This window comes from Neltuma alba, unplaced genomic scaffold (assembly GCF_004799145.2).
Source record: "Neltuma alba isolate B1F8T4 unplaced genomic scaffold, ASM479914v2 tig00010929_pilon, whole genome shotgun sequence".
Taxonomy (NCBI): Eukaryota; Viridiplantae; Streptophyta; class Magnoliopsida; order Fabales; family Fabaceae; genus Neltuma; species Neltuma alba.
In genome coordinates, this window is record NW_021635704.1 from 258,338 (window position 1) to 402,516 (window position 144,179).

The 144,179-nt window shown below is 34.0% G+C and overlaps 11 protein-coding genes, 3 long non-coding RNA genes and 1 pseudogene across 22 annotated transcripts in view; 8 read left to right on the top strand and 7 right to left on the bottom strand.

The window, feature by feature from the left end:
• The first annotated feature begins 12,886 nt into the window (after positions 1-12,886).
• On the top strand, positions 12,887-38,219 carry LOC114760041 (beta-amyrin 28-monooxygenase-like). Of its 3 annotated transcripts, none has more exons than XM_028949288.1 (5): positions 12,887-13,504; positions 13,633-14,051; positions 15,670-15,857; positions 15,994-16,339; positions 38,068-38,219. In XM_028949288.1, the coding sequence occupies exons 1-4, from the start codon at positions 12,969-12,971 to the stop codon at positions 16,291-16,293; spliced, it is 1,443 nt and encodes a 480-aa protein (XP_028805121.1). In that variant the 5' UTR covers positions 12,887-12,968; the 3' UTR covers positions 16,294-16,339; positions 38,068-38,219. The 3 variants fall into 3 exon arrangements, with proteins under 3 accessions (XP_028805121.1, XP_028805120.1, XP_028805119.1); XM_028949287.1 differs by lacking the exon at positions 38,068-38,219 and adding an exon at positions 33,211-33,370 and having other exon boundaries at positions 15,994-16,329; XM_028949286.1 differs by lacking the exon at positions 38,068-38,219 and having other exon boundaries at positions 15,994-16,587.
• Positions 17,761-33,359, top strand: LOC114760043 (beta-amyrin 28-monooxygenase-like; annotated as a pseudogene).
• LOC114760044 (uncharacterized) lies at positions 22,967-25,146 on the bottom strand. Its single transcript, XR_003742012.1, has 3 exons — positions 25,052-25,146; positions 24,404-24,406; positions 22,967-22,980 (listed from the first exon to the last, which is right to left on the bottom strand). It is a non-coding gene; the product is annotated as an uncharacterized LOC114760044 (long non-coding RNA).
• Positions 34,535-38,212, top strand: LOC114760042 (beta-amyrin 28-monooxygenase-like). The gene is made up of 4 exons (XM_028949289.1): positions 34,535-35,137; positions 35,266-35,684; positions 37,427-37,614; positions 37,722-38,212. The coding sequence occupies exons 1-4, from the start codon at positions 34,602-34,604 to the stop codon at positions 38,019-38,021; spliced, it is 1,443 nt and encodes a 480-aa protein (XP_028805122.1). The 5' UTR covers positions 34,535-34,601; the 3' UTR covers positions 38,022-38,212.
• Positions 38,220-49,327: 11,108 nt separating the features above from the next.
• LOC114760056 (TSET complex member tstB) lies at positions 49,328-67,522 on the bottom strand. 2 transcript variants are annotated; one of them, XM_028949308.1, is made up of 28 exons: positions 67,412-67,522; positions 67,049-67,309; positions 66,691-66,750; positions 66,502-66,594; positions 66,042-66,270; positions 65,232-65,338; positions 64,094-64,156; positions 62,324-62,424; positions 60,285-60,379; positions 60,128-60,148; positions 59,332-59,427; positions 59,116-59,236; positions 58,824-58,964; positions 58,543-58,733; positions 55,906-56,177; positions 54,768-54,869; positions 54,338-54,514; positions 54,061-54,249; positions 53,548-53,789; positions 53,318-53,464; positions 52,084-52,303; positions 51,701-51,829; positions 51,457-51,600; positions 50,767-50,820; positions 50,507-50,677; positions 50,251-50,310; positions 50,016-50,098; positions 49,328-49,493 (listed from the first exon to the last, which is right to left on the bottom strand). In XM_028949308.1, exons 1-27 carry the CDS (start codon positions 67,415-67,417, stop codon positions 50,024-50,026), a joined length of 3,567 nt encoding a protein of 1,188 aa, XP_028805141.1. In that variant the 5' UTR covers positions 67,418-67,522; the 3' UTR covers positions 49,328-49,493; positions 50,016-50,023. The 2 variants fall into 2 exon arrangements, with proteins under 2 accessions (XP_028805141.1, XP_028805140.1); XM_028949307.1 differs by lacking the exon at positions 49,328-49,493 and having other exon boundaries at positions 49,559-50,098.
• Positions 67,523-71,060: 3,538 nt separating this feature from the next.
• Positions 71,061-71,572, bottom strand: LOC114760063 (RING-H2 finger protein ATL68-like). Its single transcript, XM_028949315.1, has one exon. It carries the CDS (start codon positions 71,556-71,558, stop codon positions 71,061-71,063), a length of 498 nt encoding a protein of 165 aa, XP_028805148.1. The 5' UTR covers positions 71,559-71,572.
• Positions 71,573-78,798: 7,226 nt separating this feature from the next.
• Positions 78,799-79,250, bottom strand: LOC114760037 (RING-H2 finger protein ATL70-like). Its single transcript, XM_028949284.1, has one exon. The coding sequence runs from the start codon at positions 79,211-79,213 to the stop codon at positions 78,809-78,811; it is 405 nt and encodes a 134-aa protein (XP_028805117.1). The 5' UTR covers positions 79,214-79,250; the 3' UTR covers positions 78,799-78,808.
• Positions 79,251-89,569: 10,319 nt separating this feature from the next.
• LOC114760064 (RING-H2 finger protein ATL70-like) lies at positions 89,570-90,088 on the bottom strand. The gene has a single exon (XM_028949317.1). The coding sequence runs from the start codon at positions 90,086-90,088 to the stop codon at positions 89,570-89,572; it is 519 nt and encodes a 172-aa protein (XP_028805150.1).
• A 3,707-nt stretch (positions 90,089-93,795) lies between these two features.
• On the top strand, positions 93,796-94,755 carry LOC114760038 (uncharacterized). Of its 2 annotated transcripts, none has more exons than XR_003742009.1 (2): positions 93,796-94,283; positions 94,373-94,755. It is a non-coding gene; the product is annotated as an uncharacterized LOC114760038 (long non-coding RNA). The 2 variants fall into 2 exon arrangements; XR_003742010.1 differs by having other exon boundaries at positions 93,796-94,257.
• A 2,483-nt stretch (positions 94,756-97,238) lies between these two features.
• On the top strand, positions 97,239-97,788 carry LOC114760039 (uncharacterized). The gene is made up of 2 exons (XR_003742011.1): positions 97,239-97,370; positions 97,453-97,788. It is a non-coding gene; the product is annotated as an uncharacterized LOC114760039 (long non-coding RNA).
• Positions 97,789-99,971: 2,183 nt separating this feature from the next.
• LOC114760052 (pentatricopeptide repeat-containing protein At4g18975, chloroplastic) lies at positions 99,972-103,321 on the bottom strand. 5 transcript variants are annotated; one of them, XM_028949302.1, is made up of 7 exons: positions 103,085-103,321; positions 102,843-102,956; positions 102,214-102,312; positions 101,991-102,134; positions 101,527-101,739; positions 100,701-100,964; positions 99,972-100,269 (listed from the first exon to the last, which is right to left on the bottom strand). In XM_028949302.1, exons 1-6 carry the CDS (start codon positions 103,112-103,114, stop codon positions 100,755-100,757), a joined length of 810 nt encoding a protein of 269 aa, XP_028805135.1. In that variant the 5' UTR covers positions 103,115-103,321; the 3' UTR covers positions 99,972-100,269; positions 100,701-100,754. The 5 variants fall into 5 exon arrangements, with proteins under 5 accessions (XP_028805135.1, XP_028805134.1, XP_028805132.1 ...); XM_028949301.1 differs by having other exon boundaries at positions 99,972-100,143; positions 102,214-102,318; XM_028949299.1 differs by having other exon boundaries at positions 99,972-100,203; positions 102,214-102,318.
• Positions 103,322-105,942: 2,621 nt separating this feature from the next.
• On the top strand, positions 105,943-107,481 carry LOC114760051 (glycosyltransferase BC10-like). Its single transcript, XM_028949297.1, has one exon. The coding sequence runs from the start codon at positions 106,262-106,264 to the stop codon at positions 107,348-107,350; it is 1,089 nt and encodes a 362-aa protein (XP_028805130.1). The 5' UTR covers positions 105,943-106,261; the 3' UTR covers positions 107,351-107,481.
• A 656-nt stretch (positions 107,482-108,137) lies between these two features.
• Positions 108,138-112,860, bottom strand: LOC114760053 (vacuolar protein sorting-associated protein 60.2). The gene is made up of 7 exons (XM_028949303.1): positions 112,792-112,860; positions 111,424-111,575; positions 110,698-110,791; positions 110,335-110,406; positions 110,135-110,246; positions 109,568-109,728; positions 108,138-108,445 (listed from the first exon to the last, which is right to left on the bottom strand). Exons 1-7 carry the CDS (start codon positions 112,858-112,860, stop codon positions 108,392-108,394), a joined length of 714 nt encoding a protein of 237 aa, XP_028805136.1. The 3' UTR covers positions 108,138-108,391.
• A 15,660-nt stretch (positions 112,861-128,520) lies between these two features.
• On the top strand, positions 128,521-137,231 carry LOC114760072 (exocyst complex component EXO70A1). The gene is made up of 12 exons (XM_028949323.1): positions 128,521-128,930; positions 129,213-129,308; positions 131,302-131,507; positions 131,688-131,948; positions 133,103-133,241; positions 133,410-133,622; positions 134,420-134,625; positions 135,379-135,576; positions 135,667-135,766; positions 136,157-136,269; positions 136,349-136,495; positions 136,904-137,231. The coding sequence occupies exons 1-12, from the start codon at positions 128,769-128,771 to the stop codon at positions 137,019-137,021; spliced, it is 1,959 nt and encodes a 652-aa protein (XP_028805156.1). The 5' UTR covers positions 128,521-128,768; the 3' UTR covers positions 137,022-137,231.
• Positions 137,232-141,430: 4,199 nt separating this feature from the next.
• Positions 141,431-144,179, top strand: part of LOC114760035 (protein SMAX1-LIKE 3-like) — a 3,548-nt gene continuing 799 nt past the window's right edge. Inside the window, exons 1-3 of the mRNA XM_028949280.1 lie at positions 141,431-143,036; positions 143,134-143,380; positions 143,687-144,179. The exon at positions 143,687-144,179 is cut by the window's right edge and continues 799 nt beyond it. Coding sequence (XP_028805113.1) covers positions 141,820-143,036; positions 143,134-143,380; positions 143,687-144,179 — 1,957 coding nt within the window. The 5' untranslated portion in view covers positions 141,431-141,819. The remainder of the gene's footprint in view (positions 143,037-143,133; positions 143,381-143,686) is intronic.

Below are 144,179 nucleotides of genomic sequence, written 5' to 3' on the forward strand. Positions count from 1 at the left end.
TTAATTTCTTTATGCACGCATGCACAATCTCTCTAGTAATCATATTTGACTACTCTTCCACCTGTCGCTGGTGCCCCCCAAAAACAAAAAACTTTAACCGAGGTGGAACAAGAGGACGGTTTAATTTAATGCTGTTTTTTGAATATGCTAAACATATATGAGATGCCAATTCAAATAATGCAATTATAAATAGCAGGGTGTTATTGAGAACTCGTTAGCTCTAACTAATTCTTATTTAATTTCAATCGAAAAAAATTCTTGTTTATGTAATCAAAGAATAAGATGGCAAGGGGGACGTACGCAGAGAGTATGGAGAGAGAGTAGCGGTGCGAAGGGTACGACGTACGCAGGAAAGGGGGATGGCGGCGGAGATGGGAGAGAGAAAGACAAAGGAGGATTGTGTTTGGTGGGCAGCTAGGGTCTGTGGGAAAGAGAGACAAACGCAGCCACAAGGGAAGCCACATAAGCAGCGGAGGGCGAATGTTAGCTCATACAGGGACAAACTCATGGCTCCGGGCATGGCTAGTTTTCTTGTGAAACATGATGAAGAGGAAGATATTGTCAATGGGTGGAAGGCATATTTCCACAAAATGAATGCTCAGGGCTCAAGGAAAGGTTGTGTTGAGGGACGTACGAAGGATCTAGAGGAGGAGGCGGGTCATGTAAGAAGAGAGGATGGAAAACCTCTAGCTTTACAGTTCTTTACTGACGAATATACTGAGTGGTGTAAACCTTGGATGAATTCGTTAATCATTAAAGTTTTGGGGGCTGATTTTGTGATGTATATCATTCAAGATCGAATTAACCGCATGTGGCATGCTAAGGATCCCATTAAATTGATACCTCTGAGCAATGGGTACTATATAGTCTCGTTCATAACAAAAAAAGATTGGGATTATGCGTATCAAGAAGGGCCATGGATGATTGAGGATTATTATGTGGTAGTGCAGCGGTGGAGGTCGAATTTCAACTCATGGAAGGCTGATATGCAGAGAAAGATTGCAGCTTGGATTAGGCTACTATACTTACTAATGGAGTTCTAGAGTCACTTCGGAGAAGATTGTAAATATGGTGGGAAAGACAATTAAGATTGACAGGTCCACATCCATTTATGATAAAGGAGGGTTTGCATAGATTTATGTTGAGATAGATCTCAACCAACCTCTGCTACCTATGTTCACGGTGTTCGGGGAAGACTGCCCCATCATCTATGGGGGGTTACACTTAGTGTGTTTCAAGTGTGGTCGTTATGGTCATAAGAAAGAATGTTGCTCGGATCATACTCAAAATGTGTCAAAAAATGGAACTAAGGCTTCGAGTAGTGGCAATGAAGGTGGAAATGTAGTGAGGAATAGTAGTGTCAGAAAAGAGAAACATGTAATGCAGGAGGCTGTGCAGCCTAGTAAAGGGTCACCGGCAACCACCACCAGTGAGGAGAAGTGGGGATCAACATGTATGGAAATTTGCAATTATTACATCAGGATTTCAGGAACAGAAAGGTGGAAGCCGTAATTGTAGGATCGAATCATGATGTAGCGAAGATTATGGGTGCAATTAAGAAGAATGATGATAATCAGCAGGATTCTCTAGCCATGAATAATCAAAAAGCTAATGTCAAGCGGGTTCTTAAACCAATAGATAATAATAAAAAGAATACTGAGAAAGAAGCCAAATCATTAAAGTCAGAATAGACTCTCATTGGGTCTAAACGGAAGAGTGAGAACAAAGCGAAGTCTAGAGGAAAGGAGAACAGGCCTCTCGCAATTGTTCACTATAAGCCTAAAAGTGACTTGGGCTTGGGGAATAGAACACTTACTATTAGTAATACTTTCTCAGCCCTCGAGGCTAGTATGTATAGGACCAAGGATGAAAGTGGGCCTGGGCTAAAGGGTAGTGCGCAGCAGGGATCAATGAGTACACCTGAGATCAGAAATATGGAGGCCTCAGGTGTAAATTCAGACATATCTGCAAATGGTGCAGGGGTGAAAGTCATTATGGACACCATGACTAATGAAGAGGAGATGAGTGATTTGGATAAAGTCCAAGGGGTGGACTTGGCAGCCCCAACATCCGTCATTGTGTCTCTATGAATCTAATGATATAGGATGTACGGGGTATAGGAGCTCGTAGCTTCCCTGCTCTTGTATGAGATTTAAAGAAGCACCATAGCTTGGCTTTTTTGGTACTTCTTGAGACTCATTGTAATAGTCAGATGATGACAAAAGGATAAGTAAGTATGGGTTTGCTTACTCAGTGGTGGTGGATTCAGCCAGGTTTAGTAGTGGTGGATTTAGTGCATGCGGGGTGGTCTACACTTAGGGATCGGAATACAAGACATTTCCATGCTCGTGCTAACTGTAGATGTAAGATGAACATCATTGTTTATCTACAAACGATCTAGGTAAATGGGAGTATGATAGTGGGAAGATAAAAAGGTCCACCACAGAATACTTTTCGAACTTGTTCTCGGATGACAGGCCTGCTTTGGAGTGTTTTATCTCATTCCTAAGGGTGGAAGAAAATCTAATCCGTCAGTATGGGAGACAAATAAGTGATAATGAGATTAAAGAAGCAATATTCAGTATAGCGTCCCTAAAAGCCCCTGGCCCTGATGGGTTCAATGCTCTTTTCTATCGGAACCATTGGGACACAGTATGTCTTTTTGTCATTGATTTTGTTAAGTCTTTGCTCACCTGCAGGATATGAGGGAAGTAAACGAGACCTTGATTGTTCTCATCCCTAAGAAAGATTTGCTTGAAACACTTTGGGCTCTGAGAGCTATAAGCCTCTGCAATGTGATCTATAAGTAGTAACAAAGATTGTTGTCTATAACAAAGATTATTTCTTCTTTCCTAAGATCATTCTCTCAACCAGTACAGCTTTGTTCCTAGCCAGCATAGTAGTGATAACATTATTATAGCCCAAGAAGTCATTCATTCTATGAGAACAATGAGAGAGAAGAAGGGATACATAGTGATTAAGATCGATCTTAAGAAAGCTTATCACTGTGTTAACTGAAATTTTTTGCTTAGGTGCCTTGCTGAGATCCAACCCCTGAGTAATATTACCAAGATTCTCTCTTTTTGTGTCTCTACGGCAAAGCTTCAACTGTTGTGGAATGAGGGAGAAAAGGCAAATGGTTTCCATTCATCTAGAAGGGTAAGACAAGATGATCCTATCTCCTTGTATTTATTTGTTATATGCATGGAAAAACTTGCCCACCTAATTCAAGCAGCTGCGAATGATGGATCTTGGAAACCAATTAGATTGATGGTGAAGGGGCCTCCTATAATCCACCTGTTTTTTTGTCGATGACATCATCTTATTTGCTGAAGCCTCTCTCAGTCAAGTTGATGTGATACGCAAGTGTCTTGATAATTTATGTGCCTCCTTAGGGTTGAAGGTCATTATCATGAAAACTAGAATGTTTTCTCGAGTAATGTTAACCATAACAGGAGCAACGAGATTAGCTCAGCCTTAGGCTTCCCCATGACTGGGGACCTAGGAAAATATCTTGTGTGCTTTTGCACCATAAACGTGTTTCGGCGAACACTTATCATGAGATTCTGGATAAAGTTAAAGCTAGAATTTCTTCGTGGAAGGCTAGTTCTATCTCTTTAATAGGTTGGGCTATATTAATTTCCTCTGTGACCTCTGCTATTCCTGGATATACAATACAAACGGCATCCCTCCCACCTAATATTTGTGAGAACCCAGCTAAATGCAAGAGAAGTTTCTTGTGGGGGCAATAGTGAAGAGCACCGAAAGATCCCTCTTATCGCTTGGGATGCTGTGTGCAAGCTGAAGGTTAAAGGTGGTTGTAGATTACAACATGCCAAGCACCAAAACAAATCGTTTATGATGAAGCTAGGATGGCAACTCATCACGAAGTGGGATGCTTTTTAGGTACAGGTAGTCCGTGATAAGTACAAATGTGGCACTGACCTTATGCTGAAAATTGAAGGCACGAGACCTGGATCTAATATGTGGTTGGGAATCAAAAAAGTCTGGGACGATGTAGAGAAGGGGGTTGAAGTAATGACAAGTGGTGTGGCCCGATGGAAATGGCACAAGAGAGGCCTTTTTGCTGCTGGTTCAGCATATGATTCCTTGCAAAAGGGAGAAGACAATTTTAACAAGCTATGGGGCAAGATTTAGAAGTTGCGAATTTCTGAAAGATGTAAGATGTTCTTGTGGTTATTTGGAAACAGACGTCTTCTCACGAATGCTTCTCGTCGAAAATGGGGGCTCAGCTCTGAGGAATCCCTTCTTGTGTCTGATGAAGAGGTTGAGGATTCCATTCATGTGCTCCGTAACCACCCACAGACCAAGGAGTTGTGGTGATCTTTGGTCTACCCGGTGGCCTGGAGACGCTTTATGAGCATGGATTTTGGGGAACGGTTCCAGTGGAATCTCATGACAAACAAGAGTAAGGATAGTGAGCAATAGAGGCAAATGTTCACAGTTGTGTGCTGGTGGGTTTGGAGGAGACGGAATATGTGGGTCTTCGAACATAAAAACCCGTTGAATAACATGATCAGTATAAGCTCTCAATCAATGCTTCAGGTGATGCATGAAGCGCATGAGGGGTTCTGCAAAGGGTGGCCTCACAGCGCGCCTCAGATGGCTTCTTCCAAATGAGAACTACCTAACACGGGATGGCTTAAATTTAACATTGATGGTGCTTACTCCCATGTTACGGATATTGGTGCTTATGGAGGGATCCTTAGGAATGAGCATGGGGACTTGATTCAAGGATTCATGTTTAATTTCGTCAGGAGTGATAACCTAACAGCTGAGCTTTTGGGGGTGTGTGCTCGGTCTTAAAACTGCTTGGGACCTTGGATTAGAAAGCTTATTCTTGAATCTGATTCCTTGGAAGCAGTGGGACTCATTCCAGAGGGGGCCAGTGAAACTCATGTTGATTTTGATTTTGTTTCTGAGGCGCGGCGATGAATGAGCAATAATGGGGAGGTTGTTTTCAAACCTGTTACATAATGGGTTAATAGTGCTGCGGATCTCTTAGCTAAGGAAGGTTTGGCTGTTATGCCTGGGTACCACCCAGTGTGCAATGCTCATTCAGCACTTTCTGAGATAGTGCCGATGGAGAAGGGTTAATTTGTTTTGGTTTGCTCTTTGTACCAAAAAAAAAAGAAAGAATAAGATGGCCAGGGTCTGAATTGATAATCAGTTATTAACTAAATTGTCGTTTTTATGCAATTGAAATTGAAGGTCCAATTGCATTGAAGCAAATCATCTCATGGAAGAAACAGATTCGCACTAGCCACCCGTGATTAGTTTTTATTAAAGGAAGTGCTTCAATTTTTAAAACCATCTCAAACATATATTAGTTTGGGTCTAACTTTTTGAGCTAAATACATATAACTTTACCATATACGAAATAAGTATATAAGAGAAGTTTTATTCCAATTTGTATAAAAGTATTTCTAAAAAATAAGATATTTTTAATTAAAACATACGAAAATTTTCTTTTTCAACTTGACTCTTTTTTAACAGTACTAATCATTAATTATTTGTTAGGCAGCAGGCAAGTGACTTTAATATACTACTCCAAACAATATTTTAGGTTATTAATTGCTTCTAGAAACTATGTGAAACGCCTTACTGAAGTAGTATAAGATTTTACAAAACATTCATTATAATATTCGAACGGATGGAATATTTTAAACATTTACATATTGGAAGGTAAAGGTATTATTATATTTCGAGATAGAACGCGTACGCCTTCTAATTTCAATTACAGGGAAAAATCTTAAAGCCATATTTGATCGTAAATAAGTGCAAAGATATGACACTAGGGGGGTGTTTGACAATCCTCAAAAGTGCTTCTCAGAAACACTTTTTTGCAAAACAAGGCAAACTCCTCCATATATTTACTTCGTAAACCGTAAAAACACTTTTGAAATCACGCTTTGATTTCCATCCAAACACCCCTTAGGTGTAATACCATTTTCATTCTTAGAAGTAAATAATTAATTTAGAAATATTAAAATGAGTTAAACTGGTTGTTATTTGTAATTAATGAGCTGGCTTCTCAAAACTACTATTTCTAATAATCATATGCGTTGGACCTACTCCCTAATAAAAATCACCTATAATTAATAAGAATATTTTGAAAAACAATTATAAATTTGGGGGTCAAAGTATATCAGATTCTTATATTCATGATTAAATCTACCTCCAACTAGTTCTTATATTAATAGCTGGAGGTAGTAGTTGTTTTTTCCAATATTATTCTTCTTTAATTCCATCAAGTTGTTTGCATATTTTTAATTATTGGATAGTACTTTATTATGATAAATAATTTCAGTAAAAGGGAAAAAAAAAAGAAGTCACACATTTCTTTCAATAATTTTGAAGATATTAAGCAAAACTATAGAGTTAACTTTACCGTCTAATTAAGGTAAGAGGGAGTGACGTGGGCACACGCACAACGTCACAATATAATATTCGTCCTGCAGGAGCTGCGAACATGTGAATCATTAATCAAACAAATAAAGGTCGGAACTCAGAAGTCACAAACTAACTAGAAGCCTCAAATTATTATTATATTCTACCTTACGTGTTTAATATAAGAAATAAATAAATATTTTTTTTCTTTGGATTACAGCAGGGCGGGATCGAACCCGCAACACACACACCCACGCCACTCAGCCAAACGGCTAGTGGCAATAAATAATTAATTTGAAGAAATTAAAAAAATTAGTTAAATTGATTAGCTATAATAAATGTATAGTGACTTTTCTAAGCTATCTTTTTTAATCATGTATTAGAATCACCCCTTGATGGGAGCACCTTATAATCAATAAGAATATTTAGAAATGAAATATAAACTTAATAGACAACATAGATTAAAGTTTTATATTTAAAACTAAATTTAATCCTCTAACTAACTTTATATTAAGCATTAACTAGAGGATATATATTAGACTAACTAAATTTATATCAATATATATTTCCAGATTTACGCTCAATCAATGGTGGACATTTGTTCTTATAAATCCTAAATTTTTCTCTATCCTTTATTTATGTGGCATATTTTTGGTGGGAAAAGCTACAAGAAGTGGGTTTTATATTTAAAGTAGACTTGGTAACCCTTTTTTGGGGGGGGGGGGCGGGGGTAAACACGAAAAATAAAAGCTTTTTTTTCAAAAGAAAAATAAAAGCTTTTTTTTTTCCAAAAGAAAAATAAAAGCCTTTTTGCTCCTTGATATGTGCAGATTTGAATTAATTAAATCTTTAATAAAGTGTGCAATTTTTATATCAAAGCAAGCTAACCCATTAAACAAGCCATTGACCGCAACTAAATTAATAAATTATCTGTCATTTTCCAAGTCAAATTTTAAGTTGAAAGATAATTCTTAGTCGCATTTGATCTTAATTTGATTAGTTTCATAAATTTATTTGAATTTTTAAACAGCTCGGTATAATTTCATTCTACTTTATCAGCAAATTACATAAAATCATTTAATAATTAAGAATTCTAATTATATTGAATAGTGTTGGACTAAAAAATTATTGGAAAAATTTTAAAATTTAACTGTCAAATGAGACGTAAAAATTGTTTAAAAAAAAGAATAAAGTAAAAATTAAAGGACTAAGGTAAAATAGGTGTGTGAGTTAATTAGTGTAGAATACTTAGCTTTTAGTTCGCCAAAAGGCACTTTCTTTTTTTGTTACACGAAAATATATATTTTGCTTATTACAGGAATACTTAAATTATTCATGAACTGTGAATAATGTAATTTATGAACAATTTGAGTACACACACATTTTGTTGTGTTAACGTTAAAAAAACCATATATTGTTAACTCATAATCCTAAACCCAGGGCCTAATCCTACTTAACATGTGTATAGTAATTTCGAATTTAAAGCCTACATGACATATTTAAACTTTTTTTCATTTTAATTTGGAAAGCCGTGGGACCAATTGATACAATAAAGACTTGAGCTAAAACTAAGCGACGAATGCATAATATATAATACTTGCTACTGATCATAAGACATTTTTTTTGCCAAGTGACAAAAATTGAGAAAAATGGTTAGAAGCAGTTAATTAAAAATCTCCATTTCTTCAAAAATTACTATGATATTTTTAAACTGTACTGAACTATTGACATCTATCCCCAACTGTATCATTTTTGCTAGTTCCCTCTTTTATTTCGGAAAAAGCTCATAAATGTTTCAATACCTTCCCCCCTCCCCCCAAAAAGCACATATCAGAAAAATGATATTAAAACTGAACATTGCGAAGGAAAATGAGCCAAAAGCCTTTATGCTAATGGCATAAAATCTCTTCTCAAGGTGGAAGGCTCATTCCCCGCTTACAGCCTGAGGCACATAGGCTGTTAGTGCACACATTATATATATATATATATATATATATATTATTCATTTGATTAAAAAAATAATCTTTTCATGCTTAAGCTTTTAACTCACTTATAATTTAGTCTCTCAACTATAACTCGATGTGACTTAATCCCTAAACTTTTAACTCGCCTATGATTTAGTAATTTTTGTTTTCAATTTTTATATTATTATTCTTGTTATTTATAACTCAGTTATGACTCATCTTCTCTATGCCCATGTGCTTCGAAAACTTCCATTAAGCTGATCTTATCTATGTTCTTCGTCAAGATCAGTTTCTAAAGGAGAATCCAAACATGTGCACTTACAGTGTTGTCTTCTTCTGAGCACCTATGGCTGTTAGTCTTATATGAACTAATCTTTTTTGTTAGATCTAACTCCTGTTAGTTCTAACAATGTAATGTTAGTCTGATTTGTTTATAGTTGGTGGCCCTATATCTATCCATCAACACATGCCTCGGCGACCTTCCAGTTATATGAATTTGGACATACCCTTGAGGTGCCATACTTTTTAATTTTTCCTCTTTCTGTGGAAATGCGTACTGATGACAATGAAGAAAGGAGGAATCAGAAATCATGGAGAATAGATGTATAGAACGGAAAAGGGAGAAAAGAAATCACTGGCACTACAACAAAAAAAAAAAAAAACAGTGAATTACGATGGAATTCCTCTATGCGGATTTCAATTCTCAATTGAACTTTCCTTTGATGACTCGTGATCGTACTTGCACGAGTCTTCTCCCTCCTTCTCCAAACCCGTTCACCAAGTTATACTTACAAGTTATTATTTATACTTTTAGAATCTCATTGTTGAGCAGTGTGGGACTTTTTATGTTGACACATCTCCACAATATATATCACAACAAGTGTTACCATAAACATTCATTAGAAGAAAATTTGTGTATAGTAATGTAAGAATTAAAAAACCCGAAGTAAAACTATGTATTCATCCTTAATATAGTAAGAACTATATAAATAATTCAAATATTTACAATATATGTAATTGAAATTTTTATATGTTATTTCATAATGATAAATTTAAAATTAGGGATAGATGTTTTAAAAGAAATTGCAAAAACAATTAGTCAATATATATAAGAGAAAATTTCTAAAAATTATGTTGACAAAATTAAATGAATGTTAATTAATATTAGTCTATGCAGATGAAGTTAATAACAAAAGATAGAATTATTGCTGGTGCTCCACCTAGCACTGTTGTCAAACTCGCGAGTTGACTCTCCGAATTTAACGTTTTTACGTTTTCAGTTAACAAAATCGTGTCGACTCATTCTTAAACTCATGATAACTGTAAACTCGGTTAAATTTACTAGTTCGTTTACCGAGTTTACTGTTTTTACGTTTTTAGCTTACAAAATCGTGTCAACTCGTTTTTAAATCTGTGTTAAATTTTTTAATTTAATTATATTTAGTGACTTTATATATGATTTTTATAGAAATTTCTTTGTTGAAATGATACATTATGAACATTGATAAATATAATTTCAATTATTTAAATTTAAAATATATTTAAATGAAATTGTTCTCATTTTTTATATATTAATTATTTAATTATATAATCTTAATATCAATTTATTAATAAAAGTAAAATCTTACGAGTTTACGATCCGAATTTACATCATTATCACGAGTTTGTTTAAATTCGTGAGTTTGACAACCTTGCCACCTAGTATATGTGTGTCTCCAAAATTATTGATTACTCAAAACATTCTTGCCCACAGAGAACTCCCTAAGAATTAATGGTTCAATTATTGTTGAATAGATGACAACTCAATCATAATAAAAAATAATATAATTTAATTAAAATACAAAAAGATTCATATATAATTCTGAAAAAGTCATATTTATTTAAATAAGAAGATAGTAATTTATAAATAAATTGAATATCTATGTATAAAGTACACATAATTCAATAAAATATACTTACTAAATAATAAATTTAATGAACTACTATTGAGTGATTTATAAGTCTCCACCAATGGACCTGAACGAGTTTCTCAAGGCATTACTTATAAGTCTTATTTATATTATTTGTTAATTGTTGCCCGTTTATGCGCATTTAGTCATTCATTAAATATATTCCCATTTTCACTTGGAAAAAAAAATACAAAAGGTCTTAATGATTGAAGAAAATTTCTTAAATCATGATATACGTATATCGTATGAAATAAAAAATCAAGTAAATCATCTCACTTTTTAACTTAAAATATTTACACATTTATTAACATCACAAAGATGTTGGGGAAAAAAAGGACATCAAACATACAAAAATAATTAAAAAGAAAGTCAATCAACCAACAAGCCACTGGATTATTGACTCACGATTCATCTCTCAGGTTCTCAGCAATCAGCATCAACATTATTTTTGGTAATGCAAAATACAACTTTTTTAAAAAAAGAGAACGAAATATATAGTAGAAAAAAAAAAAAGAGTATGAATGATTAAGGACTGAAATATTCATGGGTTATGTTGGAAACGGGTGCGCGAGGTGCGCGAGCAGCACGGGGTGCCGCGTGGAGCTGGAAAACAATTTCTTATTATAGTTTTGTTGTGAATAAGAAAAATTATTAATATTGTTGCTAAACAATACTAATATTTTATGGTGGCTCGCATATATTCCTCCATATTTTAACCTCATTAATTAATTATTTATTTCTTTTGGTGAATATTTTTTTGAAATTTATAATGGATCAATCATATGATTAATAAATTATGAAAAATATAAATAATTTTTAAGCTCCTTGTAATGTACTACCTCCAGTCCTAATTATAAGAGTCAGTTGACTAATTTGAGGAGATTAAAGAAGTAAGTTGAGTTAGTTATTTGTGCTAAATAGTTATTGTTTTTCCTAAAATATCCTTGCTAATCAAGTGTATTAACTAGAACTATAATTATTAAAAGGACTATTTTGAAAAAAATTGAGTAAATATGAGAGACAAAGTGGATTGGGGTCTTATATTTAGGACCAAAATAAAAGTCAAACAGGGTCTTATATTAAGGACCGGAGGTAGTATGAAGTATACCTGAAAAGAAATAAAATAATGTGCACATATATTTAAGAGACGCATGTTTAATTAAGTTTGTAGGTTTTTGAATTCGAAAACTAATTACATCCACTTAACGGCTGTGCAAATAAGCTAAATTTCTTCTTCATTAAAAATAATTAAATAAAAAGTACTCATATCTAAATTGCTATATATAATTATATATTATTTATGAAATATAATAATAATCAAATATAAATTCCAGTGACATAAAATTTAGGGGGGAAATTAAATTAGATAAAATACATTCTAATTACTCATTTAATGGATATAAATAGTGTCTACTATCTCCAACATATTTTTCTCATAATTTAATTTCAAAATATTGCAAGAGAATAAGTTGCTTAAAAGAGTAAAAACTTCTACAAACAAAATATCTAATAATTCTTTATCAATTAATTGCAATCTACCAACTTCATTAGGCTTTGTCACAGCTGTCTCACGTATATGGTTGGATGATACTTAAATTTGACTAGGGCTGAGCATTCAGTTTTTCAGTTCGGTTATCAGTGATAACCGAATTAACTAAATAATCAAATAGAGTAAATTTTAAATATCAAACCAAAACTGATTAATCAAACTAACTGAAATCCAATTAACCGAAATATTTCTGTTCAGTTGACCGATTAACCGAAATATATAAATGTGAAAAGTGATTTTAAATTAAAAATAATAATAAAACACAATTATAACTATTAATTAATAAATATTTCATCATTCAATGTGATTTATTATAATAATATTTATTAAATATAAATATATAATATATTTATTTTGCTTTTTCGGCTATAACTAAAATTTTTTTTACTAATTAAACCGAACACCGAAACTGAATTATTAAAAAAATAAAAACCAAATATACAACTAAAAATTGAAATAACGATTCTGTTTGGTTTTTGGTTATAGTTTGATTTTGTTCACCCATAAATTTGATCACATAATCATATTAAAATTCAAAAAATCGGAACATATCACTAATTAATATGACAACAAGGGGCCAATGAAGCCCCGGTGTATATATAATATATTACATGGGACAGATCGATGTGGGCCCTTGAGGACCGATCACAATTTGAGAAGAGAGGAAAAGGTAAAATGCATTGAAGCATCCTCTCATATTCATAGTGGAGATACGACATCAGTCGCGAGGAGCATGCTGAACTCGCAAACATATATTTTAACATTACAAACTCTTATTTTATTATACTCCATATTTTCTTTCTTATATTAATATATATTACTTCCAAAAGCTTTTCTTTTTCGTATCAGCAAAACAGAAAATAATTAATTTGACCTTTTAAATAATTTATATTTAGGTACACGCAAATGAGCTGGCTAGCGAGCTTGCTTTGACTCCTGGTTTGGCCATGCTGCCATATGTCAGTTTTGGAACTGATAAGCATCATATTTAGGGCTATAAATTGCAAAGCACACCCAAATCTGCCTCACTGCATCCATCGGCCTTTAAATCAGATTTTCCAGAATTTGCAAAGCAGATCGAAACAACTGATAATCATGGAGCATTTCTACCTTTCCCTTCTCCTTCTCTTCGTTTCTTTCGTCACTCTCTCTCTCTTCTTCCTCTTTTACAGGCACTGGTCCATGTTCGCCGGCGCCAACCTCCCTCCGGGCGCGATTGGTTATCCGGTGATCGGAGAGAGTCTTGAGTTTCTGTCGACCGGATGGAAGGGCCATCCCGAGAAGTTCATATTCGATCGCATGCACAGGTTCTCGTCGCATATCTTCAAGACCTCCATTCTCGGCGAGCCGGCGGCGGTGCTCTGCGGGCCTTCATGCAACAAATTCTTGTTCTCCAACGAGAACAAGCTCGTTACCGCGTGGTGGCCAGACTCCGTCAACAAGGTGTTTCCGACGTCGCTTCAGACGAACTCCAAGGAAGAAGCGAAGAAGATGAGGAAGCTGCTTCCTCAGTTCTTGAAGCCGGAGGCTCTGCAACGTTATATCGGAATCATGGACGGCCTCGCTCAGAGACACTTCGCTTCAGGATGGGAAAACAAGAAGGATGTCGCCGTCTTCCCCTTGGCCAAAAGGTACAGCCCAAACTAATTCATGAAGAAACCTCATTAATTTTTCCTATGTTTAATGCATTGAACAACGACAAAATCGTAATTAACTATGTTTTGTTTGCGCATGGGATCGGATAATGACCATCGAGCAGATACACCTTCGCGTTGGCTTGTCGGATATTCCTGAGTGTTGAAGATCCAAACCACGTGGCGAGGTTCGCCGACCCATTTCATCTGTTAGCTTCAGGGATAATATCAATGCCCATAGACTTACCAGGGACGCCATTTAACAAAGCCATAAAAGCTTCGAGGTTCATAAGGAAGGAGCTTTTGGAGATTATAAAGCAGAGAAAGGTGGATTTAGCAGATGGGAAGGTTTCTGCAGCACAAGATATATTGTCTCACATGTTGACGACGAGCGATGAGAATGGGCAGTTCATGAGTGAACTGGATATTGCTGATAAGATTCTTGGTCTTTTGATCGGAGGCCATGATACTGCCAGTGCTGCCTGCACTTTCATCGTTAAATTTCTTGCTGAGTTGCCTCATATCTATGAGCGCGTTTACCAAGGTGAGTCTTTACCTTCAGAATCTCACTTGCACAATTATGGTAACATTTATTTCTAGCTACTTTATCATGAGAAGTTACATATTTGGAAAATTTCTTTTCATCAGTCTTTGACTCCTAAAAAGAAAGAAAATTACATGGACCTTATTAGAAATCAGATGGACTGATAAAAAGTAAAAAACCTGCAGATCATGAGCAAGTTTACTAGGCCAAGTCTTTACCCACAATCTCTCTTGCGTACACAACTTTTTCTAACATTTATTTCTAGCCACTTTAATTTATGATCATAAATTTTGCACTCTTAAATCACGTAACTCGTTTATTACATGAATGATGATTTCCATCACTATGATCTTTTTTCTTTTTGGCATCATTTATTCGGGCTAAAAAAATTCATTCTTTCATTTAATGAGATCATGAATTGAATTTTACATAGAATTGATATAGCAGAAGTTTGAGGAAAATTGATGCCCCAAAAATAAAAAGTATAGTTGGTAAAAGATTGCTATTATATATAATCTCAATTATGTCATGTAATTGTTGAGGGGAAAAAACCAATTGATCCTACCTAAAACTCTATAAGTGATTTTATCCCAACCACGAAATAATCCTTTTGGAAATGGTTACCCCTTACTTACGAAATTCGACACAGCCACTTGCGTTAATTTACTTGAGATATATCATTGACAAGTTGCTCGCCGTTTTCATTCTCACACGAAATCTTGGAAGTCAAACTCTTGAAGATTTATGCACTACCTTTCGTTTTTAATATAAGAGCTAATTAATTAATTTGAGTAAATCAATAAAGCTTGTTAAGTTAGTTACTTGTGATAAATAAGTATTTTTTTCTTAAATACTCTTACTAATCACGTGTATTAGCTTTGACATTTGATAAAATATTTAAACATGTGCAACTACTATAAAGATAAACTTGAAAAAGATAAAGTGAATTGAGGTCTTATATTTAGAATCAAATTAAAAATTAAACTAATTCTTATATTAAAGACTGAAGGTAGTACTTCATATCTTTCAAATAATTAATACATTCATATTAAACGCCACCGACTATACATGACAACCTAGGTCTTTCGCCTTCATCTGTTTTTTCGTTTATGTACTTATTATAGGGCGGTGTATTTAATTAGTATCGTGTCATCTCCAGGAATTTCACTGCATAGTAATTAGACACCTGGCCAAGGAAAAAAAATTGATATCATAATTAATGTTAATTAATACATTTATTAAACATTATGAATACATTAAAAAAAATCAACGACCGAATGCATCTTAATTTTCACATTATCCCTGAATGACTTCTGGGAACACGTCATATCTTTTATCTGTCTTCGAGTTATATTGTTCATAGGAGAACGTGACACTATTTTACCTTGCAAATTTTACTTTTGTTTCTGATCTTGCAGGCGATATCTTATTGATTTCGTCAATAAAAGCCTAAACGAGAATCTTTCACTTTATTGTGCAAAAGTACGATGATACACACACACACACGATAGGGAATCTCCTCCTTTACTACTGCGGCCAAAAAGGAGAAATAAAAAGTTAAAGACTTTTTTAATTTCCTCATCACTCTCTTTAATTTCCTTCGGTTTAATTAATGCAGAGCAAATGGAAATTGCAAAATCAAAAGCCCCAGGGGAATTACTGAATTGGGATGACATCCAAAAGATGAAATACTCATGGAACGTAGCTTGTGAAGTCATGAGACTCGCCCCTCCACTCCAAGGAGCTTTCAGGGAAGCCATCAATGACTTCATCTTCAATGGTTTCACAATCCCAAAGGGCTGGAAGGTATGTACTCATCTATATATCTATATATATATATATAATCTGACTAGGCCCTCGCATAATTATAATCTTAATTATTAGCTTAAGTAAAAAACTAATAATGTGGTTAATTCTCTGTCTCGTTGATGAAAATATATAGCTGTATTGGAGTGCAAATTCAACTCACAAGAACGCAGAATACTTCCCAGAACCAGACAAGTTCGATCCGACAAGATTCGAAGGAAATGGTCCGGCACCGTACACCTTCGTACCGTTCGGAGGGGGTCCGAGGATGTGTCCCGGAAAGGAGTACGCTCGTCTGGAAATTCTGGTGTTCATGCACAACTTAGTGAAGAGGTTCAAATGGCAAAAACTGCTTCCTGATGAGAAGATTATTGTTGATCCTATGCCTATTCCCGCCCAAGGCCTTCCTGTTCGTCTCATTTCCCACCAACCTTGAAACCAAGATTATCACTTCTATGTGGCCATCACATCAATTACTAGCTCTTCCCTTCTTTGTTCCTTTCTTTTTTTCTTTTTTCCCTTCGAATTTAATAATGCTGTGATTTGTTTGTTGGTGCTCATGAGATGCAACGGGACTGGAATATTCCCAATCATTTCATAATGAAACTGCAGAATAGAGTAATCTCCTTCCTTCTATCTCTCTCGTGGCTGTTATGTTTTAAACATGTACACAATTGATATATGTGTACTGTTAATGGTTAATAAATTAAAAAAAATGTATATGTGCGTACGGGGACTGTTAAATCTAAAATTTAGTACTATCTTTTAAGTATAAGATATAGTTGACTAATTTAAAAAAAATTAAGAAAAATAAAATTACCTTAAAGTATTTATATTTATCTTTTGTTTCTAACTAATTTGTTTAACTTATAAACTAAATCTAATGATAAGTATAAGTATTTCAGAGAAAAATTTTAAAATTTATAATGAATTAATCATATGATTAATAAATTATGAAAAATATAAATAATCTTTTAAGCTTCTTAATGGATGAAGTTTACTTGAAAACAAATAAAGTAATGAGCACATATTTAGGAGATGTATGCTTAATTAGGTTTGTAGGGTTTTGAATTTGAAAACTTACATTCTGTTAACGGGTGTGCAAATAAGCTAAATTTCTTCTCCATAAAAAAATTAAATAAAAAGTACTCATTTCCAAATTGCTATATATTATTTAGGCAATATAATAATAATTAGTGACATAAAATTTAAGGGGAAAATTAAATTAGATAAAATACATTCTAATTACTCATTTATTGGATATAGATAGTGTTTACTATCTCCAACATATTTTTCTCATACTTCAATTTCAAAATATTGCAAGAGAATAAGTTGCTTAAAAGAGTAAAAACTTCTACAAACAAAATATCTAATAATTCTTTATCAATTAAATGGAATCTACCAACTTCATTAGGCCTTGTCGCGGCTGTCTCATGTATATGGGTTGGATGATACTTAAATTTGGCCACATAATCATATTAAAAGTCAAAAATTCGGAACATGTCACTAATTAACATGGCAATACCGAAGCCTTGAAGCGTGTGTGTGTGTCACTATAAATACATATTATATGGGACAGATCGATGTGGGCCCGTGAGGACCGATCACAACTGAGAAGAGAAGAAAAGGTAAAATGCATTGAAGCATGCTATCATATAATCATATACATAGTGGAGATGTGACATCAGTCGCGAGGAGCATGCCGAACTCGCAAATGAGCTAGCTAGCGAGCTTGCTCTGACTCCTGGTTTTGCCATGCCGCCACATGTCAGTTTTGGAACTGACAAGCATCACATTTAGGGCTATAACTTGCAAAGCACACCCAAACTTGCCTCACTGCATCCATCGGCCTTTAAATCAGATTTTCCAGAATTTGCAAAGCCGATCGAAACAACTGATAATCATGGAGCATTTCTACCTTTCCCTTCTCATTCTCTTCGTTTCCTTCGTCACACTCTCTCTCTTCTTCCTCTTTTACAGGCACTGGTCCATGTTCGCCGGCCCCAACCTCCCACCGGGCACGATTGGTTATCCGTTGATCGGAGAGAGCCTTGAGTTTCTGTCCACCGGATGGAAGGGCCACCCCGAGAAGTTCATCTTCGATCGCATGCACAAGTTCTCGTCCCGTATCTTCAAGACCTCCATTTTCGGCGAGCCGGCGGCGGTGCTCTGCGAGACGGCAAGCAACAAGTTCTTGTTCTCCAACGAGAACAAGCTCGTTGCCGCGTGGTGGCCGGACTCCGTAAACAACTTGTTCCCGACGTCGCTTCGGACGAACTCCAAGGAAGAAGCGAAGAAGATGAGGAAGCTGCTTCCTCAGTTCTTGAAGCCGGAGGCTCTGCAACGTTATATCTGAATCATGGACGGCCTCGCTCAGAGACACTTCGCTTCAGGCTGGGAAAACAAGAAGGAAGTCAGCAAGAAATTAAAGGGAAAAGAGTGATTGAGGAATATGCTCTGAAGCACTGAATAGTAGTGCTCCGGTCTCATATATTTATATAACAGAATACATGATTCTAGAGAATATACAGCTGTGAATAGTGATAACAGAACCTATACAAATGTGACACGTATATAGAAAACGGTTACAGGGAATCATCACAATATAATACAGACAAAATATACTGACTGGGCAATATGAATTTGGGCCTGGGCTAGTCTCTAACATCCCCCCTCAAACGAGAGGGGGCAATAGCCATCCCGAGTTTGTGCCTGAAAAATTGAAACTGAGACTGAGATAGAGGTTTAGTGAAACAGTCTGCAATTTGATGTGTTGAAGGTATATATCTGACATCAATGGCTCCAGATAGAACTAAGTCCCTGATGAAATGCACATCGATTTCTATGTGTTTAGAACGAGCATGTTGAACTGGATTAGCGGATAGAGCCTTGGCACTTAGATTATCACACCACATAACAGATGGTTGCTTGAGAAATATACCAAGTTCAGTTAGTAGTGAAGCTAACCACCGAATTTCCGCTGCACCATCAGCTAAAGCCCTATATTCAGACTCAGTACTGGACCTGGACACAACACGTTGTTTTCTAGAAGACCAAGAAATAAGATCATTGCCCAGGAAAATACACATTCCAGCCATTGATTTTCGATCAATAACATCAGTAGCCCAGTCAGCGTCAGTATAGCCATATAACCGGAGTGTATGAAAAGGCTTCAGACACAAACCAAGACTATATGTACCCTTTAAGTATCTGAAAATTCTTTTAACAGCTTGATAATGTCCTGTTCTAGGTTGTGCAAGAAATTGACTAAGCTTATTGACCGCATAAGCTATATCAGGACGGGTATTAACAAGATACTGAAGAGAGCCAATGGCTTGTCTATATCTAGTTGGATCAGTCATAAGTTCCCCTTCATCCGATAGAGCATGTTTTCCAGTAACCATAGGAGTAGATACAGGGGCACAGTCATACATTCCAAATTTTTTCAACAAATCAAGAGTATATTTGGCCTGACTCAGAAACATTCCATGTTTGTCACGATAAATTTCTAGCCCCAGAAAATAGTACACGGGTCCTAGATCTTTAAGTGAGAAAAGGCGATGAAGTTTTTGAACAAAATTTCTGATAAAAACAGAATCATTCCCAGTGACTAGTATATCATCAACATAAATCAACACAAAGATAGTCAATTTTTGAGTTCGAAGGAAGAAGAGAGAAACATCACTCTTGGCATTTTGAAAACCCCATTGCAACAGAGTCAGCCTCAACCGATCGAACCAAGCTCGTGGAGCCTGTTTTAAACCATAAATTGCTTTAACCAGTTTACAGACATGATTAGGGTACCTGGGATCGCGAAAACCTTCAGGTTGCTGCATATAGACATCTTCTTTTAGAAAACCGTTGAGAAAGGCATTATCCACATCAAGTTGCCTTACTTCCCAATTGAAGGAAACAGCAAGAGCCAGAACCACACGAATGGTAATCGGCTTTACTACTGGGCTGAAGGTCTCGCTATAATCAACACCGGGGGTCTGCTGAAATCCCTTCGCGACCAGACGCGCCTTGTGTTTTAAAACCGAACCATCAACCTTGAACTTGGTTTTAAAAACCCACCGACAGTCGACTAGTTTCTGGTTCTCAAAAGGAACGAGAAACCAGGTCTTGTTTCGAAGCAAAGCTCCATATTCATCCGTCATTGCCTGCCGCCAGTGTTCCATCGTCAGAGCTTCTCGAGCTGAGCTAGGTTCAGTGCATTTGTCTACTGAAACAGGGTCTTCATTTTCTAATAACCCAACATAGGGGTATTTGGGCTTTACAATGCCATCTTTAGCCCGAGTAGTCATTGGGTGCACACTAACAGGCCCAATCGGTGGCGAAAACTGTGCTGCCGGACTTGGGCTAGACGAAGAGAGTGGAGCAGCAGACGCAGGTGGAGAGGATGACCCTGATGACCCAGTAGATTCAACAGAGTCGAATCTGATTGGAGACGCCATTTCACATGGACTCTCAATATGTGACTGCTCGGAGGATCTAGAGTCAGACACATGGCCTGACATGGGCAGAACAGAGGCTGAATCCGATCGAGTATTCTCCTCTATGGGGGGTGCGCAAATTATTAAAGGCATGGAACTAGAAGAGTCACCAGAATTTGACCGCTTATTTAAGAATCCTGAAACAAAAGGGAAAAGATATGGATCAAAAACAACATGCCTTGAAATAAAAATTTTCCCGGTTGGACTTAAACATTTATAACCCTTCTGTTGTGACGCAAGACCGAGATAGACACACTTCTGGCTATGAAATTCAAATTTGTGAGCATTGTATGGCTTCAAACAGGGATAACAAGCACACCCAAAAGGCTTTAGTTGACTATAAACAGGCTCTGTCCTAAATAGCTGAAACAGAGGAGTCTCATTGTCAAGAACCGGAGTAGGAAGTCGGTTAATCAGAAAAGTAGCCGTCTGAAACGCATCAACCCAGTACATTAGAGGCATATGAGCTTGGGCTAGAAGTGTCAATCCAGTTTCTACAACATGTCGATGTTTCCTCTCAGCTCTCCCATTTTGTTCGGATGTATAGGGACATGTGAGTCTCATATCAATACCAGCTTCTTGAGCTATAGGAACAAATGGTTTAAATTCTGTACCATTGTCACACTGTATTGCCTTAATTTTCTCATTAAATTGATTTTCAACCAATGCTTTAAAGTGTTTAAAAGCGGTAACTGCTTCACTTTTATTCTTCAACGGATATAGCCAAGTGTATCTACTAAAATCATCCACAAAAAGGATATAAAAACGATGACCTCCTGTTGCTTGAACAGGGGAAGGACCCCAGAGATCAGAATGAATCAGTTCTAGTGGAGCCGAAGCTTGAGACAGAGATTTAGGAAATGGTAAAAACTTTGATTTTCCTGATTGACAAGCCTCACATACAGAGTTTTCATTGACAGGAAAACGCAGATTACATTTATTCATTATATATTTCAAGGTTTTGATACTCGGATGACCCCACGCATGATGCCATTTGATAAACTCTAAATCTGATCCTATTGACTTGAACTCAGTGCTAAGTATTTGGGGCCCCAATCGATCTTTACTGCCCATTGGATACAGGCCTTCGCTGGGTGTCCCTGTTATCAACAGCTTGCCTGTCACCGCCTCCTTCACATTGCAACCATGATTAGTAAAGTTCACATCCACAGGGTTATCCTTAATTAATCGATTAACACTCATTAAATTCTTAGTAGCAGAGGGTACAAGCAGAACATCTTTAAGAAGTAATTTAGACTGACTGCAAGGAAAAGTAGTGGAACCAATGCCCACAATGCGCCCTCGATCACCAGTACAAGAAATGATATGGGACTTACCAACCGGAGTGACATGAGCTAGAGTCTCAGGATGGGGCGTCACATGGTAATTAGCACCGCTATCCATATACCAGGATGGATCTGTGACTGTCTGGGGATTCGCATAAAACACCTGTGGATTATAGCCAGAAAAATGATCAGGACGAGAACCAAAATCATTATGAGGTTTATAGTAGCATGTAGCCAAAGTATGGCCTGGGCGTTGACACCAATGACAGTATGGACGACCACCATTACGACGTCCTCGGCCGCGACTTCCTCGAGGATTGCGAGAACCACGCCATCCTCCACGGCCATTTCCAGAATCAGACCGTCTACCAGAGTCTGGGTGAAAAGCAACAGTGTTCACAGCATTAACAGAAGGCTGAAGGCTAAGATTGGAGAACTGGGTAAGTTGCTCGAGCCTTTGATCAAAGGCAAGTAAGGACGACTGAGCTGAAATCCAAGTCAAGTCAGGTTGATCAACAAGCTTTACTACATATTCCGCAGCCATCCGACTAGCATGCGATCAATTGAGTACCAATCTTCAAATTCGGGATTAGTTTTCGTGGCACCTGCAACATCAGGAACCAGACGTGGAGGCGCACTGGCTGTTCCATCGATATGAGAAGCAAGTCTATTGCCTTCGATCAGAGGAAGGACGATTGATTCCCAGACCAGGTAGTTTGTACGGTCCAACTTGACCGCCGCTGTCTGGCTGGAGGAGCTGAAGAGCGTATATGTCTTGACGGTAGATGAGACAGAGGAAGCTGAGTCGGATTTGGCAGATTCTGCCATGGTTGCTCTGATACCAAGCAAGAAATTAAAGGGAAAAGAGTGATTGAGGAATATGCTCTGAAGCACTGAATAGTAGTGCTCCGGTCTCATATATTTATATAACAGAATACATGATTCTAGAGAATATACAGCTGTGAATAGTGATAACAGAACCTATACAAATGTGACACGTATATAGAAAACGGTTACAGGGAATCATCACAATATAATACAGACAAAATATACTGACTGGGCAATATGAATTTGGGCCTGGGCTAGTCTCTAACAAAGTCACCGTCTTCCCATTGGCCAAAAGGTACACCTCAAACCAATTAATGAAGAAACCTCATTAATTTTTCCTATGCTTAATGCAGGGAACAAAAACAAAATCGTAATTAACCATATCTGTTTTGTTTGTGCATGGGATCGGATAATGACCATCGAGCAGATACACTTTCGCGTTGGCTTGTCGGATATTCTTGAGCGTTGAAGATCCAAAGCACGTGGCGAGGTTCGCCGACCCATTTCATCTGTTGGCTTCAGGGATAATATCAATGCCCATAGACTTGCCTGGGACGCCATTTAACAAGGCCATAAAAGCTTCGAGGTTCATAAGGAAGGAGCTTTTGGAGATTATAAAGCTGAGAAAGGCGGATTTAGCAGAAGGGAAGGCTTCTGCAGCACAAGATATATTGTCTCACATGTTGACGACGAGCGATGAGAATGGGCAGTTCATGAGTGAATCGGATATTGCTGATGAGATTCTTGGTCTCTTGATCGGAGGCCATGATACTGCCAGTGCTGCCTGCACTTTCATCGTTAAATTTCTTGCTGAGTTGCCTCATATCGATGAGCAAGCTTACCAAGGTGAGTCATTACCTTCATAATCTCACTTGCACTATTTTCCTAACATTTATTTCTAGCTACTTTATCATGAGAAGTTAAATATTTTGGAAATTTCTTTTTATCAGTCTTTGACTCGTAGAAAGAAAGAAAATTGCATGAACCTTACTAGAAATCAGATAAACTGATAAAAAGCAGAAGACCTGCAGATTATGAGCAAGTTTGCTAGGCTGAGTCTTTACCCACAATCTCCCTTGCGTACGCAACTTTTTCTAACATTTATTTCTAGCCACTTTAATTAATTTATGGTCACAAATTTTGCACTCTTGAATCACAAAACTAATTTATTACATGAATGATGATTTTCATCGCTATGATCTTGTTTCTATTTGGCATCATTTATTCGGGCTAAAAAAATTCATTTTTCATTTAATCAGACATTAATGGAATTTTTCATAGAATTGATATAGTAGAAGTTTGAGGAAAATTGATGCCCAAAAAAAAAAGTATAGTAGGTAAAAAATTTCTATTTTAATCTCAATTATGCCGCGTAATATTTAGGGGAAAAAACAATTGATCCTACCTAAAACTCTATAAGTGATTTTATCCCAACCACGAAATAAACCTTTTTGAAATGGTTACCCCTTACTTATAAAATTCGACACAGCCACTTACGTTAATTTACTTAAGGGATATATCATTGACAAGTTGCTCGCCGTTTTCATTCTCACACGACATCTTGGAAGTCAAACTCTTGCAGATTTATACACCATTTCCGATCTTTAATATAAGAGTTAGTTAACTAATTTGAGTTGATAAAAAAGTTTGCTAAGTTAGTTATTTATAATAAATAAGTATTATCTTTCTTAAAATACTTTAACTAATCACATGTATTAGCTTTAGCATTTGATAAAATATTTAACATGCTCAAATAGCCAACTACTATAAGAACTATTTTTAAAAAAAGTGAATAAATATGAGAAACAAAGTAGATTGAGATTTTATATTTATAACTAAATTGAAAGTCAAACTAGTTATTATACTAAGGATCGAAGGTGCAGTGCTTCATATGTTCCAAATAATTAATACATCCATATTAAAGCCCACCGACTATGACAACCTTGGTCTTGTCTTTCACCTTCATATGTTTTTTCATTTATTTACTTATAGAGCGGTGGATTCATATGGCCCCGCTATTCAATTGGTACCGTGTCATCTTCAGGAATTTCACTGGACTGGCCGGGGGGGGGGGGGGGGGAAAAGATACCATAATTAATATTAATTAATACATTTATTAAAATATTAATTAATACATTTATTAAACTTTATGAATACATAAGAAAATCAACCAACGAATGCATCTTAATTTTCACATTATCCCCGACTGACTTCTGGGGAACACGTCATATCTTTTACCTGTCTTCGAGTCTCTTAATATTTATATTGTTCATATGAGAACGTGACACTATTTTAGCTTGCAAATTTTATTTTTGTTTCTGGTCTTGCTGGACATATCTTACTGATTTCGTCAATAAAAGCCCAAGCGAGAATCTTTCACTTTATTGTGCGAGTACGATGACACACACACACAAACACACAATCTCCTCCTTGAAATAAAAAGTTAAAGACTTATTTAATTTCCTCATCACCCTCTTTAATTTCCTTCGGTTTTATTAATACAGAGCAAATGGAAATTGCGAAATCAAAAGCCCCGGGGGAATTACTGAATTTGGATGACATCCAAAAGATGAAATACTCATGGTACGTAGCTTGTGAAGTCATGAGACTCGCCCCTCCACTCCAAGGAGCTTTCAGGGAAGCCATCAATAACTTCATCTTCAATGGTTTCACAATCCCAAAGGGCTAGAAGGCATGTACTCACATATATATATATATATGTATATATATATATAATGTCACTACGCCTTCACATAAACATAATCTTAATTATTAGCTTAAGTAACTAACTAATGTGGTTAATTCTCTGTCTCGTTGATGAAAATATATAGCTGTACTGGAGTGCAAATTCAATTCACAAGAACGCAGAATACTTCCCAGAACCAGACAAGTTCGATCCGACGAGATTCGAAGGAAATGGTCCGGCACCATAAACATTCGTACCGTTCAGAGGGGGTCCGAGGATGTGTCCTGGAAAAGAGTACGCTCGTCTGGAAATTCTGGTGTTCATGCACAACTTAGTGAAGAGGTTCAACTGGCAGAAACTGCTTCCTCATGAGAAGATTATTGTTGATCCTATGCCTATTCCTGCCAAGGGCCTTCCCGTTCGTCTCATTCCACCCCAACCTTGAAACCAAGATTATCACTTCTATAATAAAGATCGATGGGCATGGCCACAAGCTCAATCCAGCTAGATGATTGGTGTTGGAAGGGAGAGGAATAGAAAGACAAAGAGAGGGAGAGGAAGAGGAAGAGAAGGACGGGGAGAGAGAGAGAGAGAGGAAGAAGAAGAGAAGAAGAGAAAGAGATGGGGTGATGGGAGAAAGAGAAGAAAGGTATTTCTGTCGTTTTAGCTTGATTTCATAGCAATTTGAGACCAGGCCCATCTTGATAATTTGGCTTATTCAGATGATCTTCTTGGTAATTCATGGGTTTTTATTTGCTATTTTTCCTACTACTTCTGGTCCTTAGTGTAAGATTCTATTTGATTTTTATTTTGATCCTAAATATAAGAACCAAATTGCTTTGTCTCTTATATTTATTCAATTTTTTTTTCAAGATAATCCTTCTAATAATTATAGTTCTAGTTAATACACTTGATTAGTAAGGATATTTTAGGAAAGATAACAACTATTTAGGACAAATAACTAACTCAACTTACATCCTTAATCTCTTCAAATTAGTCAACTGGCTTTTATAATTAGGATTAGGTAGTACTCATCCGGTCCTTAATATAGGATCCAATTCTTGAGTTGGTTTTGGTCCTAAATATAAGACCCATTTCTCATATTTATCAATTTTCTCTAAATTACCCCTATGGATACTCTCTCAACCATAATCAAGTAGAAGAGGGAGAGGGATATTAAAAAAGATGATTATGGTGTTTTAGGAAAAATGTGTCACTTTTCTTATAATTAACTAACTTACCTAACTTTCTTAATCTAATCAAATTAGTTAAATGGGTCTTATATTAAGGACCGAAGGAGTACTATTTAGTCTTATTATTTTATTAAAAAAATAGGAAAACCTATTTTATTCACACGGTTTTTTATTTTATTTCGGGCACCAAATCAAATGACTGTAACGTATTGGCCCATTTTCGTTTTTATATACCCATTTCATTTTGTTCCTCCGTATTGGCCCAAAAAAAATGAACCTAGAACACAAGTAACTTTGCATAGCCCACTTTTCACGGTCAACTTTCTGTAGCCCAATAGGGGAGTAGCATTAAAAAAGAAAAAGGTTTAATTTGGTTCTTTTTCTTTGAAGACTAAATTTGGTTCAGTAACAGTTGTTGCCCAAACAGAACTAAATCAACGAAGGCAGGACTCGAGAGGAGAAAGAGCATTCAATGAACACTCCCGTGTGGATGAATTCAAAGACACAGTCTTCATTAAACCACAGACAACAAGCCTTCTTCCACCATATCAAATATATGAATCCCATGGCACTGTTGTACTACCTCCGATCCTAATTATAAGAAGTCGTTTGTAGACTATAAATGAAGTCTTATAATTAGGACCGGAGGTAATATATGAACTAATTTGACTTTCAGTTTAATTATAAATATAAGATCTCAATCAACTTTGTCTCATTTATTTATTGATTTTTCCTCAAGATAGTCTCTAATTACATATGTTAAAGCTAATATATTTGACTAGCAAAGGTATTTTAGGAAAAACAACATATATTTATTACAAATAAATAACTTAACAAATTTTTTTAATTTATTCAAATTAATCAACTAGCCTTTATATTAAAAACCGGAGGTAGTGTTCTATTAACAACTAGATTTTTTAAACAAATTATTAATTAAAAAGTCTCGCTCAATAATTTTATTAAATATTCTCTTTGATTTTTCTCCACAGCTTTTCAAAGCACTCCATATTGCTTGATCTATCATGTTTGTTGAGGGAAACTAAAACGGTTTTAATAGCACAAATTAAGGTTCCAAACATTGATTGATTCTTTACGAACAGAGTATATAGACACCCAATAGTTTGTAATTTGGTAGGTACATAAAAATCAGGAACAACATGAATGTAGATGGGAAATTAAAATACAAGCTTAATGTGTTGTCTAAGCCTTAATTGTTGGATTGTTCTCGTTTTGGTTTTTAAGCTCTCTCTCCAATCTGGTATTTCCATACTTGCATTTGTCATCAAGCCAATCGACAATGCCTTCGTACATGATGTTCAAGTTCTCCGGCGGCTCTCCGATGAGGAGGCCATGCCACATTCCGGGATACGACTTTAGTGCTTGAAGCCACCTTATGCAGCTGAATGCTTACTGATTTATCTGTCACTTTGTCATGTTCACCGTGTAGAACCAAGAACGGTGGTGACACCTGCATATCCAAACAAACCCTTTTATTTTGTATTATATACATATATGTGGCGTATCCAGGCTTATTTCTAAGAAACAGATGTTAGTAAACAAATCTACCCCTGAAGTATTCATCGACGTACATCTAACACCATAAAATTTCCTTTGATGCAAGATTACACACAAACATATACAAATGAAACAAAAATGTCATGCCCGTTAAGTGCAACTAACGCCTATTAGTTTATGATCACACTAAAGTAACGGATATTATTATACAGAATGTTCATGTATAGAGAAATATTTTATGGGTCGATTTACATGTTAACTCTGATAACAGATAAATGTATATACCTCCTGTAATGTTCGCTCCAGTTGTACCCTAACTCTGTAAAGTTCGTATCCAGTTTTCAATCTGGGCCGTCCTTTATAGCACAGTGGGTTATTTTTAATCTGCAATAATTTCATCATAGAAACTTGTCATCATCAATAAGTACTTTAATGACTCATATTATATATTTATGCATTTTCAGTCAGCTTTTGGAATGTGGCAGTGGCGCATTATAGTTATATAGATAGATAAATACCTGTTCTCTAACTAGGGGTTGCTTGAAGGCAATGTCGACTATATCCTTGGTTGGTATCAATTTCCACTTGGGAATGATCCTGCTTAGTGCTGTCAATATGTTGATCACTAGCGGGCTCGGTTTCATTTCATCCACTATCTCCACCATCATTCATCCACTCAACTTATTATACAATCAATGATAAAATTACCTCCAATCCTAAATATTATTCCCGGTTCTTAACATAAGAGCTCGTTGACTAATTTGAATAGATTAAAAAAATTAGTTAAGTTAATTATTTGTAATAAATAAATGTTATTTATACAAGATTTAATCAAGAGCTTCATTTTGGTCATAAATATAATATTCAAATCTATTTGGTTTTCCAAATTTGTAATTTTTTACTCAAAATTAAATTAGATAAAATAAATTCTAATTACTCATTTATTGGAGATAAACAGTGTTCACTATCTCCAACATATTTTTCTCATAATTTAATTTCAAAATACTGCAAGAGAAGAAGTTGCTTAAAAGAGTAAAAACTTCTATAAACAAAATATCCAATAATTCTTTATCAATTGGAATCTACCTACTTCATTAGGCATTGTCGCGGCTGTCTCATGTATATGGGTTGGATGATACTTAAATTTGACCACATAATCATATTAAAAATAAAATATTCAGAACATGTCACTAATTAATACCCCTTCGATCCTAAATATAAGACCCTTATACTATTTAGGAGTAGAGGAGTACGATAATACTAGGGTGTTAAAGTGTGTGTCTATATATATATATATATATGGGACAGATCGATGTGTGCCCTAGAGGACCGATCACACTTGAGAAGAGAGGAAAAGGTAAATGCACTGAAGCATGCTATCATATTCATAGTGGAGATCGAGGAGCATGCTGAACTCGCAAACATTTACTATAACATTACCAACTCTTATTTTATTATACTCCTTGTTTTCTTTCTTATATTAATATATATTACTTCCAAAAGCTTTTCCTTTTCTTATCAGCAAAACAGAAAATAATTAATTTGACCTTTTAAATAATTTATATTTAGGTACGCGCAAATGAGCTAGCTAGCGAGCTTGCTTTGACTCCTGGTTTTGCCATGCCGCCACATGTCAGTTTTGGAACTGATGAGCATCACATTTAGGGCTATAAATTGCAAAGCACACCCAAACTTGCCTCACTGCATCCATCGGCCTTTAAATCAGATTTTCCAGAATTCGCAAAGCAGATCGAAACAACTGATAATCATGGAGCATTTCTACCTTTCCCTTCTCATTCTCTTCGTTTCCTTCGTCACACTCCCTCTCTTCTTCCTCTTTTACAGGCACTGGTCCATGTTCGCCGGCCCCAACCTCCCACCGGGCACGATTGGTTATCCGTTGATCGGAGAGAGCCTTGAGTTTCTGTCCACCGGATGGAAGGGCCACCCCGAGAAGTTCATCTTCGATCGCATGCACAAGTTCTCGTCCCGTATCTTCAAGACCTCCATTTTCGGCGAGCCGGCGGCGGTGCTCTGCGAGACGGCAAGCAACAAGTTCTTGTTCTCCAACGAGAACAAGCTCGTTGCCGGGTGGTGGCCGGACTCCGTGAACAAGTTGTTCCCGACGTCGCTTCAGACGAACTCCCAGGAAGAAGCGAAGAAGATGAGGAAGCTGCTTCCTCAGTTCTTGAAGCCAGAGGCTCTGCAACGTTATATCGGAATCATGGACGGCCTCGCTCAGAGACACTTCGCTTCAGGCTGGGAAAACAAGAAGGAGGTCATCGTCTTCCCCCTGGCCAAAAGGTACACCTCAAACCAATTAATGATGAAACCTCATTAATTTTTCCCATGCTTAATGCATGGAACAAAAACAAAATCGTAATTAACTGTGTTTTGTTTGTGCATGGGATCGGATAATGACGACCTATTTCAACTGTTAGCTTCAGGGATCATATCAATGCCCATAGACTTGCCTGGGACGCCATTTAACAAGGCCATAAAAGCTTCGAGGTTCATAAGGAAGGAGCTTTTGGAGATTATAAAGCAGAGAAAGGTGGATTTAGCAGATGGGAAGGCTTCTGCAACACAAGATATATTGTCTCACATGTTGACGACGAGCGATGAGAATGGGCAGTTCATGAGTGAACTGGATATTGCTGATGAGATTCTTGGTCTCTTGATCGGAGGCCATGATACTGCCAGTGCTGCCTGCACTTAAATCGTTAAATTTCTTGCTGAGTTGCCTCATATCTATGAGCGCGTTTACCAAGGTGAGTCTTTACCTTCAGAATCTCACTTGCACAATTATGCTAACGTTTATTTCTAGCTACTTTATCATGAGTAGTTACACACTACATCCCGTGCTAATTATAAAAGCTAATTGAGTAATTTGATGAGATCAAGAAAAGAAGTTAAGATAGTTATTTGTAATAAATATATATTGTCTTTCTTAAAATATCTTTACTAATTAAGTGTATTGGCTATAACTACTATTATTAGGAGGACTATCTTGGAAAAAAATGTATAAATATGAGAGACAAAGTAGATTGGGATCTTATATTTAGAACCAAAATAAAAGTCAAACAAGGTCTTATATTAAGGACCGAAGGTAGTATTTGGAAAATTTCTTTTTATCAGTCTTTGACTCATAAAACGAAAGAAAATTGCATGAACCTTATTAGAAATCAGATGGACTGATAAAAAGTAAAAGACCTGCAGATTATGAGCAAGTTTACTAGGCTGAGTCTTTACCCACAATCTCTCTTACGTACACAACTTTTTCTAACGTTTATTTCTAGCCACTTTAATTTATGATCATAAATTTTGCACTCTTAAATCACGTAACTCGTTTCTCACATGAATGATGATTTCCATCACTATGATCTTTTTCCTTTTTGGCATCATTTATTCGGGCTCAAAAAATTCATTCCTTCATTTAATGAGATATGAATTGAATTTTACATAGAATTGAAGTAGAAGTTTGAGGAAAATTGATGCCCAAAAAAAAAAGTATAGTGGGTAAAAGATTGCTATTATAATCTCAATTATGTCATGTAATTGTTTAGCGGGGAAAAAACAATTGATCCTACCTAAAACTCTATGAGTGATTTTATCCCAACCACGAAATAATCCTTTTGGAAATGGTTACCCCTTAATTACAAAATTCGACACAGCCAGTTACGTTAATTTACTAAAGATATATCATTGACAAGTTGCTCGCCGTTTTCATTCTCACACGAATTTGAGTAAATTAAGAAAGTTTGTTAAGTTTGTTATTTGTAATAAATAGGTACTATCTTTTTTAACATATCTTTACTAATTACGTGTATTAGTTTTAACATTTGATAAAATATTTAACATGTGCAACTATTATAAATACTTCCTTGAAAAAAAAAAATAAATATGAGAAATAAAGTGAATTGAAGTCTTATATTTAAAATTAAATTAAAAATTAAACTAGATCTTATATTAAAGACCGAAGTGGTAATTCATATCTTTCAAATAATTAATACATTCATATTAAACGCCACCGACTATATATGACAACCTAGGTCTTGTCTTTCGCCTTCATCTGTTTTTTCGTTTATTTGCTTATTATAGAGCGGTGTATTTAATTAGCATCGTGTCATCTCCAGGAATTTCACTGTATAGTAATTAGACAGCTGGCCAAGAAAAAAAATGATATCATAATTAATGTTAATTAATACATTTATTAAACATTATGAATACATAATCAACCAACGAATGCATCTTAATTTCACATTATCCCTGAACTCCTGGGGAACACGATACTAATTAAATACACCGCTCTATAATAAGTAAATAAACGAAAAAACAGATGAAGGCGAAAGACAAGACCTAGGTTGTCATATATAGTCGGTGGCGTTTAATATGAATGTATTAATTATTTGAAAGATATGAATTACCACTTCGGTCTTTAATATCTTTTATCTGTCTTCGAGTTATATTGTTTATATGAGAACGTGACACTATTTTACCTTGCAAATGTTACTTCTGTTTCTGCTCTTGCTGGCGATATCTCATTGATTTCGTCAATAAAAGCCTAAACGAGAATCTTTCACTTTGTTGTGCAAGTACGTTGATGCGCGCACACACGATAGGGAATCTCCTCCTTTACTACTGCGCCCAAAAAGGAGAAATAAAAAGTTAAAGACTTTTTTAATTTCCTCATCACTTCTTTAATTTCCTTTGGTACAGAGCAAATGGAAATTGCAAAATCAAAAGCCCCAGGAGAATTACTGAATTGGGATGACATCCAAAAGATGAAATACTCATAGAACGTAGCTTGTGAAGTCATGAGACTCGCCCCTCCACTCCAAGGAGCTTTCAGGGAAGCCATCAATGACTTCATCTTCAATGGTTTCACAATTCCAAAGGGCTGGAAGGTATTAAAATCTCACTACGCCTTCACATAACTATAATCTTAATTAATTAGCTTAAGTAAATAACTAATAATGTGGTTAATTCTCTGCCTCGTTGATGAAAATATATAGCTGTATTGGAGTGCAAATTCAACTCACAAGAACGCAGAATACTTCCCAGAACCAGACAAGTTCGATCCGACAAGATTCGAAGGAAATGGTCCGGCACCGTACACATTCGTACCGTTCGGAGGGGGTCCGAGGATGTGTCCTGGAAAAGAGTACGCTCGTCTGGAAATTTCTGGTGTTCATGCACAACTTAGTGAAGAGGTTCAAGTGGCAAAAACTGCTTCCTGATGAGAAGATTATTGTTGATCCTATGCCTATTCCCGCCAACGGCCTTCCTGTTCGTCTCATTCCGCACCAACCTTGAAACCAACATTATCACTTCTATATGGCCATCAGATAAATTACTAGCTCTTAATTTCCCTTCTTTGCTCTTTTCTTTTTTCCCTTTGAATTTAATAATGCTGTGATCTGTTTGTTCGTGCTCATGAGATGCAACGGGACTGGAATATTCCCAATCATTTCATAATGAAACTGCAGAATAGAGTAGTCTCCTTCCTTCTTGATCTCGCTCGTGGCTGTTATGTTTTAAACATGTACACAATTGATATATGTGTGCTATTGATGGTTAATAAAAAATGTATTTGGGCACGGGGACTGTTAAATCCAAAATTTAGTACTATCTTCTAAGTATAAGGTGCAATTGACTAATTTAAAGAAATCAAGAAAACTAAAATTATCTTACAGTATTTATATTTATCTTTTTTTTTCTAACTAATTTATTTAACTTACAAACTAAATCTAATTATACATATAAGTAGTTCAGAAAAATTTTAAAATTTGTAATGAATTAATCATATGATTAATAAATTATGAAAAATATAAATAATGTTTTAAGCTCCTTAATGCATGAAGTTTACCTGAAAACTAATAAAGTAATGAGCACATATTTAGGAGATGTATGTTTAATTAGGTTTGTAGGGTTTTGAATTTGAAGACTTACATTCTGTTAACGGGTGTACAAATAAGCTAAATTTCTTCTTCATAAAAAAATTAAATAAAAAGTACTCATTTCTAAATTGCTCTATATTATTTAGGCAATATAATAATAATAATTAGTGACAAAATTTATGGGGGGAAATTAAATTAGATAAAATACATTCTAACTACCCATTTATTGGATATAAATAGTGTTTACTATCTCCAACATATTTTTCGCATACTTCAATTTCAAAATATTGCAAGAGAATAAGTCGCTTAAAAGAGTAAAAACGTCTATCAATTAATTGCAATCTACCAACTTCATTAAGCCTTGTCACGGCTGTCTCATGTATGTGGGTTGGATGATACTTAAATTTGGCCACATAATCACCTTAAAAGTCAAAAATTCGTAACATGTCACTAATTAATATGGCAACACCGTGGCGTTGAACGTGTTTCTATATATAAATGTATATTATATGGACAGACCGATGTGGGCCCTTGAGGACTGATCACATTTGAGAAGAGAAGAAAAGTAAAATGCATGGAAGCATCCTATCGTAAAATCATATTCATAGCGGACGTGACATCAGTCGCGAGGAGCATGCCGAACTCGCACATTAAATGAGCTAGCTAGCGAGTTTGCTTTCATTCCTGGTTTTGCCATGCCGACACATGTCAGTTTTGGAACCAATAAGCATTACATTTAGGGCTATAAATTGCAAAGCACACCCAAATCTGCCTCACTGCATCCATCGGCCCTTAAATCAGATTTTCCAGAATTTGCTAAGCAGATCGAAACAACTGATAATCATGGAGCATCTCTACCTTTCCCTTCTCCTTCTCTTCGTTTCCTTCGTCACTCTCTCTTTCTTCTTCCTCTTTTACAGGCACTGGTCCAATTTCGCCGGCGCCAACCTCCCTCCGGGCACGATTGGTTATCCGTTGATCGGAGAGAGCCTTGAGTTTCTGTCCACCGGATGGAAGGGCCATCCCGAGAAGTTCATATTCGATCGCATGCACAAGTTCTCGTCCCGTATCTTCAAGACCTCCATTTTCGGCGAGCCGGCGGCGGTGCTCTGCGGGCCTTCATGCAACAAGTTCTTGTTCTCCAACGAGAACAAGCTCGTTGCCGCGTGGTGGCCGGACTCCGTGAACAAGGTGTTCCCGACGTCGCTTCAGACGAACTCCCAGGAAGAAGCGAAGAAGATGAGGAAGCTGCTTCCTCAGTTCTTGAAGCCGGAGGCTCTGCAACGTTATATCGGAATCATGGACGGCCTCGCTCAGAGACACTTCGCTTCAGGCTGGGAAAACAAGAAGGAGGTCACCGTCTTCCCCTTGGCCAAAAGGTACACCTCAAACCAATTAATGAAGAAACCTCATAAAATTTTCCTATGCTTAATGCATGGAACAAAAACAAAATCGTAATTAACTGTGTTTTGTTTGTGCATGGGATCGGATAATGACCATCGAGCAGATACACGTTCGCGTTGGCTTGTCGGATATTCTTGAGTGTTGAAGATCCAAACCACGTGGCGAGGCTCGCCGGCACATTTCATCTGTTAGCTTCAGGGATCATATCAATGCCCATAGACTTGCCAGGGACGCCATTTAACAAGGCCATAAAAGCTTCGAGGTTCATAAGAAAGGAGCTTTTGGAGATTATAAAGCAGAGAAAGGCGGATTTAGCAGATGGGAAGGCTTCTGCAGCACAAGATATATTGTCTCACATGTTGACGACGAGCGATGAGAATGGGCAGTTCATGAGTGAATCGGATATTGCTGATAAGATTCTTGGTCTTTTGATCGGAGGCCACGATACTGCCAGTGCTGCCTGCACTTTCATCGTTAAATTTCTTGCTGAGTTGCCTCATATCAATGAGCACGTTTACCAGGGTGAGTCTTTGTGCCTTCAGAATCTCACTTGCACAATTATGCTAACATTTGTTTCTAGCTACTTTATCATGAGAAGTTACATATTTGGAAAATTTCCTTTTATCAGTCTGACTCCTAAAAAGAAAGAAAATTGCATGAACCTTGTTAGAAATCAGATGGACTGATAAAAAGTAAAAGACCTGCAGATCATGAGCAAGTTTACTAGGCTGAGTCTTTACCCACAATCTCTCTTACGTACACAGCTTTTTCTAACATTTATTTCTAGCCACTTTAATTTATGATCATAAATTTTGCACTCTTAAATCACGTAACTCGTTTATTACATGAATGATGATTTCCATCACTATCATCTTTTTTCTTTTTGGCATCATTTATTCGGGCTAAAAAAATTCATTCTTTCATTTAATGAGATATGAATTGAATTTTACATAGAATTGATATAGTAGAAGTTTGAGGAAAATTGATGCCCAAAAAAAAAAGTAGAGTAGGTAAAAGATTTCTATTTTAATCTCAATTATGCCACGTAATATTTAGGGGAAAAAACAATTGATCCTACCTAAAACTCTATAGATGATTTTATCCCTTAATTACAAAATTCGACACAGCCATTTGCGTTAATTTACTTTAGGGATATATCATTGACAAGTTGCTCGCCGTTTTCATTCTCACACGACATCTTGGAAGTCAAACTCTTGTGGATTTATATACTACATCCGGTTATTCATATAAGAACTAATTAACTAATTTGATTAGATTAAGAAAGCTTGTTAAGTTAGTTATTTGTAATAAATAGGTAATATCTTTCTAAAATATCCTTACTAATCACATGTATTAGTTTTAACATTTGATGAAATATTTAGCATGTGCAACTATTGCAAGAACTACTTTGAAAAAAATGAATAAATATTAAAGATAAAGTGGATTGAGATTTTATATTTAGAACCAAATTAAGAGTCAAACTAGAACTACATTTAAAAAAATAAATAAATATTAAAGATAAAGTGGATTGAGATTTTATATTTAAGACCAAATTAAGAGTCAAACTAGTTCTTATATTAAAGACCGAAGGTAGTACTTCGAATGTTCCAAATAGTTAATATATCCGTATTAAAGTCCACTGACTATGACAACCTAGGCCTTGTCTTTCACCTTCATCTGTTTTTTCATTTTATGTACTCCTCTGGTCCTAAATATAATACCCTTATATACACTAGTATAAAGGTCTTATATTTAGAACCGGAGGAATACTTATAGAGCGGTGGGTTCGTATGGCCCCGCTATTTGATTAGTATGGTGTCATTCCCAGGAATTTCACTGGATAGTAATTAGAAAACTGGCCAAGAAAAAAAAATCATAATTAATATTGATTAATACATTAATTAAACTTCATGAATGCATAAGAAAATCAACCAACGAATGCATATTAATTTTCACATTATCCCTGAACTCCTGGGGAACACGTCATATCTTTTATCTGTCTTCGAGTTATATTGTTTGTATGAGAACGTGACACTATTTTATCTTGCAAATTTTACTTCTGTTTCTGATCTTGCTGGCGATATCTCATTGATTTCGTCAATAAAAGCCTAAACGAGAATCTTTCACTTTGTTGTGCAAGTACGATGATACGCGCACACACGATAGGGAATCTCCTCCTTTACTACTGCGGCCAAAAAGGAGAAATAAAAAGTTAAAGACTTTTTTAATTTCCTCATCACTCTCTTTAATTCCCTTTGGTACAGAGCAAATGGAAATTGCAAAATCAAAAGCCCCAGGAGAATTACTGAATTGGGATGACATCCAAAGGATGAAATACTCATGGAACGTAGCTTGTGAAGTCATGAGACTCGCCCCTCCACTCCAAGGAGCTTTCAGGGAAGCCATCAATGACTTCATCTTCAATGGTTTCACAATTCCAAAGGGCTGGAAGGTATTAAAATCTCACTACGCCTTCACATAACTATAATCTTAATTATTAGCTTAAGTAAATTACTAATAATGTGGTTAATTCTCTGCCTCGTTGATAAAAATATATAGCTGTATTGGAGTGCAAATTCAACTCACAAGAACGCAGAATACTTCCCAGAACCAGACAAGTTCGATCCCGCAAGATTCGAAGGAAATGGTCCGGCACCGTACACATTCGTACCGTTCGGAGGGGGTCCGAGGATGTGTCCTGGAAAAGAGTACGCTCGTCTGGAAATTCTGGTGTTCATGCACAACTTAGTGAAGAGGTTCAAGTGGCAAAAACTGCTTCCTGATGAGAAGATTATTGTTGATCCTATGCCTATTCCTGCCAACGGCCTTCCTGTTCGTCTCATTCCCCACCAACCTTGAAACCAACATTATCACTTCTATATGGCCATCTCATCAATTACTAGCCCTTAATTTCCCTTCTTTGCTCTTTTCGTTCCCCCCTTTCCCTTTGAATTTAATAATGCTGTGATCTGTTTGTTCGTGCTCATGAGATGCAACGGGACTGGAATATTCCCAATCATTTCATAATGAAACTGCAGAATAGAGTAGTCTCCTTCCTCCTTGATCTCTCTCGTGGCTGTTATGTTTTAAACATGTTCACAATTGATATGTGTATTGTTGATGGTTAATAAATAAATAAAAAATGTATATGTGCATACCGGGGCTGTTAAATCTAAAATTTAGTACTATCTCGAGAAATCAAGAGAACTAATTTAACTATTGAAGTAGACTTGTTACCTATCCGCCATATTATCTATGACAATAGTGACATAACTGGGATTATTCAACCGTTCTACCCAATATATTGATTACTGAAAATAGTTTAACGTACGACTTGAAACGTAGAAGATACCTATTTCAAAAGTCCAAAAGTATGACTAAGGGTGTGTTTGTGATGCCGGTTGTGCCCCCAAACATACATCCCAACGGGAGAAGCTGAAGGTGTGGGAAAAAAAGATGTTTGGGTCCACAGTTGAGGATTTGACTTTTGGCCTTCAAATGAATTTCTACTATAAGCTCCTTTGAGTTGCTTTTTTCCAATTGACAGGGTGTTCAATAATACTGTTAGAGCATTAATTGCATTTTAAAATTTGTCACCTATCCTGACCCTCTCTTGCATGTATTTTCTCTCACCTGAGGGTAAGGAAAAAAAACAAAGACAAATAAATCGAACAGAGGCATGCCACCACATCTCCCTAGCGTCTTTTGTCATCTCCCCACCATGTCTGCCTGTCTTCTGCTGTGTCTTGCCATTTTTCGCCATATCCTCATTCTGGTTCTTGTGTGGGAATCGCTGCACTGTGGTCTTCATCCGTTTGTTGGTGTTATCCGTTTGGTTACTTCTTCTTCAATTTAGTTCATTTGTTGCAAGCATTGGTCGCCATCCATTCTGTCACTGCCGCGAGATCTCCTCTACTCCTGATCTATGCTGGTGACGGTCTCCTTTGTTCACCTGGTGAGAGATCAATAATTACCCAAATCTACTCATTTTTCTGCTTCTTCTTGGCTGCTACTGGATTCTTGGTTGCTCATTTTTTGAACCTAACCTGTGCTTCTTTCATGTTCTGTTCTAGTTCTCTTCTTGGGTAGGTAGATTCCATTTCTCTGTGTCTTTGATTGCTTGGTTTTTGATTCCTGTACCTCTAGGTAGCTTGGTTACATGGACAGAAGCCCCATCTACCATGTCCTTTCTTGTTTGATTTTTTTGACCATTCCCCCTTCCACATGTGCATGTCGTTGTGGTTTCTAGTTGGAAGATGACTTTTTTTTTTGAGGAATCTTCATATTATATCCCGTTCTGGCTTTGCCCTATCCTTGTCTCTATTTTTTTCCCTTAAATTGACAATAATGTCGATTTGCTTCTTGGTTGCCATGGCGTTGTTTGTGAATGCAGTTGCTTACTCTTTCTTTTTGCATGTTCCTTTGCAATCAAAATCGTTTTATTTTGTATCGAAGAAAAGATGATTGTTGATCTGGTTCACCGTGAACTTCTAGCAGCATGAGCTTTTTAACAACAATGACTGATATGTTTGCATAGAATGATCAATCAATTAGCTTCTCTTTATTTTGCTAGTTGAGAATGAAGATTACTTCAATTTCTTAATTAAGATGGTTGATTTTTCTCATCCAAGTTGGCATACATATTTCTGCATCACCGTTTTATCTAAATTCATATTTTCGAGTGATTATCTTATTTTGGTGATTCAATGAAGCTTATTTCTTTTTGACCTTGATCAATCAAGCTTATTTTGGCCCCTTTGATTAGATATCAATATATTTCTATTTTGTTTTTTTAAATTCTCTAGATAATCAAGCAAGGGAGCATATCGAACAATTTCAGAGACTTCAACAAAAGGTTAGAGGGATGCAGTAGTGGTTTAATTTAGGAGGGATGCATTAGATTTATGCTTTTCCCCCTTTGGGTGTTGAAGAAAGACCTTTTCCCTGCTTCTCCTCTAAATCTCCTACTACTCCGAATGCAATTTTGCTAGTACATGAATTCTCTGTCTTTTTTCTGACTAATTATCTGTTATAGAGATTGTTCATGCACTTATTTGTATAACTTTGCTTTTAACATTTTGATTAATAACTTAATGTCTGAATTGAATATAACTCAACCCCTTTGATTATATATGAACACATGGTATGACTTTGTTTTTTCTCAATTATTTCAGCCCCTTTGATTATATATGAACACATGGTATGACTTTGTTTTTTCTAAGTTATTTCAGCTCCTTTGATTAGATATCAACACATGGTATGACTTTGCTTTTACTGATATATTTCGGCCCTTTTGATTAGATATCAACAAGTAGAAGTATTGTTTTTTGACATTTCCCCATAGAATTATGAACAAAGAAAAGGGTAAGGCAACATGGGATGCAAGTTCCACGGAGATGTTGCTTAAAGGATACATGGAGCAAATCAACCGGAAGCATCATCAAGGAACATCATTTACAAAGATAGGGTGAAACAACATTCACTTTGCATTCAATGCAAAGACAGGAAATCATATGAGAAGAAACAATTGAAAAATAGGCTAGATAGCTTGAGGAAGGATTAGAGGACATGGGATAATTTAACCAAAGAGACTGGTGGAGGTTGGGATTTTACAACGAATACAATGGTGGCAACAAATGAGTAGTGGGAGAAGAAAAAACTGGTATATAATTGTTAATCTTGAGTTATGAGTTGTATTATTATTTGTTATAAGCTTTCATTTTTGTTGATTGTATGCTTGCAAGAAAATCCCCCGTTTGAAAAGTTTAGGTACAATAGGTTGAGGTTTGCTTATGAATTAAACACGATATTGAAGGGTGTGATGGCATCTGGCAAGGATATGTTGGCACCATCTTTAACCCTGCCTCAAACACAAGAGGATGACGAAGAGAATGTGTACAGAGTCGAAATGGATCTACTTGAAGGATCAGGGGATAGCGAAGAAGATCTTAGAAGTGCTAGTGTAGGAGTTACGGATGAGATAGCAGGCGTAAACTTAACAACAAACACTGCACTTAGTGATCCAGGAAGGCATGGGAAGAGGAAGACAGGTGAAGGGTCTAGTAGGCAAAAAAGGCAAAAAACTCCAGCCTTAAGACAAATCCCAGATTCAATTATTGCAATAGCTACTGCATCTAAAGATAGAGCGACAACACTAAAGAAAATAAAGGAGGTATCAATTTCTAAAGTTACGGCTGAACTGCTTTGCCTTGAGGAAATTACAAGTAACTCTGATCTTCAAACCTAGTGTTTAAGACTTATAATGCACAAGTGTTTCGAAAATGGTTGTTGCACTAAAAGGACAGCAAGAATACTTAGTAGCATGGCTACAAGATACGGCACGACCCACCATCATGGCTGAAACCCCCTACTTGAACTATATTTTAGGACACATATTATGACTTTATTTTGTCTAACTTAGGCCATCGTCGTTATTGTATGTTTCTAAGTTAATATAAGTAGAATTATGAAAGTATGTAACTTGTTGACTAATTATATGTGTTGTTATGGTGGTAATTGCAACTTATGATATATGTTTTTAGATTGATTTTATGTGTCTGCAAGTTTAACAGCAAAAAAAATATTTATTTCTCACTTTAAAAAAATTTATTTATCACTTAAAAAATCCTCACAGTTGAATTTAACCACACTCAAAGGTTACATTATCTATGACAAATTGGAACAATCAATTTATGTTTGAGTGGATGGAGGAAGATGAACAGTCTCAAGAGGGGTTCAAGGAAGATGAACAATCTCAATTGATTTCTTTTTTAGATGAAGAGATAATATAGTATGAAGAAGTAGCTGTATTGGTGAGTCAATATGTGATGCCTTATGTGTGCATAAAATTTTGCAAGAGCATGAAGTACAATATTATGACATGTTTCAAATAGAAAAAGAAATGTTCATGCGATTATGCTCTAAACTGGTCGAACATGGTTTACAAAATTCTAAGTACCTAGGAGTGGAAGAAATTACTACTATGTTCTTGAACATAGTTGGTCATGGACAATGTAACAGGATGATACAAGAAAGGTTTCAACATTCAGGAGAAACTATAAGTAGGCATTTTTATAGAGTATTACAGGCTTGCCATAGTCTATCCAGGAAATATATCAAATGAATCGATCCTATGTTTTTCGTAACTCAACCAAAAATAAAAATGATAAACGATGTTGGCCATATTTCAAGGATGCAATAGGAGCAATTGATGGCACTCACATACGATGTGTGGTGAGTCATTTTAGGCAAGACAAATACATCGGGAGAAAGGGATATCCAACACAAAATGTCATGGCTGTATGTGATTGAGATATGTGCTTTACTTTTGTGTTGGCAAATGGAAAGGTACTGCACATGATGCTCGTGTGGTTAACATTGCTGTCTCAACTCCATCCTTGGATTTTCCTTATCCACCTCAAGGTATATTATCATTAGCTTCAATTTTAATTACGTCAAATTTTTTTTATATTTGCATTAATTTCACACTGTCAAGATAATTTCATGATTTATTAAGGAATTATTATTTGGTCGACACCGGCTATCCAACACCATCACAATATCTTGGTCCATACAGATGTGAGCGCTATCACCTTTTAGACTTCAGGCAACAACCGGGATTTGAAAATTATAACAAAGTCTTCAATTATTATCTTTCAAGTTTGAGGTGCATTATAGAAGGGACTTTTGGGGTGTAGAAGAATAAGTTTTGAATCTTAGACAAGATGCTCAAATACAAATATAAAACTTAAGTCTAAATAGTTTGTGCAACAATGGCTACACATAATTTTCTCTGAAGAAATTCTAAAACTGATAAAGATTTCATACAAGCTTAATCTGAAAGTATAATTGAGGAAGACAATGATGATCAAGTTGATGAGACATCCTCGTCAAATTTACCTAGATCAAGAAAAATGAATCATGTGCCTAACACAATCAGAGACTAAATTGTATTAAGCATGGTATCCAGTTAGTTATATAATGTATTTAGTTTAAAAATACTACATTTGTATGATTTCTAATTTATATATATATATATATATATTTATCCATTGCATATATTTAATTAAGTATTTTAGTATTTTTCAATTTCCTTCTAATATTAAATTAAATTTCTTTATTTTTAATAATTTCATTATCAATATTTCTTTTAAAATGGTCACATTATATATATAATTTATTTCTAATAATAAATTAATTTCTTTATTTTTAATAAATTTTATTTTCATTACTTCTTTTAAAATAGTCACATTATATATAATTTTTTTCTAATAATAAATTAAATTTCTTTATTTTTAATAATTTTATTTTCATTACTTCTTTTAAAATGGTCACATTATATATATATATAATTTTTTTTCAATAATAAATTAATTGTCTTTATTTTTACTAATTTAATTTTCATTACTTTCTTTTAAAATGGTCGTATTATATATATAATATTGATATGTACTAATTAATAAAATATATATCCTTTTAAATCATTTTGCATCTAAACTTACTTTTCTATTTATCATCTAAACAAGTTTCAACTTTTCAAACTAATTTTTTTACAAAACCCAATCCAAACAAAAATCATATTACACTATCTGACTTTTACCCAACCTCACTTCTATAAAAGTCAAATTGAAAAAAGTTACTTTTACCATCGCTAATTCAAACACACCCTAAAAGTGTATTTGGATTAGCAATGCTAAAACTGACTTTTTATTTCATATGACTTTTACAAATGTGAGTTAAAATAAAAATTAGTTAGTATAATGTGATTTAGGTTTGGATTAGCATTTATAAAAAGCCAGTTTAAAAAGTTAAAACTTGTTTGGATAGATAATGAAAAAGTAAATTTAGATATAAAAAGGTTGAAAAGAGCATGAGTTTTTATATATGACTGAGTTAACTAATTTGAAAAGATTAAAGATACACATAAGTATTTAAAAGAAATCATGTAACATATGATATAATTAAATAATTTATTTAGCTTTTTTAATATGTTCAAATTAGTCTTTTGAGATCTTATATTTATGAGGAAAGCTAGTATATCATACATATACAATTTGATAAATTTTAGAAAAATAATAAATTAATTTTTATTATTAATTTTTTCTTCTTAGAAAAAAAATCAAATTATGGGTCAAAAGATAGTTATGCTTAAATAAATATAAAATTTATAAGATAATATACAAACATATTAGAAAAGTTATTCTACCTTTTTTTTAATGAATAAATATATATATGTAAATATATAATGTATAAAATAATATTAAAAATTAAAAAATATTATAAAAACATATTAAAAAGTTATTTTAACTTTTTACAATGCATAATTACTGCCTCCATAGCTTCTCCTAGAACGACTCAAAAGTACCATGCAGCTAAAAGCACCCAAAAGTTGCAGTGGAAAAAAAAAGTCAGTTTCGAGTAAAAACTCATGCTGAGCACCAATCCAAACACGTTTCTCTTCAAGTAAGCCTCTACCATGCGTTGCATAATTTCCTAATGAACCGTTTGGTTCAATTTCATGAAAATTCATTATATGCAATCATGATGTAATAAGCTGATTCAATTGTTTGGTTGGGCTTTTGTAATGTAAAAAGAATTACAGATTATAGTCCTAATTATCTTAAGTGGATGTATGGGGATTACATAGCTAAGACTCATAAATAGAGATGTAGACCTCTTGTAATTAAGTGAAAAATATTTTATTACCTTTTTAATTTTTGAAATTGATTAGATTGCCCTTAATGAAAGACTCATAAACCCTATCAATTACTACCCATTGTGTTCGCACTGTTACTGTCTTCCTCATAGCCGCCAACGATCATCATTGCTGTGGAAAGGTAATTACTCCTTGACTCATTCGTATGGTCTTCTTTAATTTCAATATACATTGCGCTGGAAAGGAAAAAATATATGTATATACATTATATATAGATACAATTTTAATTATCAAACCTGCATTATACTTTAATTAATATATATATCGGTACGAGCCAATTTTATAGTTTTTCCTATTATATATATATAAATTTATATTGTGGATACGGTTATTATACAGTTGGCGGAAAAAATAGACAATTTTAATTTTATATATATAAGCATGTAGATAAGGGTAATTTTGTCTTTTGGTATATTATTTTTACCTATTCTCATATTCTTTGTAATTCAATCAAATATTTTTATGTCTATGCATCATCTTTCCTTAATAATGTACCAAACAAGCTCATGTAATTATCAGCACATTATATTCTATCATATTACATTACATTCCATTACATTTTATATCATTCAATGAACCAAACGGGTACTCATTGTTTTTTTCATTCCAAACGCAGATCCAAACATGCTCTAGGTTTGTTTTGTATGGGAAACATGTGATGGACTTGTATTTTGAACGCGGGTCGACTTTGGTGAATAGTAACTATCGAAATGTAGACAATGTGCTGGTAAAAAAACAAAAGGAAATGTAGACAATGTGACACATCATCCACAGTGTAGGAATGAAATTACGCGCCAATGGCTATATTAATGCCCTGTTTAATATGCGGCATTAGGGGTTGGTATCCAGCCTGGTACTCGGATTTCTACTTTGGTCAATGTTCGTGTTGCTTTTTCTTGGGCCTCATCGTATGGGTTTTTGGACCTATTTTTGAATCTAACCCCTCTGGGGGAAAAAAAAGTGGTTCCAATCCTTTCAGATTCCGGTGCAACCGACCTGTTTTATTAACTTTTGCACCCATGTGCTTATTTGGACTCGGTTATCAATATCATAAGTATATTTATATAAACAGAGATAAAATTACTGTTACACGCTTGCTTCATGTACATTACGTTTGAAATGTTGCTTTGAAAGGCTCTTATTGCTATTCCAAACAAGCCTTATGTCTTTAAAGTGTACAGAACTCAATGTGGTATATAAAGGCCTAGTTCTCTACATGTTCCTCAAAGTTTAAAAGGATTTTCAAACTCAACTTTTGTCCAAGCTAATTTGTAGTATACGGATAAATAATTTTTAACGCGTGGCATTTAAAAAAAAAAATTTTTAACATGAAGTAATATGCTTAATATGCTAATAAAATGTTTAATATGTGCATGCAAAATGAACTAACATGTAGATTAATGAAATAAGGTGTAACTTCTTTTTTTTTATTGAGCACATGTACTCTTCTATTAGAAGCAATCCTATCTGAAATACTGTCAAGTACTAAATGTGAGCATTTCTCCCGGTAACAAATTCAAATCTTGGTTTACCATGTTGTGGGAACCATTTTCGCTAAACTTAATTCTCATTAGTAAAATAAGGTGTAACTAGATTCAAAATATTTGGAGGAGTGATGTGTAGACAGATTGCTACAAGCGTCGCTCCATGTTCACCGGTGGGCGGTGGCCCCAACCTCCCATCGACGAAGAACCATCCTGGGAGGTTCATCTTCGATTTGATGCCATGCACGAGTTCTGAATGTAACAAAGTTGTTATAACAAGCTCATGATTTGGTGAATAAGGTGTTTCTAAGCTCAAAGGAAGAAGAAGCTCGCCTCAGTTCATGGGATAATGGACGTCCTTGCCCAAACATGCTTTGCTCTCTTCCACTTGGCCCAGAAGAGAGTGAGTGAGTGAGACATTTCTTCCTTCTGGTGCAAGTAAAATGCATATCTTTGGGTGGCTTGTGAAGTTTTTAGACTGTCCCCTCCTATATAAGCACAAGTCATCCATGACTTCTCAATCCAAAGGGATGAAAAGTACTCAAACTATTGCTAAATAGTCGAGGAACTTACATGCCAAGTATTGCTATTTTGGCAAATGACTCTGAAGGGCCTGGCCTGGCTATCCTTGCAAATGATGGCACATCAATTATCTGGCACCTCAATTGTTCCAATAGTCTACTAAATCCACTTCTCTATTAACTTAAAAGAAATAAAATCAAAATAAATTGCACATTCTTTTTATATAACAAATTTTCACATACCAATTTTTGAACATATTATTCTGCCTCCTTAGAATATATTTGGATTGGCGTTGGACAAGACTAACTTCTAATCCAACTGACTTTTGTAACTAAAATTAGAATAAAGGTCAATTAGTTTAATGCGATTTATATTTGGATAGGTGTTTATAAAAAGTTAGTTGGCAAAGTTAAAAATTATTTGAATGATTAAGGCCATGTTTGGATCTACGTTGGAGATGAAAAAAACATATAAGAAAGTGTACATTTGCTTTTTGTGACTTAATTGGTTATTTGGATGAGCTTCTTTTCTAACTAACTTATGGGGAAAAGCAACTTTTCCAATTGACTTTTTATAAGCAATCTAAGGGCTCGTTTGGCATCACGTTTGGGCTTCCAAACGTGGCCAAACGAGCTTCTCCACTGAGCTTCTCTACATGGGCTTGTTTGGATCCACATCTACACAATATGACTTCTTAAGCTCTGATGGACTTCTGGCAGAAGCTCAATACAAGGGCTTTTTTCTAGAGCACGATGGCGTTGAGGAAAAAAACGGTTACATATTTATTACCAACCTTAAATTTTATTACCAACCTGCTGCATGTTTATTTTCTCTCAGTTCAATATTAAAGAGAGTTCGGCTTTACACAACACACACAACACACGATCTGAAGCCTCGCTCACGACTGCAAGTCCATGTTGCTTTTTAGTTATTTGATGTATGGCATCTAATTAATTATTTGATGTATCATGTGTAAAAATACTATGTTTGTATGATTTCTAATTTATATATTTATCCATTACATATATTTAATTAAGTATTTTATTATTTTTCAATTTCTTTCTAATATAACTTAAATTTTTTTCAAATTATTTAATTTTTAATACTTCATTTAAAATGGTCACATTATATATATAATTTCTTTCTAATAATAAATTAAATTTCTTTATTTTTAATAATTTTCTCTTCTTTAATTCTTAAAAAATAGTCAAATTAATATGAGATATATATTATTTAATAAAATTCATGTCCTTTTAAGTCATTTTACATGCAAACTTATTTTTACTTTTAGTTTTAACATCTCAAACTGACTTTTTTGAAAATCCAATCCAAATATAAATCACATCACCCTATCTGACTTTTACTCAATCTGACTTCTGCAAAAGTCAGATTGAAAAAAAAATTACTTCTCTACCGCTAATCCAAACACACCATAAAACAACTTTTCCAACTAACTTTTTATAAGCAACTTTTCTAACCATCATTTTCAATCATTTTACAATTGAACTCATTTTTTTATTTGAAGTTTGTTTGCATTAATAATTGGAAAAGTAATTTATTATCAATTTGACTTTTGAAAAAAGTGAAGTTGGATAAAAGTTAAATTAAATAAGCTGAATTATTTTTAGATTAGAATTCAGAAAAACTAGTTTGTAAAAGTGAAATTGATAAAAGATTGTTTAGATTATAATTGAGTAAAAGTAAACTTGTTTATAAAATTACCGAAATAGTTATGAGACTTAATAAATAATAAAACATTAAAAAATAATTTTACATAACACAAAAGATTTAAATTAATTTAATATAAAGAAGCGAAATTTAATGAGTGAATTAAATTTTAAAACTTTAGAAAAATTATAAAAAATATTTTAATAATGATTGAGTAAGTAATTTTAATAAAAATATATTTTTAACTTATTTATTACTTTCAACTAATTTTAACTGATTTTTTATTATCTAAAAATTAGTTATTTGAGACTTATAATAAGAACCAAAAGAGATAATAAATTTCTTAACTTTTTTATATTTTAAAAGTTATAAGTCATAAGTTGTTAATTTTAACCTATAACTTATTATAACTTTTTATACAAAAGTCAAATTGTTTAATCGTCAAGCCAAACACAAATTCTTCAAACGGGCTTATGCTTGAAAAAAAAACAGCTTATTTGCCTCCAAACACATATCCAAATAAACTCTTAATCATCCAAACAACTTTTAATTTTTCCAACTGATTTTTATAAACACATATCTAAACATAAATCGTATTACACTAACTTTTATTCTAACTTCAATTATAAAAATCAGTTAAACTAAAAGTACTTTTACCCAACACCAATCCAAACATACCTTAAATAAAAAAGTGAGTTCAGTTGTAAAATAACTAAAAAAAACAGTTAAAAAAGTTGCTCCACGTTGCGTTGGAAAATAAGTTATTTTTTCTCATAAGTCAGTTGCGCACTTTCTCTTGTACCTTTTTCATCTCCAACAGAGATCCCAACGTGGGCTTATATTGTCACGCTCTATCTTGTTTCCACGCAACCACCACTGCCCATCCATTTCATTCCATCCGAACGAGTACATTCGTCTTATTACAATCAATCAAATAGAAAGCTGTTTTGCAGATAAAGGTTGGACGGTATCAAATGATCAGATAAGTATTTACGATTTACTGGAAATTGAGACAAATCAACTGACTCTCCAAAGGCCAGAAATTTAAAGAGAGAAAAATGAACACTCCCTTGGCATACATAGTTCTCAAAAAGACAGAAGAAATATACACTCATTTTAAAAATTAAAAAAAAAAAATCAAAGTAAACGATACTTCGTACAGCCTTCAAACAAAATTGCACTCCCTAGGGTAAATGAGAAACTCGACCCCTCCAAATAATTAACACGAAAAATGACACTTACAAAATGATACAAGATAAATGTACTGGAACATCAAGAACGCCATATGAGAAGAGCGTAGTGACCTATTTGGCTGGAGACAGTGCTAAAGACGATTAAGTATAGTGTCCCTAGCTTCATTATGTTTGTGCCGCTGGAAAGATTCTCACAAATGCTTCTACTCAAACTCATCAAATAGTGATGACTAAAAAAAAAATTTAAAAGAAAAAGTTTCTTTTTACATACATTCAAGTTCATGATTGGCTAACATACAGAACAGGGACCAGTCCAGCCATCTTGCCATCCCTGCCAGGGCGTTTCTTCTTAACCTGCGGGAACAGAAAAGCAAGGACTTGAACGGGTGGCAAAACAGATTTTCCCTGGAACGGTGAAAAAATAGTAGCAACACGGTAGAGATAGAGAATGTCAAATCCAGTCGGATTCTTGACATCACTAGTATAGACAAAATAACAGGACTTACATAAAACCAGCCATCTACTTCATCCTCAATCTCAACTTCTTCTCCCGCAGTTAAACTCAGCTACAAGGAAAAACAATCATGTTAACTATCCCCACGCTTGAACATAATATTTGCAATTCTACCTTCTCGATTGGGGGGGGGGGGAATGGAGATTGAACAGAACAAATGAAAGAAGCCCAGTTCAGTGAAACGTCCGTAACAAATTAGCCCATGATGAAGTTAAGCCATATAAAGATAACAGTCTGAGCCCACTCACCTCATCATCACCTCCTGCTGTGAAGTCATAAAGTGCTGATCCGTATCGCACATTTCCAGACGAAACTTGATCATCATCTCGAGACTCAAAACTTTGGCTTGCTAAGGGGTTTTCAAACGATTCATATCTTTTCATGATAGATGATGAGTATGAAGGAGGCTCCTCTCTTATCTGCACAGGCTTGTTGGATTTAATATTGAAATAGAAAATGAGATCAGAGGGAGCACGACTGGTACGTCAAAAAGACAGTAGGATCTTACCGGAGAACCAAGACCCTCACTGTATGAGGATCCCCAGTTGGTTTGTGCCTTCTCCTGGCATAGATAATTAATAGAAAATCAGATTTCTATAGAGTAGGTTTCTTACAGGCGATAAGAATCTATTCCCAAAATATATCAAAATGGTCAGGGTAAGGCAAATAATTATCCGTCCTCTCCCAAACACAAAATTCAGACCATACAAATTATCTGCACTCATTCATCTTCTACTGAAAGCTTTATATAAAAATAAAAATAAATATTCAGCTGGTTAAGGAATCTAATCTACTAAGTATTGGATATACATGATGTTTACCCAACGCAACCAAAAATAAGGCCCTGGTAAGGCATTAAGATAGAAAACAAAGATCACAGATAAAATGCTACATTTTAATAACAAAGATAAAAACACTGATTTCAGCCATATAATAATTGTATCATTAACTTAAAATTATTATCGCTCTAAATAATAATAGGACTTGGTCTTTTCAGTTGACTACGATAACACTAGTGTGCCATGCACTTGACAATTCTCGAGGATAAACTTGTAGACATCTTAATCAAGAAATTTGGGGCCAAAAATAACTAAATATGAGGGGGAAAAGATAAGAAAAATAGGACACTATATCTTTTTACTAAAAATATGGCACATCAGATGTTACAGTAACCATAAATTCTTAATAATATATATACCCTAGTTTGTGATGATCCATAAGTGGAAGGTTTAGAACTGAATAGTGAAGGGTAGTTCATTCCACCGAAGTGGGATGATATCGAAGTTTCAACTGATCCTGTTGAATCTGGAGAAGATGATCCCAATGATTTTGCATCATCTTCCTGTCATTAAAAAAAAAAAAAAAATTGCGTCATATAAACAGTTAAGTATCTAGTCTCACATCCTATATTGAGTATAGTCAGCATTTGGCTCAATCCATACCTCTACTTCTTCAGATTCTAGAAGGGTTTTTGCCCACAGGTCATCATAGCTAACTGAGGGCCTAGAGATCATATTCTCCTCATCAACTTCAGGCGCATCAGTTCCAGCACCAGCCAAAAATTCATTAACCTGATGCCACATAATCATTCTGGTTAAAGGATCATTCAAGAAAAAAGCTAAGGCCCATCTAGTCTGATCAACAAAATCTTAAAACTGAGACACTGGCCAGTACAACTTGTTTCTGCCTTCTATAATACGTATTATAAATTTACATCTTTTCAATGTTATCAATAAAAAAGATACTTCATATCAGATCGAAGTTAGAAAATAGTACAACACCAAAAATAGAATTTTGAAAACAGAAAAGATTGACCATCTCATACCCTATTCATTGCTGGTGCATTGTTTCCCCACAAGCCATCATCACCAAGATTTGCTGCCCAAGCATTTACTAGGTCATCATCAAGTGAATCTACCGGCTCACTAGGTGCTGGTTTGGATTCATAGATGAGATCAGATATACCAGTAGCAACAGCTGGGTCACTCAACCCAGATGATGCACTTATATTGTGGCGCGTGCGATAAATGTCAATAAGTTTTGCACTGTCAAAAAATATATCGTAGCAGCAGCAAAGATCAGAGTGGAGCAGGAAAGAAAAGAAAACATGTTCAAGACATAACACTTTGAATACAACCACAGAACCATGCTAAAAGGCTCTTATCGTATCATTGTCTAGCCTGAGCATCCTAAAACAAAGTTAACTGTTTATATGCACCCTCTATATCACTAAAGAAAGAGGTTCTCCAGCTTGGTGTTCATTTAACTAAACACGCTTTCATCAAAAACTGACATAAGCAAAATTTCCACATCAAGTTATTGAATAAAACAGTGATTTTCCTGTCTCCCTACATCACTCAACTGTTTCAGCTATTCCAGGGATCTTATAGTCTTTAAATGGACCAACAGCCCGTATTTGCTTCTTAATTTGACATATCAGTATGGAAATCTTTTAATACTTGTTTGGAAACACAATTTTTTTTTTGGGGGTTTGAATTAAAAAGAGGAGATATGTTAGCATATCAACTGAAAGATGAAAAATACAAAATTTGAACATCTATTTTACATTTCTTAGCGTCTTTGGCTATTTCTGTGATTCTATTTTAAGATGATCTCGTATTTCCACCTCATGGCACTTTCCCCTTCCTTTCTATTTTCTTCCTTCTTCAATTTTAGAACTGCTTTCTAATTAAAATAACAACAAAGTATATGAATTACAATGTTAAAGTAAAAGTTAATCAATGTTTTAATTTTACAAAGTTACAGTTGAACCTATAAATATAAAGTGTTACATATTTGGCTTCTAAAAATTATTGTCTACTAATATATCCAAAAACCAAAACAACAGGTATACATTTGGAAAATGATGTACTAGTTTTTTAAATAACATTCTATCTTGATTTCTGAACCATTCCATTGCAGAAAGTAAACCCCAGCTAGTTTCTTCAGATTAAACAGAAGTAATTTGTGACCAAGCCACAAGACTAAAAGCATTAAAAAAGGGTATTGATGCAGTTTGAGTAAATAGTACCTTATTTCAGTCCAAAAAAAAATAGTACCTTATTGGACCCAAAGGAAGATACTTCGCTCTGGGAACATAACAAAACAATGAAACAAGGTCCAACAACCTTTCATGGGTTTCATACAGTTTCTTCAGTTCATCATCAGTCCATTCTTTCTTAGCATTGTCATGATTGCGTATATCCCTATTCATAAGCAGAAAATCATAAGCATTTTATAAACATGTAGACATATTTGAAGCAAGCACCAAAAAAATTACAGCTCTCACTTGATCAAATCATCTTGTCCTCTATACATTTCATCCAGAACCTTTATCATAGGACTTAATAAAACTCCAAGGCCTGTGCCACTAGCCCCTTGATCTTCTCCATTACTAAGATGCATATCTGAAAACTGTGACTGCAATCCACCCTGTGCTAAAGTATGCAGGAACTCATAAATCTGAAGCCGGAAAGGCTCACCAGATCTGATTGCCATTGTTGTAAGAGCCTGAGCAGCAATAATGCGAATCTGTATGTCCATTCAACACATAAATATATAAATTACACAGCACGTTCCCAGTGGAAGAATTAAACATTAATTTTGGAGTGGCAGGCTAACAAAGCAACATTATTCCTCAATATTGCATAAACTCATTTAACAAATCATCATCTGAAAGGGGAAAAAAGGATTTGACAAACAAATTTCCCTAGGTCATAACTACAGAATTGAACAAACTACTCAAGTTAAGAAACAAACGAAATGAATTGCTAAAAAAGAATAGCAACTCAGGCACAAATACCTCCCAGCTACCACTGAAAGCACACCTCTGGAGTCGAGTCAGTGCACCAGCTAGAGTAGGATTACGAGAACTAGCAGCAGCCACCATTTTATCAGCATCTAACATCATTAATGCAGTACCAGGAGGGGTTGCAGATTCCCAAGCATATTCAGATGCAGCATAATTTGCATTTTCTCCAAGAAACCATACCTAGAAGCACGTGTTAGATTGCAGCAAACTGAAGAAATTTAAATTGATGATTGAATTAAAGCGTTCTTGAGCATAACACAATGCTTACTGCAGCTTGGACAAGTTTTTGCAATGCAAGAGCAGATTTTGGGTCAGATGCAGAAACCCTGTCCACCGAAGTAAGACCAAGCATAGATCCTGGTTGTGGAGGTGGCAGATCAAGAACAATAGTAACAGCTTCTAAAGCTTTATGCTTCCCATCAGGACCGGCTCCAACAAGACAAGTCTGGAAACAATATAATTCCAGTCAATCATCCATTTTGGTAGAAATCATCAAGAAAAACCAGAAAATGAGCAATTACTCAGAGTTTGTGCATGCATTTATGTGATTTTAAGCCCTAATACTTGTGCGTGAGAAAGATGTTGAGCTACGGAATGAAATGCTTTTATCACTCTATAATCAGCAGATACCAAGCAGATCAGAATTGCAAAACCCTGTCAAGGTTAAAAAATAAAATAAATAAAACAAACAAACTTACTTTCCACAATAGTTGTAGCACATCAGCATCAACCTTTCCAGGAACCTTGGTAGCGAATATTCTTGCAATTTCAAGAAGAGTAACAGCCATATCTGGAGAAGCCTTCACACCAAAATTGAAACACATGTTAAGGCAAAGTTATGCTTGACATTATGGATGAATTCCAATTGACATAAACATGTATCTTACGCAATGTTCTAGAAAATCCAAATACTAATGATGTGACACTGATAAATTTCAGCAAGCTTATGTGAGCACTAATGCGGTTTCAGAAATCTCAGAAAATTCAAATCCATACTCCATAAACTAAGTCAACACATCGACGACAGATTTTGGTCATATAAAACAGCTGAAGGCTTAATAATTGAAATAATAATAAATATCCAGGCTCTGTTTTTCCATGTAAGACTTGACATAGTAAGGAAATGCATTATTGGAAAGCCGTAATTTCTAGCAGTATTTATAAGCAAAAAGCTGTGGTCTCCCTAACTTCAGTGAGAATGTCAAAGAAATAAAATCAGCTGCATTACAACAATGACACGAGTAAACCAGATAATCAATTCAGGCAATTTTCAGGTTATGTTTGGACAGAATTTATGATATAACAAAATATCTTTTCAATTAAAATAGTACATGTAGTTTAGAATGAATAAAGTTGAAGACTATATCAGAACTATTCATAGACTTCATTTTTAAGTAGTAGCTGATATGGTATAGAGCCTCTGATTTGTCAGGAGTTCAAATCCTTGGTGCCTATTTTATTAGTCAACATTAAATCTCAGCACAAAGTATAACAGGCTTATGTGTTATCCTGATGGGATACTGCCCAAAGGATTCATTTTGGATGTTAGTAATTTACTATTATGCTTTATCTTATTTCCAATCAGGTTCTATTAGATTGTTTCCCATTTTCACTTTACTTGAAGTTTAATTTAGGTCCTTACCTGTGAAAAACACCCAACATTTTTTCTCCAGCCACAAGCCCACAAAAAACAACATGAATTCCAAAGGAACTAGCTGATTAATTTTAGTCATCCAGAAATAAGGGACATTCTTAATGTATGTTGTCATTAATGTAATGTATATCAAACAGCATAAGTGATGGAATCCCATATCAATCATTACCAAAAGTATGTACCTTAAAACGAGCATGTAGAGTGAGCAGTATATCATTTAACAGTGCAGCCGACCAAGCTGGGTCTGAGAGTTCAGATGCAATAATAGATTCTAACTCATCAAATGAGTCATATGGGCTTTGCATCCAGATTAAAGCCTTGATTACCATGCCCCGTACATAAACACATTCACAGGCAACAGTTGTTCGTACAACTTCCATTAGTGAATCCAATAAACCTCCAACGGTATCTCTGCCGCCAGTTCCATTAGATATGGATGAAGTTCTTCGGATGCCTATGACAATTAACATTCAAAAGCTAAGTACGCAATCAGATCATCTAAGAAACATGTAGGCATTCTCCAATGAAATATGCAACATCGCTGCATAGACCATATATATACTCAAATAAGGAATGACAACGAACACCTGATTTTATCCCTCTATATTTTTTTTAACAACACTCTGAAAATAGAGCTTAGTTACAAAATAAACTTCTAAACATAAAGATGGAATACAAAATAATCTAAAGTGAAGCTATATTTCCGATCTTCAGAACGAAGCTAGAGGACAATTTCAATATCTAATGAAAAGTGAGATAGAAGAGGAAGGTGCGTCTAATTTCAAGATAAGCAGTGTAAATCAGCAAAGACATTATTGTTTTATTTTATGCTCTCCATACTTGGTATTCTGGATTTTTTGGAAGCATCCCACCAGACAAGTATTCATCGTCCCCCTCCTGGAGACATAGATCATCATCAATCTGAGCTTATTACAAGGAACTGGGACCGTGCAACTTGTGCCGATTAAAGAGAGGGAGATACACTTAACTTTCAGATATCACATGCTGAGGCAAACAGACAAGGAGGATTCGGAGCAGGGGAGACATTGCGCTGATCCCAAATGGAAAAAAAAGGGGGGGGGGGTTAAAAAGACCATATATGGTCTGTTGATTTTGCTGAATGAATCATACAATGGTGGTACTGCACTTGGGACGATAAAGGACTTAGGGGGTATTTGGATAAAACCACACCATAGTTTAGAGAATAGCTTTTAGAAGAAAAGTCATTTTTGAGAATAGATTTTAGAAGAATAAATTTTGTAAAAAAATGATTCTAATAAAGTGAAAATGTTTGGATAATTACTATCAGAAACACTTTTTTTAGATACAAATTACTAAAAAGGACGTAAGTTAATATGATAATGACATCAAAAAATATATTTTTATTTGAAGTTCTTCTACAGTCCTTGATGTAAGATCTAATTAATTAATTTGAGTAGATTAAAAATATTAGTTAAATTAGGTAATATGATTTTTTTTTAAGACACCCTAAACATCTTTTTTAATTTTCTTCCTTCCTCTCCTTCTCCTACTTGATTATTGTTGAGGGAACATCAATAGGATTAATTTGACAAAAAATAGATAATCATATAAAATAGATCTCACATTTAATATCAATATTAACTCCCCAATTAGGTCCTACATTAAGGACTGGAATAATAAATTTGTTAATAGTTTTTTTTGCCAACGTAATAAATAATGTATAAAAAAATATATTAATTAATTGTTGATATGTGTATATAAATTTATAAAATATAAGATTAAATATGTTTTTAGAAAAATGAATAATTTTTTCCAACAGAAAAATATTATTTCAAGTGGGGAGAGAACCGGTCAAAAAACAAAAAGAATCAGGGAGGAGAAAGAAGGAGAAATGTGAAGGCCTGAAGTCTGACACTGATAGGGCAAAAAATTTCAACTTACAGCAACGTCTAGATTTGTTCAAAAAGCGAAAAAATTTTACTTATGACAAAATCATGGTTTTGATGGGGCAAAATGTGGTTTCATGACAAAACCATGGTTTCAAAAAATAATAGGGTGTTTGAATACTTTTGGGACCAAACCTTGGTTTGGGTTCCAAAAGTGCTTTTCTCAAAATTGCCAAACACCCCCTTAAACAGAAAGGAGAAGACAGCTCCTGACCAATGAGAACAAGAAAAATTTGGGAATTTTAAAACAGTAACAGTCCTACAATGACTATAAATCCGACCAGCTATGCAATAATTGTATGACAACTGCATACACTGGTGCATGGCAAGCCAACAGTTTCCTTGGCCCATTCCCTATTTATAAAAGATATCTACATCTAATTCAAGTAATTCCATTTTTGTGTTTCGTAATTCATCCTACCATTTGATTCCCCTAATTACCCCTTAGTTTGCATGTAAGAAAGACCAACTACACAACACATAATAACTACATCTCAGACAATTTAAAGGGACGTCACTACTAAAAAATCTTCAGAAGAAAAATCGGGGATTCCACCAAAAGCAAGGAGAAATACTAACACTTCAATTATCTGCAGGTCTCCCACTCACTTTTAGCCCCCTTTTATTCCCACCAGCCTAATTAACTGCTTTTAGAACAAGGCAAAAACCATCCAAAATCTCATATGAACAGAATAATTGAGCAATAGGGTCAACTTTTAGAAGCAAAAAACAGAAACACGACGTAACTATAGGCACATCAAGCAAGAATATTAAAACTCAAGGATCAAGAACCCCTTGCAACATAGTTGTCCTCAGATGGCCAACCAATTCAATAATAATGTTATGCAAATCATACACTACAAAACAAGTAATGTTAATAATAAAGATTACTTTCAGGATGTGCAGTTTCATCTGAATCATGAAGATCTGTCGCCTCTGCATATGTATTAATATGAACTCCTTCGTCAATATCCTGTAAGCCCAAAGCAAATGCAGCAGCCCGACTTTTACCCATCTCTTGAACTACTCTAGCAGCCGCATGAAGCACGGGTCTAGAAAAGCTGCGGAAAGAACTCTCCAACCTAGGGAAAAGCAGCAAATAACAGATAAGATGCCATTCAAGAGCAAGTATTAGAAAAGCATGAAGAAGTGCATAAACAAATTTTCAGAACCTTCTCATTACAAGTTTTATAAGGGGTTGTGGACGTTTAGTCTTCTGAGATTTATCTTTTGAACCTTCCTTTGATGATGCTTCTGGTAACTTAAGAATCTCCCTGGTCAGACGATACCACCCAGCAGCTCGCTCTTCAGTCCTGAAAGTTGGGGGGTGGGGGAATCCAGTCAATACAGCAGTAGGTTAATAGCATAAATTCTAAAATGGATGCTAGAACTTAACCTAACAAAGATCAAAATATGATGATAAGGGAGGGTGAGTAGATAAAAATTATACAACATAAACCACACCTCTCAGTGTTATCGTATTTTCCCAGTACACATAAAATTGCCTCAAAACAGACTCTTTCACTGGGATCCAAAAGAAGTTGATAGAGCAATGAATTGAACTGAGATCTGATATCCGGCCTCTCTGTGCAAGCAAGCAAGCAAGAAAGAAATTAAATCATACCAAATTTAGTAGGAATCAATTCTCCTCAAACAACTAGAGCTTGTGAAGACACCAACCATCTAATGCTCGAGCTCTAGATACAGAGTAGCACAATCTGGCTAGAGAAACCCTTGCAAGAACATCATGCAAGTGGAGAACATCTTGTAAAGCACCTGCAACATACAGCAAAATAACCCAGAAAGAATTTAACTATGGTGGAATGAAAGCATAGTCATTAAAGTCCCCAAGGATTTACGCCATATTAAGCACACAAGAAGCAAAATACTCAATAAAGAAAGGAAACCCTGACTTTCTTGTAAACTATATACTTCAAGTGTTTTGAATGCTATCACAGGATAGGTGAGTTCTCCCTTTTCAACAGGAACACAAGACTACAAAATCCTTACATAAGGAATTCTGTTTCTCCTTAGGCCCCACAACAAGGAGGGTTTATCAGGCAGTCCTTAGGACAGGGAAATAAAAACCCATGACCCAGCATATAACTTGATATGGCATAGCAATCAAGAATTCCTATCATGTACAACACCAGCATAAAAATCATGGGACAATGGTCATGCAGTTTTTAAGCTTTAAAATATTCTACTGAACAAAAAAACAAAGCATCTCATTCAATTTCAAATTTAGTATTCCTTTTTTCCCAGAAGAAGATAGGCGTTTAAAAGCAGACAATTAAAATGTAGGACATAGGAAACACAAAGTAAATGATGTGATGCAATGCAACGACTTCAGACTACGAAGAACACAGCCTTCAACAAAACTTCAGTTTTGTGTATTTGATTCAATGAGCAATGGAAACTCATGAATGCAAGAGAACAAGAAAAGCAGGACTTGAGGAATATTCATTCAACATACCTCCAGGCTGCAAATGATTCCCTGCAGAAGAATACCCAAGATATATTAGATTCAGGAGTTGAGGTGAGGAGGCAACTTTATTCCAAAATTACACTGAAAAAAAAAATCATAAAGTATCATTGAAATGTAGTATGACTCTCAAGATTTATTATGTTACCTAAGGCCATCGCAACAGCATAAGGGTCCATCGCAGCAAGCTCAGAAACAATTTCCAACGAATGCCTCACAGCAATAGGATCAGCAAATGAAATCCTGCAGTCAAATCTGCTTAGTACTGGAAACTATAAACCAGCAAGGAGAAAGGAAACATGAAAAAGTTAATTTCCATGAATATTTGAGGTAAAATCCAAGAAAAGAAGAAAAGAAATCAGGAAAAAGTTGCTCAAACAGGTAATGGACAAGACAAACAATCCTATTCCTCTCTTATAGCAGATAAAAGTTCTGGGCCCTGGTTCTATAAAATTTCAGAAACCAGAAATCCTCTCAATTAAAAAATATCAAAGAATCACAGACCACAAAGCACGATGTCATCCCAACAGCTTAAGCTGTTAGGAGGCGACCAATGAATGGTTTTACTAATATCTTCAATGTGACCCAATGCCGAAGAACTAAGCGCCCCAAGAAGAGAAAATGCACAGGCGTACTATACCCTGCAGAGGAGTTAATCTTAGTTAAGAGAATGAAAGTGGCAGGGACAAAGCTCCCAACCACTTGGTCATGAATGCTATTACCTTGTCAAAGACCAGTTCACACTCAAAGGTTCAGCTGTTTAGATAAGGCCAATGGATGCTTTTGTTAATATTTCTTGCACAAAGCCGTGTCAATAAAACCCCATTATGTTACTTCCCAAAAAAAAAAAAAAACTCCAGTCTCAAACTCATGTCATTTAACCCCCAATTCCAGTTATGAATAAAATTTAACTAAAAAAGAATGTGCTGGTATTTCTTTTTTAAGTGGTAAAGATCAACTTATATCATGCAGTCAAATGAGAAATTGACAGCAGCTATTTAAATTATAGTAGTTTGTTGAGGTCTTAATTGGAAGGTGGCATCTTTCTATGAAAAAGGTCAGTAACTACAACCTCTAGCCCTAAATACAAGATCTAGTTTGCAGTGCAATAGTTTGTAGTGCAATTTGCACTACAAATATGTATGAATTTGAGTGTTTTGGATTTAATCTCACCTTGATGCATTCTATATTGAAATGGAAAAGCATTGAACTTGGATGGGAGCAGCTATCTTTTTTGAAGGAAACAAGTGCTGGACTCAAGCATAATTTTCAATGGTACATGTTGTGGCTGTGACATTATAATTGTCATTTGTCAGAGTACACCATCTTGACAATTTGAAGTGCCAGATTTCTAGGATATTTTCGACCTTTTTGAAGTCCATCTCTCCAATAGTGCACTCACTTAGTTCATCCACTTTCTTTCCTTTCTCAGCCTTCCAGCATCAAGTTTTAATCTCATCCCCAACTTCTTTCATTCTTCAGTTTTGTTTGCTCTCTCTTACCATCTCTGTTCTTTCATCTCTCCCTTCTCCGATTTCATGGTTTCATCTTTCCATTGCCTGTTATTTGAAGTTCCGTCTCTCCCTGTCAGTTTCTTTTCCTCATTCTCCATACGTGCTTGATTCAGGATCATGAGATACATTCCAGAGGCAAGTATTGAGATGAAGTGTTCAAAGAAATTTTTGGAGGGGCAAAACATGTGTGCATTCATTCACCTACTAGCAAGTGCTAAATATATACCTCACGCTCACTAGAAGAATTATATAAAATCAATTCAATGCAGCTGATATGGTGGCACATGTCATTGTATGTGCACGTTTTTCCATATAGTTAATTTAACTACATAATGCTTACATTTCCAGAAACATCTTCAAAAGCTCTTGAGGGACCAACAATATCCAATCAACAAGTTAAACAATTTGTTGAAGTTAAGGTTTACAAAGAAAGTTTTGGGAGCATCAATACCAGAACTCCCTCTCCATTTAAGTTTTCATATATATATTCATATATCTATATGTTTATGTATGTATCTATGTATGCGTGCGTGCATGCATAGTGTGCTGCATGCCGTTAACAACTGTGCCAGTATACCATACTTTATACAAACGATTAAAAGAATAATAATCATCTTCATGTTGCAAAGCAAAAGTTGTAAATGTCAAATACATGAGCATCTAAATAACTTACCCTTGTACAGCACGATGCAAAAATGCCGGATTTCCAGGATCCAAAGGAAGTCTTCTCAAAGCACTCAGCGCAGAATATTGTAGATTGCTTCGGATGATAGACTATATTTAAAGATTATTCAGACACAAGACAAATAAGCAAATTTACAGCCATTAAGTTGAATGAACATCTTTAATAAAAGAACATTTATTGCATGGGATTCATTGTTATAAGAATAAAAAATAAATTTAAACCCAAATGCTTAAGAGAAAATTTCTTTCCTAAATGTTTAAAGCTAGAAAATAAAAGCCTTATTGGAAGGAGATAATGAATCATATTGAAACAATTCAAACTCTAAATGTTTAAGAGCAAATTTCTTTCCTTATAGCAACATATAATGACTTTATCATTAACAATGCCAAGAAACCAAATCAATTCTAAAGATGGCTCTAGATCAATTAAAGTCTTCCAAAGGATTAAACAACCAATCATAGTCATTACTAAGAATACATCAAAAGATAACCATTGTCAAGTCCAGTCAAGGATTTTCCTTTAATGGTTCCCTCTGTTGCATTTAACTCTTCCCCTCAGCTAAATTCATCGTTCCCCCAGCTGCAATCCTTCTCCAAAGATGGATGGAAGAAACAAGTGAAAGAACCGGAGAAAAGGTAACAGTCAGCTCTTTCACACCATTATTAACACATAATTATGATTCCACCAAGTAAGCTTGAGTTTCTCATAAAATGACATCCATGGTAAGAATAGTTTTATTGGAAGGTATGACTATATATAAGCGCATTTTTTCATTATAAAACAAGTAACTCTTCCCCTCAGCTAAATTCATCGTTCCCCCAGCTGCAATCCTTCTCCAAAGATGGATGGAAGAAACAAGTGAAAGAACCGGAGAAAAGGTAACAGTCAGCTCTTTCACACCATTATTAACACATAATTATGATTCCACCAAGTAAGCTTGAGTTTCTCATAAAATGACATCCATGGTAAGAATAGTTTTATTGGAACGTATGACTATATGTAAGCGCATTTCTTCATTATAAAACAAGTAATGTACACATGTCAATCCTCTAAAATCTAGCCAATTACCAAGACTTTGTCCAGTTTTAAACAAAGTAAGCACGATTAAACACTTCACATGGAATGAAGTGGGACCAGCCACTTTAAGGAACTTCCAAAGACATTTTGAAGTCAAGTCTGAGATGTGGCGTCATCTGATGAGGTAACCAGCTACAAAAATTAAGAACTGCATTGCCCAACTAAGCTTTAGGAGCATTCAAAGTGAACATTAGTGCCGTAGTAACCTTCCAAAGGGGACAACTCTGCCGCTGAGAGACCAAATTTGGGGGCATGAGTATAAATTGAATAAAAATCCAGCAAGGAGAGAAAGAATAGTCCTATCTATTCCCAAACCTAAGCCTCCACCAAGATTCCCAAAACCTGCGTGCCACCAGTCTTCCCTCACAGCTCCTGATTTTCCACCATCCTAACCAATAGAAATCCTCCCTAACTGCCATTAAGTGTCCTTAAGCCCACAACCTCCTTCCCTCAAAACATGTATTATGCTGCACATGCAGCTCACTTCTCTAACAAGACTGTTATTTTATGTATATATACTTCCCCAAGCTGTGTATCACATAGTTATCATCTTTTCATTAGTCACAAAGATACTGGTTTGTTTTCACATTGTCCTAACTTCATCCCAAGTCAATTGATACTCAAAGCAACACAACCAAGTAGCAAAGTTAAGCCCAAAAGATAGTTGCAAAGCAATTTTACCTCTTTATCACCACCTTTAGCACCAAGTATGCCTTTTTTCCGCTTTTGTGGTGCATCACCCACCTGAAACATTATTATGAAAGAGGTTAAGAAAGCTGAAGGAACATGGATTCACAAATCTTGGGATTATGCAAGAAAACAAAATCACATATTAATCACTGCCCCTTCAGAGATGCTGAAACCCATATCCTTGGGTCAAAATATATAAAATAAAGTATACTTATTTAAAAAATTAAAAAATAAAAATAAAAAATAAAAAATAAAAAAAGGAGCCTCTCGACTCATGAGCAATGCTGCTCATCTTAGACTCTATCCAAAGCATGGGATCACAACCTAGCCTTATAACCAAAAAAAAAAGTAATCATATGTTACTGTAACTGATCTTTTCTTCTCATGTAACACATTTCAAACTTTCCAAATAGTTGACCAAATTCAAAATTAACATGCTGCAAAGGAGCACACCAAAGTCAAAAATATTGTTCAATTAAAAAAGGGCTATTGAGTCCTCAAGTGTGCTTCAATTATTCATTTGGTTGCTAAAGTTTAATTTTTATTCCTAAACACACCTAGTGGGACAAAACTTTGTTGTTGTTGCTGTTGTTTCATAACCATACACAATTAGTCCTTATGGTTTGAAGACATACAATCCTAAGCACACATGGTCTAACCATTAACTCAAGGATGGCAACCTCTTCATGGATTGCAGAAAAAATTGTTGGGCTGATGAGATCAAATAACATAAAATTGTGTATGAAACTTCAGGGACTTGATTGATAAAACCGAATTACAAGGACCAAATTGATAACTGAGACAAACTTGAGGATCAAAAGTTTTATTATCTCCAAAAATATGATGAAATAAATTTTAGGAACTTTCAAAATAACAAAATCCAAGAAGACGTTTAAAAATAAGAAATAAAAAGATCAATTATTAAATGAGTGGGGCAAGCCCGCCCTAGGAGGCTTTAAAGAAACAAGGAAAAGAAAAGTCATAATTCTCTGTAAACTGTTTGCAGTCTCTTATAGCTAATAAATCACAAGGACTAACAACACAATCATATCCTCCAAAATATCCTTTTAAATCACCAAGCTTGGACAAATATTCATAAAGCTCGCAGAGACTATAGGGTAGCACAAACCTTCTCCAGTATGCCAAACACAATTTCATACAATCTGGACAAAATTTCAGAATTATTCGAAGGAGCAGATGTAAGAGCCTTCAAAGCTTGCAATCTTCGTGCATGAACTTCAAAGCAACCAAATAAATAAGGGTCAAGACTGTCTCAACATGGCCAAAAACATGGAGATTTATTAACTTCTAAAAGTCAGGAAGTTATGAAATTTATGGAAATTTCAATGTTTGAATGGGCGTAATTCAACTTCACGTAAATATCATCCGCAGAAATCTGATACCTATTGTACTCTATTATTCATATAATTTATTGTGTTCTGTTCTAATGTACAATAACTAGTTTATTTAAGGAAAATATGCCCAGGTTTACCGACAATATGGATAAAGCCAAGCTCCGTGGTCAGATATTAAAGGATATCTCCATCTGCTATTTTAGCAACTTAACCTTTCTGACAAACATATTCTAACAATTGCCAGAGTCTTAATCCCACTCCCAAGCAAGAATTTTCTTCTGTTCATAATCAATATTCTGGCCTTGCGCTCATAATAAAGTATCTCACTTCTCTATGCATTCCTAACCTCTAATGTCTCAATCTCACTTCCAGCTAAAAACATCAATAAACAAAATCCTCAGAAGTCTACGTATGCCCAACTACAGAGCAAAAATTTCAGATTAACAGTCCATGAAGCGACAGTTTCTCACTCTCAGGCCAATTTTAAATTCTAAGGGAATACATACAAGTGAATTCACAAATAGAGACATACAACCTTATGCCACAAATGGTTAAAAATATTTCAAGCAAATAGGGGGGCTCACATTCAACATCGGCATTTTTGGCTTCTGCAGTAAGCTGTTCTACTATTCGTGGTACAACATCAGCTCGAGTAACACCTCCAACAGCATCAATGTCAGCCAAGGCATCCCAGTTTGGAGTGGGTATCCCACCCCCTGTACCCACACCTTGGGCACCGGTGTCGGACAAAATTCTGGCCAGATAGTAATAGACATACCGCAGCACACTTCTTTCTTCACATTGCTGGTTAAGCTGTAGGAAAAGATAATAATATATGATTTGACTAAAAGCAGGGGTAGATAAATTATGTAAGCACATTTTTCCCCATGAAATTCAGAAAGACAAATTACTGTACATCCCATAGAATAGCCCACTCTGTGGCAGGGCCATCTAATTCAAGAAAGCACCACAAATGGTCCATGGGTATACAGGTACACACAAGGAATGGCATCTTAAGAAAATCAATCAGAACTGAAGACATACCATGAGAAGAGAAGGTGCCAGTGACGGGTCGACAGAGTTATACACAGCAAGTTTTGGAAATACATGGCGCACTAGCTGCCGCTGAGAATTTTTCTACAATTGAACGATCATCAAAACCAAACTATATTACTAGAGTGTTCAGTGAAGAGAAAAATATGATGTTGTCAGTTCATGAGTGCCAATGCTTACTTGATCAGATGTGGCAGCTAGTTCATGAATACTTCTGGCGAGTTGGGAATATGAAACTGGCTGTAAGTACAAGTGCACAACACATCAACCACCCAGAGATATACATTACCATTTCCTCTTTTGTCCAAATAAAAGCTTCAAGAGTATTTTTAACATTTATTACCAACTCACCGTGAGAAAATAGTGGCACAGCTTTTAAAGTGCAACGAGCACAAGTGATGCTGTTAAACTTAAAACCAACTATCATACTACTCTGATCATCTCCGATCTCTTTTAAATCATTGAATAAAGCAACCTACTAATCAAATACTCTAAACAAGAGCTTGTTGAAGAGAAAGAGAGATATGCAATTCCCGACCTTTTTCTTCTGCTTTTGCGGCATTAGATTAGTCCTAACTGGGGCTAAAGCAGCTTTGGCAACGGTAAGCGTGTCGGTCTGGATCTGCATAAATGTGGCTCTCTTGGACTTCTTTTCCCCAGCCGGCTTGCCCAGCGCGGTTGGGTGAGTTGCCGGAGCCGCTGTCGCTGAAGATGAAGCCGCAGACGAAGTTGAAGCCGTGGACGACGCCGTTGTTGGGTCCGCCGTGATTAGATCCATGAGCGTCGTCCCCGATGAGTCCTGTCGTAATCCGAATGAAGAACATGTTCAAATTTCGAGGGAAATCCCAGGGAAGTGCAATGTAATGCAGAAAGAACAAGAAAGGAAGTTGAGAGGAATTACCGCCATAGGAACTGTTTGTTGTCTTCAGATCAAATTACCAACGAGCAGTTGCACTTGCCGTTCTATGTACCTGTTAATTGGTATTTGTCGCGAAAGCCAACCATGGAAATGAGCAAAGTGCCCAAATCAGCCATCGTTACTTTATCTGTTTCTGCTTAGTCAAAGACTAATATTAAAAAATAATATAAGAATTTATTTTATTTTGATTTTGATTTTAAATATAAAATCTTAATTCACTTTATTTTCATATTTATTTATTTATTTTAAGATAGTTCTTATAATAACAGTAATTCTAACCAATACACTTAATTAACAAAGATATTTTAGGAAAGACAATGTCTATTTATTACAAATGACTAACTTAACTAATTTATTTAATATATTCAAATTAGTCAACTAGTTTTTATATTAAAAACTGGAGGTAGTATTTAATTTGATCTTACATATAAAATTTATTTTATTTTATTTGTCATATTTATCTTTTTTCAAGATAATTTTTGTAATAGTTTCATATTAAAGATTTCATCACATGGTAGTTTTAGCTAATACACATGATTAACAAAAGCATTTTAAAGAAGACAACACGTATTTATCACAAATAACTAACTTCATTAATTTTTTTAATCTATTCATATTAGTTAATTAACTCTTATATTCAATACAAAATGTGGCAATTTTCTGCCTTCTTTAACTATTATATTATTTTTATCAGTTAAATGTGAATTATGAGGGGAAAATTAAATAGAACAACGTATTTTTATCTCCGGTGTGTGTCCAATAGATCTGACCAAGATTCCAGCTAGCATGTTTAACTTGAAAAAGAAGCGCTTGCTTGGAGTTGAAGTTAGAGATTGAAGTTCTAATTTGTCTAATGATAATACATCATTAGAAGGCCGTTTGGCTGCAGAATTCCTCGTAGAAATTAGAACCTCATCGTTCATTCAATATCTAAGTCTAAGAACTTAATATATTTTGTCTCATAAAATTATAAGCTTTCCACAAAATATATGGAGGCTGTTCATGATCGATCTAGTGCCTGGGATTAGCTTTTCTGGGAACCGGATTTTTATTTTTTTTTGGTATAGGGAACTGGATATTTGGTCGCGGAAATGAAATGAAGCAGACCTGAGGCCGTGGCTATAAGGCCTGATGAAGATTGATGTGTTTTCACAGAGAGCCGAACAACGCTAGTAATGGGCCTAGTGGGCCAGTTAAGGATCTCCAATGAATAATGATCCAGACCCACTTCTTAATACGATTTGCTAAGATTAACCAACAGTAGTTGGATCTAAAAAAAAACACTAATCCCTCACAATGTGTCGAATCAGGATTTGAATTTTCTTTGAGAGAGATGCACATATCTAATGTCTGATAGTGTCTTAAATAAGATTATCTTCAATAAGAGGATACCTATACTTTAACCCCAAAAAAAAATACAATTTGCTAAGATTAGAATCCCTATATATGCCCATCTTTAGTACTTGACAGTATTTTGAATAGGATTGCTTTTGGTTGAAGGATACCTATGTGTAGCCAAGGAAAAAAAAACAATTTGCTGAGATTAGGGGGTGTTTGGCAACCTCCAAACCATGGTTTCAAAAGCATTTTTCTGCAAAACAAGACAAATTCCTTCACATATTTACTTCGTAAATCGTAAAAGCACTTCTAAAATTATGGTTTGGTTTCTATCCAAACACCCTCTAGAGGGATGATACACGATAACTGGGAAGTGATGATTCGTCGTACAAACAGGGACATAGAGAATTTTTTGGTACTGTGCTCTTACGCTGTACAAGAAGGCTTTTTAAATTTGTTTTTGCTAAAAGTGTAATTTTACCTCTAATTTTATTTCTGATATGAACCTAGCATTCCAATATCTATGCATAGCACAATATATAGATCACTGCTACTCCGGTCCTAAATATAAAACCTATTTTGTAGTGTAATTTATATTATAAAATGAATCCTATATTTAGAGCCGAAGGAGTACTATGAATAATGCTGACAAAAAATCATATAAATATTTCATATCTAGATTTCTTTTTGCTTGAGACATGGATTATTTTTTCACTTTCTAATGTGCTAACCAGAGGAGGCCAACTAATAACAATATGGAAATACAATAATATCCAGTTGTAAACGAAGAATGAAAAAAGTTAATCCATTTGCGGCTGTAAGATGCTTCCAAATCTATATATAGTGGTTTCTCACTTTGATTATGTTAGTAACACGTTTTGAATGTACCCAAAGCTCTCACCGAAAGTGAGTATAAGAGCAATGGATAAAAGTAAATATTCCATGAACACGACCAAGCATTGAAAAGTGCCAAAATATTTGTCAACAAGACAACGTTGGTTGAGGCATAAATGAGGGCTGTAAGCTTTTTCTTTATTAGTAAATTAATTATTTACATTATAGTAAATGTATTACTACCTCCTGTCTTGAATATAAGAAGTTGAAGATTTAATTTGGTTCTAAATATAAAACTCTAATTCACTTTATCTCTCATATTTATTTATTTTTCTTAAAAATAATTTCCTTGGTAATTACACCTATTAGACGATCCCCATTTTAATGCAAATAAATAACAAAGATATTTTATAAAAAAATAACACCAATTTATTACAAATAACTAATTTAACTAATTTTTTTAATATTTATAAATTAGTTGTCTAATTCTTGTGTTAAAAAATAACAGTGTATTAGTACATTCACATGATGAAACTTTGATTTTAGGCCTTGCTTTGCATAAACAAAACACGTGGGGAGGAGAGAGAGAGAGAGAGAGAGAGAGAGATAATGCTTGATCGGCTCTCAACCCAATATACACACAAACACCAACAGATTTATAGTCCAGTTTTTATAATTGAGTGACGCTAAACATCTCTTCTAATTAACTTTTTTAAAATGTGACAGCTAGGGGTGGGGGAGGCAGATACCAAATTACACGCACCAATGGTAAGACATCTAGTTTAAGCTAAGGAAAAAGCATTTAAATAAAAAATTGAGGACAGTGAACTGTGACTTTGCATTTATATGCATGGAAAAGAATTAACTGTGATGGAAAGAAATGGAAGAGAATGAAAAGGGAGAAAACTAAAAATTTCCAACCATTGACATGTTGGTTCTTGAAAGACAAATGTTCGTCCATTGGGGCAATTCCCAAGTGAAAGTAGTTCAGATGCTGACGGTAACTTTGCATTTATATTTTCAAGTGACAAATGTCTTTCGCACTACTTTTTGTGGGGATTGAAATTGGTTCCCATCAAATTTGGTGGGAATCAATTTTCCCATGTATATAAGGGAAAACGTCATCCTCCCAAAGAAAAAAAGAATTCTCAGTTGAACGGCTTACCAAACGTGTCTCGCCAATGAAAAATCATTATTTTTCTTGTTATTTCCCAGATTTTCAGCATACTAAACAATCCTTGGCTTATGCTAAGGATAAAGATAATTACCCAGAAAAGAGAAAAGTATGATAGATGGCTATATATATAAACGAAAGATTAGAATCAAAATTCCCATACATGCGTATATGACAAATAAATGCAATTTATATACACAGAAAACATGGTGACTCATTCAATCCTATGTATTTGACTCAGTACTTTCATCTACGTGCAACACAAAACGCCGACCGACGATCAAACTATATGTCCCCCTCGACGGAGTTATTTGACCGATCATCGTGAGCTTTAACAGAAGGGAAGGTTCGAGTTCGACATACAGGGCAAGTGTTGTGTAACTTGAGCCATGGGTCAACGCAACGAAGATGATAAAGATGGCCACAATCAGGGAGCAACCTTAACATGTCTTCTTCCTTATAATCTGCTAAGCAGATGGAACATGAAGAGGAATTATTAGAAGGGTCTTCAGTATTGTTGGGATTATTATAAGAGCTTTTCTTCATCTCAGAGTAGGAGAGCTTGGGGAAGCTGTTGATAATGGAGTCATCGAGACCACGTTCTGCTACCGCGGGGGGTTCGACGGCTTCAACTGGTATGGCGGCGGCAGAAGGACGTGCAAGAAAATTGAACATGGTGGGGTTGCCGGAGAGCCGGCGAAGGCGGAGGCAGGCAAAACAGATGGATAGAACTAGGAAAATAATACCGAAAGTGAAGGCGACGGCGCCGCTGTTGAGGTTCATCTGTAAATAAAGGCAAGATCAGGAGCGATGGATGATGGATCTTTTGGGAATTAACGGAAGCTAAAGGTCAAATATTTGCGGGTTTTCACACTTTCTTTTCTTTTTCTTTTTTAATAAGAAACATATTCAAAGACCAAATGTTAAAATTCAACAGATTTTTTTTTGTTATTTTTTCTTAATTTAATGAATTTTATGACAAAAGTTAGAAATATCTAGTAATTAACATATTTATCATAGTCTTCTCATTAATAAAATTTAAAATTTTTTCTTAATTTTCCCAAATATTTATGTCAACTTAAAGAACCTTTAAAATTATGACTATTCTTTTATGTCAAAGTTTTTGCCAAAGTTTTTTAGGGATTCCTTGTTGAAATCAAAAAACTTTTTAACAATAATTTAACAATATTATTGTTGGAAGTAATTTGTGGAATTTTTTTAATGCGGCGGTAATGTTTCTAAAACCTCTAGGCTCTAGTTTAACAGTAACTTTAGGTGCTCTAAAATACAAGGAGAAAATTGTTATAAAATATCAAGTAAGGAATATAATTACTAAAAAGTTTCAGTAATAACAGAACAATCTGTAATGACAAGTTTTGAGATAGTAAATAAAAATTGCTAACTTATTATTTGAACTTACTGATTTTTTTTTGAGACCTAATTATAATTCCAATAATATAACTTTTTAAAAAATGTTAAATACTGTAGTTGTTATATGAGAATTTTAGTTAAATTTTAAAAAAAAATTAAAATAGTAAAATATTTCAATTTTCTCTCTATTTTATTATTTGGCTCCCTGTGTGTTTATCGAGATATGTGTTCGTTGGCTTACAAATGTGGGAGTATAAAGTATAATTCCGTTTCTCCAAGAGAATCTACTAGGCAAGGGTAAGACAAGAGGATTGCGACAATGACTCGAAGTTCTCCTGTACCTTGAATGATTAATATAAATATAAAATACTACCTTTTATCCTAATTATACAACCTCATTTATAAAAGTATGAGTTGGGACTTCATGGCGAAGATATAAAAAACTACTACCTCTGGTCCTAATCATGGTTAAAAATCCCAACTCATGGTTAAAAAACCTTAATGTCACTGGAACACAAAATAATTTATTATTGAATGTCTGAGAAATTTCATTTAAATCAAATTCCTACCTCTTTGTGGCCCTGAAAAACTACAAATTGATGACATGCAGAAGTTTATCTAATATGCCAACAGTAAATGCATTAGCCTCTAAAATAACTATTACTATTTTAAACATTTTTAAACAAGACACTTTAATATAAGAATCTTTAGGTGTAACTTTCCGTTTATCCATCTATTAAACATATTAAAGCACGCACTCTATTTTCTTGAAAACCAAAGAGAAAATGAGATTAGTTAAAAAGAAAGTTACATTTTATAAAAGGATAATAAATCTATTGATAAGGAATTAAAGTTAAGAAAGCAATTATTGGATATAACATTAATGTAATGCGATAAAGATTACTATTACAAACCTGCAATAGGATTAAACTAAACAAGCTTAATATTGTAACAAGAAAAATCATGCAAGAAGAAAAGAATTTCCGACCAAGTGGTATATACTCCTCTAGTTCTATTTATAGGGTAGCAAGAAAAAATATTTTTTGGTCCTATTTATAGGGTACTAAGAGAAATTTTTTGTATGACTATATAATTTTACCTTTTATTTATTATTGTATTGATTTTGTTTACATGAAGTATAATATATATTAAATAGGGATAAAGTTAAAAAAATTGTTGAATTTAAATGAGAGTTAGTGAAGTTTAAAATTTTTTTATCTATATGAAATATGTTGAAAGTAACTTATAAATAGGACCAGAGGAGTAGTTGCTAGTACAACTATAAACCTGAATGAAGCATTTGTTGATACAATGAGAGCCAGGAGTTGGCTTATTAGCAAAATGGAATAAGAAAGAATGATGAATCTAGTATAATGAGGCCCAAAGACATTTAGGGTGTGTTTGGATGAAACCAAACCGTGGTTTGAAAAAGTGATTCTGGAGAATAGATTCTGGAAAAAATAGATTTTGCGAAGAATAGATTTTGTAAAAAAGTGATTCTGAGAAGTGAGAGTGTTTGGATAGTTGTTATCAGAAGCACTTTTTATATATGCAAATTACTAAAAAAAAGACATAAGTTAATATGATAATTACAGAAAAAATAGATTTTATGATATATTTTAATTTGAAGAAATAAAATTGTTAATAATATGTTTTTTACCAACATAATTAATAATACATAAGATAATATAATTAATAAATAATTAATGTCTATATATATTTATAAAATATAAGATTAAATATTTATAAAAAAATATGTTTATAAAAAAAATAACAAGATACATATCATATAGGCCCTCACACTCTCCCTTTTTTCTCCAAAAGCAAAAAAATTTTGCTTTTTCCAAAACCATGGTTTTGGAGTCAAAACCATGGTTTTGACCCAAAACCATGGTTTTGGTTTTTGGAGAGGCTGTTTGGGTAGCATTTTCCCCAAACCATGGTTTGGGTCCCCAAACCATGGTTTGGGTCCCCAAACCATGGTTTGGGTCCCCAAACCATGGTTTGGGGTGCTATCCAAACAGAGCCTTAGTATGAAACAATTTCCCTACCAAGAAATGATTCTGCCACGAAAATTCCTTAAGTGGTTGTCCTACTTTAATGGCAATAATATTTTAATTTCGAGACTTTTTATATTTATAGAGAGGAATATCCCTATCATATATTTCTACCATCGAAGTAGGCAAAAGTCCATTGGAGTAGATATGTCCTCTGCAATCACCTTTGGAGTTATGAAAAAGCAATGTTAAAGATTCACAATGATGCAATAATCCAATAATTCTGATGGAAGAAAAAAATAGAAGATAAAAGTTTCCTTTCAAATCACTTGCATCATGGATATTAAGGAGACTGTTTTTCCCTTATATGATAATCAGTTGCGCTTCCTCCATATAATAATGAGGCAGCAAATAATTCCATGAAGGAGTTGAGAGTGTCCATCGTGATGTGATTGTATTAGAGTAGAAATTAACTATGCTTTGAAATCATTAAAGCTGCTAGCTTCAAGATGAATGGCGAAGCAACCAACCATAAGGTTCTAGAGAAAGAACAAGAGGCCAAAAAAGATGATGATTAAAGCGGTTCTTTTTTATATCAGTCAAAAAGGCACAGTGTGTCAGATTTGAGATGATGAATATTAAAATATCCAAAGAAGGAAGGGTGCCATTCAAAAATTTTCAGATAAAAAGCAAGTTCTTAAATTAAATGGCAATTTCCACAAGAAGGTCCAAAGGTCGAAGGGGTAAGAACTAGTAAGATGCATAGGAGACTAAAGAATTGCCATTCCATCTTTAACCAAATATTTTCCAGAAGAATTACCCATCCGTATAAGTTTATCTTCCAGATTTAAAAATGAAGTAGGTAAAGCCAATATTTGACGAGCTAATCCTGATAATAAAGTTGGATAATCAAGTTAAAGTTCCAAATAACTGGATCTCAAAGAAAAGCCACATGCGCGGTAGAATTAAGTGCTTTGAAGTGTGCTGTGTTTTTTTAATTAATCCACGTTCTTTCTTTCTCTTTGTCAATCTGACTTTGACTATTGAAATTAAAAAGTATTTTTAATGCTATGTTTCTAAAATATCATATTAACATTTTCTTGTTTATATAATTATTAAATAAATTAGTTTTAGATTTTAATAGATGGAATAGATTCTGAAATTAATAAAGATTTCATATTTTTAATATATACAATGATAAGAAATTTTAAAATAAAACAAGTTGTTTGTTATATTTTTAATATGTGCGAGATAATAAATTATAATGAAGCACTTGAAGCATTGTAGAAGAACTACAATGCTTTAAACAATGCTCCTTATGCTTTAAAGTCTAATTTAAAATGAGTTTCTGCCAAAGCAACAGACAAATTGGTTATACTACTCTGTCCCTAATTATAAGAACATTTTGGCCAAATTGTGCTTTTTAATAAAACAGTTAAAATTAGTTAAAAATAATTAATATGTAATAAATATAATTTTTTTCCAAATATACCCTTAATAAATGTAAGAGAGTAATAATGAGATAAATAGAGAGAGGATGTAATATATGAAATTTATTATGGGTAAAATAGGTAATAATACATTCAATGTTCAGACAAACTCAAAAAGAACCTTATAAAAAGGGACAAATCCATTCAAAAAAAGAAATCTTATAATTAGGGACAGAAGGAGTAATTTATAACACTTGCGATAGAAATTGGTCCACCTAATTATTAGTTATATATGTAAGCTAAAATGGGTTTTGTAATTTTTTTTAAAAAGAAATGATACATTAATATAATCAAAATACTAGTATTTGCCAATTATCTTTCATCATCATACTACTTCTGGAGGTTGAGCAAAGATATAAAGTTAAAACCATAATCCAGCTTATCTTATAAGGGGGTGTTTGGATGAAAAACCAAACCATGGTTTCAGAAGTGATTTTACGGTCTACGAAGTAAATATGTGAAGGAGTTTATCTCGATTTGCGGAAAAGTGCTTCTGAGAAGCACTTTTTAGGGTATCCAAACACCCCCTAATAATGCTTTGATGATTTGATCCAACGCAAAGCCAACCTAGCACTTTATACAATCATGAATCACATAATAATGTAGCTTAAAAACTGTATTATATTGGTTGGCTTCTTTATACTTGAAGTTAATAAATATATGTCATAACTTTTTTTCTTTTTTTTGCTAAAGTATAGGTATCTTTCTATTGGAGGCAATCCTACTGGAAGCATTGTCGGACACTAAATGTGAGCACCTCTCTCAACGGGGATTCGAACCTTAATTCATCATGTTGTGAGGAACTAGTCTCTTCTGTTAGACCCAACTTCTATTGGTATAACTAATTAATTTCTATACCACAAACGTCACACGATTTGGCCTTTTTTTAAAAAAAATTACTAGAGACAATAACTACTACATATACGATACATGCTCTTATCTTGCGATTAAGTCAAAAGCCCCTGTAATATACATGAACTTTTTTCAACATTCTATCCCAGTTAATTAATCCAAGTCCTTTATCAAATAGTAGTAGTAATAATAGTAGTGGTAACAATAATAATATTCAAGTTCTTGGTTATATATATATATATATATATATATATCTCATCCAAACGGTGGGGGAAAAAAAACCACTTCCATCCACTTTTAACATTGACAGATTGACTAGGAGATTAAAATATGATACAGTTCAGATTCCATATTTTATAAAAGTATTATTAAAATATTAAATTTTTGAAAAATAGATAAATAAAACTAAACTACTAAATTTTAGTTTGATAATCTTAAACAGCAATAAATTTTTTTATAAAATATGAAATATGAACTGTTCGAATGGTACTACCTCCGGTACCTAGGAGCCGTTTGGGTAGAAACTAAATTATGATTTTAAAAATAATTTTATAGTATACGAAGTAAGTATATGAGAGAAGTTTTATCTCAAATTTTATGAAAGTGTTTCTAAAAAACACTTTTGCGGAAAACCAAACACCCTCTAATATAAGAACTAGTTGACTAATTTGAGAAGATTAAGAAAATTAGTTAAGTTAGTTATTTATAATAAATAGGTGTTGTCTTTCCTAAAATACCCTCCCCTAATCATGTATATTAGTTAGAACTACCATTTGATGAAACATTTAATATATATAACTACTATAAGGATTACATTAAAAAAATAAATAAATATGAGAGACAAAAGAGATTGAGATTTTATATTTAGAATTAAATTAAATATCAAAGTAGGACAAGAAGTAGTATATTAATTGAGATAGGAAATGGATGAAAACGAAGGGAAAGGGAAGTAGAGATAATCCTTCCCTGTAATAATAGGTCTCTATGGTCCTAGCTTTGCGTTTAATCCCAAACACCCACTCTCATTACTTCTTGTTGTTTGCAACTCAACTTCATGTTATATGAATATCAGCTGGGGATAATTTATAACTCATCGATCTTCTTGTTTCAATAAACTAAGCTTCAATATGAAAAAAAAATTATTAAATGTTTTAATTACTTAATGGGACACAACCTCTTATGTACTTTCAATTTGGTCATAAATATAAGAATTTAATCCATTTTGTTTCTTATAATTATCTATTTTTTTAAAGTAGTCCTTGAAATAGCTACCCATGTTAACGATTTCATCAAATGATAATTCTAGCTGATATACATAATTAACAAGGTATTTTAGGGACGAAAACACATATTTATTATAAATAACTAATTTAACAAACTTTTTTAATCTAATTAAATTAGTCAACTAGTTTTTATATTAAAAAACCAGAGGTAATATTATTTATTCGACTCCCATATAGTTAGAATTTATAATTCATGCTAGACAGTGATATATTCGTCCATTTATGCTTCCCTCGTGCATTTATATATATGCTGATACAACACCATATATATAATTATATATAAAATTCTTATTTGTACTTATCTGTATGTTTATTATTTTATACTTTTGGCCAAAAGAGATATTTATTATTTTATTTTTAACCCATTATTATATAAGGCATAAACTTAGAATTATTTCACATATATATTTTAAAGATTTCGAGCTTTCTTTTAACACACAAAAGTGGGGAAAACAAGAGACATGTTGAATAAAGAGATATTTGCTATTTTATTTTAACGCATGTTATTATATAAGGGATAAACTTAGACTTATTTCGGATTTATTTTTAGAGACTTTGAGCTCCCTTTTAACACACAAAAACACATCCAAAAAAAAAAAGGGAGAAACAAAGAGACCAGTCGAATTTTTAATTTCTTCCCATATCATCCCCAAATATGATAGAGGGATTAAATTCACAATGGCCTTGAGATCGCATATATATCCTCTCTTCTAAGCGAAAAGTTGAGGATCCACTTGGAATTTTATATTATTAATGTTAGCTTCTATAATAGGGGAATAAGTTTAGAGAAACAAACCGTCTTAAATGTAAAATTCACTTTATAATGTAATTTATGTTATAAATGGGTCTTATATTTATAACCAGACTAACAAATATATATTTATAGTATTAGGCTTTTCTAACATGACCTAGACGTTACAAAATTCCAATTATACAAAACACTACTCTACAAATTGGGGAAAAAAATCAATTCATATCGATTCATGCCGGGACAACGATATTTGGACGACACCTATGATTAAACATTTATACATACAAACTCAAGCCCCTGAGGATCTTGCCAAGGGAGCAACTTCGGCCAGCGGAGTTGAAACCGGCGTCGGGAGCGGTGAGGTCCGACACAACGGACACGAAGAGTTCATCCTCAGCCACATATCAATGCACTTCTGATGAAACAAGTGATGACAATCCGGCAACTCCCTCAACCTGTCACTGTCACTGAAATCCCCCAAACATATCGAACAAGTTGCCGCAAAATCACCACCACGGGCGGCACCGCCTTTCCGGTCACGCTTCACTTCTGAGTATAACAGCACCGGATAACTCTTCAACGTCTCGTCATCCACACCTAATCGCGGACTGTCCGTTGCCGGAGCATCTCCGACGCTAATGGTCTGTAAGCCAACTCTTGCGTTGCGAACTCGTGACAGTTGTGTCGAATTCATGGCGATTCTGCGGGAAAAGAAGTACAAGATCACGGTGATGAATGCGAAGAGGAGGAGAATTCCGACGGATAGGCCGATGGAGTAATAGGCGTATCCGCTAAACGGCGGCTTAGAGTGCGCCTCCGTTATGTTGGTGCTCATCGGCGTCGTCGAATTTAATCAGATTTTAGAGAAGACGAAGAACAAATAAAGGAGGATCAAATTAAAGGATATTGAGGGAACGATCGAGTCGTGTTATAGTAATGTGTATTTGGTTGGTAAGGAAGCTAAAGATTTTATTTATTATTCTAATTATAATATATCCAAGGTCAACTGATGATACCTTTAGACCCACTAGGCAGATAAAAAAATATTATTCGCAAACGATATTCACGGCTAAATAATAAAATCCATATATTAATTTAATCACCAATATATGTTTCGTCCTTTTTTTTTAATGAGAATGACAATATTCATACCTCATCAATATCCATAGTCATCAATATATATAATGAAATCTAAGTACTTAGTTTTTAACTAGTCTCTATAACTATGGTCAACTTGGATTAAGGCTCTTCTGATGATATAATTTTCTTAAAGATTTAGTTCTTAAAATTATGGGTATTTTATCAAATTCTACTGATACCAAACATTATTGCTAGTTTAACAATGCATTATTGTCATGTTAATGTTGCATCATCTTTAGGAAAGTTGAAGTTCTGTGTGTGTATTATTAAAAATTGTAAAAATTTCGTGTAAATAATGTGGCATGACCATGAAAAGAATTATGTCCACAAAATTACTACCTCTGGTCTTAATTATAAGAGCTAATTAACTAATTTGAGGAGATTAAGGAAAGAAGTTAAGTTAGTTATTTGTAATAAATATGTGTTATCTTTCCTAAAATATCATTGCTAATCAAGTATATTGGCTAGAACTACCATTGTTAGAAAGACTACTTTGAAAAAAAATGTATAAATATAAGAGACAAAGTGGATTGGGGTTTTATATTTAGGATCAAAATAAAAGTCAAACAAAGTCTTTTATTAAGGAGTGAAGGTAGTATTTGACAATAAAGTTTATACTTTGTCAAGTGAAATGATGACATGAGTTGCCCATAGAATATACTCCTCCGGTCTTTATTATAAGACCCAATTTGACTTTTTATTTGGTCCTAATTATAAGACCCCAATCCATTTTATCTCTTATATTTATGTATTTTTTTTCAAGATAATCCTTCTAATAATGATAGTTTTAGCCAATATACTTAATTAGCAAGGATATTTTAGGAATGACAACACTTATTTATTATAGGGATAATTAATCTCCAGGTCCTTATAGTTTCATCTGATTTTTAATTAGATCCTTATAAATTTTTTTCTTTTTATCATATCCTTTTACTTTCATGTGTTTTTAATCAGGTCCTTCTATTCTTTTTTCTTTTTATCAGGTCCTTATAGTTTCACTTATTTTTTAATTAGGTGCTTTGTAGTTTTTAAAAAATTATTTATTAACTTTATTCTTTAAAATTAATTTCATTTTTAAATTAATAATTATATAATTGGACAAAATAATTAATATAATCATTTAGTAATTAATAAATAATCAGAATAATAATTATACTTAAATATAAATTATTTATAATCATATTTTAATTTTAGAAAAATTTATTATTATAATTTGAATTTTATAATTATAAAAATTCGAATTGAAAATAAATAATATATTTGTTTAACTAAAAATTTAAAAGAACATTAACATAAGATTGTTACAATAATTTATTATTTTTAAAATTTTATTATTTGTAAAGTAAAGAATAAAAACTACAAGGATCTAATTAAAAACAAAGTAAAACAATAAGGACCTGATTAAAAGAAAAAAAATTATAAGGACTTGATTAAAAATACATGAAAGTATAAGGACCTGATAAAAAGAAAAAAAATTATAAGGACCTAATTAAAAACCAGTTGAAACTATAAGGACTTATATATTAATTATCCCTTTATTATAAATAACCAACTTAACCTACTTCCTTAATCTCCTCAAATAAGTCAATTGGGTCTTATAATTAGGACCGGAGGAGTAATATAGAAGACCGTGTATCATAGAATCTTTGGGAGAAAATGAGAGGGACTTGCATTTGGGATGTTGACTTCCTATTTTATGGGTCGGAGTAACTTTCCCAATAACAACTTGCCAGGTTCCTATACAAATAGGAAACAATGTGTGGCTCACACTCGTTTAAAAGTCCTTAATCACCTTGGCCAGAATTGAATATAAAATTAATTTGGTCAATTCATCCCTCTCGAAATTTAATAAAATTTTTTGAAAGTCAACCTTATCTTTCAGTGACCCCCCCCCAAAAAAAAAAGTCTCACAGAAAGGCCCCTTCTTAGTCATTTTAGTCTTTGACTTCAATGGTTGGAGGCGAATATATGATGATATATATATGTAGTATGTTGTTATAGGTTAGCTGTTTAAACTTCAAATTCTCTTTTCGTTAATTATATAATTAACTATGTTGTAGCTTTTAAGCAAACTGACCAAAGAATTGAGCATATAATAATGCTATAATAATACTCTGAATCCTTAACATCGTCAGTACCAGATTAATATATACACTTATTTTCTTTTGCAGAGGTGGTTATTAAGTATGATTATGTGAACATTTGCGATGTCCATCTTATAAGATTACTTGCTTCATTAATTTCTTCATACCATTGTCAAAACTGTGGGTGTATAAATACATATACTACTTCTGGTCTTTTATATAAAAGCTAGTTAAATGATTGAATCTGTTCTAAATATAATATCTCTTCTACTTTATCTCCTAAATTTATTTTTTTTCAAAATATCTCAATTAATTAATTGTAAGAGACTCTTTCCAATTCACATGATTAATGATGATAATTTAGACAAGTCAAATTCAATTTATATTTGTTGCAAATAAATAACTGAACTAATTTTCTTAATATTTTTAAATTAATCATCCAGTTGTTATATCAAAGACCCGCGGCACATCGTATTAAGTTTCGTCTTGTGAATTAGTATTTGATTGGGTGATCATAATATAGAGCTGTCCAGATTCATACGCAAGGTTGCCTATTAAACTTCATCCATGGTCAAAATGTATACATAGACTGATCTCAAATAGTAAAGTCCTAATTTGACCTGGCCAGATTCCGGCTGTACGTAAAATTTTAATTTTTTTTCCAGTTCATAAAATAGGGAGCTAACATTTTTTTTTTTTAATACGAAGATTCTAGCATCAAATAAATCATCGTATAAAAAGAAACGTGATGCTATGAAGACAAATTTATTGCTCAAATCAATGATCATATATAATCAGCATCCGTATGATGGTCTGATAGACAATTATAACACAATTAGTTAGTAGCTTCTCTAAAAACACACACACATTCTTGACATATGGGAATATGATTGGCGTGTACATTCATATGTATAGGTGCAAATATACTTAATTGTATATTTTGTGTTGGGTAAGGTGCAAGAAACTGAATGTTTTATTCTATTCTATATGTGGGTTACGTGTTCTTTTGAATCTTGAGAGGCCAGTTTAATTGATGAATTGCACTAGTTTGGATTAATATCGGCAAAAGTGACTTTTATCTGTTGAGGTATAAGTCAGTTGATATAATTTTATTTATATTTGATTGAGTTTTTAATTTGACAAAAAATTGTTCAGGCATAATATATTAAATAGGTTAGTTTCAAGAGATTTAAATTAAATCTGAACAAAAAGCAAGCAGCTAAAAGAAGTCAAAAAGAGATTACTTCAACTTTTTGACTTTTGGAAAAATGTCAGCTGACTCGAGACTCATGCGATGCATATACTACTACTTCCGGTTTTTAATATGAGATATTATTTAACTTTTATTTTAATTCTAAATATAAGATCCTAATCTATTTTGTCTCTTATATTTATACTTTTTTTTCTCAAGATACTAGTCATTCTAATAATGATAATTCTAACCAACACACTTAATTAACAAAGATATTTTAAGAAAGACAAAACCTATTTATTACAAATAAATAACTTAACTTTTTTCTTTAATTTTCTCAAATTAGTCAACTAATTCTTATAATTAGGACGGGGTAGTATCATTTTTCATCCGGTTAGGTTTTTTTTTTTTAAATTATTCCAACGGATTTCTAAGGCTCCTTAGCATAAATTGAAATGAAATTTACACCTAGAATAATCCATCGACAATCAAAGTCAATGTGATGGACTAGCTTGATAAGGATTGGATACAAACGTAGGGTGTGTGTGTGTGTGTGTGTGTGTGTTGATAAGGATTGGACACAAGCGTAGGATGTGCGCGCGCGCGCGTTCCATGAAAAACTGCTTGCCGCTGAGAGGGCCATGGAAGAATTGATCGATTTCCGGCAGACCAAAACAAACGCATGACGTACTTCTTATGAAGTCTTGACACGAGAAATGAGGGAATAACAATGCCAGCCGCTTATGAAGACTTGTGGATCTTGAAATCCCAACGTACTTGCACTTGGTGCTTAATATAAGCTACTTAGTTAATTAATACAGATTAAAAAAATTAGTTAAGTTAATTATTTATAATAAATATAAGTAAATTTTTCTAAAATACCATTTATGATTATGACTAGTTTCGGATGAGAACCTTTTAACATGTGTGATACGTAGTATAGTTTAGAGAATAAATTATAAATTTGAGAAATAAAGTAGATATTGAGATATTATATTTAACACCAAATTTAATTCTTAATTAGTTCTTATATTTAAAATAAGAGGCAGTATTTGTGACAATTTTTTTTTGTTATATGGATTTGCCACCAAAAACATGGGATTTTGTTCCAAGTTTTGCTACCACAAAATTTATAGCAAACAACTCCATATACTATCTTAGGTCTTTAATATAAAAGCTTGTTTAACTTTTATTTTAGTCCTAATTATATGACCTCAATTCATTTTGTTTATCACAATTATCTATTTTTTCAAAATAGTCTTTGTAATAATGGTAGTTTTAGCTAATATACTTGATTAGTAAGGATATTTTAGGAAAGACGATACCTATTTATTATAAATAACTAACTTAGCTGGTTTTCTTAATATATTCAAATTAGTCAACTAACTTTTATGTTAAGAACTAAGGTCCCGTTTGGTATGAGGTACTGAATTTTGGGGCACTGGGCATGGGATTGGAAATGGCATTGGGCATGGGATTGGGAATGAGATTTATTTTTAAAATCGTGTTTGGTGTGATGTGGGATTAAAAAAAACCCAACAAGGCCGATATCTAACAAAAATTAGCTAAAAGACAAAATTGCCCACATATTCCATTGTTGCTGCGACTGCGGCCTTGATCGAACATGAAGATGGAAAATCGAATACCAAGAATGAAACACATATTAAATATCACATTGAAATCCATCTTTAATCCAAAGAAGCAATCAAGATTAAGAAGAAATATCCAGATTCAAGCACAAAGGAAATAAGGAAACCAAATTGAACTTGAATTCATGCTTTTTCGAACAGATCAACGATCCTGCAGGAGGAGAGTGTCGCTTGCAGATTTGGACATCTTCATGCTCGCCAAATCTGGTTTTAACATCGGGAATAGAGATGACGGAATCGCAAGGAAGGGAGGGAGATGACGGAGAGACGACTTGCCGAGGAAGAAGGTTGCTGACAAAATGCGGCAGAGGACGGAGTTAATGGAATCGCGATGAAGGGTGGTGATGACAGGGGAGGATGTTGCTGGAGAACAAGGTTGCTGATGGAATCTCACAGGAGGATAAAGATGATAAGGGGAGGACGTCGCCGAACTTTAATGGTTGCCGAGGGAGAAGAAGGGCATCGGGACTGAGTAGTTGATGGGGTGTAATTAAGCAAATTTTAGAAGGCTATTTTAGTAAGTAAACTTTCAATCCCTGGATTAAAATTGCAATACCAGGGGGGAGGGTGGTACTGGTCAATCCCATGAGCGTGGCATTGTGCAATCCTAAGTATTGACAAGTACTTTGTACCAAACATATCAAATTGAGTCATTCCCTGTCCCAATCCCAATCCCAGCCTCTCATTCCCACGTACCAAACAGGGCCTAAAGGTAGTATTAACTTAAATAGTCACAAAATTGTTTAAAATTCCGCCACAAATCTGTTCCATATTTTATGTGTCTTGATATACAATATTTGTTCTTTAATATAAGAACTAGTTGACTAATTTGAATAGATTAAAAAAAATACTTAAATTAGTTATTTATAATAAATATACATTGTCTTTTCTAAAATAGTCATGCTAATCAAGTATATACACTAGCTTTCGCTCAAAAAAAAAATCAAATGTATTTACTAGAACTACAATATTATAGTATAAGAATATACCTTTAAAAAAATAGATAAATATAAGAAATAAAGTGAATTTAGGTTTTATATTCAGGACCAAAATAAAAATTAAATGAGCTCTTATATTAAGAATTGCAGTATATATGATTGCTAACCCAATTATATATTCATCATGAGAATTACATGAAACAAGCATTGATAGCCATCTTGAATCAAAAAGGAACCGTTCAGGAAATCTGTGCCATTGTACATGTGATGGTGAGTGCGTGCGTCCATCTGTGAATTACGCGTTCCGCTCATGTGGCGATGCATTATTCATTTCATAGAAAATATGTTATATGTTACGGTACCTATTAATCACAATGCAACACTTTTTTAGTAAACTAAAATAAGCTTTACAGAACTATAGGTAAAGTAAAACAAGAAACCCAATATTTTTTTTGTTTGGTATAACTCATAGTCATTTTGAACTTAAAATTAATTATGTCGGGCTAGAAACGTTAAAACTAAAGTTACCCTAACAAATACGCTTTCTGATATTTGAACTTGTGCTTTTGTCTTTATGAGAGTAAGATCTCTCATCATCTCAACCAGCTGCTTATTAGTGAAACCTAATATTTTTTTTTGTGTGTGCAAGGAACCTAATAATTTTAGCATGGAAGTTCAATTTGTGTGTGTATACGTATATTACTTTGTTTTAATAAATTGTCTTTTTATTTATGTCGAAAGTGCTAGTGCCCGAGAGTGCCCCAAACAGAATTGCTTGTAGCAAGATATTTGTGTCGAACAAAAAAGTTAACTTTATATATATAAGGGATAATTAATCCGCAAGTCTTTATAGTTTCAACGAATTTTAAATTAGGTCCTTATAGTTTTTTTTCTTTTTATCATATCCTTATACTTTCACTTGTTTTTAATTAGGTCCTTGTATTTATTTTTCTTTTTATCAAGTCCTTATAAGTTCATTTTATTTTTAATTAAGTCCCTGAATTTTTTATTCTTTATTTTATGAATTCTAATAGTACTATTATATAAACATAAAATAGTATATATTATTTAATATTAGTTTATAAACAATAATATTCTAAAGATATTGAATTATTATAATGATTTTAATTTTTTCAGCAAAAAAATTAATTGTTCTAAAAAATTTTCCTGAATTAATTAATTCTATTATTTTTTATTACATAATTATTAATTTAATTTACTTATTAATATTTTATATTTCATTATTAATCTATTTAATTAAGCTTATATTTAATTAATAAATAAAAATTAAAACTACATGGACCTGATTAAAAATTTAATGAAATTATAAGGACTTAATTAAAAGAAAAATAAATACAAGGACCTAATTAAAAAAGGTAAAAGTATAAGGATCTAATAAAAAGAAAAAAAACTATAGGGATCTGATTCAAAATTCGTTGAAACTATAAGGACTTGCGGATTAATTAACTCTATATATAATTCTATTTTTAAATTGCGATTTAAACCATCACAAGTGGCTGCGTGCCATGTCATTTTTAACATATGAGATCCGAGTTCACTTTGGGCCAAACTGTCTTGCCCTGTCAACCTCTCCGGGCCCATCAAGCATTTATGTTTTCTATTTTAATTTGCGTCTTGCACAGTTCATCAGATGGTCCAGATACGAAAGCTGATCTCCATTTGGTGATGAAATGCTGAAGCATCGGAAGTGGTATTCCAGTTCATACATGAATAGTTGATGGATGCTTTCTTCCACATTTATGAGGTTTGCCTTTCCCAAATCTCCAGATTTATGTTTATTCCCAATTCCCAAATCCAATCCACTTCCACTCGTTACATTCGATCGCACAGACGAAACATTCCTCCTCTCCTATATTCTTAGGATATGAGAATCTATACGGATTGTTATGGTCAAGGGCAGCGTAACCCATTGATGAAGGCCATATTTGACATGGCATTAGAAGTTACTTATAAATATGATCACGTAAGTTGGACAAAACTCTTCTCATATACTTATCTCGTATTTCATAAATCATGATTAAAAAATTATTTATAAGTTATTTTAAATGTATCATAACCAACTTCATTTAGATGGCTTTGGTTTTGCTATAACCAAGTTAGTTATGGCTCTTGTCACTAGGCAGTTGAAGAGATGAAATCTATAATTGCTCTTGACACAATGCTCTGTTTGGGATTTAGGCTCTATTTTGTTTATAGCTCATCATGATCTTCAAAATCCTATTGGGCTATGGCCTTGTGCCGATGTGACCAAACAAGTTTTCGGCTCTAGTTAGCAGTTCAATTAGGCTTTCATGCTCTCTCTTGCTCCCTCTCAAAGAAATTAAAAACAATTGACCTTGAATTTTAAGTGCCCGTTTAGATTGGGTTTTTTTGTTAAGTGGTTATACATATTTTTACATAACTTGAGATAAAACTCTATTTCATAAATTATAATTAAAAATCTGTTTATAAATAAAAACCAAACAAGCCCCAAGTCCTCCAAAGACCCCCCCGGCTAAAGATGAATAAGAGATTATTGTCAGCTCGCTTAAAAACAAATTAAGAAAGAGCAAGTTTAAAACTCACTTGTTTTGCCCCTGTTTATTAAGTCACTAATTATTCGACAATCTTACCTAAATTGAAAATAAATAAATAAGAACCATTACTTGATCGCCCAACTTAGGATATGTTTGGTGAAGGCATGGTTTTTGCGATTCCTACTACAACACAAGCTCGCTTGTGTGTTCTCAAGGTCTTGTTTGATACATTAAATTATAAGTTAACAACAACCAAGGGAAAAAAAGAAGAAGGAAAGATGAATCTGATGTAATGAAACAATTATGTTTGGTATATATGGATTAAAATAAAAGAAAATTACAATCGAATCTTAGGCAATAAGATTAATTATTAACATGTCTTTGTTATCCCTTGTGAAACAAACATACAGAATAAATTGTTACTTTTTTAATTCGGTTTGTAGAGCAGGAGTGGTAAAGAATTCTCACTTAAACCGGAAACAATAGATTTGGGATAATTGTAAATTTATTTATTCCAGTACATATATGTGTGTGTAGAGATAGTGAAGGAAATCATACAAGTATATATAAAATTCAAATGGGTTAATATAATTTTGGGTCTAGGCTCATTTTGGGTTTAATCCCTCAAATTTTAAACACATGCTTTCAGTTCTTAGAATTTAGCCGGTTTTGAAATATTAATTTTTGAAGGTGCAACAATATTAAAATCTGTTGAAATGTCATTAATAATATTAAAAAGTAATAATGTGGACTCATCAGATGGGATCTATCTTACTCTTATGTAGATATAGAATGCAATTCAGTGAACAGCTTCTAAAACAAACAACAATAAATAAAAAAATGGGGCGCCTTGTTTTGAGGAGCTATTCTTTTTCCCCATTTTCAACTAGGTGCTGTCTACTGAATCCATATCACCACTTTACACTATTTATGACATTATACTAGATTTTAAAATTGTTATACCTTTGAGGACTAACATTTTAAAACAAACTAGATTTTAAAAGTTAAAATTATAGGTTTGAAATTTGAGAAATCAAAACCAAACATCTTAAATTTTAAGGACAAAAAGTTATATTAATTCAATTAGAATTTATATTTATAATAGTTATCTTTACATATGTTATTTTAATGCATCATTATCGTATAAAGTATAAAACCTAAGACTTCTCTCTGTTTTTTTTTTAAAGACTTCTCCTTCACCCCCAAAAATACCCATAATAAGCCCCTACACACGTGTGCGCGAAATAGGGGAAAAAAGAGTTGGATTTCCCTTCTCATAACAAAGTAATGGAGGGATTAGCTAGTAGCCTTATAGTGGCCTGTAAACTCTCCTTAACGATGGAAGGTTGTGGGTTCATTGTAAATTATAACTTCAAACTGTTACTGCCTAGCGGAAACCAAAAAAAAACACACCGAGCCAACAAAAGTCCAATTACATTACACAACGCAATACTGCGAAAAAGACAAATCAATATTAATTGAAGTAACTTAACAACACCTTCCAATAAACTCAAGCCCCTGATCTTGCCAAGACAGCAACTTCGGCCAGCGGAGTTGAAACCGGCGTCGGAAGCGGCGAGGTCCGGCACAGCGGACACGAAGAGCTCATCCTCAGCCACATATCGATACACTTCCGGTGAAACAAGTGACCACAATCCGGCAACTCCCTCAACCACTCACTTTCATTGTAATCCCCCAAACAGATCGAGCAAGTGGCCGCCAAATCACACTTCCGATGGCGCTTCGCTTCAGAGTATAACATCACCGGATAACTCTTCAGGGTGGCTTCATCCACACCTACTTGCAGACGATTCGAATCTCCGACGGTCTGTAAGCGAAAGCTGGGGGTGAAATCTGGTGATAGTTGAGATGTGTTGATGGTGGCGTTTCTGCGGGCGTACAAGTACAAGAGGAAAGTGATTAATGCGAAGAGAAGAACAACTGCGACGGATAGTCCGAAGGAGTAATAGGCATATCCGTTTAAGTCTGCCGAGGAGCCATCATCAGGCTCCGATGTGTTGCTGCTCATCGTGTTTGAATTTAATTACACTTTAAAGAAGAAGAATGATGAAAGAAGAAAGTCTGAGAAAATGGCAAATCACATATAGCCAGATGCTGATGGGCAATGATTGTTTGGTTGGTAAGAAAGCCAAGGATTTCATCATAACCGAAAGATAATACATGGCTTTAAATTATGAAAGGCCAACTCGTGAATGTTGATATCTGTAGCTTCGTTGGACTAATCGTAGAAAAATCCCAAACCCCCTCCCCCCAACACACATAACTAAAATAAATTCTTTCGATCTTAAATATAAAACTTATTGTAAAATGGGTCTTAATTTAAAACTAAAAGAGTAATACATATTTAAAATCTGATTCATAATATATATATATAGATAATTCATTAGATTTTTTTAATTGTATAGTAAATAATAATATCAATTAAGTCACAAGTTAGCTGGAACCACCAGTTTCAGTGTTCATGGCAGTGATGAGGATACTCAATTACTTATCAAATTTCAACCATTCAAATTTAACATGGATAGCTGAGATTTACTATTTAAAATTTTTTTAAAAAATATTTTTCTTTTAATAGGTAAATAATCCAAAATAAATGTAATATCTTAACTATATGTTTTTAAAAAAATAAATTTTTTATTTAAAAATCACTAGTTGAACATTTTAAATATAAACCATTAAAACTGATTTTGAATAATTTAAATTTTATTGCAATTATAAGCATCATAATACTCATTACTGTAGTGAGTACTGAAACTCATTTCCCAGTTAGTCCAACAATAATGGTTTTTTCAAAAACAAAAGTGACAACATCCGTGGTTGGATGGGCAGTTCATGTGTCTTCGTATGAGTCAACGTTTACACGTAATGACGACTTCCTAGGTTGCACCCCTCCCTAAAAGAACTGAAATAATCTTATAACTGGGTCAAATCTTAATTACTTGAAATTTAATTAATTAATAAAGTTATGTGAAGCTCAACCTTATCCTTGGTTGATGTGCGCTACATCTATATTGCGGGATTTGTCCTCACATATAAAGCCTCCTTAGTTAAATTAAAGACTTCATTATTAGTATAAAGTTATTTGGCTTTAATTTGAGGCGGCCGGAGGCCACAATATAATAAAGATGCTGCTAGAGCGTTGGCTGAATATATCAAATTCCCACTTTGTTAATTAATTATCAGACATTAATCTAAACAACCTGACCTGTGTACCAAACACACACATATATATAAATACTCATCCAATCCTTAGTATAAGACCTAATTAATTAATCTGAATAGATTAAGAATGTTGGTTAAATTAGTTAATATGAATTTTCTTTTAAAAACAATCTAAGCATCTTTCTTAATTTTTTTTCTCTCTTCTGCTTGATTATTGTTAGAGAAATATTAATAGAATTAATTTGAAAAAAAATTAATAAACATTTGAAATAAGTCTTATATACAGGATCAGCATTAACTTCCTAATTAGCTCCTGAAGGAATACATAAAATGCTGTAACTGCATAAGATATGGACGTGTTTTGTTAATGTTGCAATATAATTTATATATCTACTGATGAGCAACATAATCCGAGTTCTGTGTCGGTGACAGTGTCCATCCTGCAAGATATTCTCTTCATTTCTTGGAGAAGAGTTATTGTCTAGATTTGCTATTATTGTTGATGGATGCGTATATTAAGTATTGGCTTCTAAATTATTTTATTGGCTGCCCAATCTCATCAATCCAGACATTATTCACCAGCAACAATCGAATATGTTCAGTCCTTGAAACTTTCTTCTGCGGTCAAAATGCCTTCATCAGACCCATATCAAAATTATCATCATGGCCTTGTATAACCCAATTAGCATCCAACCTCTTTCCTAATACTACCCTTGGTCCTAATTATAAGAGCTAATTGACTAATTTGAGGAGATTAAGGAAAGAAGTTAAGTTAGTTATTTGTCATAAATAGGTATTGTTTTTTTTTTAAAATATCCTTACTAATTAAGTGTATTAGTTAAAACTACCATTATTAGAAGAACTATCTTGAAAAAAAAATACATAAATATTAGAAACAAAATGGATTAAAGTCTTATATTTAGGATCAAAATAAAAATCAAACAAATTCCTATATTAAAGACCGGAGGTAATGTTTTTTTAAACGTCACGTTGTTAATTCAAGATCCATTTTTATCTGTTTTGTAGGCTTCTTTTTTTTTTGTCTGTTAAAAGGGTGAAGTTGACAAAAGAAACACATATAGTAATTATGTATTTGTCTGTTTATAATGCATCCACATTCGTCTATTCCATCTAAATAGGCGAATATCCATTTTCGTTTGTGTAGCCCCATGTTTGTAGTTCATCTAACATGCCCCAACCCTCAACGACCCCAGCCTCACACATGCCCATATTATGAATTTTATGAGGAAGAAAATTGACACGCTGGGAGACTTAAAAAATTGATATTTTCATTAAGCATGAATTAATAAAATCGAGACAAGTATAGGGCCGCGTTTGTTAGGAGGTAGGATGAACTTTCAAGGGATAAGACAGGGAGATTAAAGAAGAATTAATCTTATTTGGCATGTGTGAAAAGGGAGGGAAGAGAAGGAGAGGAATGGGTACTTTGGGAAGGTGCAAAATTACTTAAAATAAACTAAATCAAACAACTAGTGATGTGAAAGTACCACTCTGGTTCTTATCATTTGTTACTTGCAAGAGGAGACTTTAGTCTTTTTAATTTGTTATTGGTACCCAAAAATATTTTATTTCTAATTTTACCCCTATTAACTATAAATGTGAAAAAATTAAAGAGCGAATATGTTGGGAAAAAATATACTAGCTATTTAAGAAGGGTGAAAGTAAAATTTTTTATCTATTTAATGTTCTTTTTAGTATGTGAAGAATTATTATAAGTGACAAATAATAACTTGGTTTATTAGGGGCTTGCTTTGAAATTTTGGAAACTTCAAGCTCAGGCAGAACAAACGACATGCGTTTTGCAACAAGTATTATGGTTGGTTGCGACTTGATGGGCCAACTACATAGCCAGGTTGGGCCAACAAAAAAAAAATGAAGTGGAGTCATCCAAAGTTGGCGAATCGGTACCAGTGAATTATTGGCAAATATTTTTGTTACACAAATTTCACTTGTTTGGAGTTTTGATTGGGTTCTATGAATTATGAGAGCAGATTTTTTCCCAAAAATGTTTAAGTGTTTTACCCTTTAGAAATATTAAATATTAGATAAATTTGATTTTTAAATAATTTAAATTCTTTTATTGTTTAACGTAATTTAAATTTAAACGACGTAAACAGATCAATTCTTCTAGATACCAAAGCTGATCAGATCAGATCCGATATTTTCTTGGGCATCAAGAATAAACTATAAATGGTAAAAAAGCCGTTTAACTCGGGAGGGGGCGAAAAAAAGAACCTGTGCTTTTCTATATAAAGGCCCCAGCATGCAAGTCTAGGGTTAGATTGGGGTTGCATCATGCTCTAACCTCGCCGCCGAAAACCTAATTCTCTTTTCTCTCATCAGATTCCTTCTGATCCAAAAGTTCATCTCCGTTTGGCGATGAATTTTCTGAACCATCGAACTCACTCTTCTCCGATCTGAACTCTCTTGCCGGGGCTTGCATCATATCTTCCTGGTTTTTGCCTTCCTCTCAGATTTCCTCTGTGTTATCTTTCCATCCCAATCACCAATTTTTTGGATACTGTCGATGCCTTCCAGTTTCTTCATGAATAATCCGTGGGTGAATGACTCATTGATTAAGGTGCCATAACTAATCTCATTTAGATGACTTTAATTCTTGTTAGATGAGCTCAGTTGTGGCGCCTAATCAATGAGCAATTTAAACCACGAGCTCGAGAATTTCGATCAATTCCAAACCCTACTCCCTAATCCCGATCGATACAAGGATGCGTTCGATTCGTCCGATCGCGTGCTCTTTAGATCGAGTGCTAGGAAACATTAGCCTACTGCTATCTACAAAAATTAGGTGCGAGCATGTTGATCATTGATGCTGCCTGCCGGTTGGGGCAGAGTCTATTGACCAATGTGCCATAACTAACTTCATTTAAATGACCTTAGTCACAGTTAAATGAAGTTAGTTATGGCCATTGATCAGTAGGTAATTGAAAACATGAGATCAAGAATTGCTTCTAATCTGCTTAGTAAGATGTTGAGGTGAGTAATCAAGCGATGCGAGGAAGGTTTGGTTCTCCTTTGAGAAATGCAATATGAGTGGTTCCTTGGGTTATAGCTTACCATTATCTTATTGATATTTTATTTTCAATTATAGGGAGACGGAGACGCGAGTGTTTGTCTACGAGATTCATGGTAGGCGTTGGTCTCTTCACAAGGTTCCTTACAATTATGGAGGATCCGGCATATCAACTGAGGAACCTAAGCGAAGTTTAAATCTAGAAATTCATCTTATTGTGTAGAACTCGGACCATGTACTTTTTTTTTACTTGGGATTTTTCGGGATCTTTGATAGGATGAACGTGACTGGTTACCTGATTTTGTAACATTTGAACCATAGATATAACGAAGCTTCTGATTTAGAGGCATGAAGATTAATTGCATTAGTATGAGCACAAAAGCTTGGGTCTTTTTGTATTGTATCAACCATGCAAGACGACATGGGCTGAATTTTGTTGAAGTTTTGATTTTACTGAATTTTTATTTGGTTTGAATCCGGCCCGTTCCCAATGCATCTCTTGATGTGTTTATTCTGACACAACTTATCACCCGTTGATGTGTTGTGATGTGATCGCACGTCTTGCATACCTTAGCATTGTATTTATACACTGGATTAATAGAATTGATTTTTATCCTGACTATTTTTCAAAGGAGAAATACTTGGATAATCTCAAAGTGTCAACTCATCCCAATTCTATCCAATAAGAATACTCCAACTCAATTGATTTTATGGAGTAGATCTGGCCATACTCCAACTACAAAATTTGACCTTCTTTTGCCCCTGATTTTCACGAAAGGCAAGCTTCAAATTTAATAAAATCTCATTATTCTTATTTACCAAAAGCTTCATGTTCAGGTTGTGTTTTGTGTGTGGTCATTTCGGGGTGTTTACTTCGTACAGTTTCAAATCATCTTCCAACATTTCACCCCGCCAATAATAATGATGATGATGATACTCTTCCCGTCCTTAATATAGGACCCAATTTTTGAGTTGGTTTTGATCTTAAATATAAGACCCATTTCTTATATTTATCAGTTTTTTCTAAATTACCCCTATGTATATTCCCTTAATCATAATCAAGTAGAAGAGGAAGAGAGGGTATTAAGAAAGATAATTATAGTGTTTTAGGAAAAATGTGTCACTTTTTTTATAATTAACTAACTTACCTAATTTTCTTAATCTAATCAAATTAGTTAAATGGGTCTTATATTGAGGACCGGAGGAGTATATATTTTCTACATTTATTTAAGGGTTAATACAAACTTTGGTCCCTCAAGTTTATCCTCATTTTGGTTTTGGTCCCTCAAATTTCAAACCATAGGTTTTGGTCCCTCAAGGGGCAAAATGGTCCAAGTTTTTATTGGATTATAGGGACCAATATTTTATATGTAAGGAAATTTGAGGGACCAAAACCTATGGTTTGAAATTTGATGGACCAAAACCAAAATGAGAATAAACTTGAGGAACCAAAGTTTGTATTAACCCTTTATTTAAACGGCACGTCTACTCAAAAAGAATAATATTATTAAACTTATAATGCAGGTATGGTTAGCCTAAATGGGTTTATAATATTATCGCAAAACGCGGATTGCCAAACTCCCTTGATACTTTGTTTGAAAATTTGTATAATGGATACATAAAGGGAATCCCCACAATATGAGGGGATCGAACTCACCTTGTATCTTAGGCCCAAAAAGAAGAACTCACCTTGTATCATATTTTTCCTATAAAGCAGGTATGTGGTTTACCTAAGTCAAATATTAGTGGGCTTTATTCATAAATTTCTAAAAACTGAAGTATGTATTTGGCCTTTTAATTTTGTATAAAATTTTAATTAGATTAATTAATTTTAAAAAATATATTTTTAGTCCTTTAACTTTAAATTTTTTAAAAAAGACGATAACATTAATATATTAAATGTTGATAAAATATTTTCAAATGCTAACAGATTAAATTTAATTTTCAAAACATTAATAATTGTCACAAAAAATATCATTGAAACCTAATAATTTTACGGTTAAAGAACCAAACGTATGCTTTTTAAAGTTAAAAGGCTAAATTGAACCATTGTATAAATTAAAGAACCAAATGTATATACATTTTAGTCATTTCTAAAGTACATTGCTTAATTTAATTTAAATTTAAACGATTTGAACACACAGATTCTTCTAGGTGTCTGAGACGATCCGGGCATCAACCATAAACTATAAGTGGAAAAAATAAAATAAAATGATTAACTATGCTCTAGGGAGGCGGGGGAAAAAGGCCTAAAAACAGTGGTGTTTGCGGTATGAAAGGCCCGTCAGCAAGCCTAGGGTTAGATAGGGGTTGCATCAGGTTTCAGTATTTAACTCTCGCCGCCAGAAATTCAACTCTCCTTTCTCTCATCAGATTCCTTTTCCCTGATGCAAAAGTTCATCTCCGTCTGGCGATGAATTTTCTGCGCCGTCGAACTCACTCTTTTCTCCGATCTGAACTCTAGCCGCTGCTTTCAATGTATCTTCTAGGTTATTCCCTTCCTTAGATTCCCCCCCCCCCCGGGGGTTTATTTTCCTTCTCACCTGCAAACTTTTATCTTTAACCCCACTCACCAAATCTTTGGATACGATCGATTCCTTCCTTCACCTCCATAAATAATTCATGGGTAAATGATTCATTCATTAAGGTTCCATGACTGATGTCGTTTAGATTACTTTGGTTCTGGTTAGTTATGGCGCCTGATTAATGGATGATATTTAAACCATGAGCCCAGGAATCGCTCTTAAAATGCTCCTCATGACTTCAATCCCTAATCTCAATCGAAACCAAGATGCGTTCGATTCGTCGATCGCATGCTCCTTACGCGCAGCCAGTTTCCGAATAATGTGTGTGCTATGAAGTATTAGTCTGCTGCTATCTACGAGAGGCGTGAGCAGTCAGGGCAGAACCTACAGATAAGTGTGCCATAACTAACTGCATTTAAATGACTTTAGTCACAGTTAAATGGAGTTAGTTATGGCCATTTATCCTTAGGTAATTCAAATCATGAGATCAAGAACTGCCTCTAAATTGCTACGTAAGATGTTGAGGTGGGTAATCAAGCGCCGCAATGAAGGTTTGTTTCCCTTTCGAGAAATGCAATGATGTGGTTCCTTGGGTTATAACTTACCATTATCTTATTGACCTTTGATTTTAAGTATCGGGAGACGGAGATGCAAGAGTTTGTCTGAGATTCATGGTAGGCGCTGGTGCCTTCGTAAAGTTCCTTACAATTAGTATGGGGAATCCGGCATCTCAACTGAAGTATGTAAGCAAACTAAAGTTTAAATCTAGAGAAATCCGTCTTATTGCGTGTAACTTATGCCATATACTTGGTTTTCTTATGATTTTTGGGCATCTTTTGATATAATGAGCGTGACTGATTGCCTGATTCTGTAACATTTGAGCCATGGATATAGCTTGGGTAAGGATTTGTTATGCAAATGTCTATATATTGAGAAAATAAGATGAAGCATGAATATCAGTAACCAAAAGCATGCGCCTTAGTTGCCAAAGTTATAAATTGCGTTTTCAGTAATATAGTTACCATGCAAATTACAAAATGGGCCGACTTTTTTTCAAGAAGTTTTGATTTTATTGAATCTTTATTTGGTTTGAATCCATCTGACATGACTCATCCATCTGTTGATGTGTTTACTGTTTTTATTCTGTCATAACTGGCGCGTCCCGCGGGAGGATTGCACTTTTTTTTTTTTTGGGGGGGGGGGGAGATAGAGGATTGCACCTTACTACGTTAGTATTGTGCTTAATTGGCTTTTTACGTTACATTGCACTTGTTTACTGTGTTTATTATGTTGAGTAGTACATTGCGGTTAATAGTTTATAATAAAAAGAAAGAAATGCTCCCCATGCATGACCTGAATGAATTGTGAAGATACTACTATGTTCCACATGAGAACAAGGTTTAAAAATATTGCTAGATTTGAAAAAATTAAAAAGCAATTCTTCCTTTGTACAATGCCTGAATAAATCATGAGAATATATTGTAACAAATCCACGTTGTGGCCGTTCATTGTGGTTGCCACTGGTTTCAGATCATTCTTCCTTCTTTCTCTTTTAAGATTTAAGAACCGATTTGTAAGCAACACATCGTAGTCCAGTAATTTTGGTTCGTCTCATAAAACATTATATGACGAACCCGCACCATTCAGTTTCGGTCTATTCACTTCCTAATTTGTCTATGAAGTCTCCATCTTTTACTCAGCTGGATTGAATGGATTACATGTATGTTGATTTACCTGGGAACGGTGGGAGCGATGGTGAAATGAGATTCTTTCTTGAGTTTTGTTTGATTTGTGTGCGCGTGTGCTCCATTCAATGTGACTTGAAACTGGTGGTCCGAAGAATCCGCATTCCCTGCTCATTGAATGCTCATCTCCCCCGAATGGCGGCGTTTCAGAGATGAGATGCTCCCTCCCCTTCTTTTTTTGTCAAGAAAATTTTTATCTTATTAGCACTGTAAAATATTTTTTTCTGCAACACTCACTATTCTAAATTAATTAAATTTCAGAATATTTAGAGTGCTGGATGCATTAGAAATTAATTTATAATTGCTAACACGGCAAAAATTAGTTTCACTAAAAGTTAACATCAGTATACGTGGCACAATAAATCAATAAGCACAGCACAAGTCTATTGATTGGGATTTACTTAGGGCTTGTTTTAGAATAGTGATTGTAGCCTTTCAAAATAGAGGCAAGTTTCGTCTCATCTCATGTAAAAATGTTCATGGGCACTTAATCCCAAGGTAGAATGCAATTTCCTCAGTTGAGATGCTGGCTGCAATTAACTCTGTATTGGGATATACTGAACAGACAGGAACACGGAAATGTAGATTGGGCCAAAAAAACCCCGAAAGCTAAAACTCAGACCGGAAAAAAGAGCGGATCTGAGGAAAGGCTTGGAGTAAGGCTTTTCGACGGCGACGGCTTCAAGGAACTTTCAAAATTCTAACCACAACCTTGTTTGCGGACCACCGATATGTAAACTGCAAAGGAAAAAATTTTCTATTTTTTAAACAGTTATTTTTTCCACTTTATATTTTTCTTTCGTAAAAATAATGTCTTAAAGTTAAAATTTAAATGAATATGCATGCGGTTTAAAAATGATAAAAAAATTTTTGCCATCATAAAAATGATAAAAATAGTAAGACGGTAATATGCAGATTGAATTTAAGGGCAAAATATATTACCTTCTCTTAATTTTATTAAATATACAAAAACAAGTATTGTTAATAAGTGGGCGTTAACGTTGCGACAGGCTTAACAGCGCGAAAGGCATTATTAACAAGTTTTTCTTAATGAGTTGATACGTAAGCATTGCTAAAATGAAAAGCTCAATAGAAGTTACTTTATCTTTTATATAACAATTTGTGTATTACATTCAAGAAATATTAATGACTTGCTGGTCACATATAATTGGGTGAGTTAAGGAGTAATAAGTTCAAATCCCTTTTAATTTAGTCTCTTGACTGTGTAATTTCACAGTTTTTGTCTCATTTATTTGCGCGTACCACTATTTTTCTAATAAAAAAAAAATCTTCTATTTCCTCTAATGTAAAAGTTAAAGGAATATGGTCTTTTTTTAATTATAAGATCCAAATAACCAGATTACATGATTTAAGAAAACTGTTAAAATTAATTAAAAACAATAGATATATAAGAAATGTATTTTTCTTTTTCAAAAATATGTCCTCATTTAGAAGTTGCACCTCACATCCAACAACTTCAGAATTCACTCGTTTTCATAATTGTGACATTCCACCCTTAATCATGAGATTTCACTCCAAGGTACAGAGGCACAGCCCTCTCAGGATCTTTCTTCATACGCTACAATAGACCGTGAAAAAACTGGGAATCAGATCCGTCTCAACAAACTTAAATGCATTTCTGTCGAAATCAAACTGGAATCAGGGACGGACCTCTGCTCTACCTCAGTCATTTAGTCTACCACTCCTTTGCAAGAAGGAAAAACGAAAAGCAGTGATTTGTCTGTCATATATCAATTATCAACATAAACCACCTATTTGACTTCTTTAATTAAGTGTTATATACTACCTCCAATCTTTAATATAAGATCTTATTTGACTTCTATTTTAATTCTAAATATAACACCCCAATCCACTTTGTCTCTCATATTTATGAATTTTTTCCAAATGTAGTCCTTCTAATATTAGTAATTATAGCCAATACACTTGATTAGTAAGGATATTTTAGGAAAGACAACACATATTTATTAATAACTAATTGAATTTATTTTCTTAATCTTCTCAAATTAGTCAACTAACTCTTATAATTAGGACCGGAGGTAGTATATTTTTAATAATAACCTTCCTCATTATTTATATAGAAATACTGATATAAAGTATTCATGCACTCCTCTATACCTCAAACGAATCATCAGCTGAGACTATCTGATTGCTCTTGGTCAGACGAGGCCACTAGTGCTGTCCCTTCTCAGAAGAAAACGAAATCTTTTTTCTATCAGAGCGCTGCTTTCTGGATTTTTCCTCATTGAAGACGTGGCTATATTTCTCCAGTACCCTGTCTTTCTCTTGTACACGGCCCAACATCTCATATGCATTTGCCACCTTCTGAATGATAGATTTATCCCTAGGCTTGCGGTCAAAGGCTTCGAGTTCCTTGAAAAGCTTTTTTTTAAACAAAGACACAACAGGAAACCTAGGTTTTAGTGTAATGTTTTTATGTCGGCTAAATAAGCAAAGATAAGAGCCAAAAATCATTCACCAAAAAAATAAATAAAATAGCCATAAATTAACAAAGGTGCCTTCCACATGTAGGCTTTAGCTATCTGTGGATTAGTTTGAGGGGCCCTTAAAACATTTGTTCCCAATTAACTTTAAGCTCTCATCAACCGCAATTCCACTTCTTATGATACATAAACGTCCTTAGAAGATCAAGATAACTTGCTAGTACTCCTCTCAAACAATCAACAGAGTTCAAGGCAGACAAAATCCAAGACATTGCAGCAGTAAGTAAATGCATACGGTACTATTGTAGCTTCAAATTCGAAGAAATTATCTCATATCACCAATAATAGCACTAGCACCTTTAATTGGAGAAGAATCGAAACCAATGTATCATAATGCTGTATCTTTTCTCCATTATTAAAACAAAATGCAGACAAAGACCATAAATTATAACATGATATTATTTCTCAAACACACGATAAGTTTCACAAAGGAAGCTTACCCGTACAAGATCCTCCAGCATGTTGTTTCGGTAATATACTGTTATCATGAGATGGCATAATTGCCAAGGAACTGAGTGCAGATGACAGCCAATTTTCTTCTCCCAGAATTCGTGTGCTTCTTGAACTCTGTGATCCATATCTAAAGCTCGAATCAGTTGACCATATGTTCCCATTGTGGTCCCCTGCCCCTTGCTCAGCATCCATTTAATTACCTTAAATAGGATATTAAAGCCATTGATTAATTTTCTGAACAAGAATTGTTAGAATACAGTTACAGGATGAAAGTGAACTGATGTTACAATCAGTTCATAGTATCTGCAATGCTACCCTTTTCCAGAGTAGAACTCCCCTTACTATATGCCTACAATCTTCTCTCTCACTTTTTCCCCCCTGTTGGATGTACTTACAAAACGATAGTGCAAAGAAGAAGAGGAAGAGGAGAAAAAAAATGAAATACTCATACTTGCACAATTCTATGCCACTGCTGCTCCTTCTCAAGAGCAATCAACGTCCTTTTCAATGCAACCATGGGGAACTTGTTCTCCCAGGCAACCCAGGCATCCAGAGCACCATAAACGGCCTCCTTACTGTCATTGAGATTGAGAAGCTGCATGATTTGGTTTAAATCAACACATCATCTTGTTAAGTATACGTGGTACTTGTTAACCGTACACATTTGTACTTACTGTTGTCGTGAGAAAATTGATCTTATCTCTTTTAGGTACATTTTCCCCAATAAGATGCTTTTGTGTCTCTCCAGTTTTCTGCTGAGGAGAATGGTTTATCTGTGACCGTGAGGCACATTGGACCCACAAAATCAATTAACCAATCAGTCAGTCAAGAGACAGCTTCCCTCACAAATGAAATTACCAGAAATTGAGAACTTCATAGGAACAAGTATGTTTTTTGCTCCATGATTTTAGAAAAATTTCTACATCCAATTACCATAACGTGCTCTTGGCTCGACAAACAAATGAAAATGCATTTGAAGTAGGCAAACAGAAAGTTAAAGATAGTAATTAGACCAATAAATTATAGCGCAATTGGTCCATGAGCATATTACCGCATCAACATGGGTGGGAAGTAGAAGTCATCTGAAACTATAAACTTGCTTTGAGATTAGAAGATTCATTCCCCGTAGACTTAAATCATATAACGTGAAGTCCACATATATTTAGAACATGAATGTGCATGATACTCACATTACTGCGTCCTCGCAAAATTCTAAAAGGAAGAAAAGGATGGAAGCCGAGAAAGAGAGAGAAAATACAGAACATCTATCAGTAATTGATTGCACAAGCAGTAAGACATACACCTGTATGGACATGGAATCTGCCGCAGCAGTCGAGACTAGAGGCTGAGCCACGTTAGAGTACAAGGCATGGTCCATGAGGTTACTGGTTAATTTGAGCTGATTCAATCTACCAAACTGAAAAATTAACAAACTATAGCTTAAACCACACCCTGCGAGAAATTAGAAAGGAAGAGATACTGCTACAGACTGAATAATGGGAATAAAGCGATAAGATGAAGCATGATAAACATGAAGATACTCACGATACAAGAGATTCGTGGTGACCTCCACATGGTGGTGAAACTTACAATAACACAACTGAGAAAAAATTGCGACAGTACAATTACAAGCAGGAAAAAAGGGTTCTTCCTTCTGTTATTCTGCCTCAGTAATACTTGCCACAAACTTCTATTCCAAGTTCTGACCACGGCAGAGATTAGCCGAAAGAAGCTGACACTGTACTTTTCATTCGAGCTTTCGAATCACTCCGACCGACGGGCGAGAGGGCGGCGACCGAGAGTTTGCGAGACTGGGGCAGCTGGATGCCAGAACAGTCTGATTTTGGGCCTGGGCCCCGACTCTTGGCTCAAATAATGTGGTAAAATAAGATTTAAATTTCTGCCCGACAAAAATATTCATATTTAGTACTCGACTAGAGGCGAGCAAAACCGAACCGTAACCGAAAACCAAATCAAACTGAATTCAATTTTAGTTTTTCGGTTCGGTTCTTTCTGTTTTTGGTTACATATTCAGTTTTTTTTTTTTTAACAATTTGGTTTTGGTTGAAAAAAATTTCGATTATAACCGAAAAGCCAAAATAAATATATTATACATTTATATTTAATAAATATTATTATAATAAATATATATGTGGGTTTATGTGAACTCTTTAAATATATTTATATTCAATAAATATGGTTATAATAAATATTATTATAATAAATCACATTGAATGATGAAATATTTATTAATTAATGGTTATAATTGTGTTTAATTATTATTTTTAATTTAAAATCATTTTTTATGTTTATATATTTCGGTTAATTGGTTAACTGAACTGAAATATTTCGTTTAATTTGGTTTCGGTTCGGTATTTAAAATTTACTCTATTCGATTATTCAGTTAATTCGGTTATTACCAATAACCGAACCAAAAAACTGAATGCTCACTCCTAACTCGACAAATGACAATGCTTCAAATAAGATTTTCTGTCATAGGAGAATACTTATGTGTGGAAAAATAAAAACTAGTTAATATTAATAATAACAACAACTAAATTGTACTAAAAAAATAACAACAATATGCACACACATACATAGCGTACACTCAATTAAATTATAGGTCCAAGAAACTGGGAAAGAATCTAAAAAAAATTTTGATTGGAGAGACAGGTATCAATAATATGAGATTATAAGCGAGATGATGAAGATTTTTGCATTCTTAGTGTGATTGATTATGTGGCCAAACTTACTTATAGTATTATAGGAAATTTTTACATTCTTAATCACCCTTCGCCTTTTGACCAAGAGATAGATGATGATGAAGATTTTTAAGTAAGAGTTATGGAAAAAAATAAAATAAAATGAGAATGAAGAGTGGATTTTGGGGTGGGGAATCTAAGGTTTTGGAAGGGCAGTATCAAAATTTAGTTTTTAGGAGGGCAAGGACCAAAATTCGGTTTTTCATTTTAAGAAAATTATTTTAAGACTACAATTTTAAAATGTGACGCCTGTGGAAGAAATCTAAAATAATGAGGCAAGGAAATTCTTGAATAACACGTTTTTTCTGTCATCATCATGCAAATAAATTACGATATCATGTTGTCAATATAAGAGTTAGTTGATTAATTTGAGTGATTAAAAAAATTAGTTAAACAGTTATTTATAATAAATAAGTGTTATTTTTTCTAAAATATCTTTGTTAATTATGTGTATTAGCTAGAACTATTATTTGATGAAATTTTTAACATATATAACTATTATAAAGACCACATTAAAAAAAATAAATAAATATAATAGATAAAATAAATCAGAATTTTATATAATGATCGAATTGAATATTAAACTAATTTTTATATTAAGTACCAGTTGTTGTATTAAGAGTCTAACATGAATCCAAAACCTTAGTGGTGCGTCTCGAGAGCCAATCCAAAATATTAGAGGCCCTTGATATTTTATACTAGCCCATATAGAAATCTTGAAACCCTAATTAATGTTAATATAAAATAAAAGAAATTATAAAAGTTTAGCTGGTAAAATCACTGAGTTTAGGTGGCCAAAGAAGAAATTACCCATTTTAACTTCTCATCTTCTTCTTTTCTACGTAACAATTAATGTGGTCATTTATTAGAGGCCTAATAACATTTAATGCTTCTTTGAACAATTTTACCTGCTAAAGTAAAAATAGATAAGCTCAGGATTAGGATCACTAATTTTGTTGGTGCGGCCAAACTTCGTTATTCCTTAGTTGAGGATATTTTAGTCAAAGTACACACCACTTTTAGTGCACAAAAATAATTCATAACATTTAATTTCTTTAAATTTTGTACTCCTCCGGTCCTAATTATAAGACCCAATTGACTTATTTGAGGAGATTAAGGAAGTAAGTTAAGTTGGTTATTTATAATAAATAAGTGTTGTCATTCCTAAAATATCCTTGCTAATTAAGTATATTGGCTAAAACTATCATTATTAGAAGGATTATCTTGGAAAAAAATACTCCTCCGGTCCTAATTATAAGACCCAATTGACTTATTTGAGGAGATTAAGGAAGTAAGTTAAGTTGGTTATTTATAATAAATAAGTGTTGTCATTTCTAAAATATCCTTGCTAATTAAGTATATTGGCTAAAACTATCATTATTAGAAGGATTATCTTGGAAAAAAATGTATAAATATAAGAGACAAAATGGATTGGGTCTTATAATTAAGACCAAATAAAAAGTCAAATTGAGTCTTATAATAAGGACCGGAGGAGTACATAAATATAAGAGATAAAATAGATTGGGTCTTATATTTAAGACCAAATAAAAAGTCAAATTGAGTCTTATAATAAGAACAGGAGGAATATTACTTTTTCTTTTCCTCCCAAAAAGCATGACTGCTAGTGACTAATAATAAAGGCTTGAAATAGTCTTAAACTAACAGCCCGCTATTTGCATCTCTCGTTTTTCGTGAGGCACCAATCCACTCACTCGCCACTCACTTCGTTTTCACTCACTCACCGTTCCTTCCCTTTCTCTCTTCTTCTTCATCGAAATTCTCAGAACCAGAAGAACCCTTCTCTCCTTTCTTCTCACTTGCTTTTTGGCTTCTTCCTCTAATCCATTTCATCGTAATGAAAACCAAAAATTAAAAATCTCTAATCTTTCGTTCTTACCAGATCCTTCTCGCCACAATTTTCACTTTTGTTTGCCTTCTGCTTCGGAATTATTCATTCCTGATGTTATCATTTCCCTCCATTGTTTTCTACTCTCTGTTCCTCTCTGTCCCTTTTTTCTTCGTTCTTGCCCCACAATACCGGGGTAACCGCTCTCTCTCCGACCTCGCCGTCGGCGATATCAACAGTCTCCCTCTCCTTCGTGGACCCTACGCCGCCGCTGCCGCCGGCGGTGTTTATCCCGCTTCTGGGATCTCTCGCTCAAGCGTCTTCACCACCTCTAAACCAAAACCCAAAATCGCATTCCTCTTCCTGACCAACTCAAATCTCTCCTTCGCTCCCTTATGGGAAAAATTCTTCGAAGGAAACCACGATCTCTTCAACATATACATCCACTCGGATCCATCTGTTGCTATGATTCGTCCCGGCGGTGTCTTCCGTAACAGATTCATCCCGTCGAAGAAGACATATCGCGCGTCGGCGACGCTCATCTCCGCAGCTCGTCGTCTCCTCGCTGCCGCTCTCGTCAATGACACATCAAACCAATATTTCGCTCTCGTATCGCAGCATTGTATCCCTATCCATTCCTTCCGTTTCATGTACGATTACCTGTTCAAGAGTCCATCATCCTTAACCTCTTTCATGATGTGGGGTTCACCAGAGCAATCTCAGTACAAAAGCTTCATCGAGATTCTCTGTGATGAACCCAATCTCTTCGAACGATATACGGCTCGTGGCGTGAACGCGATGCTACCGGAGGTACCGTTCGAGGACTTCCGGGTCGGATCTCAGTTCTTCGTGTTTACGAGGCGGCACGCAGCGCTGGTGGTCAAGGATCGGAGGCTGTGGAGGAAGTTCAAGCTTCCTTGTGTGAGTGAAGAACCGTGTTACCCAGAGGAGCACTACTTTCCGACGCTTCTGTCCATGGAGGATCCGGACGGGTGTACCGGATTCACACTGACGAGAGTGAACTGGACGGGTTGTTGGGATGGGCACCCGCATCGCTACACCCCGCTGGAGGTATCGCCGAAGCTTGTTCACCAATTAAGAGTATCGAACTCCAGCTATTCATACTTCTTCGCGAGGAAATTCTCGCCGGAGTGTTTGCCGTTGTTGATGGATCTTGCCGATGATGTCATATTCCGGGATTGAAATGAGCATATAGGGTTTGAATTTGATAGACAAATATCCGCATGTAATTGTAATTATAATTATAGTCCCAATCTTCTAACTGTAATCGCACTTTCGGCAACGAAAAAGAAAGTAGAAATCTTCTAATTGTACTGCATAAAAAGCTTCAGTGCAGCTTACAAACCCAGTGTAATGTTTGCTTAGCTAATTGAGAAATTGTTACACTGAGTTAATCTCTTTTGTCGTTTTATATTTCTTCTCTTTCGTTCAGGAAGTACTTAACATCCTTGTTATATCGCATTATACCAGAACACTGTTTCCTGTGCTGGTAATCTATACAGGAACGAAGAATCTTGCTCTGGGTTTTTTTTTTTTTTGGCCAACTACTCTGCGGTGCATCAGTTCTGTAATGATCCACTTTACTATTTAAAAGTAATTTTACAGTTTACAAGATAAATATATAAAAAAATAGTCTCAATTTACGTAAAAATATCTTTTAACTGTTTTTGGTGTTTTCCAAGTAATTTTTTTTTAATTTAGAGGGGTGGGCACTAGAAAGAGACTACCTACTATGGGTGTTTTTGGATTAGCAGTGGAGAAGTAACTTTTTTTTCAATATGACTTTTACAGAAGTCAGATTGGAGAAAAGCAGCTTTTTTGAGCTTATTGTATAAGTCCGTTTCAGTGACAGAAGTCAGATAGCCCCGCCGCAGATCCAAACATATAAAACTTAAAAGCCAGATTGGGACGCACGTTTGGGGGCCCAAACATGGTCCCAAACGGACCCTATATGGTTAGGACAAGGCGCTTCAAATATTCACCATCAAATTCAATAAAAAAATATAATACACGTGTCTTTCGAATGCCAAGACATAATCCTACCCAAAGCCTTGATAGGGAACACTTCAAGAACATACACAAAATTTCTATTTTCATCAAATAATCCCAGCAACGGACCAGTCCAATCACCATATAAATTGAAGTAGTCAATATATGCACATCATGAAATGGTCTGGTACTCTAAATCGTGTCCACACCAGTTATCCCAATGAAAGGGTTACCCTAACCCCGTAAGGATGCCCGTGGGACAGCAGGTAAACCCAATTCATCCTCAGCCTGTCAGCATCAACAGCAACCAATCAAGTTACAGAAAAATATTCAGTACACTCAAGAAAAGAATAACCACGCAAACATAAAGCGAGTCTGGAAGAATCCTAGGTTAAGTTCTTTAAGTAGTTTTCAGTTTTATGTTTACAGAAACACCTCACTACCAGCAACTAGGCCAGAGGGTATGCTTATACAGATTAGCATTAACAAAGAAAAATAATAATAATAAAGATTATGATTTATTCCGTTTCCCACAAAACATAGACCATGAGGATGAGATATAACATTGTTGTGGGATGCTCATGTTCTACTCTTGTCCGGAGAACCAAGCATTGTTAAGAAACATCCTTATATTACTCAAGAAAATAACATGAGCATCCCACAAAAAGTTTAGAATCAACCACACTCTTCAAGGCATGGCTGGGGGAAAACTACACTCTTCAAGGGCCGCATGGTACTAAACTATAGTGCTTCATATTCCTATTAGCAATGCCCCTAAGAAACTGGAGCATAAGTATTGCGACCTCAAAGCATGCATAAAGTATGCAGATTTGATCATCGAAACAGAAATATTTCTGCAGCGATCAAACTTCCATATAGATATACAATTTGGTCCACAGATCGTGTGATTTGCTTAACATGATCCTATACTTGATTGCCAGGCTCCAAAATATGTCAAAATCAAGTCCAGTTATCTTGGACGCTATAAGCCCTCAATTAACGTATTTGACTATTAACCCTTCCTAGCCTTCTTTAGAATCCAAAGCCCCACTCTTTCATTAGAACTTCCAGTCAAATTTGACCAAATTGCCTCAACCTACTAAGTCAAACTTATCATATCAAGACAGTAACAACTAAGTTTCCTCAATTTCTCATGTTGAGCTCATCATCAATATTATTCATTCTCGTACTGCCGCACTTCAGTCAATGTATTTTCATCACAATTAGGGGACTCTGATCAGTATAGAACTATGATAGAGTTGCAGCCAACCAGACGATGTTTAAAGAAAGAACTTGCTTATTCGCAAGATCTTTTGCAATGAGAACATGATAAGGTTCTTTTAAAACCTCATTTAAGTATGGCTTTTAAAAGAACACCAAAGTAATAACAATTACGCAAGGAAATCATACTTGAACATTGGATCTGCCAGGTGGTGCTGCCGTATGTCCTGTGGGAGCAGAAGGCAAGTTAAGCTCTGCCTCCAAATCAGGTTCCTTATCTGGCTGGAGGTAAGAAGGAACTCCATCCATCTCAGTCTCATGTCCCATGTCTGCTTCCAGTGCGTCAAGTTCTGAACACCAAAATCAGAAAAAACAAGGAAACAAATATTTTAAGATGCTAAATAGTAAAGGATAAGATTGTACTATCCTAAAACGTAATGGATCTACACGTCCCCTAGAAGTTGAACCCAATAATGCATCTAAGCCACCAAATAGAGAAGATCACATCCTACAAGCTGAAACTAAATTGCTCAAAACATTGCACACATCACAAATAAAATGTTTTGACTTTCGACCTAGGTCCTTGAAACATGGAAATCAAACATTTTCAGGGCAATTACTTTTTACTTGTTCAATAATGTTTCTAACAAACCAGTTGACTGATATCATACCAGCGATATACAGTGGAAAAGGTGCAATAAAATATTAGCTAAAGCTCATTGACATCAACTAAGTTTAGATAACCTTGTAACTTACCACCCATGAGATCGTCTTCATCAATGTCATCAGGCACGTTATAACTTCTGCCTAAGGTCTCTTGTATTTCATTACTTACATCCATCAGGTCCATCATCTCATCTTGCAAATTCTGCATTCAGCAAAAATCAACAATTTAGACCAAAACATTTTGGAAATAGACAGACAGAAGCTATAAGAGAAAGGAAGAGAGTCCAGACGTCAATGTCTTGTATCTTCACAGTTTTCATCATTCCCTTCAATTCCTTGTTGGCAGACTTCAGGGCTGACATCTGAAAAGAGAAAAGGAGCCCAAAAGAGGAGAAAAACCTTTAATAAATGGTTTGTCATAAATGGAATGCACATTATATTATAATTAATCTAAAAGGAGTCCCAGGTACCAAACAATCATGTATCTATAACGAGGCCCTTGTTAATTATAAATAATGTCTCGAACCTCTCATGAGGCAGTCAGGTTCCGTATAAGTTACAAATAAAAGTTTGCCTTGATATACCGTGTAATACACCCAGATATATGAACATCAATAATTCAACAACAAAATTAGAAATGAAAAAGGACTCACGGTTTGTTGAGCATCTTTAATACCCTCTGCAGCAAATGAAACCTGATCTAGATTAAATGTCTGATTATACAGCATGTCACGCTGCCCTTCATACCTATCAAAAAGTGGTGAATTAACAGTTTATCGAATGATCAGACACATAACATCTTTAGTACCCTCTGCAGCAAATGATACCATTCAAGCATACTTAGATTTATTCAATTCGACAAATAAAAACAGGAATATCCTAACAACTTATAAAGGATCTAACAACGCTGACTTAGCCTGTGGGCACAGAACACTATGGGTTCTCGATCAAAATATCATAAAGACACAATATCCAAGGGAAAGTAATGAAAAATTGAAAAGCACTATATTTTCATCATGTGGAATTTACAACCTACGAATCAGAAACAAAGAACAACAAAGGAATCGCTGAGCTTGAATATACAGCCACATGGTAAATACAGCAGAAAGTGAATGGTAATAGAACTTATGTCAAGTTGAACCCATCAGTGACAATTCATAAGGTAAGGGTATACAGCATACAAAGCTTAGTTGTGTTAACTAGGGTAATACAGTTACCATATTTTTTCTCAAGCTGCCATATATTCAATGGAAAACATATCCCGTTCCTTAAGAATGTGAGAAAATACATTATCCCGTCTAGATATATCAGTTGGTTAAATCAACTTTCTAATAAAACTACAACAGACAGAGTAAGTAAATATGGACTAACAAACTTACATTCGCTTTTGCTTAAGAACTCTCATTGCTCTAGCTTTGATTGCTTCCTGTGCAGGACCAGGCCTTGTTTTTTTAATTTGTTCTTTGTATCTGCTAAGTTCAGCATCGAGCTTCTGTATCTTTTCGTCAACTGTATCACCTCTTTTCGTAATCTGGAATATGCAGAATACTTTAGGCAAAAGTGAAAAAAGATCATTTGAATCACCAATTTACATTCAGCAGAACAGAAATTCAAGCAATGGAACCAACTGACTACTAACAGCAGCATGATAGCAGATCTATATTAAAAAGGAAATATACATGTGTGTGTGTGTGTGTGTGTGTGTGTGTGTGTGTGTGTAAAAGAGTGTAACAAAACAAACAAAAAGGGAAAGCAGGAACAGCAAAAACAGCTTAGGCACCTAGCCTAAATCAAAATTAATTTTCAATACGAGTAAAATATAAATTCTTAGAGTTGCAAGCCACAACATTAAGTTAATTATTCATGGTTTATGAAGTCAGAACAGATATTTAATATGAATTAGATGTCTATAAACATTAAATAAACAACTTACCATTACGATGTCATAAATGTTGGATACAAAGTTAATATTTTTCTCAAATTATTTGTTTTTACATTTTCAGTAAAAACGGTGAGTTGGGGACTTGTCACTTAATTTTCAGTCTGCATCAAGTCCAGCTAGAGTGTAAGGTGCATTTAAAAGGCCCAGGAAGACAGAAAAGAGAGAAGAGGAAAGGACCATGTTTATCATGCACTATGGAGCAGTTAATTTAGTCCTTAAAGCGGGGCATCATAACCGAGGAACAACAGGGCGTAAAAACTTAATCCGTTGTTAAAAAGAATAACTATCAATTCTTCTATATGGGGGCCAGACAATTTCGAGGCTAATAGACCAGAAGTCAAATTTTAACGCATCCGAGCAGCTACCAAATGGAGCATCCATCTTATGGCATTGTGACTATTATGTTGTTAATATTAATCCATCTACATCCATGACATTCCAATCCCCTCTTCTTACCACCAAAAAAAAACAAAAAAACTTTTTTGATAAAATATTAACCATAATTATAACCTTAATACATAATTCCAGATGAGCAGTGCAAGCTAAAATTTAATGGACGGCAAAAATCAAGGTAGCAAGAAAAATTCAACATCAATGACTTCAATCTCAGTATACGATCTAATACTCCACAGTTAATATCCATGGCCAAGTTAAAACCCAAAAATTACACACCCACGAGTTCTCAAATTTGAATATTTTCCAATCACCTAAACAACCGCAAATAAGAAGGAGACCCAATAAACATAAGGGGAAAAATAAACTTTCAGAGTGAACATAATTTGTTCAAAACGGATGAAAGACTAACCCGATCAGATGCGTCCTGAACTGAAGGAGGGGGCTCCTTATTCTTCTTCACACCGAAAACCCTCTTCATTTATTTCTTCTCTTAGGTCCTCTTGTTCGGAAAGTTTGAATGAGAGCTGTGAGTACAGAGAACAACCGTAAGAGCAGAAGAAACAGAGAGCGATGTCAATTGAAAACGGGAGAGAAATTTTGAGAAGATTTTGATCTTGATTTTGATTTTGTGAACCGTGCCAAGAAATCGTTAAATCCGAAAAGCATACGAGGCCGAACCTTCTCGGGAAAAACAAAATAATGCGGTCTATGAATAAAAACGCGTTAGCTTGTACCGGTTGGTATTCTGACGTGAAGCGCGTTGGCTTTATCTTGTAGATTAACCGGTGTGTTTGGATTAACCGTGGAAAAGTAATTTTTTTTTCAATCTGACTTTTACAGAAGTCAGATTGGATAAAAGTTAGATAGGGTAATGTGATTTATGTTTGGATTGGATTTTGAAAAAAAGTCAGTTTGAAAAGCTGAAACTTATTTGGATGATAAATATAAAAGTAAGTTTGGATGTAAAATGACTTAAAAGGACATGAATTTTATTAAATAGTATATATCTAATATTAGATATATATATATATGTGACTATTTTTTAAGAAGGAAAATAAAATTATTAAAAGTAAATAAATTTAATTTATTATTAGAAAAAAAATTATATGTATAATGTGGCCATTTTAAAAAAAGTACTGAAAATAAAATTATTAAAAATAAGAAAATTTAATTTATTGTTATAAAGGAATTATATATATAATGTGACAATTTTCCAACGGAGGAGTGTGTGTGTTGTGAACTTGTGATTTTGTTTTATTATTGAGATGAGAGAATATTCATGCAGGGGTGAGGGTCAGGTGGGTAAAAAATTTTAACACAGCCATAAATTTTCCAACGGTTTCTTTCACCGCCCACGGCACCCCAAAACGCACTGAAAGTTTACTTCTCCCAGAAGCCCACAACAAAAAGATATCTTTTTTTACAAAAAAAAAAAAGTAAATAAATGAAAAAATAGCATGGTTCTTCATTTTTTTTTCCAATTTTACGTTAGTATTTACTTTTGCGATAATTTATGTTCAGTATTTACTAAAAAAATATTATTCTTAATTTATTGTTCCACTTTTACAACATGTGAATGTCAAAAAAAAAAACTGTTCATGTCCAGTATCATCATCTCTTCTCTTTCTTCTTTTTTTCTCTCCTGCACACCCCACCGTCCCTCGCTCCCAACCGCTCATCACTCCAGAAGCAAAAAAAAGTAGCTTCTTCCCAACAGCTCATTAGATCCCGTAAACCCATCACAAAAAGAAGTCAATCCAAACAACTTCAAAAATCTCAAAAGTAGCTTTTACCGGAGACGTACATTTAGGCCATGAAACGCGATGCCAAACACAGCCTACAACAATTACGTTGACAAGGTTACCTCCTATGGAGATAAAAATATTCAAATATGATACTGCCTCTTGACCTCTTGTTTTAAATATAAGAACTAGTTGAATAATTTGAATAAATTAAAAAAAATAAGTTAATTATTTATAATAAATAAATGTTGTTTTCCTAAAATGCTCTTACTAATCAAGTTTATTGGTTAGAACTCCTGTTATTAGAAGGACTATCTACAAAAATTGAATAAATATAAAAAAACAAAGTGAATTAGACTCTTATATTTGGGATTAAAATAAAAATCGAATTAGCTTTTATATTAAGGATAAGAGATAATATAATATTGCTTCTCAGTCTTAATTATAAGATCTCATTTATAACCTATAAACGATATCTTATAATTAAGACCATCAATAGTAGTACTCGATATAATATAATCATGTAAAATATTAATATCAAATCTAAAAAAGTATAGAAAATCACATTATTATATTTTTATTTTTAAAAAATTTATTAATACGAATTACGGCAAACGCAGCCTAATCCATATATCAACGTTGTCAATTTCGTTATAAAAATTAGAGAAAATTATCCGTAAGTCCTTATAGTTTTAACTTGTTTTGAATTAAGTCCTTATAGTTTTTTTTTATCAAGTCCTTATACTTTCACCTATTTTTAATTAGGTCTTTGTATCTATTTTTTCTTATCAAATTCTTATAAGTTCACTTTATTTTTAATTAAGTCCCTGGATTTTTATTCTTTATTTTATAAATTCTAATAATATTATTCTATTAATATAAAATAGTATATATTATTTAATAGGGAAAATATATATATGCAGGTCTTTGTAGTTTTATCCCATTTTTAATTAGATCCCTCAACTTTTTTTTTTATTGAATCCTTATTATTTGTTTAGTCTGTGACGTCAGTCCTTCCCGTTAATTTAGGACTGACAGTGCTACACTGTTTATTTGTAGGGAGGTGGCTAATGGCTCTGCGTACGGGGCACAATATTGGGGGGGAAACAAACGATCTGGTTCCACACAACGTGGATTCGTGAGTAAGGAGGAAGAGAAGGTTGTCGATCGGTTGCCAAACCCATTGGCTTCTCGCTATCGAATAGGTAAGTGATCTTGTTCTTCTTCCTCTTGCTGGCTTTTGATTCTTTAAATTAGATTCTTCTTATTCTTCTTATTCTTTGAAAACACTTTCTGGGCACTTAAGCAAGAGACATAAATAGATTCGAGTTGCTCAAAGTTTTGATTGGCATTGGACAGGATGATTGCATCATATTTGGGCCTTGTTTTGACTCCTCACTCTTCCTGCGTAGATAAAAATGTTTCAAACCGAATGTGGGGGGTTTATTGCTTTTTAATTGGTTGATGCTTGCTTGGGTTTTGTTTGAGGGTCTATAACTGTGATAGTTTTACTTGCTAAATTAAAATTTTTTATTGCTTCTTTTTTACTACAAAGACGCTCAATTTGACAACTCAAAGTTGATTTTAGGGAAAATTATTTTGTGGAATTAAACACAATTTTATTCCAATTTCTCAATTTGACTGCAGTGATAGTTTTGAATGTGTAATGTGCTTTGTTTTGTGTAGGAAGCTTGGTGCTTGGTTTTTGATAATTTAAGTGCAAAATCAGTGAGCTTAGTTGCTAATAATTTAAGCACAAGTGATTTTTATTATTTTTATCTTACTTATACAGGTAGGAAACTTGGTAAAGCTGCAACATATATGCCTAGTTAATCACATCTCTGTGGTAAAAAAGAAGCACTAAATGATCTCGAATCAACAAAAAAAAAAAAAAACAAAAAGAAAACTATCATGACCCTCAAATCAAACCCAAGCAAGCACCAATCGATTAAATAGCAATAGATCCCCACATTCAGTTTGAGACCTTTTTTTATCTGCACAGGAAGATTGAGAAGAGTCAGAAGCAATACCAAATCTGATACAATCCTATCATTCGATCCCGATCAAAACTTTGAGCAACACAAATGTACTTAGATCTTTCGATTAGGTACTTAGAAAGTGTTTTCAAAAAATGAGAAGAATCCAAATTTGAAGAATCAAAAGCCATTGAGAGGAAGAAGAACCAGATCCCTTACCTATTTGATGGCGAGTTCAAAGAATGAGAAGTAAATACGAGCGTGACGACAAGTCAACGACCTTCTATCCCCATTCTTCACTACAGCAAACCGACAACATTCTCTTCCTCCTTCCTCACAATGGCGATCCACGTCGATGCATCTTACTTCCAATGCCTAGTAAACAGAGTAATATCAGCCACCTCCCTCCAAATAAACAACGTCAGGGTTCTGTTAGTTTTAAATTAATAGTAAGGATTAATGTCACAAACGATTAAAACAATAAGGATTAAAAAAAAAAAAAAGCTCAGAGGCATAATTAAAAATTGTGTGAAACTATAATGACCTGCAGATATATTTTCCCTATTTAATATTAGCTTATAAGCAATAATATTCTAAAAATAATGAATTATTGTAATAATTTTATTTTTTGCCAGCAAGAAAATATTAATTGTTCTAAAAAAATTCCTGAATTAATTAATTATATTACTTATTTTTTATTATATAATTGTTAATTTAATTTTATTATCAATATTTTATATTTCAGTATTAATCTATTTAATTAAGTTTATATTTAATTAATAAATAAAAATTAAAACTACATTGAGCTGATTAAAAATTTAATAAAATTATAAGGACTTGATAAAAAAAAAATGTAACAACGAACTACTACACTTTTAAATTAATTAATATTGAAAAGTTAACCATGATAGGGAAAAAAACTTTGTAAAACATTTAAAAAATACTATCATGGTTATATAAACATTCGAAATCACATGAGATTAACTATGATAGAAAAGAATTAAACCAATATATAAATATATCTATCATGGTTAAAAGAGTCCTTCTGAATCACCTTCGTGCAAATCGAGATTCACAATGAATAGGGTTTTGGGCATTATAAGCCTAGAGTGTCATTTTCAATCATAAGCCCATAACATGATTTTACTGAATAATACCTTTCATAATTTTTTAAAATCAAAAGTCATCTGATGTCCAAGATTGTTGTAGATCCACAACTCATATCAAAAAAATCACATGCAAGTACTTAGAGGCATTCGGCCTTCTACCAGCATGCAATCCAACAACAATTATTAAAAATACAATGTCAAAGTAATCAATCTCAAACATATCAAAATATATGAAATGTGCCCTACTATGACAATATACATCAACTCAACACAATCAAAAAGGTGGAAGCACTACTATTTTACAGTAGTAGCTCAAGCTTTCGGAGCCTTCCCTGACTGACCCGAACAGAAACTATCAACTGGAAAAAAGTTAAATCAATAGGGTGAGACAAAAGTCTCAGTAACCAACAATCCTACTTATCAACCATACAAGTAAGTGCTCGTGATGTGTCAAGTAAGACAATTGCTAATTCATGGTATTCAAACAAATTTCATATTATCAAAGCATATAACAAAATACAATCAATAATCCTCTCATCTCTCTTATATCCACCCACCTTATATTCTCTGACTGAAGCTATGGGCTAAATCCTCATCCATGTCACTGGTAATTAGACAAGCTTATCAATCAAGTGATATGGACCGGTCAAAATTCACAGAGCATAAGACCAAACCATGGGTCCCCCCTCCAGCCTAACTAGTGGGGTGTCAACGCCCTATAATGAGTAAATAAGCCAAAGGACTAATCAGTGTACACCTGAAGATCCTACCGCCTTATATCCTCAAATGTACATAGTTCACCCCCTTGTATCCTCTTTGGTGTAGTTCCCATCATCAACATTTGCTACCCCTCACATATCAATACTCAAAATATTGTATTTATAACAAATCATCAACATGTCAAAATCAATTCGAATTCTAATTCCCCATTAATTCATAATACATGAGATTATCATAATTGTAAACATATATATATTTTGTAAAGAAAGTCTCACAAGACAAATTTCAATGACAATATAATTTCATAGCTCATATCATAATTCAATAATGTTTCATAAATTCCATATAATTCAAAATCAATCACAAATAACCTACGAATATGAATAATAAGTGAAAAGTGGTTACCCCTCATCTAGGACAAGGATTATCACAAGATTAACCCCGTGCTCAAACCAACAATCCAATAATTTAATCTAAAAAATCAATACATTTACATATCAATACACAAGCTATTTAATTAATTACTTAAGCTAATACACACACACACACACACACACACACACACATATAGTTAAAGTTTCTAATTCCATGCTCATCTATCTTCAAAACTTAACACTTGCTTCAAACCCTAAATCCAAAAATTGTCTCTATAAAACTACTATCATTAGATAGATTTAGATTAGTGAAAAAACTTTCATGAAGAGAATTTGATGAAAAGAAGTCATGTAGCTTACCAAAATGATCTGTAAAGTTGAAACCTACTGGAAAAAACGAAGGAGATGGCGCTGCGGGAAGGGAGGAAGAAAGACGACACTCTCGACCCCACTCTCAACTGTTAAAATAACATTTTGGGATAAATTTCGTTTAAAGACCCCATGTTAAAATAAGATAAAGTTACAGTTTAGAACCATGTTTTTTAATTTTCTTTGCATTTTCTTCTTCTTCTTTTTTTAATCCGTTATTATTATTATTATTTAGTAATTTTCATATATATATATATTTATAAATCTTATTTTTAATAATTCTTTTTCTCAAATAATTAGAGAATAAAACTCATTTATTAAGCATTAAACCCCTTCTAAACTTAATTAAACACTAGGAATAAAAACTCGGATGTTACAAAAAATAAATACAAGGACCTAATTAAAAACAAGTGAAAATATAAGAACTTTATAAAAAAAAACTATAGGGACTTGATTTAAAATTGGTTAAAACTAGAAGGATTTACATATTAATTAAACCTAAAAATTAAAAAGAAAAAGAAAAGGCGTGATCGGTGGACATTCAAAATATCTGCGAGTTAGCTTGATAAGCCTATTTTCATCCGTTAGCCTGCCAAAATACTACCTTCGCTTTACCCTAGTCTTAAATATAAGACTCGAATTCACTTTATCTTTTATATTTATCTATTTTTTAAGGTAATCCTTATAATAATGGTAGTTGATTATAATGATATTTTAGAAAAAATAACACCTATTTATTATAAATAACTGACTTAACTAGTTTTCTTAATTTACTCAAATTAGTCAACTAGCTCTTATATGAAGGACCAGAAGTATTAATATTTATTTATTATAATTACTTTTTTGGTGATACTATTGTAATTATAATTATTTTTTGCTATAATGTTATCATATTTATCTCACCAACATCTACATCCATAGGGTGTTTGGTTCACAAAAAAAAGCATGTTTAAAAAATATTTTTATATAAGTCAAGATAAAACTCGTCTCATATACATACTTCTTATACTATAAAATTATTTTTAAAATCATGATTTAATTTTTAGCTAAACACCTCTATGTCTACATCTATGTTGTATATGCAAATCATAAGTTTGGGATGAAGTGTTTGGGCTTCATGTATTTCGAGTCGAGTCAAGCCCAAACACATCGAACTTTCGGCCTATCATAACAAGCTTAGCCCAAATTAGATTGAAATTCAACCTCATATCCCAACCTAGCAAACAAACATGTAAATCATTGCGAGATAGGTATTTAGGAGGTGTTTGGATAAAACTAATATATGGTTTAGAAAATAAATTCTGAAGAATAGATTATTGGGAGAATAAATTTTGTGAAGAATAGATTTTATGAAAAAGTGATTCTGATAAAGTGAGAGTGTTTGGATAGTTGTTATCAGAAGCACTTTTTATATGTACAATTACTAAAAAGACATAAATTAATATGATAATTACATAAAAAATAGATTTATAATATATTTTAATTTGAAGGAATAAAATTATTAATAAGATATTTTTTACCAACATAATTAATAATATATAAGATAACATAATTAATAAATAATTAATATGTGTATATATATTTATAAAACATAAGATTAAATATGTTTATAAAAAAATAATTGAGGGGTGTTAAAATCAAATTATTAGTGAGACCTACTCTGACAGGCACAATTATACTTTCCAATTTGAACCAAAAACAGAATAGATTCCCTTATTCTAAAACCATGGTTTTGAATCCAAAAGTATAGGAGTGTTTGGTTTTTTCTTCAAACCATGGTTTTGAAGAGAAAACTATGGTTTGAAGTAAAAACATTCAAACGCTTTATATATTTTTTTAGAATCACTTTTCAATTTAAAACTATAGTTTGTATAAAAGTAACCAGACACTATAATTTTTTCCAAAATCACTTTTCATTTGGAAACCATGGTTTTGGATATAAAACCATGGTTTTTCATAAAGTGAATTTCTTTTGCTTTTGAAAGTATAAAACCATAGTTTGGGATATAAATACATATACACATATCAATTACTACCTTTAATTCTTAAAGAGTTAGAAAACTAATTTGTAAATATTAAAAAAATTATTTATTTATAATAAATAGGTGTTGCATTCTCTAAAATTAACGATGTGTATTAGAATTATTATTTGATGTAACATTTAACATGTGCAAATTAATATGAGAACTACTTTTAAAAAAACGGATAAATGTATAAGACAAAATAGATTGATATATTATATTCAAAATCAAATAGAATACCCAATTAGCTCTTATACTAAGGACCAAACGGAGATAATATTAATTATATTTTTTTGTATCTAATTTATTATTTACAAATTTATTATTTCAAACAAAAATATAAATTAAAATTTATCATTTATCTAATTATCATATTAGCTTATGTCCTTTTTAGTAATTTGTATATGAAAAAAAAGATTCTGATGACAATTATCCAAATATTCACACTCTATCAAAATTATTTTTTTCAAAATCTATTCACAGAATCTATTCTTCTAAAATCTATTCTCTAGAAACTATTATCTAAACCATGGTTTGGTTTCATCCAAATACCCCCTATGGTTTTGGCCCAAAACTGCAGTTTGTTAATTTTCTCCCTATTTGGCAAATTTGGGACCCAAACCATCCCAAAACCATGGTTTCCTATGTTACCCAAACATGCCCTTAGTATCCTAGAGTATCTGAAGCAGAACTATCTTCAATGAAAAAAATGCTTATATTAATAAAAAAAATAAAACCAATTAAATCTCCATTCAATCTCAATGAAGCTTTAACTACTTGTTTGAGTTTACAAGACATCTTATTTCTCACAAGAAAATATTACCATGGTCCTTTTTAATTGTTATCTGTAGTTATTTCTCATATACCAAGAAAATTATTAAATATATAAAATCTTTCGTTTCAACCCTTACCAAATAATTAAATAGCTAGTATATTTTTTCTCACCCGTTCTTTCTTTCTTTACTTTTACATTTGTTTCTCTTAATTAATAGGAATAAAACTGAAAATTAAGTATCAAAAAATGTACAAGTGACCCAAAAAAAAAGAACCAAAATTCCCTCCTCCAAGTGACAATTAAAAAAAACCAAAGTGGTAGTATTTTATCATAATTGTGTGTTTATTGTGCATCTAATACCGTAGATACATTTCATAAATTACTCTCTCATGAAAGAATCACAAAATAATTGAAAGCAGCAGTAGTAGACAAGTAGCGCCAAAAAATACCTTGAACTTTTTTCATTTTAATACTTTTCTAGTCTCATTTATAACTCACTTTCAGTATATTTTACACAGATTAAGAAAAACCTTAAATTTCATTAATTTTTGTTTAAGATTCAACAACTTTTTAACTTCATATCTATTTAATATGTATTATATCATACGTAAATAAAGTTAACATAACAATAAATGATGGATAAAATTGTACATCCATATAAAAAATTTCTCTCAGTATCTTATAAATAGAATAAAAAAATATTTTCTCTCTCTGTCTTATAAATAGGATCTTAAGAGTATTTGTTTTATAGACCCAACCATTAATTCTCCGCATTTATATTTTATACATGCAAAGCTGCAGTTATGAATGATTGTTCGTTCATTATTACGTTTCCAATCATAAAAGTTGATTTGATTTGAACATGATTAGCTCGCGCATTGGCTCAATTAAAGCACTACGAATGAATTATACTAACTCCTTGGCCAAAAAGGGTAAAAAAAAAAAACTAATTCAAACTAAATCAATGTAAATCTATGCAACAAATATGATACTCGCCAGTACCATTGTCAGAAAAATTCCAATTGCACCTAAGTCTAGGAGCTAAAAATCCTCAAGGCCAAAAAAAAAAAGAGCTAAAAATCCTAAATCTCTCACGTCTAGTTCTCAATTCTTCCATCGAATCCCAAATTCAATTATTTTCTATCTCAACTGACCCATTTTAAAACATTGATTAATCATCAAATCCTACAAAATTATTGAAAGTAACTCTAGAAGTTCCAAAAGATACTTTAAACCTTTTTAATTTTATTATTAACTTTATAGATTCAACCATTAATTTTGCAGCATAGTTATATGTATGTGACGTGACACCTATAAATGTTCTTCCTTTTTATATAATTTATAAGAAGGTTTAATATAATCTTTAGTCCATCAAGTTTTAAATCATATATTTTGGTTCCTTAAATAACAAAATGGTCTAAATTTTTATTGAATTATAAGGATTAATATTTTAAATTAAAAAAAAACTTAAGGTGATTACCGTAGATTATATTAATCCTTGTAAGAATAAATAACATTCCCATATTAAAAATGACGGGATTACCTCACGCATTAGCTTACTCGAACACAACTCATAAATTCTTCTTGCTCAAACCACAATCAATATAAATCTGCATGATTAAAATAATACTTGTCTATATATACATTTGCTAAATTGCATAAGGTGTAAAAAATCCCAATTATATAAAGTGTGAAAAATCCTACATCTCACTTCGATTTCCGAATTCTTACTTCCAATCCCAGATTCACTCTTTTTCTACTTCGGGCTTCAGCTAACACATTTCAAACATTTATTAATCATCAATCCTACAATTAATCAAAATTCCATTATTCCTCAACTTAGGATTTACTACAATATGCCAATAAGTGAAATTTAAATTTCTATATCAAATTAAACTGATTAAATTTCAATTAAAATTTAAATACTACACTGAGTTTGTAATTTTATTTTTTGAATTTAAAATAACATGACACTTTATTTCTAGTGAGAAAAGTTGTATTTTATCATAACTGTTTATTTAATTTGTATTTATTATGCGTTTAAGGCCACCGATAGATCTCAGAAGTTACACTCATAAAAGAAAAATAAAATTATTAAAAGTAACTCTAGCATTTCCACACCAAAAAAAGCACGTTCGATTTTTAAAAAAATTTAATATTAATTTTATAAAGTCAACCGTTACCTCTGCAGTTATATATGTAATGTGATATTACCTTTTGTTCTTAATATAAAAGTTCTTTTATTTTTATTTTAGTCTTAAATATAAGATTCCAATCCACTTTATCTTTCATATTCATCCATTTTTTTCCCAAAATAGTCCTTATAATAATAATAATAATTCTAACCAATACACTTGATTAGTAAAGATATTTTTAGTAAAGACAACATATATTTATTATAAATAACTAACATAATTAATTTTTTTAATCTACTCAAATCAGTCAACTAACTCTTATATTAATGACTGGAGATAGTATTTATGAATGATTGTTTGTTGGTTATTACTTTCCTTATCATATAAGTTGATTTGAACATGATTACACTATGCATTAGCTTACTCAAACACTACTCGTGATTTTTTCTTGAAAATCTATATAGTTAATATGACATCCTTGTTGCTTATCAGAAAACATGATATATTACCTCCAGTCATACTACAAACGATGTCTTATAATTAGGATCGGAGATAATACTTGTTAACACAATTGTTAGAATATTCTCAATTACACAGAATCTAAAAGCTAAAAATCTTGAACCTCACTTATAATCCCAATTCTTCCTTCCAATATGAAATTCAGTTATTTTCTAACTCACTTAATCCATTTGGAACATTTATTAAACATCAAGTCTTGCAATCGATAAATCACTATCCCCAAATTCTTCAATTTACGTTTCGACCCATCATGCACATATGTGAAATTCAACCTTATGTATCAAACTAAACTAATTAAACTTTAATTGCTTGCTTGAATTTACAATTTCATTTGTTACAATGGATCTTTTAAAATTAAAATATTGTGGTATCTTATTTCTCATAAGAAAAGTAGTGTTGTATTGTAACTATTTCTTTAGCACGTATTTATTTGTATTTATAACCACCGATGCATCTCATGAATTACTCTTGCAAAAGAAAAATATAATTATTAAAAGTAACTCTAGTAAGTAGTAGTATCTTAAACAAAACATTTTGGACTTTTTAAAATTTTGAGATTATTTTAAAAAACTCAGCCATTACTTCTGCAAAGTTATACATGTAATGTTACAGTCATGAATGGTTGTTTCTTCATTGTTACTTCCCTTGCCATGCAAGTTGAATCGAATATAGTTAGCCAGCTTGCGTATTTGCTTGCTCAAACACAACTTCTGATTTTTTCTTGGTCAAACCATGATCAATGTAAATCTATATAATTAACATGTATCTCAATTACATAAAATCTATGAGCTAAAAGTCTTAAAATCTCACTTATAGTTCCCAATTCTTCCTTCCAATATGAAATTCGATTATTTTCTAACTCAATTAATCCACTTGGAAACATTTATTAATCATCAAATCCTACAATTAATATGTTACAATTCCCAACTTCCTCAATGTAGGGTTCAGCCACTATGCACATATGTGAAATTCCACCTTTTATAACAAACTAAACTGATTAAATTTTAATTCAACCTCAATTAAATTTTGATTGCTTGTTTGAATTTACAATTTCATTTGTTGCGACGGATTTCTTTTTTAAAAAAATCAAAATATCATGACATCTTATTTCTCACGAGAAAAATAGGATTCTATCGTAAGTGTTTCTTTTAACACGTATTTATTTGCATTTATGGCCGCCGATGCATCTCATAAATTACTCTTGCAAAAGAAAAACAGAATTATTGAAAGTAACTCTAGTAGCTCCAAAAGATACTTTGAACTCCTTTAATTTTATAGGCTTGACCATTACTTCTGGAGTCTTATATATATGTGTGTGTGTGTGTGTGTCTATATATGAATAATTGTTCACTTATTGTTACTTTGCTCGTCATGGATTCCATGCTGCTTCAAATGAAAGATATGCCTTCCAATCCAGAAGATGGCGAGTCTTATCTCCCACCCTTCATTGTTGAGGAGATCAATTCTGGGGTTATTCATCTTAGAAAGAAAAAACAACTTTGCTATGCAGCTGTTGTTGCTGGTTATGGCAGCGTCAAAGCTCAACCTCATGCCAATTCTCTTCATAAGTCATCTCCCAATAATCAGGTTTATAATTGAATGGCCCCACATTCACTTCCAAGTACAAGAAATCATAAGTGCGCTATTAATGTTTGATTAGTGTTTTTAATTTTCTCTTTTGCTCCAAGCATTTTTCTTCTTATGCAGAATCATTTATTGTAACAGGTTTGTGAAGAAAAAAAGGCAGAGCAAGTTTTGCCAATGGAACAAAAGCTAACATGGGCACAAATTGTTAAGAGAGAAGTTAATAGTCCTCCCAAAAGCAACATGCGTGTGCCTCCACAATCAAGTTCAAGTTCAAGCATGCCTTCTAGGAAGTCTCAGGGGGTGAAAGGGAAGATCGCATCTCCTAATAAGCAAGTCATCCACCCCAAGTCTGCAAAGAAAATGAGTAAGTTAATACTTAATTCTTCATATAAACAAGTCATTAATTATTGTTATAACATTTGGTTTTAGTTATTGTTTCTTAATTAAACAGTTGCGCACCCCTATTCACTACTACCTCCGATGTTTAACATAACAGCTAGTTTGACTTTCAGTTTGGTCCTAAATATAAGACCCCAATTTACTTTATCTCTCATATTTATCTTTTTTTTTAAAGTAGTCATTGTTGAAGTTGTATATGTTAAATATTCAATTAAGTTGTAGTTTTTACTAGTACATGATTAATTAGGATATTTTAAGGAAGACAACATCTAATTATTACAAATAATTAACTCAATAAATTTCTTTAATCTATTTATATTGGTTAACTAGCTCTTATTTCACTTGCAAGAACCTGTCTCGTGTTGATCCGTATGGAATATGCTTCTATGTGTTTTTCCATTGAGCATGTTTTTCGGGAAAAAAGTTGCTTTTGTGGAAACGTGGTTTTTCCGTTTTTGCTATCTTGAGGATGACAACAAACGTGTGCCGATATGCTAACAAAACTTTCTTGTTGCATAGGAGTTCAGGGGAGACGTGTCACAGGAACCTTTATTTATTTTCAGTTTCACCAAGCTTTTGCGCTGCTTTTTTTTTTTCCCCTATGCCCAAAAGGAAAAGGAACTAACTACAATAACCGAACCCATGTTGGGCCATGCGGGTGTTGGGCCTGTTGGGTTTGAGACGTGTTAACAATTAAAAAGGAGAAGCAATAGGATTGAGTCAAGCTAGAGTAGTTAATCCCTCACAATGTGATAAATTAAGAGATTAGTTCCTCACAACAACATAACGAATCAAGATTCGAATCCCTATTGAGAGAGATACTCATATTTAGTGCCTGATAGTGTCTTAAATATGATTACTTCTAATAAGAGGATACCTATATTTAGCACAAAAAAAAAGAGATTCTAGTCTCCGTCAGGAGAGGTGCCTATATTTAGTACCTTATAGTACTTTAAATAAGATTATCTTTAATAGAAGGTACGTAAAAAAAATTAAAGGGAAAAGTACAGTGGATCTTGGGCTTTTTTATTTAAGATATATTTAAAGGACCATTAGTTCCACGTTATATCACTTCATTAATTATCTGCCCATTTTTTCTTATTTGCCCACCGTCCCTCTCACTCTCTCTCCTTCTCTATGAATAAAGATATTTTCAAAAACAAAATGCATTTTTACTTTTTACAAATTTTAAGCAACTTTTTTTTTAATCTATCTGATTCAATTATCTATATCTTATAAATATACATGACCAAATGAAGTATAAATTAAATAAATTTTGTTGCTTGTGTAACTTCAACTTATATATTTCATGATTTCTGTTGTCCTAGTTCCTATTTATTTTTTCAAAAGCATGGTTTGTTTGGTATGACTATCCTTGATCACTTTTGTTTGTGTGTGGTTATATTATTGGTAAATATTTCACCATTCTTCATTTTTGTGATGATGTAGTCTAACACCCTATAAGAAATCATTACTTCCTTTCCTCCTTCAAGTTATTGAACATCCTTTTCTTTTTTATGTACCTAACAGCTTCAGAAGAAAAAAACATGTTGCCCCAATTGCAAACAAAAAGAAATTTTCAACAAACATGTTTTCTGGGAAAAATCTGCTGCTGATTTTCCTTCTTTTTCTAGGTGGGAAGAAGAAGTAGATAGAGAAGGCAGTGGGAAAACAAGCATCACTGCTGGTTCATTATCACTGAGGAGTGGACCCATATATTAATTATTGATATGTGTTAATGCAGTGATGTATTATGAAACTATAAATTTTATGGAATAATAGTATCAGCTTATTCTAAGAATTTATGACCCTTCTTTGGTTTCCACCCCCCCGCCGGGGGCCCCCCCTCAAGTTCTAATCAATACATGAGCATGTTTTGCAAGCACAAAAAAGTCGATACCTATAATTTAGTCATTTAAAATAGGAAAAACTGCAATAAGATCTCACCACAGAAAATTAAATACATAAAAGTCTCTTAAAATATCAAATTATTCTAAAATTTTAAAGGATCTCGTTGCAATAAATTTGTCAATGAAAACTTAAAAAAAAAAAAACAACTTGATAATTAAACAAATGAATTTTTTTGTAATAAGGTTTTTTAAGATTTCAGAATAATTTAATGATTTCAAGAGATTTTTTGTGTTTAATTCTTTTGATTGGGACTCTGTTGCAATTTTTCCTTTAAAATATGAGTCACTAATCACCCAAATGTATTGGGTTTTGAACTAATCACTTCCAAATTGAGTTGAAGACGAAGATTGCCAAATCAAAACTCTGCATGAAGCAACTGATTGATTTTCCTTTAGCAGAGTGAATTCAATTGCATTAGCATTTCACGAATTTTATTAAAATAAGCAAGGTGGCAGCTATGTACGAAAATAAATAAATAAGAGTGGAAGACATTAGACCGGAAAACACCCTGTCAAAGGCAACACAGGAAGCAATGTCTACCAAAACCCAAAGAGGCGAAGAAGGAAGAAGAAGCAATCAAAACTTGTTGAGTGTGGGCCATCACCATCATCATCACCGTTGCGAATAGTCAATTACAGAACAATCCAATTCAAAAACGCTACCCACAACCTTTCGGTCTTCTTGCTCTTCTTCTCTCAACTTCTGTTTGAGGATTCTGCCTGAACAAAACATAGCACAAGGAGCAGAAAATGAGAATGGCAATGCAGGGTGTTGATCCACTCAGTGAAAAAGCAGCCATGATGAAAGAGTCGCTCCAGAAGAGCCAGACTATCACAGACAAGGTGGTTACCATTCTGGGTTCCTTTGACCACCGTCTCTCCGCCCTTGAAACCGCCATGCGCCCAACCCAGGTTTTTATCTTTCCTCCTTTTTTTCATTTTGTTTTTGTTCCTCATGCTTCATGTTTGTTTGTTTCTCGAGAAAATGTTGCGAAAATCTGGTAACCGCACCCGGCTTAAATTCAAGTTCAGTATTTTACTTATCGAGGGGGAATTTTACTTAATCTCCTGGGTTTTCGTTTTCGTTTGTTTTTAAAGCAACTATAGAACGGATCCGATGTTTTGGTGTAGTTTCTGTTCTGTTCTTACGTTATTGTTCACTGCTGGATCCTCTATTGTGTTTGTATGTTGCAGATTAGAACGCATTCTATCCGGAAAGCTCATGAAAATATTGATAGGACCTTGAAGGCTGCAGAAGTGATATTGGCTCACTTCGATCAATATCGGCAGGTTGATATCGTGGCTCGCATTTCATTATACTAGCTTGTATGCTTAATGCTTACTGTCTGAGATTCTGAGCCAGTCTGTGATTTGTTTCTCGCCTGATTGCTTCCTTGAACTTGTTACTAGGTATTGATAAATAAAAGTTCAAATTACCTTTAGGGAACAAGGTGCCTGACCGATTGAGGGTGAAACAATACATAAACAGATAATCCATCTGTTTGAGTCATACTTTTTTCTACCTTAGGCAGGTTTAAAAGAATAAAAAGGAGGATCTTTTACAGCTTACATAGAGTGGAGTTTGAATCTCTGTTTTGTCCTTCGTCATTTGCACGTTTTCAAATCTTATGTTGCAATTTTTTTCTTTTGCTGCAAAGTGCTTCTCTATTCTTGTGCATTGTTTTATTTCATGTGTAATTTTGATGTCGTTATGCTTGTTTGAGACTTACATGGTATATTTACATTTTAAACTTTTGCTCTTAAAAGGTAGGATCTTCGCAGCCTCAACCCTATCTTTTTAGCCTCTTTTTGATCTTGGGTGAGTTCTGAACCTGTTCTCTGATTGCAAATTACTTTGGAAAACCCTATAATTTTTTGGTTTTCTGTGTATTTGGCTTGGTTCTAGGTTTTTGAATGAAGGTATGTGCTTGTACCAAATTGTGTCTGGTTTTTTTCCTTCATAACGAAAGAACCTAACATCCGTCTTATCACCCCAACGACTTTATTTCTAAAATTTTACTCTTTATTAGTTTCCCTTATTCCACTTATGTTCTCCTTCCACAAATCTTTTTTTTTTTTGGTTTGACTAAGAGGGAATTTGCACTCTTTCTTTTGTTATGGATACCTATCCATGCCACACCCTCTATGATTTTTGGGTGAAATATATTTTATTATCCTGTGATTGGATTTTTTTTTTAAGAAAAAAACTCTGAACTCTTTTTTTTTTTTTTCCTTTTGGGTCTTATTTTTTTGTTTTTGGTTTGGCTAAGAAGGAGTTTGTGACATTTCTTTTGTCATAGATACCTTTCTATGCCAGGGTGTTTTCTTAGGTTCCCTTGTGATTTGGACTTTTTTCTTTTCACTTTGCTACCCTGTGGTTTAAAAGTTGACATTTTGTCGTCTTGAGGTTTACTAATGTTATGCAGTATTAACTTATACTTTAAATTCATGAATGATCAAATGGAACTTCCCAAATTTGACACATTTTCTAAATTTCATCTAAAAAACGCGGTTTGAAGAACTTAGGGGTGTTTGATTGAATGGTTAGGCAGGAATTTGATGTTTTTGGCCAAGAATTTAGAGAGTGTGGGGCCTGGTTGGGAAGAGAGGAGTTATAGATTTTGAGATGGAATAGGAGAGATTTGAAGGAATTAGGAAATTTAGGGTGCCAGTTGGATAGATAGGGATGAAATATTGGGGATGAGGTTAGAATTATGGGACTGTGGGACTCAAGTGGAAAGAGATGGATTGGGAATTTTGAGACAGAATTAACAGTAATATGGGAATTGTATAGGATTTGAGGACGAGAGAAGAAATTGGAGAGAAAGGGGTTAACAATTATGGGATGAAATTGAGAGGGATTTGAGCAAACAAATATAAAATATAAGAAATTGTAGGAGGCTGCATATCTTGGGCTTTGTGCAATTGCGGAGGACCCATTCTAGTTTAGATAGGGTTTGGGGATTTCCATTTGATGTTTGCAGAGTTAAAGCAATAGAGTAGTGCTGTGCTAATGGAGCAAACCGAAGATAGTAAAATGTTAGTTGTCGAAGCATGAGATAGCAATGTGTAAATGGCCTAAACCACAAGATATTAAATTGCATTTGACCCTACTCTTGTATCATCATCAATGTAGTTTTTTCATCTAATGCATTGCTGATTCTAACTCTCTGTGTGTGTGTGTGTTCTTCAAAAGGTACACACAAATATAAAATATTAAAATCTGTTTTTTTCATTTGCATGTTTTATTGTTGTTAAATATTGTGATTGATCAAATCTGCAGGCGGAGACAAAAATACTTAAAGGGCCACATGAAAACTTGGAGAACTATCTTGAAGCAATTGAAAGACTGAGAAGCAACATTCAGTTTTTTGGTAGTAAAAAGGGCTTTAAGAGTAGTGATGGTGTTGTCAACCATGCCAATACTTTGCTAGCTAAAGCTATTTCTAAACTAGAAGATGAGTTTAAGCAGCTATTATCATCTTACAGGTTTTTATTTCTGTGCTTAATGCTGTTGATCTTCTTTTGTCTTCATGATGCGAGTTTGACCTTTCCTCCTATTCTCTTGTCAAAATGGATACTTACTAATGCACATGTTTCTTGCTGATATGCGGAAAGCTCTATTTGAGCATGTTACTTTTACTCATAGTGTCATTTGTGTTATTACAGCAAACCTGTGGAGCCTGAACGCCTCTTTGATTGCCTTCCAAACTCAATGCGACCTTCCTCTTTATCACCAGGGCGTGAGGGTGATTCTAATGGCAAGAATCCCTCTTCAAATAATCCATCTGACCCACTAAACAATGATACTGAATCTGTTGTCTATACACCTCCTGCTCTTATACCGCCAAGGATTTTGCCTCTGTTACATGATTTAGCCCTGCAAATGGTACAAGCTGGGAACCAACAGCAGTTGCTCAAAATATACAGGTAAACTACTTGCTTGCTTGACGGCGTCATTGCCGAAGGAAAAGTTGAAGCTGCTTTACTGGGAATTCTACATTTCTAAGACTGCAATATACCTAGTGAACAAGAAGCTAATTTTTATTATTAAAACTTCTACCAAGATGAAGGCTTGCGCTACTCAGACTCTGCAGTTTCTTTTTTCTTTTTCCTGGTGAAACAAGGGGCCAAAAAGCCCTTCTATTTCCTTGAGCATAACATAAGTGTATAGCCTCAATATAATTTTGCTTTTGGCATCTAGTCTTGGTGTAGCCTTTCTTAGAGTTGCTTTGCGGTTGTAAACTTGTTGCATGTTGTGATTTTTAATTATGAAAATTGAGGTTCAAGAGGGATGTAATGTCACTGAGCATGATAAGAAATATAATTTTATTTTAAACGAGAAATATTCTTAGTTGTGCAAAGGCAACTCTTAGGTGTCATGATGAAGCCAACATGTGAAGGGTGCAGCAGCATTTGCTGCCATACTTAACCCAAAAAGAAAGTTCGATTTTCATTCTGCTTACATATTTGTGATCGATTATATATATCTCTTCCTCACTGAGTTGGATGCAGTATATATTCAGACTTGTTCATTTGTAGATCAGTGCATTCTTCACGATGCTGAGATCAGATGATTTAGCCTTGGCTTGGATTCATTTTAATTGTGAGGAAATGAATGTAAGATTAGAATATTGATGGTAAAGAGTTTCTGTTTGTGAGGAATAAAAATTTTAATTGTGAGGAAAAGTTATTCTGCAAAAATTAATTGTTGCAATTCTTCAAAACATGAAACTTCATAAGGGGATTTTGGCTTATTACAATCATTTGTAACTTCTATCGTCTCCAGGTTTTCTAAGTATCAATTAGGAAAAAAGAGTTCTTGTGAACTACTGATTCAAGCCAATCAACCACCCATTTATGTCCTCATATGTTCTCAGTGGACAAGGGGACAATACACTAAAAATATGTGCATACAGGAAATGTGTGTGTGTGTGTTCACAAACTCATGCAGACAGCCTCACCTGTCTATGAATTGTAGGCTTTATATCAGCTGCTTATGATGACTTGTTTAATGGGACCAATATAAATTATATTAATTTTGCTATGATTGCCAGGATAATCTGAATCATTACTTTGTGCAGGGAAACCCGTTCTACTGTTCTGGAAGAAAGCCTTCATAAACTGGGAGTTGAGAAACTCAGCAAAGATGATGTTCAAAAGCTACAATGGGAGATCTTGGAGGCCAAAATTGGAAACTGGATTCATTTCATGCGTATTGCTGTAAGTTGTTTATGGATTTTTTTTTTTTGGGGCTATCGACTTGCTTTTGGATTTAGTTCTGTGGTCTTGTGTATTTTCATTCACATATGTGGTTATGCTTTGTTGCTGGTGGATCTAGTTGTGTGGTTTTATGTATTTTCGTTCAAATATGTGGTTATGCTTGAACAGGTCAAATTGTTGTTTGCTGGTGAGCGGAAAGTTTGTGATCAAATTTTTGAAGGCTTTGATTCACTTAGTGATCAATGCTTTGCTGAAGTGACAACAAGCAGTGTCTCTATGCTACTTAGCTTTGGAGAAGCAATTGCCAGAAGCAAGAGATCACCAGAAAAATTATTTGTGCTTTTGGACATGTATGAAATAATGCAAGAGCTGAATTCAGAGGTACTGGCTTTTGAAATTCAAATTCATGCAGGATGCTGCTATCTCGCTGATGATATGGGGATTAATTTTATTGGATCAGTTTGTCAGCCTTTCTTTCTTTCTTTCTTTTTTTTCTTTTAACGTTCAATACAACAAACATTCCTTGGTCAACATGACGCTTTCTATATCTCTTGACATGTTATGGATTGGACTGGTAGCTTATTTATAGTTGCCTCTTTAGATGAAGTGTCTTTGGCCTTATTTATTAGGTTTTGCGGGAAAGAATTTCCAAATTTTCTGTGTCTCCCTCCTTGGTTGGCTAAGAGTAGGAAATGACCTTTAACTAATTTTGGTGTTTCAAACATATCCAGTTATAGGCTAGATAGACAGTCGTGTATTTATTCTGTGAATGTTGAATTTAAATGTTATTCAAACTGGAGGATTTATCATGATTGCTGAGTTCCATAGGATTTATCTATTGATATGAAAGTACTAGCTCTTTTGAGCTAGCACATTCATATGAATATTATTAATTACTTGCATATATTTATGATAAGTTAAATCGTCATAATTTTCTCTTATTATTGGATTGAGTCCGTTGTTAGATTTGTTTCTATTATACTTAATTCATTTTGTGGTAGTTATATTTTACCATGGTGGTATGACGTCACTATTTCCCTTTGGGCAAAGATGTGATATATTTGGCGTTTTGAAATAATGCAAGGCTGATTTAGGTGGCTGTATCATTAGATGAACGAGAAGCATATTTAAATGGCATTACAACCTTATTGTCAACTTGTTTATCTGTCTCTTTGTAGATCCATACGCTCTTCAAAGGTAAAGCTTGCACTGAAATGAAAGAAGCAGCATTGGGTTTGACAAAACGTCTGGCACAAACAGCACAGGATACCTTTGGGGATTTTGAAGAAGCAGTTGAGAAAGATGCTACAAAAACTGCTGTTTCAGATGGAACTGTGCATCCATTGACAAGCTACGTAATTAACTATGTGAAGTTTTTATTTGAGTAAGTTCATTTGAGCTGCCTGAAGATCCGAGTTCTCTTGACTGAATTATCTTTGTCATTCCTAGCATTTTATGTTGTCTTCTCTGATTATGAAGCTGTTATTCATTATTGATTTGGCATGCAACCCATGCATATTTAATATGTAGTTTTATTAGTTACTTATTTTACATCTATTTTCATCCAAACTGTTGGAAATCACATTTAATTTGTGATTATTCTAAGGCTTTGGTGCCTTTATTTTTCCCTTTTGTCTACTGGTAAATGGGCCATGATATCTGGGCATTTTGTGCGCAAAAGCTTCATAAGAATCTCATGGGCTTTTGTTGGTTGATAGGCTGAGGTCAAATCCTGTTTTCTCCTCAAGTAGTGTCCTCCTTTTTGAGTCCTTATGTTCGTGTTTGTTTACTCTTAGGGCTTATTGACGATTTTCTATGGTTCTGTCAATTGCAACCTTCGTGTTTAACATGACAAAGTTCAGAGTGAAATTCTTCACAAACCTTTTTTTTCCCCGGGTCAAAGTTTTCAGTTGTGCTGGGACTATACAATGGATTTACATCCACCTGGCCTCAATAACGAAAACCGTTTCTGTTGTAATGCTTTTTAAGTGTACCCTACGCTGTGGGAGTATTTTACATACTTTTTGTTTTTTTGGGTGATAATATTTTACATACTTTTGATTGTTTATAGTTATTGCCTCGTTCAACTTTATATATCTTTAGGTATCTAACCCACATAAAATCCCCTAATTTGCAGCTATCGGTCTACCTTGAAGCAACTATTCCAAGAATTTGAAGGTGGAGATGCTACGTCACAGCTTGGATCAGTAACAATGCGAATAATGCAAGCTTTACAAAACAATTTAGAGGCAAAGTCAAAGCAGTATAGAGATCAGGCTTTAACACATCTATTTCTCATGAATAATATTCATTATATTGTCAGATCAGTACGGAGGTATGTCATTCACATGTGGTTGCCATACTTTGAAGCATGTGGGAGTTTTCTTGGATCCTTAAATTTTCTGTTCATCTTGGGTCTATTTAGGTCTGAAGCCAAGGATTTGTTGGGTGATGATTGGGTACAGCGACATAGGAGAATTGTGCAGCAGAATGCGAACTTATACAAAAGAATTGCTTGGGCCAAGGTATTGTTCTGTTTATTAACGCGGTAGTGGTGTAGTGCACAACATTTCTGAAGTCGCTATATTTGAAGTTTCTTTCTGATCACCTGAGTTGTATCGTTATTTGTTAGAATTCATTGAGTAGAACAACTAAGGTAAAGAAGGAAGAAAAATAGACCATCCATTAATAAACTTGTTTTGGAATTGTGGTGCAGTAGAATCAAATGCTGAAATGTCTTGCACATATTTGATGGTTATGCATAAGAGCCATTTTATGTCTCTTTTGGAAATTGCTTTGTCTGTTTCCCTCATTTTGTGCTTGTAGTTTGATCTCTTTGTGGGATGTCATCTTTATTGATCTATACTTGAGAGGGAGCAATGCTGTGTCTGAATTTGGCTCTTTTCCCTTTGCAGATTCTTCAGTGCCTCTCTATTTCGGGCCTCACCTCATCTGGTGGGGGTGGCAGCACCGGAGGTGGAGATGCAGGAAGCAGTAGTGGTGCTTCAAGAGCGATTGTTAAAGACAGGTAGGCTTTAAATTTTCTATTTCGTGTAAAGTTTCTTTTTACATGTCTTTTGACATCTCAATTTAAATTGTGCTCTCAGGTTTAAGACGTTCAATATTATGTTTGAGGAGCTTCATCAGAAACAATCTCAATGGGCTGTTCCTGATACAGAGTTGCGAGAATCTCTTAGGCTTGCTGTTGCTGAAGTCTTGTTGCCAGCATATCGATCATTTGTGAAGCGTTTTGGGTGAGTCCTCTCTCTCTCTCTCTCTCTCTCTAGAAATCCTCATTCAGGGTGAAACCCCTTACCAGCTTAGTGTATCTAGGATTTTACTAAATACTCTAAAGAGGAATGGAGTCCAATTTGTATAGGACGAAGAATCTAATTATAAGAATTTAAATTTAGATCCTCTACTCACACCTAATCCTACCAATAAGATAGTGAACAGCCATTTTAGTCTAAAAGTACAGTAACCATTAAGTTGCCCCTGAGCATGATTTAATCTTCCCTATATTTGTGTCAATTAGTTGGTGGTCCCGAGTTTAAGAATAGAGCCATACTATTCACATTTTTAGAGAATTTATATTTTATATTAGTATTGATGTTTGTGCTTCTCAGCTTCCTTTTGATGCATATATGAGAACATTGTTACAGGCCTTTGGTGGAGAATGGAAAGAATCCTCAGAAGTACATAAAATACACAGCAGAAGATCTAGAGCGAATGTTGGGCGAGTTTTTTGAAGGGAAAAGTGTGAATGAGATGAGGCGATAAAGCTGAGCCTGCCCAATAATTTGATAAGGTGGGCCTGTTCAGCTTGTTCTTGATGATGTAGTAAAGGTTGATGCCCTTGTGGGTACAGTCTCGTTTCAGTGGAAGTTCATAAGGAACCAGGCAAAGATGCTGAAGATCAAGTTTTTGTATGTAGGAATTGTCACCAAATACTCAAATATCAGTTTGAATGCCTGTTCTGTATTGCCTGTATAGTTCATTTTTAGTCCTACGTGAGATCATAGATTTCCTGGTATATGCCGCCTGATATCATGGCTGAGGATTAAGATTCAGGATTCTTTGAAACTTAGGGTCCATTTGGTATGAACAAAATGGAGGGAAGGAGAGAGGGAAAATTTTAATAGGCTCGATTTGAAAATTGAAGATGTGGGGTTAAGAGCTTTTGATTAATTTTTTTTTTTTTTTACATTTTATCTATCAAAATTGTATAACCACATTTTTTTAATTTTTTAAATCGAGCTTATTAAAATTTTTTTCTCTCAATTCCCTTCCCTCTAATTCCCTCATACTAAATATAGGGTTGGTGAATAACGTGATGGCAGTGAGGAGATTAAAATTTGATCTTTTCTAGGATAATTTAAATCTATTGTGATGTAAAATTATTTTCAGCCTCCTGGGGGAGCTCATTTTCAGTACTTTTGCAATATTCAGGCACTTTTGTCTTTTGTATGTTATGTAATCCAATTATCTTGTGCATAGCTACGTAATTTAGTCTTACATTGTGCTTGAGTTTGATCCTTTTTAATTTTAATGAAGAGCTTGATCAATTTTAAGCCAGAATGGTTGCGTTTTAGCACTATATATTGGGAGTTCGACTTTCAACTTACACACACACACACACACAAACAAATTTATATAACCTAGTTAGCAGCTTATTATTTGCCTTCAATACCTGAGAAAGATTAGTATAACTTTTTCCATTGCACTTTATTCTTTGGCGGGGAAAAAAAGGAGTTTCATGTGAGGAAAACCGTGGAAAAAGATTCATTAACAAATTTAATTGGGAAGAAGGGCCTGATCCAAAATCTAATTTTCATCTTTCATATTCTATATTTTAGCTTATGTGATTCTGCACTTTTTTTTTCGTGTTTTGCAATCGTGGATTTTTTGTCCTAATTAAATCAAGGCATAGGCCTTTTCCCCCAAATTTCCCTTTCATATACGAATTATTAGATGTACAATTTTTTGTATTAAAATTTCATGAAATAAAAAGGATTCAATTAGTCGTTTTGTGGCCATGTTCCCTTTGCAGTTGGAAAATTGGGGCAAATATTCCAAGTACTATCATTGCCAGCCACATATAAATCCATTTTTTTTCAAGTTCAAACAAAATATTCAGAGAAAGCCAACTTTTTATCAGAATCCCTCTGCAATTGGAAACACAGACCTGAGAGGTTAGCTGCTAAGTGTCAACATTAATTATTAACTTTATAAAAACTTGTAATGAGAAGGATTTTAGGTGGATTTTGTCTCTTCCCATACCTAATAGCTGGTAGACTATCAAGCGTCACAATAACTTCAGGATTATAAGATAATTTATTATAATTATAAATTCTTTTATACCAATTATTTTATGACTTTCTCGTACTTCGAAATTTGGTTTTAAAATAAATGGATGCCCATTTGGAGAGATTAAGAATTTAAGTATTTTAGTTTTGCTTCACGAATCATTTTGGAGAAGAGACTTTTTTCAAGGAATCAATTTATTTTTTTAAAAATAAATAATAAATTAAAAATTCTTTAAAATACTGAATCGATGTTAATGTTTATGAAATATATTATTTATTAATGTATATATAAAATATAATGTTATATTTATTTGAAAAGTGAAATCGAAATAAGGTACTTGTTTTAACTTCTGAAACCATAAAAATTAAGAGGGGGAGCAGAACAAGATCAATTGATGATGTGCTTATAATTGGAAGATGAAAATCAAACTTGTATCAATATACTCTTCTGTTTTTTATTGTAAGACTTAATTAATTAGTTTGAGTAGAGTAATGATGTCAATTAAATTAGTTAATATATATTTTTTCAAAATATCCCAATTATTTTTCTTAATTCCTTTCATCCTTCTATTTGATTGTTGTTGATGGAATATCAATAGGGTTAATTTAAAAAAATTGGTAAACATATAAAATAGGTCTTAATATAAAATCAATATCAACTCTCAAATTAGGTCCTAAATTAATAACAGGAGGAATATATTACTCATTTCTTTCCTTAATATAAGAGCTAGTTAAGGGGTTAAATTTGATCATAAATATAAGATCTTAATTTATTGTCTCTTTTTGTTTTCTTCAAAATATCTTTATTGATTGTAAGGAATTCTCAGGAAGGGATAATTTCAATCAATTAATGCGCATAATTAAGGAGGATGATTTGGGAAACCAACATACTTTATTAACAAATAATTAGCTTAACTAATTTTTTTAATATCCTTAAATTAATTATTTAGTTTTTATATTAAAAAAATGGGAGGCAGTAATACCAAGAGTATTTGGCAGTATTAATGGAAGAGGTTATCAGCATGTTTGGATCTCGAATGAGGACAGCAGATGTGCCTGGAAAAATGGCAACCGTGGCGTTTTGGGCAATAAGCTAATTCGCGCATGTTTTGCAGAGTGTTCTTTTTTTCAAAAGAACTTCTAAGCCTCATCGCACATTGGGTTTGAAGCTAAATTTTGGTGCGCTATGAAGAAATATTGGTTCACAACATGGAGAGAGAAAAACAAGCAGTGATAAAAAGGCAAAATAGGACCTACTTTGGATTATTTATTTAGAGAATTAAAGTATATCCAGTACCCTGAAATTTTTTTTAAAGAATATTTGACACCTTAAAATATTTAGTGATGTATATAGTATCCTAAAGTATTATTCTAGATGCATCTAACATCCTAAAATATTGTTTAGTATAATTTTTTCTTTAGCAATTTAAGGTATTGGACGCACTACAAAATAATTTAAAATCTTGAATGCACCTAAAAAAATATTTTAAGGTGCTGAATACACCTTAATATAACTTAATTAGGATGTTAGACATACTTAAAAAAATATTTTAGAATGCTGGATGTATTACTAAATACTTTTAGTTACATTAAATATATCTAATTAAGTGTTTTTCTAGTATTTATAATTTTTTTCTTATAATACATTAACTTTTTTTTATTTTTATACTTTTAATTTTAATATTTCTTTCAAATTTATGAAATTATATATATTATTTATATGTATAATAAAGTTTGTATCTTTTTTAGTCATTTTTTTTTCGCTCATCTAAACAAGTTTTAATTTGTCAAACTGATTTTTTTTAAAAATCAATTCAAATATAAATCACATCATGTTATTGATTTTTGTTTTAATTGACTTTTACAAAGTCAATTTTCTCACCGCTAATCTAAACATACCTCATGTCTATTTAGATATATAATTTTATGGTTTTAAATCTGTATCAATGTAAAAGGTATCTTTAAAATAACTGTTCGACTCAATTCAATAATACTTAAATATGATCTAGTAATACTGAGATAGTCATATATAAAAATAAAGAATTGATGGAAATTAAAGTAGAAAAAATTGGTGGGTGAGAATACAAGATATATAATAGGCCATATCAGTCTTGATGAATTCAACCGAGAATCCTCAAAAATCTCAAAACCATTAGAGTAATGGCAGGATAAACTAGACAGAATTTGATGTGGGAGATCACAGATCCCTAGATTGTAGAGTAGCATGATGATGATGATGAAAGAGTTGGTAATTATTTGAAAGGATATATGAATGATGCAATATTTATATATATATATTCATGAATCATAATTCCATCAATCATTCAAGGAAGGCATTATTATTTATTTATATTTTTGGTGCCATGCTATGTGCTATGCTTATGCTATGTTTGGTTCCTCCATTCAGCACCTCGAGACTAGAAAAAAGAAAGAAAGCCCTGTCCATTCAAAGAGACAAACAGTCCTCTCCCTCTTTTTCCTCGTTCTTTGCAGAATAATCTCCTTTTCCCCTCCACTTTCTCTTTTTCTCTTTTCCGTCTTTTCGTTTTTTTCAGCTTATTCTTAACAAAAGCCATTATTCCCTTCCTTGTGTTCAAACCTTGTTTCTTTCCCTTTGTTATTTTATACTTCCCTCCCCCACTTTAGATTATCCTCTCCCCTTTACACAATTATATATGAATACACTATGCTACACTACACTCTTCTCTCTCTCTCTCTCTCTCTGTGAGAGAGAGAAAGAGAGAGAGAGAGAGAGAAAGATAAAAGTTGTATCCATCCATCACATGCCATCCACTTTCTCATACAAAGCCAAAATTTCCCTCACTTGCAAGAAAAGCACAAATCCCACATCAAATCTCTCCCTTGCAGACACCTCTCTCTCAACTTAAGCCTCCTATAAACCTCCACGAACTCCTCTCTTCCCAGACTAGCTAATAATTAAGCTATCTATATCACTCACTCTTCTTCTTTCTCCCCTTGTCATCAATATTCATGCAAGTTCTCGTTCATCTCTAATACTTCTGTTAGTTTCAGTCTCTTATTGTGTATACACATATCTATCTCTCGTCCTCAATATCTGTTTGGCTTCCAATCATCAAATCTCTCTCTCGATCCCTCTCTCTTGTTGCACGTACATGTTCTTGCTGTTGCAGAAGCAAACTAACAAGAAAAGCAAAACTAATCACCTATCTTGCTTCTGCTCTCTTGTTCTGCATCTTTTTGTGAGCCGTTCTTGTTGTAAGTAGATTCACAACTCGTCGAAGAAGAAGAAGATGAGGGCAGGGATTTGCAGCATCCAGCTTCAGGCTCTCACACCGGAGGCAGCAAATGTTGTGAAGCAAGCTGTGAGTCTAGCCACAAGGCGTGGCCACGCACAAGTGACTCCTCTCCACGTGGCAAGCGCCATGCTTGCCACGTCCACTGGTCTTCTCCGAAGAGCTTGTTTACAATGTCACTCTCACCCTCTCCAATGTAAGGCCTTAGAGCTTTGCTTCAACGTTGCCCTCAATCGCCTGCCTGCGTCCACACCCAGTCCTCTCTTGGGACCTCACTATGGCAGCCATTGTAATTCCAGTAACACCCCTTCTCTTTCTAATGCCCTGGTGGCTGCTTTCAAAAGGGCCCAGTCTCACCAGCGACGTGGCTCCATTGAGACTCAAAACCAGCCCATTCTTTCCCTCAAGATTGAAGTAGAACAGCTTGTTATCTCAATTTTAGATGACCCCAGTGTTAGTAGGGTCATGAGAGAAGCTGGTTTCTCAAGTACACTCGTGAAATCCAAGGTGGAACAATCTGTTTCAGTTGAGGTTTCCTCTCATCAGCAACAAAACACAACAGTTAAGTCTAAACCTCCTCCTCAAGTTGTCGGTCACTTTGAAGGGTCATTAGTTTTAAAGCCTATCAAGAGCGACAACGATCATAACAACAACATTAATAACCACGATGATGTTGAAACTGTGGCCAGTGAAGTTTTGAACAGGAGAAGGAATGTGATTGTTGTGAGTGAAAATGTGGGCAGTGCTGAGGGGTTAGCAAGAGGAGTGATGGAAAGGATTGGGAATGTTGTCCAAGTTGTGAGTATTCCTCTTGTGTCTTTCAGAAACATAAGGAAGGAGGAAGTGGAAAGGAAGATTCTAGAACTAAGGTGTCTTCTGAAGAGCTATATAGGTAGAGGGGTTGTTTTGTATTTGGGTGATTTGAAATGGTTGTTCGAATTCTGGGAAAGCCATTGTTGTATTAACCAGCAAGAAATGATGATGATGAAGTCTTACTGCTCAGTGGAGCACATGGTTATGGAGGTGAAGAGGTTGGTTAGTGCAAATAATATTGGTGGGGAGATGAGTGGTAGGGTATGCCTTATGGGGATTTCAACCTTCAAAACATACATCAAGTCTAAGACTAATTGTAAACCTTCATTAGAGACTCTTTGGGAGCTTTATCCCTTCACAGTTCCTGTTCCCAGCCTCAGCTTGAGCTTAAACATTCAAAGGTGCGTAATTCATTAATACTTATCACTTTTTAACATGTTTTGTTTGTGGGTACGTAGTGGAACTTACTTTAATTTGTTTAATTTTTTTTTGCTTCAGAGATTTGGAAGCTCATCAAGATGGATGTTATGAAGATGAAGGTGCAAGAGAAGTGAGAAAGAATCTAACTTGTTGCAGAGATTGCTCTATGAGTTTTGAGAGAGAAGCTCAAAGCATCATTAACTCTAGCAGATTAGCCAAGAAAGAGTCATCCGCTACTACCACGTCTATCTCTTCTACCTCACGTTTACCAACCTGGCTCCAAAATTGCAAGGAAGAACAAAGATACCATCCATTGGATGATCAGGTAATTTCATGTCAATGTTTCTTTTTCCCCCCCTTTGTGTCACTATCAAAAGAGTCAGCCTTAGCGCAACGGTAAAGTTGCATATGGTCTGAAGGTCATAAGTTCAAATCTATACACATCTATCCTTCCCAGACCTCCCCTGATGGGGACCTTGTGTAGTGGGCCACCTTTTTTCCCATGTATCTGTATATATATAATATAAAATCTATAGAAAACTGCACTATTCATAAGTCGTGAAGAATTCGGCTTGGGCTTTACTGTAAAACTTTGTGAGCAACTAGTTATGTTTGTTTGATAATGGAGCAGGACAATGAGAGGCTGAGGGAAGTGTGCAAGAAATGGAACTCCTTTTGCAGTACGGTTCACAGGCACAGTTGCAACAACATACAGTTACTTTCTGAAGCAAACGAAGGCGCAGGAGGAGCAGCAAAATCAGAATGCGAGCTGTACACATCAGACGACGTCGTTTGCTACGAAAGCAGCAACTTAATAATGTTCATGCCAGACAATAACAACAAGAAGCCAGATCTTCTCTCAAACCCAAACTCCAGCCCCAACTCAGCTTCTTCAAGTGAAGCCATGGATGGCCTGGACAGCACCCACATGTTCAAAGAGCTTAACGACGAGAATCTCAGGATTCTCTGTGATGCCTTGGACAAAAAGGTATCTTCTCAACGTAAACACGTTGTTCATGAGATTTCAAGCACTGTGCTTCGTTGCAGATCAGGAATATCGTCGAGAGAACATAGGAAAAAGAGACAGGACACGTGGATGCTGTTTCTGGGCGGTGGTGATTGTA

Coding starts and splice junctions, on each gene's coding strand:
- LOC114760041 (XM_028949288.1), top strand. CDS start 12,969: ATGGAGCATTTCTACCTTTCCCTTCTCCTTCTCTTCGTTTCTTTCGTC. Junction 13,505..13,632: donor GTCTTCCCCTTGGCCAAAAG/GTACAGCCCAAA, acceptor ACCATCGAGCAG/ATACACCTTCGCGTTGGCTT. Junction 14,052..15,669: donor CTATGAGCGCGTTTACCAAG/GTGAGTCTTTAC, acceptor TAATTAATGCAG/AGCAAATGGAAATTGCAAAA.
- LOC114760042 (XM_028949289.1), top strand. CDS start 34,602: ATGGAGCATCTCTACCTTTCCCTTCTCCTTCTCTTCGTTTCCTTCGTC. Junction 35,138..35,265: donor GTCTTCCCCTTGGCCAAAAG/GTACACCTCAAA, acceptor ACCATCGAGCAG/ATACACGTTCGCGTTGGCTT. Junction 35,685..37,426: donor CAATGAGCACGTTTACCAGG/GTGAGTCTTTGT, acceptor CCTTTGGTACAG/AGCAAATGGAAATTGCAAAA.
- LOC114760056 (XM_028949308.1), bottom strand. Junction 56,178..58,542: donor TGAAACTGCACATCCTGAAA/GTAATCTTTATT, acceptor TAATTGTCATAG/GCATCCGAAGAACTTCATCC. Junction 51,830..52,083: donor ATGCACCAGCAATGAATAGG/GTATGAGATGGT, acceptor ATGTGGCATCAG/GTTAATGAATTTTTGGCTGG.
- LOC114760063 (XM_028949315.1), bottom strand. CDS start 71,558: ATGAACCTCAACAGCGGCGCCGTCGCCTTCACTTTCGGTATTATTTTC.
- LOC114760037 (XM_028949284.1), bottom strand. CDS start 79,213: ATGAATTCGACACAACTGTCACGAGTTCGCAACGCAAGAGTTGGCTTA.
- LOC114760064 (XM_028949317.1), bottom strand. CDS start 90,088: ATGAGCAGCAACACATCGGAGCCTGATGATGGCTCCTCGGCAGACTTA.
- LOC114760052 (XM_028949301.1), bottom strand. CDS start 103,114: ATGTGGAGGTCACCACGAATCTCTTGTATC. Junction 102,319..102,842: donor CAGATTCCATGTCCATACAG/GTGTATGTCTTA, acceptor TGTGCCTCACGG/TCACAGATAAACCATTCTCC. Junction 102,135..102,213: donor TCAATTTTCTCACGACAACA/GTAAGTACAAAT, acceptor CAAATCATGCAG/CTTCTCAATCTCAATGACAG.
- LOC114760051 (XM_028949297.1), top strand. CDS start 106,262: ATGTTATCATTTCCCTCCATTGTTTTCTACTCTCTGTTCCTCTCTGTC.
- LOC114760053 (XM_028949303.1), bottom strand. CDS start 112,860: ATGAAGAGGGTTTTCGGTGTGAAGAAGAATAAGGAGCCCCCTCCTTCA. Junction 110,792..111,423: donor GTTCTTAAGCAAAAGCGAAT/GTAAGTTTGTTA, acceptor ACTTTTTGATAG/GTATGAAGGGCAGCGTGACA. Junction 110,407..110,697: donor TTAAAGATGCTCAACAAACC/GTGAGTCCTTTT, acceptor TTCTCTTTTCAG/ATGTCAGCCCTGAAGTCTGC.
- LOC114760072 (XM_028949323.1), top strand. CDS start 128,769: ATGAGAATGGCAATGCAGGGTGTTGATCCACTCAGTGAAAAAGCAGCC. Junction 134,626..135,378: donor TATGTGAAGTTTTTATTTGA/GTAAGTTCATTT, acceptor CCTAATTTGCAG/CTATCGGTCTACCTTGAAGC. Junction 135,577..135,666: donor ATTGTCAGATCAGTACGGAG/GTATGTCATTCA, acceptor GGGTCTATTTAG/GTCTGAAGCCAAGGATTTGT.